Source organism: Xyrauchen texanus, chromosome 48 (assembly GCF_025860055.1).
Source record: "Xyrauchen texanus isolate HMW12.3.18 chromosome 48, RBS_HiC_50CHRs, whole genome shotgun sequence".
In the NCBI taxonomy this organism is placed as follows: domain Eukaryota; kingdom Metazoa; phylum Chordata; class Actinopteri; order Cypriniformes; family Catostomidae; genus Xyrauchen; species Xyrauchen texanus.
The window spans coordinates 17,553,056-17,697,234 of record NC_068323.1 but is presented as its reverse complement, the minus strand read 5'-3'; the positions used below and the strand labels follow the sequence as shown (position 1 = coordinate 17,697,234).

At 38.5% G+C, this 144,179-nt stretch overlaps 5 protein-coding genes and 1 pseudogene across 5 annotated transcripts; 1 reads left to right on the top strand and 5 right to left on the bottom strand.

The window, feature by feature from the left end:
• Positions 1 to 4,038: 4,038 nt before the first annotated feature.
• On the bottom strand, positions 4,039 to 7,891 carry LOC127639519 (dnaJ homolog subfamily A member 3, mitochondrial-like). Its single transcript, XM_052121563.1, has 4 exons — positions 7,785 to 7,891; positions 7,077 to 7,146; positions 6,913 to 6,996; positions 4,039 to 4,200 (listed from the first exon to the last, which is right to left on the bottom strand). Exons 1-4 carry the CDS (start codon positions 7,889 to 7,891, stop codon positions 4,039 to 4,041), a joined length of 423 nt encoding a protein of 140 aa, XP_051977523.1.
• A 52,534-nt stretch (positions 7,892 to 60,425) lies between these two features.
• On the bottom strand, positions 60,426 to 82,316 carry LOC127639730 (vasorin-like). The gene is made up of 2 exons (XM_052121915.1): positions 82,170 to 82,316; positions 60,426 to 64,799 (listed from the first exon to the last, which is right to left on the bottom strand). The coding sequence occupies exon 2, from the start codon at positions 64,756 to 64,758 to the stop codon at positions 62,755 to 62,757; it is 2,004 nt and encodes a 667-aa protein (XP_051977875.1). The 5' UTR covers positions 64,759 to 64,799; positions 82,170 to 82,316; the 3' UTR covers positions 60,426 to 62,754.
• A 13,588-nt stretch (positions 82,317 to 95,904) lies between these two features.
• On the bottom strand, positions 95,905 to 96,586 carry LOC127639518 (beta-1,3-galactosyltransferase 2-like; annotated as a pseudogene).
• Positions 96,587 to 100,267: 3,681 nt separating this feature from the next.
• On the bottom strand, positions 100,268 to 105,590 carry LOC127639983 (beta-1,3-galactosyltransferase 2-like). The gene is made up of 2 exons (XM_052122347.1): positions 105,517 to 105,590; positions 100,268 to 102,654 (listed from the first exon to the last, which is right to left on the bottom strand). The coding sequence occupies exons 1-2, from the start codon at positions 105,570 to 105,572 to the stop codon at positions 101,550 to 101,552; spliced, it is 1,161 nt and encodes a 386-aa protein (XP_051978307.1). The 5' UTR covers positions 105,573 to 105,590; the 3' UTR covers positions 100,268 to 101,549.
• A 5,276-nt stretch (positions 105,591 to 110,866) lies between these two features.
• Positions 110,867 to 127,196, bottom strand: LOC127640010 (ribosome-binding protein 1-like). Its single transcript, XM_052122384.1, has 28 exons — positions 127,104 to 127,196; positions 123,783 to 124,503; positions 123,549 to 123,697; positions 123,336 to 123,458; positions 122,770 to 122,922; positions 122,561 to 122,679; positions 122,126 to 122,279; positions 121,337 to 121,469; positions 119,687 to 119,829; positions 119,453 to 119,490; positions 119,242 to 119,349; positions 118,204 to 118,266; positions 118,065 to 118,125; positions 117,931 to 117,965; positions 117,739 to 117,826; positions 117,377 to 117,469; positions 117,156 to 117,248; positions 116,179 to 116,259; positions 115,989 to 116,078; positions 115,801 to 115,893; positions 115,647 to 115,718; positions 115,283 to 115,375; positions 114,632 to 114,715; positions 113,742 to 113,807; positions 113,050 to 113,133; positions 112,163 to 112,243; positions 111,923 to 112,066; positions 110,867 to 111,295 (listed from the first exon to the last, which is right to left on the bottom strand). The coding sequence occupies exons 2-28, from the start codon at positions 124,468 to 124,470 to the stop codon at positions 111,260 to 111,262; spliced, it is 3,165 nt and encodes a 1,054-aa protein (XP_051978344.1). The 5' UTR covers positions 124,471 to 124,503; positions 127,104 to 127,196; the 3' UTR covers positions 110,867 to 111,259.
• Positions 127,197 to 135,680: 8,484 nt separating this feature from the next.
• On the top strand, positions 135,681 to 137,682 carry LOC127639853 (protein PET117 homolog, mitochondrial-like). The gene is made up of 2 exons (XM_052122148.1): positions 135,681 to 135,866; positions 137,496 to 137,682. Exons 1-2 carry the CDS (start codon positions 135,771 to 135,773, stop codon positions 137,646 to 137,648), a joined length of 249 nt encoding a protein of 82 aa, XP_051978108.1. The 5' UTR covers positions 135,681 to 135,770; the 3' UTR covers positions 137,649 to 137,682.
• Positions 137,683 to 144,179: the final 6,497 nt, after the last annotated feature.

Genomic DNA, 144,179 nt, shown 5'->3' with positions numbered 1-144,179 from the left:
CAAAATAAAATCATTTATTTTTACTGATAACTTATAAAACTTTAAAGTCAGGCCTACCATAAGCTCTGAAGATAATTGATTAAATACAGTATGCGTCTGCTGTGTTATTTAAAGTACATTTTTAAAAAGTTGTTAATAGTTTAATTCCTGGAAGAAATTACGCTAGCTGTGAATCCTGAAGAGAAAGATTCACCAGTCAGAGTTGTGGCAAACAAAGTGTGGGCAAAAAGCTCTGCAGTGACCGCCCACTTCCACGAAGCACTGAGAATGACACAATTGAATCAGTCTCCCTACACTCTCAAACAGCTTGTATATTTGTATATATTTGAGTATTTTGCAATAATATATAAAAAATATTGTTTCTATACTTATAATCAACAACTTTAAATCAGTATTTTTATACTTTTACATACTTTCCAATTTGATAAAGTCATACGATTGTAGTTCATTCCCTCATTAGAAATGTTACGGACACAGTCTTGTACCTTTGTCTTTTTGTGATATATTCAAATAATTTTTAACTTAAAATCAAAACTTGTAATGTTGTGATTCACCTTGGAGCTGATTGTTTTAGTTCATTGGTTAGAGCTCTCTTATCACGAGATTTAAGAATTTGCCGTTGAAAAGAATAAATGCGAAAAATGCATTATTGCAATCTAATACAAAGACCATACAGCTGATTGTAAGTTGTGTTATTAGGGATTATAATGCATTATTGCAATAAGAATACCTTTATAATGAATTGCAGTATACTGGCCAAAAAGTCACCGTTTTGATTTAAGGCAGTGTTATGATCTGAGGCTGCTTCAATTGGTCAGGTCAAGGCTCAGCAATGTTATGCGGCAATAAAATGAATGTACTGAATGGCCAGGTAATCCCATCAATGATGACATCGGCATATTCCAGGACGACAATGCAATGATTCATCTGGCTCAAATTGTGAAAGAGTGGCTCAGGGAGCATGAGGAATCATTTTCACTCATGAATTGGCCACCACAGAGTCCTGACATTAACCCCATTGAAAGTCTTTGGTGTGTGCTGGAGAAGACTATACGTAGTGGTTTGATTCTCCTGTAGTCAATACAAGATCTCGGCTAAAATTTATTGCAACTTTGGACGGAAATAAATGTTGTGCCATTGTATAAGTTTGTGTAAACTATGCCACAACGAATCCACACTGTAAAGTTAAAGCAATCAAAGCTAAAGGCAGTCCAATGAATTATTAGAGTATGCAACTTTTTTTTGGCCAAACAGTGCATATACAGGCTTCAAGTAGAGTTTCACTTATTATATTGTATGTTTGCTCATTGTTCTCTCAATGCAGATGCTGAAGACCTCGTTTAGTTCACCCTTATACGACCTGTCTACAGTATGTAATCCTTTAACTCTTGCCTGAGGCACAGATGCAAGCTGTGTATGTGTTTTTAGACAATTCTCTGTCTTACTGGATGTGACAGTGCAAGGGTGTCTGTGTACAATGACCTACATACTACAACCTACACCTTTACACGTTACCCTTTTATTCTGTACAGCTGCCTATTTACAAAAGAGTTTAAGATCTTAGTGCATTGCTTAAGGGTTCTACAGCATAGGTCGGTTTGTGTGTGTAATGTACATTGTTTACATTTGAAGTTCACAGTTCTTTGGCTTTGTAAAGACACTGTGTCGAGTGACAGACTCAGAGTATCCAAGAAGCAGTGAAGAATAAACTAGCACAGGGTGACATTCCTCCATACACAAAGTCATTCTCTCGCTTTCTTTTTCTGGATTAGCTCTGGGCAAAGCTACTGTGTATCAAAGTGTCAGTCAGGTATGTGGAGCCAGTGTCTGTTCAGAATAGACTGTTTAAATGGGTGCTGGGCTCTGTAACGCGGATGTTGCTGTGATGGTGCCGCTGTTTTGGAGACCAGACTGACATGCATTTATACTGTACATTTACACAGGTTCTGACTCCGAGTCAAAAACAAAACAATGATCGACTTTGCTAATTTATGACCTGCTGACATTTGGTTAGCTTAAGATACTAGTTTAGCTCGTCCTGTCTATGGACACACTATGAGGATTGTTAATAAGCATAAATAGCCTATATATTCACTTTGAAACTAGTCAATTGAGTGTCCACAGAGCTGACATCAATTTGCAGGCCAACCAGACAAATTCTTCATCTGTTCCAAAGGGAATTTTTAAAGTGGCTTTTAGATTAGCAGTTTTTGATTTGAAAACAGTACACACAGTCATACCTCAAAGTAATTCTGAGGACATTGTGTGCTTTAGTTTAGAAACGTAAACTGCAAACAAGTTGCTAGGCCTACAACGGTTGTCCCATCATTTGACAAGCTTGTTCATGCAAAATAAAATGTTAAAGCTTTTTGTAATATTAACCGCAGGCCTTATGTTTACTCAAAAATCGACGTTCTAAAAAGCCAATCGAAATTTTAGAAACCTGTTGCTTGCGAATGCAAATTCTCTTCTGGTTTTCAAGTTGAACAACTAAATGGAAACCTTCATCTAGCATTGTTTGCCATGTCCTGACGTTTCTATGTGGAGGACTCATGTACTTGACATCACCATGAGTCAAAGGGGTTTAAGTAAGTAAGGCTAACGACAGATAATGTGAACTTTCAGCGTTTCACCAATTGTAACGTTCATATCTTTTTACTCTCCTCACTGAAGTCCAGTCTAATTATCAAGGAAAGAGCTCCACCCAGTGGAAAGGAGAAGGAGGAACAATGAGAGTAGGCTTGTGGTTGAGACAAGGTAAACATATTATTACTTACATTTCTGACTCATATTGAAATTATTACTTGAACATGAAACATGTTTATATATATATATATATATAAACTAAAGTGATGTATTGTATAATGCCAGTAGACTACTTATGTTTTGTCGTACACACTCGAGCATTCTTCTGTTGCCTCAGCCACGCGATTTCTGTAATCTGCTCACAAAAATCTATTTGGCGCCAATTATTCTTACATGCTACTTATTAACTACTTATTAATGTTACTCAGATGGTAGATTTTACAGCATTATTCAATGTTGGATAAATATTGTTCAATTAAGATAAATTTTAGCTGATCGTTTCTTATATAATGTGAAATGAAATTGTGACAATTGTGTTCATGCACTATTTTTATTTATATTTAATTAAAATTTCAAGAAAATGTTAAAGAAAGTTTAAATCAGCTGGATCAAACCATAAAACAAATGAACACAGTGAAAACTGAAGCTGAGCCCAACTGGCTGAGATTCCTGATTAAGACAATGCATTTACCATAACAACAGAGTGCCACTTTCATTCCCATGATTGAAAGAAATAAAATATCTAATATACTTGTGTATATTACGCAATAGTGCACCCCAAAATTATAAACCCACCAAACTCTATCTTCCATGGATTATGTTGTGTGTAATCTTTTAATGTCTTTTTGCCATATGAAAGTGAATATAGTTACTCTGGGCTGTCAAGCTTCATAAAAGGTAAAAAAGCATACCATAAAACCACAGTAAATACATTCGATACGACTTGTGCACTATTTTCCAGTGACACTTTATAATAAGTTTACATTTGTTAACATTAGTAAATGCATTAGGTAACAATTTATTTAAGCAATTATTAATCTTTGTTCATGTTAGTTAATGAAAATACATTTGTTCACTGTTAGTTCATAGTGCATTAACTAATGTTAACATATACAACTTTTGGTTTTAAAAATGTATTAATATACATTGAAATTAACATTAACCAAGATTAATGAATGCTGTAAAAGTATTGTTCATTGTTAGTTCATGTTAACTAATGGAACCTTATTGTAAAATGTTACCATTGTCTCTTTAATAAGAACAATTTCACCAGCTTATAATGTTCTGAACATTTATTCAGACATTCTCCTCAGAAACAACACTATAAAATGAACAGCACACATTCAGCACAATGAGGCTGTGGCATCATCTGGCCGAGTATTGGTGGAGGGTCCAAATATATAAAAAAATAAAATAAAAAAAAAACTGAATCAGTTCAATCCTCATTTGCCTTCACAATCGATCTGTATAAGCAGATGGGAGATTGGAAATATCATCTGCTCCTCTGGCGAGTCTTTGTGTTTCTTTCTTGCTCCTTCTGTGTCCTTCTTTGAGTGAAAAACGAACCTGAAGATAGGTACAACCCAACTGTTCAGAGCCTTGAAGAACTTTTACCTAAATTAAAACAAAAAGTTATCTGTGTTGATTTTGTTTCTATTACTATAACCATTAAACAGTAAATGTACAGTCTATAATACTGTATATAAAAGCAACTCTATATAAAGCACATTTAAAACAACAGTTGACCAAAGTGCTTTACAATTATTCAATTTTAAAACACACTGTAATGTTATAAAAGTACCAGATAAACAAGTAATATAAAACACTCCAAAAAGTATAAAGTCCTATATTTAATTTCTAAGACTTGAAAGGCCAATGTAAAAAGATAATATTTCAAGCTTGATTTAAAAGTATCAACTGAAGGAGACATGTGAATTTGAAGAGGATGATTATTCCACAATTTTGGAGCAATTACAGAAAAAGCTTGATCACCCTTTCATTTTAACCTAGACCTAAGGGCAGCCAGCAGCATTTGATTTGTAGATCTTAAAGTCCTTGAAGAGGTATAGAGGCTTAAGAGATCTGCAATACATTTTGTAGGCTGATTGTGCATTAAAAGCAAATAATACAATCTTAAAATGTATTCTATACTGAACTGGCAAAGAGTTAAGAAAACACAAAACAGGAGTAACATTTTCTCTCTTCCTAGTACCTGTTAATAGCCTGGCTGCGGCATTCTGCACATGCTGCAGACAAGAGAATTGCTGCTGACAGAATCCAAAGTAAAGACTGCTGCAGTAGTCCAGGCAAGATGTTATAAAAGGGTTATAACTGTCTCCATATCTTTAAAATTAAATAAAGGTTTTAATTTGGAAATCATTCTAAGCTGGTAAAAACTGCCTTTAACAAAGGATTTTACTTGTTTATCAAATTTAAGAGTGGAGTCAAATATGATGCCAAGATTTTTCACATTGTCTTTTATGGTCATTGATAAAGGAGCTTGTCTCTGCAATCTCTTCTTTATGTTTAGGTGGGCCAAAAATAACAATATATAACTTACCGGTACTTTCATTTGGCTAGAGGAAGTTATTTGACAAACATTGTTTAATATCTTCCTGGCAGCCAATGAGGGGCTTCAAAGACACATTTATTCAAAATTTTCAAAAGAAGATATAATTGTGTATCATCATACCGATGGTTAGGGATGCCATGATGGCCACAAAAAGTCCCTAAAGGCCACATACATAAAAAGATAATATTTGGACCCAAAATATATCCTTGAGGGAGGCCATATTTTATGGTAACTGAGGAGGATGAGGAGTTTCCTATTTTCACAGAGAACGTTCTCCGTTCCAGGTATGACTCAAACCATTTTAGTGCAGTCACACGAATGCCAACTCCAGACAGTTTAAAAGAATGGCGTGATCAATAGTGTTGAATGTGGCACTAAGGTCTAACATAATTAAAATCACAGAAAACCCAAAGTCATTTGAGACATTTAAAAGAGCAGACTCTATACTGTGATGGGCTCTAAATCATGATTGGAAATTATCTAAATTTCTAAAATTTCATTTTCCAGTACAAATGGTGAAAGCTGGGACAAAACAACCTTCTCTAAATGTTTCTGATTAAAAAATGTTATTGACATGTAAATAACAAAGCAAAAGATATATATATTTATATATATGCATCCGGAAAGTATTCACAGCGCTTCACTTTTTCCACATTTTGTTGTTACAGCCTTATTCCAAAATGGATTATATTCATTATTTTCCTCAAAATTCTACAAATAATAATACCCCATAATGACAACATGAAAGAAGTTTGTTTGAAATCTTTGCAAATGTAAACCTGAAAAAAATCACATGTACATAAATATTTCCAGCCTTTGCCATGACACTCAAAATGTAGCTCAGGTGCATCCTGTTTCCACTGATCATCATTGAGGTGTTTCTACAACTTGATTGGAGTCCACCTGTGGTAAATTCAGTTGATTGGACATGATTTGGAAAGGCACACACCTGTCTATATAAGGTCCTGTCTATATAACAGTGCATGTCAGAGCGCAAACCGAGCCATGGCTGTGCACTGATGCTCCCCATCCAATCTGATGGAGCTTGAGAGGTCCTGCAAAGAATGGGAGAAACTGTGCCAAGCTTGTAGCATCATACACAAAAACAGGCTGTAATTGGTGCCAAAGGTGCTATTATTATTAGGTGCTAGGGTATTATTTGTGGAATTGAGGAAAATAATGAATTTAATAAATTTTTGAATAAGGCTGTAACATAACAAAATGTGAGACAGTGATCTTTGATTTTTGTTTAGCTGTGTCTCACTTCAGGTGTCTGTTCAAACATTGAGTTACATCTGTATCATGGCAACGGAATATGTTACACGAGAGACTGTGTGACAGCCTTCCTCTCGTGAAGCTTACCGGAAGTGATAATTTAGAGTTAATATGTACTTAAATATTGAGATTTTTTTTTTTTTGCACCGAAAGTAATTTTAAAAGTGTTTAGAAAATGTTCTTTAGAAGACATTAAATTAACAGCTGGAGTCGTATTGATGTTTATGCTGACTGTCTGTGATTTTTTTTTTGGAGCTTCACAAGTGAAATATCTATTCACTTGCATTTTAAGGACCTACTGAGATGAGATATTTTTCTTCAAATGTGTTCTGGTGAAGAAAGTCAGTCATACACACCTGGGATATCATGAGGGTGAGTACTTTTTGTGTGAGTTATCCAAAACATTTACTCAAATACAAGTGCACATTAAATGCACAAAACATTAAATGCATACCAACACACACCAAAACATTCCTTACCTCATTTGATTCGGCCGGTTTGGCAAACCTCTCTTTTGCTTGGGGGTCGTCTGGGTTGGTGTCTGGATTGTATTTCTTGGCCAACTGAGAGAAAATATTCATGTTAAACTGCTGGAGCGAAACAGCTTCAAAGATGAAAACTGATTTGACATGAGTTCTCAAACCTGGTAGTATGCATTCTTAATCTCTTTCTGAGTGGCTGTATGAGGGACCCCCCAAAACCTCATAGAAGTCCTGCTGAAGGCACACAGAGCAAGTATGGAATAATTGACAGCTGAAAAAACTGTGGCTCAACTCTAAAAAAAGACAAATGAAGTTCCATCAAGTATGATGAGACATCTGGCATCAGATATTGTCTGTTTGAAGTCCTTCAAACAATTTAAAGGTGCCATAAACTATTTTTTAATGAAGCGACACACCGAAAAGTGAATACATTTATTTATTTAATATCTTTTATGTGCTTTTTGAGCTTCAACGATTTGGACTCTGTTGACTTGCATTGCATGGACCTACAGAGCTGAGATATTCTTCTAAAAATCTTTGTGTTTAGCAAAAAAGTCATACACATCTGGAATGGCATGAGGAAGATCTGAACTTATTAAAATCAATACCAAGTATCTATAGTTTTAAAGTACCTGTAGGAAGTTAAATATGGATACCATCCATGATAAACTTTAAGAGCACTTTGTTAATGGGATTATGTAAATCAGTAGCATCATCTTTCTTTCAACCTGTCTTTTTCATTTTCAGTGGCATAAATGGTTAAAACCCTTCATCTATAACAATGCAACGTATTCCATTTTCCTGATATGTCAATGCAAAATAAATCTGTAGTTCATTGCATTTATTTTGCTCGTACGTAAGGGGCTCACCTGAAACCCACTTCAATGACACCTCCTCCATGCCTCCAGCAGCTTAAATTACCCCCCGTTTCATAACTGCGAGACCCCTTGTCGTCAAAAGGACGAAATATCTCCATGTCTAGAGGATTTTAAGAGTGCACAGCTGCTGCGGTGTCCAGGTAAACCGAAAACTGAAAACTGACATGTTTATATCGCTCTATGGGCCGGCTGTACACAGCGCATGCGTAAGGAGTGTTTCACGTTTACAGGCGCTGTTCGGTTTTCACCACTAGAGAGAGCTGAATGAGCACAACATCGTGATATACAGGACAACTGCCTTATAGTACGGACAGTGTACAGTTAAAAGTATATGCAAGTCTTTGCACCAGACAGATGTATTTATTTTAAGGAAATAAACCACAAGTACACATTTAAGAGTTTTTATTTTTGTTTTGTACAAAAACAAGCACGGAACTAGCAACATCACGATCAAGGGCTTGACTCAGTGAATACATACTGTGTGTGTGTGTGTGTGTGTGTGTGTGTGTATAAGCCGTGGCCAAAAGTATTGGCAGTGACATACATTTTGTGTTTGCAAAGTTTGCTGCTTCAGTATTTGTAGATTATTTCACATGTTTCTATGGTATACTGGAAAACGATGATAAGTATTTAATAAGATTTAAAGTCATTTATTGGCAAAAACATTCAATATATGCAAAGAGTTAATATTTACAGTGTTGACACTTGTTCTTAATAACCTTCGATCTGGCATGCTGGATATCAGCTTCTGGTTGAAATCCTGACTGATGGCGATCCATTCTTGACTTATTAGTGCTCTGAGTTGATCACAATTTGTGGGCTTCTGATTGTCCACTCGCCTTTTGAGGATTGACCACAGGTTCTCTATGGGATTAAGATTCAGGGAGTTGCCTGACCATGGGTCCAAACTTTTTATGTAATGATCTCCGAGCCACTTCATTATCACTCTTGCCTTGTGACATGGTGCTCCATCATGCTGGAAAATTCACGGATCATCACCAAAATGCTCCTCTTTTTCTGAAAAACCTAAATATCTTATGCAGTGTTGTTTCTAAAGCTAGATAAATCTAATTGTAGTAGTGGAATACAGCTACTTGTATTTTTTATTTTAAATACGTAATCCTGATACATGTATATCATTACTCCCCAACCCTGCATATATGTGTACACACACACACACACACACACACACACACACACACACACATAAGATGCTAGATATATTGTTCAAAATTAAGTCACAAATGTAACTTTTTTTTTTTTTTTTTTTTTTAATAAAACGTAGCAAATTGTTCATAGATCATGTGATAAACATTTTTTTTAGAGGCCATTGTATATCATATATATATAACCTGATAAGTTATTGCTGTAGTTAACATTTTGGGATTTTCTCTGATACCAAATGTTTAGGGGTGTAGTTGAAATTATAACATAATATAATTTGCAATATGAATCATTTGAGAAATGGTAATAAAAAAACAAAAGTGATTTGTGAATTATATTCACCCTTTGCTATATTGAAAGCACTACAACTACACATTATATGATGTTTTACCTTGAGAATTTCATTGTTTTTTGAAAATGTACATTAATTTCAAATCAGATGAAAACAATCTGGTGCAGTTGAGTGTTTACCACTGTAAAACATAATAATTTCTTCTAATATCGGTTATTAAGCATTTGGGCACTGAAGAGACAAGTTTGTTAACTTTAGAAAGTAGAATTTTCCCCATTCATCCATTATGTAGGTCTTTAGCAGAACCATTGTACGGGGTCAAGTACAGCGCCTTTCACAACACACATCGTTTCAAAGCAGCTTTACAGAAGATCAGGAATTAACAGACGATAAAACTATAATGTCTATAATGTCGATGAATCATCATTGTGTAATTAGATCAAATAAGATTGTTAATCATGTTTAAAAATAAGTAATTAAATAATAATTGTATTTATAACCCCAGTGAGCAAGCTGAAAGCGACTGTGGCAAGGAATAAAAAAAATAAAACTCCATAAGATGTTGATTAATGGAGAAAAATAACCTTGGGAGAAACCAGACTCCCTGTGGGGGCCAGTTCCCCTCTGGCTAAACGGGGTCTTCATTGCTGGATAGTGTACATCATAATGTGCCACACATTCTCAATTGGAGATGGTCAGGACTGCAGACAGGCCAATCTAGCACCTGCACTCTCCATTTACACAGCCATGCACTTGTAATCCGGGAGGTATGTGGTTTGAAGTTGTCCTGCAGGAAAATGCAGGGATGTCCCTGGAAAAGACTGTGTTGAGAGGCAATATATGTTGCTCCAAAATTTTTACATATCTGTCTGCATTCATGGTGTTCTCACAGATGTGAGAGTTACCCATGCCATGGGCACTGACACCCCTGGCCCATACAGACACTGGCTTTTGGACCTGACACTAATAAAAACTTGGCTGGCCCTTTTCCTCTTTGGCTCGGATAACACGACAGCTTTGTTTTTCAAAAACATTTTGAACTGTGGACCCTTCAGGCCAAAAAACACAGTTCTGTTCTACTTTCCATCTATGATGTGACCGAGCCCAGAGAATTCGTCAGCGCTTCTGGACAGTGTTGATGTAGGGCTTCTCCTTTACATAGTAAATTCTTGACTTGCATCTGCGGATGCAGCGGTGAATGGTGTTGACTAACGTAAAGGTTTACTAAATTAATTCCAAGCCCATGTTCATGATATCTATTACAGATGGATGGTGTTTTTTAAGACCGTGACATCTGTGGGATCAGCGATCATGCACATTCAGAAGTGGTTTTCGTCTTGCCCTTTACTCACTGAGATTTGACCAGATTCCTTGAATAATATAGAGGGTGAAATTCCCAAAATCCTTCCAATTTGCCTTTGAGGAACATTGATTTCAATGTGCTGGATTATTTGCTGAAGCATCTGTTGGCAAAAGTCTGGAATAATCCTTGCTCTTGAAGGACTAGGCTGTTTTTGGAGGCTCCTTATATACTATGACACGAATGCCTCACCTGTTTAACATCTCATGTTTCACATCGCCTTGTTATTTTAACTCCTCAAATTGTTATTAGTCTTAAATTGCCCGTCTCAACTTTTTTAGAGTGTGTTAAAATCATATAATTTGAAATGACTGTACATTTTCAAAAAGCAGTAGTTGTAAAGCTTTCAGTATAGCAAAAGGTGAAAATAATTGACAGATTTCTCCTTTTTGTTTTTCCATACTGTCCCAACTTTTTCGGAAATGGGTTTGTATTTTACAGGAGGGTATATAGCACTTAAAGTACATGTCATCACATACAATTTATCCCATTCGTGTAATATATTCTTGGACTCAAAATTACAAATCTCCTCTCAGGAGCGCTGAACTAAATAATAAATACTTTATCCTTGGGGTGCTGTCTGAGGTTTTTGTGTTTTCGTCTCTTTCCACATTGTCTCTCCCCCTGGAAAGACTTGAAAACTGCTTCCATAGCCAGGATACACAGGAAGTACACTAGCATCTTAACAGACCTGAGGTTATTGGGGAGTGAAAATTATATTTTAAATAATATATACTGTATTCACATATCTCCACTATTTCCACAAGTCACAAATGTGGTCTAACACTGGCTCTCTTTAATACCTAACAGTGCCGTGTTGCGGGCCTGTGGTGACTGAAGTTTGGAAAGCACTGCGACCCCCTGTTGATGATGTCATAACGAGTGTGGCTGATGTCATAATAAGCTTGGTTGCTGGTTGGACACAAAGGCGTGTGTGTGGTGAGTTTAACCACTGCATTGCTTATACCACATCCACAGGCTTGTATACGCCCAGCTCTGTGTTAGAAAACAACGTGTTATTTGCAAGTGGGGATATGGGAGTCTCTGAATGTGTAGTTAGCTCTGGGAAACCGAACGAGATGTTTTTGAAAATTTTGGAAACTCCACCGAGATAATTGTCTATGTGTGTGCATGTATGTTTATAGAAATTATAAATTTTCTATCTTCAGTGGGTCAAGGACATTGCCTGATAATTTACAAGCATAGTTCTGCTCATCATTCCTTTTTAAACGTGAAAGTTGACATCAATCCCCTATCACAGCAATCAGCCCGGCTAAAACAAGCATGACCAACATATGCATTCAATTAAGATAGTCCCAATGGTCTATGTGTCTCAACTGCTTTCAGTTGCTCCCCTGTTCTTTTTCATTCTTTCCCTTGCGCACTCCCTCTCTACATTGGTAAAGACTAAAGTATTAGTGAAATCAAACTAGATTTTTACATTTTCTGAGGAAAATATAAGTGGAGCTTGCCTATGCAAAACCTACTGCTACCTGTTAGGATATTGTTGGTGACTACTAGGGTGGCTAGCTGTCCCGTATTAGCCAGAATGTCCTGTATTTTCAGAGAAGTGAAGATTACCTGGAAGAGACACCCATATTTAAGTGGCTCAGGTGGTAGAGCGGGTCAGCTGCCAATCGCAGGATTAGTGGTTCGATTCCCAGCCCACACGACTCCACATGCCGAAGTGTCCTTGGGCAAGACACTCCCAATGGCAGACTAGCACCTTGCATGGCAGCGCTGCCGTCATTGGTGTGTGAATGTGAGTGTGAATGTGTGTGTGAATGGGTGATTGGGACACAGTGTAAAGAGCTTTGGTAACCTCTAAGGTTAAAAAAAGCACTATATAAGGGTAGACCATTTACCATTGTATTTAAAGCATAGTGCCTCTCATTGAATCTACAAACTGGATGGACTGCAAAACACAGACTGATCACTCTGTGAATTTGGTGACAGTAGGTTGAAAGTTCTTCAGCTAAAATCGGTCTGAACAGGCTGGCATTCAAACTACTTCCCCCAGTGGCTGCAGCTGTAAGTGTTGTTGAACGTATGAGCATATGTAATCTCCTTTTTCTGATTGAAATGTCCATGCAGGGATGCCAAAAGTGAGTTGTAAAGCAAGTTGCTTTTAGTTGTAAATGATGCCAGGGCTTTACATTAAGAAATGCCATATGCTTGTGGAATTTATGCAATTTGGGGTGGAATAAAATTTGTAATACTAAAACATCACAAATTTTCAGCTGCATTCAGTTCCTCTCCTGCTATCTTTTATTCTTTCACTTGTGCTCTCTCTCTACATTGCTAAAGAAGGTTAACAAAAACTGAAAAAACAAAGAAAACGTAATAGAATTTAAAACCTACTGCTACATTTTAGTGTTTTTGGAAGGCAAAATGCAGACTGATCTCACTGTGAATTTGACAACAGTAGGTCGAAAGTTCTTAAGCTAAAATCAGTCTGTGCTTACTGAAATACGAACCACTGCCACCAGTGTCTGCAGCTGGAATTGTTGTTGAACGTATGGCAAATGTGAACTTCAGTTTCCAGGTGAAATGTCCACCAAAAGTGTGTACCAAATTGGCACCAAAAGTAAGTTGTTTATTGTTGTAAAAGATGTAATAGTGAAGATGAATGCATATTTTATAAACCATTCTGCCTAACCCAAACCTCAACTCTAAATTTTTTCTCAACTGACAGTTAGGTTTTGAGCGAAAATGGAACCTCAGATTCACACTCGGCACTGATTATGTGATTGAGATTACTTCCCGCTTTTGGCGTGGGAACGAGAACCTGGGTCTATAAGGTTGGTTATGCAACATGCTATCTGTCATGTCACAGGAAAATGGTAAACACATTTAAACTGATGCAAAAATGTCTGATGGGAGATGGCACCTGTCAGTAACTCGAAAGAATGGGGTTGATGTCAGGGTACTTGAATATTCGGGAGCAATATGTTGACTTCTCACGTGATCTTGTTGCAAAATGTCCCATTTTTAAATGCTCAAAATGTTTAAGCATCCCATATTCGCTTGATGAAAAGATGGCAACCACAGTGGCTACCAGTAGTGTACCAAGTCAAAAGAGACCAGCCCAAAGTCTGATATTCTAGTTAATAGATATATCTCAGATCCCTTCTTCAATGTAAATCTGTCTGACTTTTTTTTTTCTCCTATTTTATCATTCGCCAGACTGCTTACTTAGAAAAGTAATTGCACGCCTTTCCTCAATAATCTGCACAACTTGTGGTCTCATTCTTGTTTGAAGCACAGGAAGTGCAGTCACACACCACTGAGATACACACCATTAAGTAGTATAGTTTATAGCTTTGCTTGCCTTTGCGCACCCCGCTAACTAACTGATCTGCAAATTTAGGCCTTGCCTAAAATGTCCTTTAATTGAAATGTGTGATATATTTGTGGTGCAGGAGAGATTGACAAGTTCGCCATGATCAAACGCTGGTGTGGTAAAGCGGTCACAGCGAAACTTTATTGTGGTAATTACATTTTTCCTGCTTGCTTGTGAGACTCAGCAGTTGGTATGTGAGAACGGAGAGTAGTCTATCACTTAATATTAAACTGGACCCTCAAACTCGTTAAAGACCAAAGCAAAAAAAATTAGCATGATGTTCTTTCACATTGCTACGGTTGTTTTTTTAAACAATTTGTGCTTTAATCTCTGTCAAAAGAAACTTTCTCTCTCTCTCATTTATATATATATATATATGATAGTTATACAATGGGTCATGTGATTTTGTGCGCATTTTCGTCGCTTGGCGCTTTACAGACATAGTAGAGGGGAGCGCACGTGTTCATGGGCTAGCTCATTTGAATGGAATTCACTGCTCAGGGTGGAAGTAATTTCTTCCTTTTCCTTTTGTGTGTATCTTTGATCTTAATGTGAGTATTTGAGATTTGTTATATCTTTCCATGTTTCTCTTTTCCGATAGTCTGTGAAGAAGGATATATTTCTGTTAATTCATTCATTAAGAAATATGATGTATTTGTTCACTTGTAGTTTTGAGATTACTGGTTATAGAGATAGCATGTTATGTGTGAATTGCCCATTTTATTGGGTGTGATTTATTGTAAGTACCATTTGATTTCATTCATAGTGAGATGTCGCTAATTGGAGTGTGATTGCCTTCCCCTCTGCTTGCCGCTGTTCTCTGCACCTCACTACATTTCAATGGAGGATTCCTACGAATCTGCTCCTGACTTCCACAATGCACACACTCACCTACTAACACACTATTCACAGATTTGCCCATTGTGCGGCCTTGGCTCACATGCATCCACAAACTTCTGCCCGCTACTGCAGTCAGTTCCGGGATACTCGGTCTTCACCAGCACAGCTGAACTGAATATTTATTGTTAATAAATCTTTTGAAATGTTCCTCTGCTCTTGGGTCTCTTTATCTCACTCTCGCTCTCTGACAACAACTCAGATTTTACACCTGTTTAATAACAAGCTTCCCTTCATTTTCTTGACTTTTCTGTATATCATATCATATTCAAAATCAGAATTGCAAAGAATCAGCAACTAGTTTGTGGGACTGTTTGCCTAATCTGCATTGCTTTAGTGAAAATTTTACCGGCCGCCATTCATTTCACGCTCAGGCCTGGTTTTTGTCTCATGTGAAGCATGACCACTAATAGATACGCTCGTGTTGCGCACATGGATAATTTAAATACCCCGATATACGCTATATAGCAAAATCTCTATCATTTGACACTTTATATCATCATCACGATATCGTCATAGTGCCCAGCACTACTCTGTACATGTAGGTTGTGGGGAGGATGCTTTCTCTTGACTCTTGGTACTTATGAAGAATCTGGTGTTGCCATAGTGTCATATAGTATTGTTTAGGCAGATGTTTGAAAAACAAGAAAGTCAGGCCCTCTTTGCAGTTTATTCTGGCCAGGAACTGCCCATTTAGACAAGAAACAATGGTCTAACTGACATATTAAGCGACCAACAATTATGATTTAATTGTTATGTTCCATTTAGGGGCAGGTTTATTTGAATTACAACCCCAATTCCAAAAAAGTTGGAACAATATGAAAAATGCTAACAATAACAAAAAGGAGTGATTTGTAAATTATATTCCCCTTTGCTAAATTAAAAACATTACAACTACACATTTTATGATGTTTTACCTTGCGAATTTCATTTTTTTTTATGTACTGTGATTTCAAATCATATGATTGTAACATGCTCCAAAAAAGTTGAGATGGGCAATTTAAGACTAATAACAATTTGATGAGTTAAAATTACAAGGCGTTGTGAAACAGGAGATGTTAAACAGGTGAGGCAATCGTGTCATGGCACTGTATACTGTATAAGGAGATTCCAAAAACAGCATAGTCCTTCAATAGCAAGGATCATTCAAGACTTGTCAATTTGCCAACAGATGCATCAGCAAATAATCCAGCACGTTCCTCAAAGACAAATTGGAAGAATTTTGGGCATTTCATCCTCTGCAGGGCACAATATATTTAAAAGATTCAAGGAATCTGGTCAAATCTGAAAAGACAAAAAACACTTCTGAATGCGCATTATCTCTAATCCTTCAGACATCATTGTCTTAAAAATATCATTCATCTGTAATTGATATCATGAACACGGGTTTGGGATTAATTTAGTAAACCTTTAGTAAAATTTAGTCAACACCATTCACCGCTGCATCCACTGATGCAAGTTAAGACTTTACTGTGTAAAGCAGAAGCCCTACATCAACACTGTCTAGAAGTGCTGCCGACTTCACTGGACTCGGACTCACCTTAGATGGTAAGTAGAACAGAACTGTGTTTTTGGAAAGATGAGTCTACAATTCAAAATGTTTTTGAAAAACACTGCTGTCGTGTTTTCCTCTTTGGCCCGGATAAGGACTATCCAAGCTGTTATTAGTATCAGGTCCAAAAGCCAGTGTCTGTATGGGCCAGGGGTGTCAGTGCCCATGGCATTGGCAACTCACACATCTGTGGGAGCACCGTTAATGGAGACATATGTAATTATTTTGGGGCAGCATATATTTCCATCCAGCACCATCTTTTCCAGGGACATCACAGAAATTTCTGCAGGATAACTTCAAACTACATACTGGCCGAATAAGCAGAGTGCGGGTGCAAGACTGGCCTGCCTGCAGTCCTGACCATCTCCAATTGAGAATGTGTGGTGCATTATGAAGCGAACAATACAGCAACAAAGACCCCGTACAATTATGTAGCTGCATAATGGACCTGCATATGGACTAATGGGGAAAATTCCACTTTTTAAACTTAACAAACTTGTGTCTACAGTGCCTAAATGCTCAAGTGTTATTAGAAGAAATGCTAAAGTTTCACAGTGGTAAAAACTTGACTGTCTCAACTTCTTTTGGAGTGTGTTGCAATCATCTGATTTTAAATAATTGTACATTTGCAAAAAACAATGAAATTCACTAGGTAAAACATCATACAATGTGTAGTTGTATTGCTTTCAGAATAGCAAAGGGTGAATATAATTAACAAATCACTCTTGTTTTTATTAGCATTTTTCATACTGTCCCAACCTTTTCGGAATTGGGGTTGTAGTTGATAGCTCAATAAAAGACTGAACAAAAGTAACAAATGATGATTATTTCACAGATAAAACAGCATTCAAAATGCAGTTCAGATCATAGATACAGTGAGGAAAATAAGTATTTGAACACCCTGCTATTTTGCAAGTTCTCCCACTTGGAAATCATGGAGGGGTCTGAAATTGCCATCGTAGGTGCATGTCCACTGTGAGAGACATAATATTTAAAAAAAATCCAGAAATCACAATGTATGATTTTTTAACTATTTATTTGTATGATACAGCTGCAAATAAGTATTTGAACACCTGTCTATCAGCTAGAATTCTGACCCTCAAAGACCTGTTAGTCTGCCTTTAAAATGTCCACCTCCACTCCATTTATTATCCTAAATTAGATGCACCTGTTTGAGGTCGTTAGCTGCATAAAGACACCTGTCCACCCCATACAATCAGTAAGAATCCAACTACTAACATGGCCAAGACCAAAGAGCTGTCCAAAGACACTAGAGACAAAATTGTACACCTCCACGAGGCTGGAAAGGGCTACGGGGAAATTGCCAAGCAGCTTGGTGAAAAAAGGTCCACTGTTGGAGCAATCATTAGAAAATGGAAGAAGCTAAACATGACTGTCAATCTCCCTCGGACTGGGGCTCCATGCAAGATCTCACCTCGTGGGGTCTCAATGATCCTAAGAAAGGTGAGAAATCAGCCCAGAACTACACGGGAGGAGCTGGTCAATGACCTGAAAAGAGCTGGGACCACCGTTTCCAAGGTTACTGTTGGTAATACACTAAGACGTCATGGTTTGAAATCATGCATGGCACGGAAGGTTCCTCTGCTTAAACCAGCACATGTCAAGGCCCGTCTTAAGTTAGCCAATGACCATTTGGATGATCCAGAGGAGTCATGGGAGAAAGTCATATGGTCAGATGAGACCAAAATAGAACTTTTTGGTCATAATTCCACTAACCGTGTTTGGAGGAAGAAGAATGATGAGTACCATCCCAAGAACACCATCCCTACTGTGAAGCATGGGGGTGGTAGCATCATGCTTTGGGGGTGTTTTTCTGCACATGGGACAGGGCAACTGCACTGTATTAAGGAGAGGATGACTGGGGCCATGTATTGCGAGATTTTGGGGAACAACCTCCTTCCCTCAGTTAGAGCATTGAAGATGGGTCGAGGCTGGGTCTTCCAACATGACAATGACCCGAAGCACACAGCCAGGATAACCAAGGAGTGGCTCTGTAAGAAGCATATCAAGGTTCTGGCGTGGCCTAGCCAGTCTCCAGACCTAAACCCAATAGAGAATCTTTGGAGGGAGCTCAAACTCTGTGTTTCTCAGCGACAGCCCAGAAACCTGACTGATCTATAGAAGATCTGTGTGGAGGAGTGGGCCAAAATCCCTCCTGCAGTGTGTGCAAACCTGGTGAAAAACTACAGGAAACGTTTGACCTCTGTAATTGCAAACAAAGGCTACTGTACCAAATATTAACATTGATTTTCTCAGGTGTTCAAATACTTATTTGCAGCTTTATCATACAAATAAATAGTTAAAAAATCATACATTGTGATTTCTGGATTTTTTTTTTTTAGATTATGTCTCTCACAGTGGACATGCACCTACGATGACAGTTTCATACCCCTCCATGATTTCTAAGTGGGAGAACTTGCAAAATAGCAGGGTGTTCAAATACTTATTTTCCTCACTGTATATATTTTACTTGCTACTACATGACTCAAATAAAACTTTGAGTGTCTTTCAAAGATAGAAAGGAAAAAGAGGGAGGCAGTGTGGTCATGAAGAAATGTAAAAGTTGCAAATGATAGACAACACAGCAGGCTAGCCCTAATCATAGAGTCTGACACCAAGCGCTCAACATTCATAAAATGATGTGATTTTCTCAGGCCAAATAACTAAAATCTTGAGGTGTGTGTGTGTGTGTGTGTGTGTGTGTGTAAATCTGTTTCCTTTTAGTCCTTTTCCTCTCATTATCCATTCCTGCGATCTTATTGGTTGTGATCACTGCCACATGTGGGTCGAGGGTCAGAGCGAGGAAGGATCAAAGGTCAGAGGTCAGAGGGGTTTAGCTCATTTTCGAAAATGAACCATAATTCAGCATTGGATTGCAGACCTATTACATAAATTGCCTTTTGCATCCAAGTCCATATTTTAGCCCTACTGTAGACTGAAGGATAATAATATTGAATATTATATGTAATATTGAATCCTGTATGTCTTTTATTGATCTTCAGTTTAAAGATGAGGTGTACTGAAACTATAACTGGGAATAAAGCAAGTATTTTATTTTCATCTTGTCCATGGAAAAATCATCTTTACGCTGCTAACCATGCTTTAGTGCTGCCGCTTTGGGGCATTACAGTGAATGTGTGTTGTCTATGGCTGTGTTCGCAAAGGCATACTACCCATACTACATATACCACATCAGTCTATGGCAGAAATAGTAAGAGCAGTATGTGGTGTGCCATTTCTAACACAGTTTGCGGTCAATATATTATTATAAATATGCGTGATAATCAGAAAGATGTAAACTTTATTTCTAAATGCCCAAAGTACAAAGACTGTGTTAATTAATTGTACTTTTTATCCAGCCACAGTAGTCACAATAAATGCATGCAGTCTTCATTTGTCAAGTCTGCTTGGAGTGTCACTTATGCTTACCAAGCCACAGTATTGACAAAATGAATGCGTGCAATCAACATTTGAAGTCTTATTGTGATTATAGCGTGAATTCAGCAGAAACTCCAGCATTATCTTCATATGTTGAAGCACTCATGGCAGATGACAATATTTTCAGCTCACAGTGAATGGCTCGCACCTGGCATTTTCTGCTTCTCATTTGCATAAAGCTGAGGAATCCTTAACATTTTTGATGCTCTCTGCTGTTCTCCACACTTGCTCAACACTGTTGTCAATCCCACAGTCCACCTCGACTTCCACAGGAATTAATTTGGCCGATACACAAACTAGTGACTTGCCATACTATTATTTCAGGAAGAAGAGCAAATGATTCCAGATAAATGTATATTCTGTATAATGGGGTTTTTAATTAGTGAATCAAAACTGAAGGAATAAAGGTGTCAATTTTGATCATGGTTCATGTTTTGATGTCTTGTGCCAGGGACAACTGAGTGAATTGTAACAGAGACAATTTAGCCTGAGACAGTACACTCGCATAAAAATTAATGGGAGAAATTGAACACCCAACATGGTGGATGTAGAAAAGGAAAAAGAACCAATCACCTTTTAGATTACGACATTGCATGTCAGTTAGTTTGAGAACATGCATGTGCATTAGCTGGACATGTCAAAGTAGCACAATGTTTTTTATACAGAATATCAACCAACTGTTTTGGAGGTTTTGGTCTTTCCCCATTGAAGTAGATAGGAGCTGTACTTTTAAGCTGCTTGTATCCATAGAAAATTCTTAAGAAGACCGCAGAGTGGACTGACTTGCCTTGAAATGGACTTTAATTGTAACTCTTGTGAGAAAGAAAGAGAGTGAAAGATAGATCTTGCAGGGTAGGGTGTTTTGGATCCAGTTCATTATAATTTTTTTGGGAAATGAATCCCACAGCAGATGGATAGATTGTCCAGACTGTCTGGATTGGAGACAGAGTCATTAGACCTCTATCGGGAGTGTTTGGTTCAGTCCCAGCCAGCGGTGTCTTGATTACAGCCATTTAAATCAGATAACCCTTTAGCCATGTGCAGAAGTTCACCAGAAGCCACTTCTTTAGCAATACTCTTAAAGGGAAAAGTCAGTTCTTAAAGTAATAGTTCACCAAACACATAAGGACATGTTAAATTGTATTATATTTTTGAGTGAATTATACCTTTAAATTGATGCCAGCAGGAAACTGACATGAAAAATTCTTTCAGCAACCATTGATCGGACTGATAAAATGGATTTCTGAAAGTTTCTCATTAGCCCATTTCAATTTGCTTGATGTTTGTCTAAAGATGGCTACTGCCATCAAGTTCCGGAACAACAAAATTATAAACTTGTGCTACAAAAATACACATATAAAACAATAAAATTGGTCACGCTATTTAATTTCTTCCCTTTGTGACTCCATTCAGTATGGACATGCAAGGGCCTTTACTACAATGGGTATTTAAAAAACAGTTCTTTCATTTTTTTTAAACATGTAATTAGGAGAAAACACCACTACACAGAATCAAAGCCAGAGCCATAATTAGCCCAAGTGTAAATGTAGTTTGGATTGGTCTTGCCTGGTTAGTTTCCAATGCGAGGTTACATATACTTAAATCACTGTAGATTGTGTGAACCCAGTTTCTGTCTCATCTCTCATGGCTGCCCTCTCTTCTGGAGCCTCCAGACATTATATTTGGTGATGTGTGTGGGTTTTGTCAGATTTATGGGCATCAAACTCTGAGGAGAATTGTGAAAACTCATAGTGAGCCGTTCAGTCCATCCTGCTGACTCTGGAACAGAAGTTAAGTGACAGGAAAAATGCTCTTCATAGTTTGTTGAGGACTGAAAAGATCATTAGCCTAGTTTCCATCAACTTTTCATGCTATTGTTTTATCGACAAAGTGAAAAATGCATTAATAAATGTAGGAAAATGTGCCGTCTTCTGCCTGTTTCCATTCAAATGGCCTTTTATCGATAAAAATGGTGTGCGTGATGACGTCATGCTTAAAAAAGCACTTTGTTGCATAAGTTTGGGTTTATCGTAAAAGAAATCTACCCTTAAGCTGTTTTGATACAGAAATGTGTTTAATTGCTAACTGTGTACTTTTCGCCACCCAGATATCCCTAATTTTTTCCCCTCCAAATTTTGGTAAAATGGGAAGGATATTGAGACAATTCACTGAAATTAGACAGCTCACTGTCATTTTAATAATAATAAAAAAAATGCAATCAGAAGAAGATGAATTGCAATAAAAAGGGAGCAGTTGCCTTTCTGATAGGACTGTAATATTTGTCCTGATGTTGCGCCTGTTGCAGGTTGCCACCGACCGGTTCTGACCCGAAAGCGAATCGTCATGGCCCTGGTCAAGCTGGTAACCTGCACCAAGTAGTAGGGAAACTTTTAGTCTCACTATAAGGACCATCCATCAAGGTGTATATGCTGTGTGCACAGCTATTAAAGAAAAATTGATGCGGTGTAATATCTGGGTTTACATATGATACATTCCTGATATTCAATAGGCTATTTTGAACAATCATCTAATCTAAAGCATTGTATTATGTCCCACATATTTGTCTAGCAACTTTTAATGACCGACTGAACTTGATTTTCATCGAAAATTCATTTTAGCATTATAAAGAGGGCTAGATTTAAAATATTTGATTATTTTTTAAATGTTCAAAAGCTCATTTTCTGAAAGTGAACTCACTGAACAAATAGTTTTATCTAGTCTTGAAAAAGTTTAGAACATTCTGACAGGTTAAGGCTAATTTAAGTTTATGTAAAGAAAAGGCATATATAGGTCTAAAAATATATATTTCTTTTATTTGGTAATTGATAATTTTATTTAATGCTTTATTCATTTGGTCATTTATTTAGCCTAATTTAATAAAGGGAATTTTGCCAGCATTTTTTCAAAAGTATAAAAAATAACTTAATAGATTTGGGCTTTGTTAGAGTTCCAAAAAGCACACTCATGCTTTTCTCCTAGTATTGTTTATTTATTTTTAATTTAAAACATCTTTGTGCACAGAAATTATATGTTCCCCTTCTGTCACTCATTCAACGTTGTGTCGAATGTAACAAGGGGTCTTTCTTGAGAGCCTCACATACCTCTGAACTTGAGAAAAGGCCAATGAGAAATTGGCAGCCAGAATTTGCATGTCCTGCCCCCGGACATACGGGTATAAAGGGAAGCGGGCGTGCGTCTGTCAGTCCGATTTTATTTATTTTTTTTCTTCGGAGCCAAGCAGTTGTGCAGCAAGCTGAAATTCACTACTGTTCCACTCACCTCTGTAAGCAGAACTTTGCAGTTGGATCTACGGCGCGTTACCAGCGGCTTTCCCTATATATATATATATATATATATATATATGGATTTTCATAGTTTAAATTTAAAGTCTAAGTCTTGGAGAAGTCAAACAAAATGTGTACCAAAAATAAAATTATGCAAACATGGTTAAAAGATTCTAAATGAATTTTTACGTGACCTTCAAATAGCAAAAAGCTCAAATCAACACCTGGGACATGAAATTTCCCAAAGTTATTACAGTATATAATTTATAAGGGATATTGCTTAGCCATGTAAGTTTGTGTGGGTGTTTGTTCTGTATCTAATAAACAATCAGCTGAGAGGCCGAACAGACCTTAAAGGCAGCTGTCAAAATTCTCAACTCTGACAATACAAACATCATTGTCCAAACCTCTCACAATTGCTGGCTATTATCAAAGTCTTTTTAGAAAGTCAGTTCGTAAGCCCATGCTTCAGATAGTGGCTCATGAATCCCATGTCTTTGAGTTTGCATCAATTCATTCTCTGTGAAGTCTGTTTTAGTGGATTGAAGTGAAGTCTGGCTGGCACATGCTGCAGATGGTCATCATCACTCAGAGACACAGTGGGAGTCGGACATCGTTCAGGACCCGAGATGGATCTGGCAGGCTCTAGGATATAATCCCGAGGTTTAGTAAGGGTAAGAAATAGAATGAAACTAGATGCCATTGACTTTAATGGTGCGTTCACATACAATGCGAAGCGAGTGTTTCGCGTGTTGCGTTTACATAAAAGTCAATGCAAATAGATGCGGCCAGTAAATGGCAAATGGCGCGACTAAAAAAAACACAAAATCGCTTCATTGCTTCGTTCAGAATGACAGCCAGCAAAAAATTTGCATGAGGCGTGATCGTGAAAGCCTATCAGCATTGAGATTGTCCGGATGTCACTGACATAGTAGCAGAAGAAATCTGGAATAATGGATGAAAAAATTGTTTTAGCGGTGTGTAGGCACCCGGAATTGAATGACACAACGTCATACATTTACAGAGACTGGACGAAGAGAGACATTGCTTGGAGGAAAATGAGCGAGGAAGTTGGACTACCTGGTAAGTTCTGAAAATACGCGCGTCTACTTGATTCCAGCTATTGGTTGTACTTTACTATTAAGTCGTAGAAGCCCCTCCTCCTGTCATTTTCTGGAGGAGAAGTGGGAATACTCGCGCAAACGCGGGTTTAAACACAAATTTATAATCCAGCGGTCAAACTGGATTTCTTCATGTTGTATGTGAATGCACCATTAAGCAGGGTTAATTAGAGAAGTGTTTTCAGTTCCGGCAGACCTAACTAACTATGAATTGAGGGATCAATTAGATGTATGCCTGGTTGAATAGATAAGTCTTAAGATAAACTGAGAGAATGTGTCTGAGTTCCGGACACTGCTAGGAAGACTATTCTATAGTTTAGGAGACAAATATGAAAATGATCTCCCTCCTTTTGTGGATTTTGATATTCTCTGTATTGTTAACAGGCCAGAGTTTTGCGATCATTGTGAGCGTGATGGATTATAGTGTGATAGAAGGTCACTTAATTACTTTGGAGCTAGACCATTCAAAGCTTTGTAAGTAACACATTTTTAAAATTAATACAAAACTTAACAGGTAGCCAATTTAATGGCAATAAAAAGGGGCTTATATGATCATATTTCTTGGTTCTAGTTAGCACTCCAACTACTGCATTTTGAACCAAAAAGGGCAGGTCCCCCTTTGATGTCTATGTGTGCACGTGCCTGCAGTTGGGTATAGGCGGCATAACAGTGAAAACGAATTCCATGGTTCCTGATAATGTCTCCCAGGGGAGCATATATAGGGAGAAAAGCAGAGGCCCTAAAACTGATCTCTGTGGCACTTAATTTGATCTGACAGTTCCTCATTTACACAGACAAAGTGGTAGCGGTTAGAGAGATAGGACCTAAACCAAGCTAATGCCTTTCAACAAATGCCAACATAATTTTCAAGCTTAAAGAATGTCATGATCTATGGTGTTGAAGGCAGCACTTAGGTCTGAGAGCACTAGAAGAGAAATGCAGCTCTGATCAGATGATAAGAGCAAGTCATTTGTAACTCTGATAAGTGCTGTCTCTGTACTACGATGGGGCCTAAATCCTGACTGAAATTCTTCTTATATACCATTCTCTGTAAAAATGAACATAGTTGAGAGGACACTACCTTTTCTAGTACTGTTCTACCATATCTTGTATTGGTGTTCTACAGCCAAGCTATTAAAACCACCTCTGTCTGGCTCAGTCAGGCCAAACAAACCTCATACATTTCTTCTTGCATGTTAAAAGGCTTGGTTTCTCACAAGAGTTCTTCTTCAACTTACCTAAAGGGATCACCCAAAAATGACTACTATTATCACATACCCACCCTCATGATGTTCCAAACAACATTGAATTTGTGTCTTCAGTGTATGGAGAAAAAAAAGATGCAATAAAAGTGAACGGTTACGGAGGCTGCGAGTCCTTAAGATTCTGAATAACATCTCCGGTTTTAAACAACAGTAGGTAGAGTGATTTGAAATGATTAGTATTGTGAAAAGTGCTATACAAATACAATTAAATGTATTTAATTTTATTTTGGTCCTGTGTTGCAATTAAATATATTAAACATCCCATGCTCCTTTACTTATCACCCATGTATTTCCTTATCATGGCTCTGATCAGTTATTCTGGGGCAAACGTCCCATCAACACAGATGGAAATAGTGAGCTCACAACACTGCAATTTAACTTGGTGAAAAATGAGACTGGACTAAAATAGTATGTGTGTGGATGTATTTATAAAGTATGCAGTCAAGTTTCATTGAAATATGTGTGTCTGAAAAAGAGATCTTAAGCAGATCTAGGTGAAATGGTTTTTAAAACTGTTGGTGTCAGATGGTAGAAGAATATATAAAAAAGTAAATGATGGATGATGAAGTCTCTGGTCTACAAGGAACTACATGAAAGTCTAAACAAAACTTCAAAGTAGTGATGGAGAAAGGGATGATGAGAGCGTTTGATAGGGGTTAATATGTAAAAAGAGGAGAAAAGAGGATGAGAGATGCTGAATGCAACCTCAGTCACCAATTACTTGTGCAGGGAAAAGAGACTAATCACACACTCCATCTGGTTTTAAACTTAGTTGGTTACATAACCAACTAAGTTTACTAGTTTGTCTGATTGCAATTAAATTGAGCAGTAGCAGAACTGATAAAGTGTTGCACTTGTGATGCAAAGGACCGGGGTATGAGTCCTGAAGAGTACACGAGATGCCATGTGAGCTAAACATTTCTTATAACATGGCTGCTTCAGGAATTGCATTTTACATCTCACATTTGCTTTTTATGAGTTAGGTTTAGGTTTAAGATTTGGGGTAGGGAGGTAGATTTTGTTGATTTAAAACTCGATAGAGCTTTAACCTTATAAACTTTGTCTGATTGGGAGAACATATAACTTGCTTTTTGCACCAAACAGTGAACGTTTCACCTCATAAATGCAGCTGATACCTGCAAGGAAACACATAATATCATATGGTAATATCAATTTCGCCACAGTCACTTAATTTTCATGTAATCAGGATGTCCATTGTAGATGTTAACCAGCTAGGCAGCTCACAACGTTGTGGAATAGAGCCACAGTCTCTTGGTCTGTTATTTAGTTCCTGTCGGTTTCACCTCATTGCCTCATATTGTTAATGAGCTGGAACTTTACATTTACAGCTGGACACATTCAGGACAGCGAAAGGTGTGAGATCATAGAAAAACAGAGTGTGGAGAGAAAAAAGGACAATGGAGAGCGTGAACGCCTGGTGTCACAGGGTTCATTGTTCAGTTCTGTTGAAACAGCTGCGCTGTGTGCTATTAGCTTTGATTCTAGAAGAGTCCAGTCCAAGGAAACTGATATCTGCGGTTTTAGACTTAAATGGATTTGTGTGGATATGGCCATTTTTTCTCCTGTGGAACAACACATAAGGGGATGTCAGGCAGAATGACAGCCTGTTTATGCGCCATAGAAATAAATAAAAAAATAAAAGTAAATGGTGACTGGTTGTGTTGACTACTGTTAACATAGCTATACATTCTAATTGTAAAGCATTACCAAAACATGCATGTGCACGCTCGTATGTGCATGCACACACTCATCGGATCCAGCCATGAGCAGTTGTTCTTTTGGTTTGAAAGGTATTCCGGGCACCACTTCTGGTTTATTTTGGATTTCAAAATAAATTGTGCGAGAGGTCTCAGACATGAGCTTGAGATGTCGACTCAAGGGCATAAGAGCCCGGAGTAGCATAAACATCTAAACCATTAATTTTTGATGAATGTGAGCGGAGAGGACCAGTCTGCCGCGATCACAAACTTGTTCAGGCATGAGCTGAGATGTCGACTCAAGGGCATAAGAGCCCAGAGTAGCAAAGCATCTAACCCATAAAGTTCGATGAATGTGTGCTAAGAGAACCCTATCGCAACACAAACTTGTCATAAAAACTGATGAATGTGAGTGGAGAGGACCAGCCTGCCGCATCACAAACTTGTTTAGGCATGGGCTGAGATGTCGACTCAAGGACATAAGAGTCCGGAGTAGCAAAGCATCTAAACCATAAAATGTGATTAGTGTGTGCGGAGAGTGCCAACCTGCCGCACCACAAACTTGTTCGGTGTCAACTCAAGGGCGTAAGAGCCAAGAGTGGCAAGAACATCCAAACTATAAAAGTTTAATGAATGTGCGTGAGAGGACCAACCTGCCGCACCACAAACTTGCTGCAGAGGGAGACCTCTAGCCAAGGCTTTAGAGGAGGAGAGCCCTCTGGAAGAGTGCGCTCTAAAACCTACTGGCGAAGCTTGAACGCTGCCTCAGAGGCCCGGCAGTAAGGTCCCTCACCCAAAGTGACAACCCGGTCACGGCTTCAAAGTGAAGAACTGCTGCCCTGACTTTACGCCACTAGCAAATGCGGTGGACATAATTCTGAAGGGCACAGACTGGACAAAGTCTGAGTAGTCTTTAGCTGCTCCGCATTACAAACGGCAGGGAGCAGAAGGCTTAGAGAATGACTGGCCAAGGGTCGAGAAAGGCACCTTGGGCAGGTAGTCAGGGTGAGGGTGCAAAGAATGCTCTTGGTCCTACCTGGGGCAACTCAAAACAGGTCGGCAAAAGAGACAGAGCCTGTAGGTACCCAAGTCTCCTTAGAGACGTAATTGCCATATGAAAACCATCTTGAGAGTCAGAAGTCTACCAAACGCTGACTCTAGAGGTTTTAAAAAGGGGGTCTTACCCTATGAAGAGGTCCTAGCAAGGATGCCTCTTAGAGGGCACCCCGCCCACCAAGGCATGGCAAACCGAAGTGGAAGCCACATAGAACCTGGCAGTGGCGAGGCAAGTGCCCGCTGACAGTTCTTTCCACAGAAAATCCAGAACTGAAGCAAACTGGCAGTTAGCTGGTTCTGTAATTTGAACTTATTAGAAGGAAACGCATGCAGGCGCATTTGTGCCATGTATGCGCCACCACGATCAGCACCCTCGAGGGGGACTGGGTGACTCGGGAGAAGTAGAGGAGACATTGCGCTATCAACAGAGGCTAAGAGGTCCTCTTCTGCCCTGTAAAATCTACCCAGATCAGTTCCAAGGGAGGGAGCCCTAGCACTTGCAATGGTCTCGATAACTTCAGGAGAAAGCCCTGTGAACCTCAGTTGGTACCCTACAGGGGCCAAGCATGAAAGGTTTCACACTCGGGCCGGGATGAATATGCCCCTGAGCCTGAGAAAGAAGGTCCTACCTGTTCGAATCGCCTAAGGCGAGCCGCCGAGGAGAGATATTAACTCCGAGAACCATATCCTGTTTAGCCAGCTTAGCCATTAATAGGAGGCAAGACCCTTGCTGGTGAACATTGCCAAGACTCCCGGAGCAGAGAAACCGGGAAAGAAACGCATACAGACGCATTCTGGGTCATGTATGTGTTTTAACGCCCAGACCCAAGGGGCTGGGTGATTTCAGGGAGAAGTAGAGGAGACATTGCGCTTATTCATAGAGGCTGAAGAGGTCCTCTTCTGCCCTAAGATCTCACCCAAACTTGTTCCAAGTGGAAAAGCCCGGCATTTAAAAAGGTCTCGATAACCTCAGGAGAGAGCCCTGTGTCCCTCAGTTGGTACCCTTAGGGGCCAAACATGAAAGATTCCACAATTTGGGGCAGGGATGAAATATTGCCCTGTGCCTGAGACAGAAGATCCTTCCTGTTCGGCATCGCCAAAGGCGAGCCGCCGAGGGAAGAGATTAGCTCCGAGAACCAAGCCCTGTTCGGCCAGCTGGTGCTATCAGTAAGAGGCAAAACCCTTGCTGGCTAACTCTGGGCAACTACTACCTTAGGGTGGAGTTCTTAACTCCCCGCTGGTATGGACCGTGAATCTGCTCCCATATACGGGCATCCAGGGATATAACTGACCTGAGTGACAGGAGCTTGCCCTGGGCCCTAAGGAGAACCCAACGTGTCAGAAATACAGCTGACAAGAACGTGGGTCTCCTTGATGATTTATGTAAGAGGCTACCGCTGCATTGTCCACCAAGCACCAAGACATGGCAGCCTCAGGAGGAGGTATTTCAGGGCCAGAAATACAGCCATCAACCCGAGACAGAGACTGTGACAACCGAGCTGATCGACCCTCCTATCCCCTTAAGCTGGACTGACCACTTAAGGCCGCTACCCTCACCATCAGGGAGGCGTCTGTCGTTAGCAGCCTGCGACAACAAGACGCACCTAGAGTGGGACCCAAGGCAGAAAACCGGGTCTGAACCACATAGAAAGGGAACGAAGCCTGAGGCGCTAGAACCCTATTTAGCCTAGGGGTTTTGGCCCTTGGAAGAAATCCCCTGGCTTTTGGCCACAACAAAAACGGTCTCATGAGCAGAAGGTCCAGAGGGATCACTGTGGACGATTCACCCTGAGACCTGGAAATCATTGATACTGATAACAGTGCAACCTTGACCTAGCCTGACTTTGCTCAGGGTGATCTAAATGGACTCAATCCTAGTGGGAGACAGTTGTGCCCGCATTGAGATTGAACTCCATACGATGCCCCGATAGACAGTGTTCTGAGTGGGAGAGAGGACGCTTTTCTTGGCATTGAGCCTCAACCCCAGAGAAACAGATGAGCTAAGACGATGTCCCTGTGCTGAACTGCCAGTTCCTGGAACTGACGCTAGGATCAGCCAGTCGCCTACATAATTCAGAATGCAGATGCCCCAGAGTCGCAAGGAGCCAGCGCTACATCATGCATTGTGAATGTGCGGTAAAAAGGGCTAGGCTGAGTGAAAGAACCTGACCCTGGAAGACTTCGCCCCAGAAGTGAACCTCAGGAACTTTCCATGTTGTGGCAGAACTTCTAAATGAAGTATAGAAGTGCGCCATAAGATCGATGGTGACCAGCCAAACGAGTTGTAGGGCTTGAGACACGACCGCCTTGACAGGCATCATCTTGGACTTGAACACCCACGGTAGTTCAAGCTTTAAGATCTAAGCCAGACGCCACCCCTCACCCTCCATGGGAAACGGGAAGTATTTAGTGTAATAACCTAACTCTCTCTCTGGAAGGGGAACACATACCATGGCCCCTTTAACCAGGAGATTGAGTTCTATATTTTTTTTACATAAAAAGAAATCCGGTTCACTGTAGTGAGAACATGCCGCTGAAACACGGAAAAGCCGGCGAGTGAATTAAATCCTGACGCTCTTATAAGACCCACAGAAAATAATATATCCGCAGAAGTTCCCACGCTGCCAGGATCTCTGAGATGGGTATTATATTTTAACACTTCCTGTTGAGGGGTTGTCGAGTGTTTCGAGTCCTGAATAAAATGCAGGAACAGCTAAAAACACCCAACTGGGAGGAACAGCATAGTGTGCAGAGCAGCACCAGCCTGACCTGCTGCTTGATAAGCCCTTCCCACTAAAGTGGAGGTTGTCCTACAAGGCTTTGAGGGGAGAGAGGGCTTTAAGTGACGATGCCGAGCCCGGGCAGAGATAGCCCGCAAGCGTCTCTTCGACCGGCGGCATCACTGAATACCGCCGTGCCTCAGCACCCACGTACAGTCGAATATAATGACGCCGAGGGTATGTGAACATCGGGAAGAAAATATATATACAGTGAGGAAAATAAGTATTTGAACACCCTGCTATTTTGCAAGTTCTCCCACTTAGAAATCATGGAGGGTCTGAAATTGTCATCGTAGGTGCATGTCCACTGTGAGAGACATAATCTAAAAAAAAATCCAGAAATCACAATGTATGATTTTTTTAACTATTTATTTGTATGATACAGCTGCAAATAAGTATTTGAACACCTGAGAAAATCAATGTTAATATTTGGTACAGTAGCCTTTGTTTGCAATTAAATGTTTCCTGTAGTTTTTCACCAGGTTTGACACACACTGTAGGAGGGATTTTGGCCCACTCCTCCACACAGATCTTCTCTAGATCAGTCAGGTTTCTGGGCTGTTGCTGAGAAACACGGAGTTTGAGCTCCCTCCAAAGATTCTCTATTGGGTTTAGGTCTGGAGACTGGCTAGGCCACGCCAGAACCTTGATATGCTTCTTACAGAGCCACTCCTTGGTTATCCTGGCTGTGTGCTTCGGGTCATTGTCATGTTGGAAGACCCAGCCTTGACCCATCTTCAATGCTCTAACTGAGGGAAGGAGGTTGTTCCCCAAAATCTCGCAATACATGGCCCCGGTCATCCTCTCCTTAATACAGTGCAGTCGCCCTGTCCCATGTGCAGAAAAACACCCCCAAAGCATGATGCTACCACCCCCATGCTTCACAGTAGGGATGGTGTTCTTGGGATGGTACTCATCATTCTTCTTCCTCCAAACACGGTTAGTGGAATTATGACCAAAAAGTTCTATTTTGGTCTCATCTGACCACATGACTTTCTCCCATGACTCCTCTGGATCATCCAAATGGTCATTGGCAAACTTAAGACGGGCCTTGACATGTGCTGGTTTACGCAGGGGAACCTTCCGTGCCATGCATGATTTCAAACCATGACGCCTTGGTGTAATACCAACAGTAACCTTGGAAACGGTGGTCCCAGCTCTTTTCAGGTCATTGACCAGCTCCTCCCGTGTAGTTCTGGGCTGATTTCTCACCTTTCTTAGGATCATTGAGACCCCACGAGGTGAGATCTTGCATGGAGCCCCAGTCCGAGGGAGATTGACAGTCATGTTTAGCTTCTTCCATTTTCTAATGATTGCTCCAACAGTGGACCTTTTTTCACCAAGCTGCTTGGCAATTTCCCCGTAGCCCTTTCCAGCCTTGTGGAGGTGTACAATTTTGTCTCTAGTGTCTTTGGACAGCACTTTGGTCTTGGTCATGTTAGTAGTTGGATTCTTACTGATTGTATGGGGTGGACAGGTGTCTTTATGCAGCTAACGACCTCAAACAGGTGCATCTAATTTAGGATAATAAATGGAGTGGAGGTGGACATTTTAAAGGCAGACTAACAGGTCTTTGAGGGTCAGAATTCTAGCTGATAGACAGGTGTTCAAATACTTATTTGCAGCTGTATCATACAAATAAATAGTTAAAAAAATCATACATTGTGATTTCTGGATTTTTTTTTTAGATTATGTCTCTCACAGTGGACATGCACCTACGTTGACAATTTCAGACCCTCCATGATTTCCAAGTGGGAGAACTTGCAAAATAGCAGGGTGTTCAAATACTTATTTTCCTCACTGTATATATATATATATATATATATATATTTTTTTACATTTTTTTAAGGGGTTCTCCATGAGCGAAAAAGCTCTTAATGGAGGTGGGGTCTCTTTTTCGCGTGGCCAGACCAATCTGGCAACCGCACGAGTAACAACATCGAGCAATTCCTCCGTAGATTTTTTATCGCGGACGGAAAGCTCGGAGGCGGGAAGAGAATAGCGATCCACCTCATGATCCGAGAAGCGTCGAGATCATGTGAAGAAACAGCTTGGTTTGGGGAGAGAGTGAGAGAAAGGGATCAACCCGTCTCTTGCTCCTCAGCCAAAACCATGCAAGAGCCCCACGAACGATCTTCTTTTCGAGAGTGCTGACTCCGGAAGCAAGCGAGGCGAGCACGACGCACTCTGCCTGTTAAAGCAAATCGCAGTGCTCGCACCCACCCTGCTGCAACGCGAGAGCAGCGTGCTCCCAAACAAACAGCAAAAACTGATGTGTGTCCTCTTCAGCTATAGAGCGAGAAGAGGGAACACGCACTGTTTATGGCTTTCAGTCATTCTCTCTTTTAGAAATATATATATATATATATATATATATATATATATATAATATTTTCTAAACAGAAGAGAAAAGAGAACAAAGAACAAAGTTCACTGCACACTGTCTAACTGATTCTAACTCCTAACAGAGGAAAGAAAGTTTTGACAGGGTGTGTGAAACACACAGAAACAGAATCGCTCTGAAAAAAGAGTTTCTGACGACACCTGGTGACGTATCCATTTATAGCCTGGCCTCAGGTGCATCTAATGATTACATCAGCCGAGGCTATAAATTCCGGTCAATGTCCATGTTCCACACATTATTCAGCTCGGCTCACAGCGAAAGCTGTTCCCCGTAGCGCTTAGCAGCGCAACATCGTAGTGAAGCCTTTTGTAAAGGGAACAATAGCAACATGAAGAAATGTAATGGCCATAAAATCAACAGCAACATTGCTAGGTCAAAGCTTTCATTTAAAAGCACTGCAACATTTTAACCCTTACTTTTTACTGATAGTCCATCACCTATTCCATGCTGGGGTGCAAGATATCATCCCACGGGCCGGAGATGACAATTTGGTGGGTCGGATCCGGCCTGTGGGCCATATGTTTGACACCCCTGGGTTAGACGTTTGAAGGGAACCTATCTGCCATTGGAAGGCGAAGCGCCTGAGGAAGACAACGCCACAATTTATTTTATAGAATTATGTTTACATGGCTTGTTGTATATATCATGATGGTTGACAACAACTTTATTCCCTTTCACATTAGTAAAACGAGCAAACAGCAGACTATTAATACTTAAACACTTTTCACCCTGTTCCTCACACAATGCTATCTTATGAAATCTAAATGCTTTTACTATAGTGCATGACTTGCATTCGAATGTTTGCATTACATAACTCCTTGTTCAATTGCGATCAAATGTGCAGTAGGTCAACTGATAGAGCGTTGCACTTGCGATGCAAAGGTACGAGTCCTGAAGAGCATGCAAGTCGATACTGAAAGAGTCATAAAAGCACCACAAAAAGATATAGCTGCTTTAGCCATTGCATTTTTCATGTCATATTTGATTTTTAGAAAACCTTTCTGATTTAAAATTCGATAGAGCATTAACCTTTAAAACCTCATCTGTTTGGGATAAAATTTAAATAGCTTTTAGTGCCACACAGTGGAAAATTCACTTCGGAACTGCTGCAATACGTGTATGGATCAACGTAATACAATTTGGTAAAAATGTCACCGCCATCAGTACATTTCCATGAGATCAGGCACAATTACACAGGAGGCTTTTTTATTTATGCTTTTTGTTGTTGTTGTTGTTGTTTTTTTGGCACTGTTAGTTAAAAATGTGTGGTGATGTTAGGAGCTCATCTTTTAACATAATGTCACGTTCCCCTGTTGTCTGCCCCTGTGTTCTGTGTCTCACCAGTCTATTGTTTAGAACTACATTTCCCACAATCCACCTGCCGTCATCACTGCCATTTTGTGTCATTGTTCACACCTGTTTATCATTTGTAATCATCCTGTCCTTGTGTATTTATACCCTGGTTTTTTGTTCTGTCTTTGTCAATCGTTGAAATGTTGTTAGCCTGGTGTGTTTCCCCTGCCTGTGCTTTTCTAGTTTTATGTTTGTTTCCCTATTGAGGGTTTTTCCTTTGCGTTTTTCCTGTTTGTTGATTTAATAAAGTAAGCCTGCATTTGGATCCGCTCTCCTCGTCTGCCTTCGCTGCCTTCATTTTGTAACAGAACGATTGACCGCCACATGGATCCAGCGGCTTTACGTGCAAGCTGCAAGCTGCTAAGCCTCCAGCAGGGAAACCGTTCGGTGGAGGACTACACCCGCGATTTCCTCTTGATTGCGGGTGCCACTGACTTCCCTGACTCCGACCTGGTGGCGTTTTTCCGGGCCAACCTGAGTTGTGCGCTCCGGGAACGGTTGCCACCGACGACCTACGGTTGGAAGCTCCAGGACTTCGTTGAGGAGACTCTGCTGGTCTGCGCTTCACCATACACTGTGGATGTCATTGAGGAGAGCCCTGCAACTCCTCCCACAGTGTTGGTACTCCATTCGCCCGTGGTTCGTCCCTTCATGCCTGCCACGGCCAGCGAGCCAGTACGGCCCACTTCGTCTGCCCAGAAGAGGAGGAGAAGACAGGCTTTCGCCTCCCGGCTCAGGCCTGTCACGGTGAGCGAACCAGAGTCCACGCATCTCACTGTCAGTGAGCCAATGCCTGTCGTCCCAGAGGTCAGTGAGCCAGTGCCTGTCGTCCCAGAGGTCAGTGAGCCAGTGCCTGTCGTCCCAGAGGTCAGTGAGCCAGTGCCTGTCGTCCCAGAGGTCAGTGGGCCAGCGCCTGTAGCCTCGACCGTCCCTGAGCCAGCGCCTGTAGCTTCAACCGTTCCAGTGCCAGTAGCCGTGACCGTCCAAGAGCCAGTGCCAGTGCCAGTATCCGAGCTTCCTAGAGCTCCGCCTTCCGAGCCTCCGAGCTTCCTAGAGCTCCGCCTTCCGAGCCTCCCGAGCTTTCCAGAGCTCCGCCTTCTGAGCTTTCCAGAGCTCCGCCTTCTGAGCTTTCCAGAGCTCCGCCTTCTGAGCTTTCCAGAGCTCCGCCTTCTGAGCTTTCCAGAGCTCCGCCTTCTGAGCTTTCCAGAGCTCCGCCTTCCGAGCTTCTTAGAGCTCCGCCTTCCGAGCCTCCTGAGCTTTCCAGAGCTCCGCCTTCCGAGCTTTCCAGAGCTCCGCCTTCCGAGCTTTCCAGAGCTCCGCCTTCCGAGCTTCTTAGAGCTCCACCTTCCGAGCCTTCCGAGCTTTCCAGAGCTCTGCCTTCCGAGCTTTCCAGAGCTCTGCCTTCCGAGCTTTCCAGAGCTCTGCCTTCCGAGCTTTCCAGAGCTCTGCCTTCCGAGCTTTCCAGAGCTCTGCCTTCCGAGCTTTCCAGAGCTCTGCCTTCCGAGCTTTCCAGAGCTCCGCCTTCCGAGCTTTCCAGAGCTCCGCCTTCCGAGCTTTCCAGAGCCCCGCCTTCCGAGCCTTCCAGAGCTCCGCCTTCCGAGCTTCTTAGAGCTCTGCCTTCCGAGCCTCCCGAGCTTTCCAGCTTTTCTCCGCCTCTCAAGCCTCTCGAGCCTTCCAGGGCTCCGCCCCTCAAGTCTCCCAAGCCTTCCAGGGCTCCGCCTCTCAAGCCTCTCAAGCCTTCCAGGGCTCCGCCTCTCAAGCCTCTCGAGCCTTCCAGGGCTCCGCCTCTCAAGCCTTCCAGGGCTCCGCCTCTCAAGCCTCTCGAGCCTTCCAGGGCCCCGCCTCTCAAGTCTCCCGAGCCTTCTACGGCTCCACCTCCCGAGCCTCCTTCGGCTCTGCCTCTCGAGCCTCCTACGACTCCTCCTCCGGAGCCTTCCAGGCCTCCGCCTCTAGAGCCTCCTACGGCGCCACCTTCTTCGGCTCCGCCTCCTGAGCCTCCTGAGCCTCCTACAGCTCCGCCCCCAGGGCCTCATGAGCCTCTTACGGCTCCGCCTCCAGAGCCTCCTATGGCTCTGCCCCCAGAGACTCCAGAGCCTTCCAGGTCTCCGCTCCTAAAGCCTCCTACGGCATCGCCTACCTCGGCTCCGCCTCCTGAGCCTCCCTCAGCTCCGCCTCAGAGGACCTCCTACGGCTCCGCCTCCAGAGCCTCCTATGGCTCTGCCCCCAGAGACTCCAGAGCCTTCCAGGTCTCCGCTCCTAAAGCCTCCTACGGCTCCGCCTACCTCGGCTCCGCCTCCCGCGGCTCCGCCGGCCTCCCCAGTGGCCACTTCTCCTCCCAGGCCCCCTGAACCGGCCCTTGCCTTATGGCCAGCCCCCGGGCCACCTAAACCTGTCCCTGCCCGGTCGATACCTCCCAGGCCTCCTGACCCGGCCCCTGTCCTGTGGCCTCCTCCCAGGGCCCCTGACCTCGTCCCTGTCCTGTGGCCTCCTCCCAGGCCTCCTGACCCGGTCCCCATCCTGTGGCCTCCTCCCAGGCCTCCTGACCCGGTCCCTGTCCTGTGGCCTCCTCCCAGGCCTCCTGACCCTGTTCCCGTCCTGTGGCCTCCTCCCAGGCCTCCTGACCCTGTTTCCGTCCTATGGCCTCCTCCCAGCCTCGACCGTCCCTGAGCCAGTGCCTGTAGCTTCAACCGTTCCAGTGCCAGTAGCCGTGACCGTCCAAGAGCCAGTGCCAGTGCCAGTATCCGAGCTTCCTAGAGCTCCGCCTTCCGAGCCTCCCGAGCTTTCCAGAGCTCCGCCTTCCGAGCTTTCCAGAGCTCCGCCTTCCGAGCTTTCCAGAGCTCCGCCTTCTGAGCTTCCCAGGCCTCCTGACCCGGCCCCTGTCCTGTGGCCTCCTCCCAGGGCCCCTGACCTCGTCCCTGTCCTGTGGCCTCCTCCCAGGCCTCCTGACCCGGTCCCCGTCCTGTGGCCTCCTCCCAGGCCTCCTGACCCTGTTCCCATCCTGCGGCCTCCTCCCAGGCCTCCTGACCTGGTCCCTGTCCTGTGGCCTCCTCCCAGGCCTCCTGACCCGGTCCCTGTCCTGTGGCCTCCTCCCAGGCCTCCTGACCCTGTTCCCGTCCTGTGGCCTCCTCCCAGCCTCGACCGTCCCTGAGCCAGAGCCTGTAGCTTCAACCATTCCAGTGCCAGTAGCCGTGACCGTCCAAGAGCCAGTGCCAGTATCCGAGCTTCCTAGAGCTCTGCCTTCCGAGCCTCCCGAGCTTTCCAGAGCTCCGCTCCCAGGCCTCCTGACCCAGTCCCTGTCCAGTGGCCTCCTCCCAGGTCCCCCAAACCTATCCTAGTCCTGTGGCCAGCTCCCAGACCTCCTGAACCCATCCTTGCCCTGTGGCCAGCTCCCAGACCACCTGAACCTGTCCTTGCCCTTCGTGCCCCCTTGGACTTCCTGCCTGCCCATTGTGCCCCCTTGGACTGCCTGTCTGCCCCTCGTTGCCCCCCCAGACTGCCTGTCTGCCCCTCGTTGCCCTCCGGACTGCCTATCTGCCCCTCATTGCCCCCTGGACTGCCTGTCTGCCCTTCGTTGCCCCCTTGGTCTGTCTGCCCACCACAAGCTCCCCCCTCTCTTCTTGGATGATTTTTTTTTTGCCTTTTTTCTGAGGAGCGTCTGGAAGCCGCTCCTTTGAGGGGGGGCTATGTCACGTTCCCCTGTGGTCTGCCCCTGTGTTCTGTGTCTCACGAGTCTATTGTTTAGAACTACATTTCCCACAATCCACCTGCCGTCATCACTGCCATTTTGTGTCATTGTTCACACCTGTTTATCATTTGTAATCATCCTGTCCTTGTGTATTTATACCCTGGTTTTTTGTTCTGTCTTTGTCATTCGTTGTTAGCCTGGTGTGTTTCCCCTGCCCGTGCTTTTCTAGTTTTATGTTTGTTTCCCTATTGAGGGTTTTTCCTTTGTGTTTTGCCTGTTTGTTCATTTAATAAAGTAAGCCTGCATTTGGATCCGCTCTCCTTGTCTGCCTTCGCTGCCTTCATTTTGTAACACATAATGAGGTTTGTTGATTTTCACCGTTATTGAGGTTTGTGTGTTAAGGACTGAGGTCTATTGTGTGTCTACCTCAAACAATTATTCATACTGCCATGCCCCGCAAGACATACCTCTCTCATCAGAGGCAAAGATGGCTGGTAAGTTCATCTAAAAGTACTAATGACAATAATAATAATGATGACAAAATTTAAGTTCTCACATTGTGATTTGTCTGAACTAGAAGTCAGTTGTTCAAGCATTTTTACATTTAGTGAACAAACACCTTCACATTGACTAAACAAAGCAATGTTACTCAGATGTTATTCAAACGTCATTGAGATAACACAAAAATCTTTTACAGCGTAATTCAGGGATGAGCTGTGGAGAAATCCGGTCAGAAGATCTTATTGTTAAAGTCAAGTGTCATTATAAAACAGCAAGATATGATATACACACTTTGTTGGGATGGGTGTGTAATTTAACTATAACTGTTACATTAAAATGTAACTACTCTTATAAAAGTAATTGCACCCTTGAGGTTAGATGCATCACTCAATCTACATATAACATAAAATATTGGGCATGACAATTTTTGCGAAAAGCATTAGTTTCCATTTCTTCATGGTTGTGTTTCTGTCTATCAGTGCTCGATTATTTTATTTCCAAACATAACGTGACTGATGATGGCTGCATAATCAATTCCTGTCCTACACACTAATTCTCATATTTGACTTCAGACAAGGTTTTTCAACATTGACTTGCATGAACTTAGGTACATTTTTTCCCAGGACAAAATGAGGACTCTTCCTCGGAGTTAAATACATCATCACAGACATGTCAGGAAATTTACAGAAGGTCTTGTTTGTGAACACACAGTGGTTCTTCCTCTTACTGATGCTGTAAAAAGACTGTATGTGACTGGACTGGATATTTACCATGGTAATTTATTTTATGGTCCTTTCTTTCAAACACTTTTATATTTGCTGACACCTTATACCTTTGTACATTATGGCCTGTGAAACACTGATAAGGATTTTGCCAGTGTAATTAAAAAAGTGTTTGCATATTGTAATGCGAGTAAAGGCTTGATTGTTATCTCGTTGGTGTTTTTAACAGATTTATGTTTGTTCAAAGTAAATATTAGTAGGGATTCACACTTCCTTTTTAACTGCATTGTTATACATTGGTAAAATACTTTTAATTCCATGCTTGTTTTTTTATTTCCCTTATTGAGCATTAGCACAAACATAAATGCAGTCTTCTTTGATTCATTTCAGGTCAGCTACTGTTATGGCAGAGCAACACTTTCAAGAGAATCTTATGGAGCTACTGAGCTAAGCATTCAACATGATTACAGCTAGCTATCAGAATAATAATACAACTGGTTTCATTGCACAGACATTAGAAGGTCTCTATTGTCCCCTTAAATACTTGCGGTTTGTAATACCACAGTAGTACAAGAATATGTTAAGCAATGCGTTGGCCAAGCAATCGCATCTACTTTTGTGTTCATGAATAGACGTTATTTGTATAATATATGAAGTATTTATCTGTTGTTTGTAAGGTTAACACAAAGGTGTTTATATGAGTCAGCATCTTCACTATAAAGAGCACACAGACAACACTGACTTAAAGTTAGCTGACATTTTTGCAGAACCAAAGGAAATTAATACACAGTTACTCACTCAAAGCACACCCAAATGATGGATGCTGCTGCACAGAGGATTTGTCAGCGAGTGAGGTTGCTTCATTACAGAATGACACGATTCCGACATGTCTGTAATCACATGAACACTTACACAGTAATTTCACCATCCCATCACAGGTGTTCTGGTCACACAAACAACAAAGGGGAAAAGGAATGGAATAAATGGAGAGTGGGATTTAATTAGACGTTGACCGATATATCGGTTTTGCCAATAATCAATCTTTTCAAACCTGGGTTTTTGAAGCAATTGCTGATGATCTTAAGTTGATGAATTACTGCTCATATTTATTATATGGCAATGTTTACTTATAGTGTTTAAATTATAATTAGTTGTACAGAAGATGATTGTAAGGGGGCATATCTGTTTTTGTGAGGTTAAAAAATTTATTCAGATTTTGGTTGCACAATGAACTGCATCTGGAAATTAATTCAGTTGGGACTCTTGTAGCTTTCTTTACTGTGCCCATCACAGAAGATTTTCTTTGAAAAAACATTGAATAAATACTTTTTAAAAACTCCTGGCAGATTATTTGTTTATTGGATGTTTCCACCACATTAGTTATCGTATATGCAAAATCCAGTGTCAGTCTACCTTAAGTTTTGATGTATGGGTGGGGCTTGAGATTTTAGCTGCATCTGAAAGCTTGAAAATGCTGTCTTTGGAGGCATCAAGGCATGTCTGAATCCAATATTTGCATCACATCCTGACTACTGAGATGACTTCATTTGTTCAGATTTTGAAGGCAGCTGAGATCCAGCCTTTTGTTTCTTATCTAGGCTAACCAGTAAGACTTCTTTGGTCAACCAGCTTCAGAATGTTATTTTTTATAAAATAAATAAATAACATGCTGGTTGACCAGCTATACTGATCTGCAGGCTACACCAGCACCAACAAACAAAACAAAAATAACCAGCATGGAAATTCAAGCTGGTCTTAGTTGGTCTTTTCAGCATGGATGTGTTTGCATGTGTTTACAGGGACAGTTTGCTGACTTAACACTGTTAACATTACAAGCAAGAAGCATGACATGACAAAACAATAATCTATGAAACTATCTACTTTGCGAATGCATGATCTAGTTTTGTTGCTGCATGTTGCTCTGCTTGCTTGCAGTGTGGACAGTATTATGTGACCAGGAGAAATAGAGCTCAAAGCTATTTTAGGGAAGAGCCTGACCGTATCACTGCTGTTATTTACCATGCAGATGACCACAAAACAGCAGCGTTCCTAATGTTTCTTCTCATCCTTATCACATCTTTCATTGCTGCTGTTCTTGTGTGTGTGTAAGCAAATATTTATAGCGATTTGATTACTTGATAGGGACAGGAAATAAAAAGGTTTATGATGTATGTGAGAGTGTGTTTGAGTGCAATGCCAGCTGTTGAAAAATGACACTGGTGAGAACATCGTGCTGATAGATCTCTGGGCAGCATCAGGAACGCTCCCGCACCATTTCTTGCGAGTTATATTTGTATTTTAAAGCTCTCGTATCTCACTGATCTCCTCCAATACACCATTGAAGACTCCAACAGTAACAAACTCTGACCGGCTCCTCAACTCCTCTTGGTGTACTACCACCAGTCATCTTTCATTTGAAGAGCTTGATTTTTGTGTTCAATAGCCAATTTTCTGGTCTCTGTTTATTGTGGTTGGGATTCAGGACACTGAGGCGATGATAGAAGTCCAAAAAAACATTCTGCTTGAAAAATCTCTGGATCCACCTCCTAATTAACCAAAAAAGCACTTAAATGTTGAGTATAGAAGTTCAAAGAAAAAGAAAAAAGTTCCCATGCTGGTTTATCATAGTAATTGCTGGTTTTGTGCTGGTCTCGGTGGTGGACCAGCAAAGTTTTCACATGGTCTTTCTGGTAAAGTTGGTTAAGAACCAGTTAAGAACCCTGGAGGGAACACCAACTAACCAGCATCCCATGCTAGGGGACCAGCACACAAAACACAACATAAGCTGGTAACCAGCAAAGTGACCCTAATTGTCATACTATAGACTGGTATGGAAGGTAATGTGTTGTGTCAACATCCTTTATAAAACAATTCAGTCCACTAAGCGGCCATCTTGGTAGCATACCAGGCAGCTATTTACACTCTGGTTACCAGCATTTGTTGTGTTTTGGATGGGATGCTGGTGCTCCCACCATGCTTCTTAACCAGCTTAAACAGCTAGATTTACTTCGTCAACCAGCATCCCCAGATCATGCTGGTTGACCAGATTGACTAGATAAGTTTTGCTGGTTCACCAAACAAGCATATTCTAGCATGAATTAGCATTGAATTTGTCTTCTTTAGTTGAAATCATACAACAAAAAAACTGAATTTTTAGGCCTGTAGAGCTCATGTGCATGTGCATTCTAAATTAAGGACTGTTGTAAAGACCAGACAATGTGTTTCCCAATAAGGCAATTGGCTCTTTTAATAAAAAGCTTAATTTATATATTTTCCACTGTGTTGTCACAATTTCTCCCATACATTTTTCACTGAATGGCTCATCTCTTATTTATCCTGTTGCTGGTATCACTGTAATTTCTCTCTTTCTGTCTTTGTCACACACACTTTATCATATACACTAATGTACACTAATGAGTAATGTGCATTTTGCCCATAAACCAAAAACTCTCACACACATACATACTCTGAAGTGTGGATTAATGTATGGTATGTTAATGAGAAGACAGAAATGGTAGTATGTTGAGAAAGTAGGCGTGTTTATGGCACTTGTTTAATTCGATATCATTGCCTCTTTTATCTATTATGTCTTTTCCTTGATGGAGATAGTCAGCCCACTCAGCTGGGCCATGAGAAGGTCCCTCCAACCCCCTTCTTCTCCCCACCCCAAAACAAAATCAAAACAAAGTCAGTCTCTGGATGAAAGCTTCATGAAGGAGCTATATTTAACTGCAAATGGTCTAAAGATACATCAACCTTACTTCCTTTCACCTCCCCTCCCTGTCTCTGTCTCTCACTCTCTTCGTCTCCCCACCAGGACCTCCAGCTCACTATTACTCCACTTAAACTTAAGATATGAAAAAGACTGCAGTTAAATTAATAATTCTAAAGCCATACTACATGGCTTTAGAATGGTGTCCCATTGTGGCAGCGAAAGCCCAGGCGGCTCCGCCACAGCCCAAGGAAAGGAAAAGAACAACTTCCCCATTGCGTATAATAGCGTTAGATGGCCCCGGCCGAATCAAATACTCTGTGGAGAAAAAACATAGATTGAAAAGGCCGCGCCAGCTCCCATACTAGTTGCGGGGGCTCTACGCTGGGGCCGAGAACTGGGGCCGAGAACTGGGCTCGGGCTAGTTACGTCGCTCCCCAGGGATGTGGGGAACTACATGATGTCTTTTGGGACGTTAGGGGAGGTTACGTGCAGTCTGATGGACCTGCTATTACGCACGCAGCAGCTTGCTTGCACCTGCATCGGCAGTTCACGTAACACAGTTCAGCTGTTGTGGCATTTTTCTATAGGGACCCCTAGTGTCACCACATCGACACAATGTCGAGTGAGTGACAGAAGGGGAATGTCTCGGTTACTGTCATAACCTCCGCTCCATGATGGAGGGAATGAGAAGTTGTGTCCCTCTTGCCACAACGCTGTACTAGCCGCTGAAATGGCCGGGACCTTGTCTCGGCTCCTCAGCACAAAACCTGAATGAGTGTGGGCATTCCTTCTCCTTTTATACCCGTATGTCAGAGGGAGTGGCATGCAAATTCCACTCGCCAATTTTCATTGGCTTTTCTCAAAGATCTGAGGTGTTTTGGGGCTCCCAAGAGCGACCCCTAGTGTCTCTACCCATTAGGGAATGGAGGTTACGTCAGTAACTGAGACGGACATGTCCTAGGACAAGTATAGTGCTGTATTGGAAATCGGTTGGCTTTGACCATGATTTTGCAGTTCAGATATTGATCAAAACTATTTGACCGTAGTATGCTGCAATTTACCATATGTGACCTGATTCACTTATCCAGAGATCTGTGTAATAACAGAGAATATAAATAAGGTAAAAATTACAATTTAAAAAAATAAATTAAGAAATGAGAGAGAGAAAAGAAACAGAGTATGAAAGAAGTCGGCAAGGGAAAAGAGGTGAAACTGAGATCTGTTTCCAATTTCACACAAGCATCAAAGAGAGGCAAAGGAACAAAACAAATAAAACAATTCAATCCACTTTAAATTATTTAATTTGTTCTCCATTTAATCATAATTTATCCCTATGGTTTTTATGGATTAAGATAGAGTTTGGATTAGGAAGAATAAAGGATGATGTGAGCTGAAGAGAAAAAGATATGTTGTGTTTTGGATGCTGGTTCCCTGCTGAAAAAAGAAACATATTAAACCTGCCTAAGATTGTTTGCTGGTTTTGGCTGATCTCCCAGCCTGGTCTGGTTTTCTGGTTTTGGAAGGGTTCTGGGCATTTGCCAACTGATCAGGATAGGAGTCTAGATTGCCGACCAGCTGAACACCAACTTGGCCAGGTTGAGAGACCAGCTAAATCAGCTTAACCCAGCTAAGACCAGTAATTTATTTGGGCTGTTTTTTTTTTTAAGCAGAGTATGCTGGTGTTTCTACCAGGCTTCTTAACTACCTTCACCAGCAAGCAAAAAGCTGGACCAGCACCAAACCAGCACTTTTTAATTCATGCTGGTCTATGACGATCTTTATAGCAGAGAAGAAAAATGAATTACAAAGTGAAAGGAACAGAGAAAGACGTGGTGTGGGTGGAGTGTAGGCAGCCAGATATTCAAAAGTCCCTCATGCTTTATTGAAGACGAATGAATCCCTTATGAAGGAAAAGAGAGAAAAACAGGGAGGAAATATGGAGCGGGTGGAGTGGACAAAGGAAAGTACCTGGCAGGGCTGAGTGGAGGTCTACACAGATCCATGTGGATTTAAATCAAACTGCTGAGGTTTATGTTGTGCAGTGGGATGATCTGGTAGATTTCCAGAAGAATTCTGTAAGTGTGGATGAGTAAGGGACCGTGTGTGTGTGTGTGTGTGTGTGTGTCGGGCAGGTTTGGGTGGTTTACAAGGACATTATTTTAGGTTACAGTCTGGTAATTACAAGGGTATTATGCTATAAATGTGGCTTATGAGGTCATTTCCAGTGTCCCCATAATTCAAATTGCTTAAGAAAACATACTAAACACTGTTTTGTATAGTATAACAATCATTATGAGGATTATATCATTATGTCCTCATAAGGACAGCAGCACCAACGCGTGTGTGGGGGGTGTCTTCAGAAGTGCTTACAGGGCCCAAAGTGCATATGTTACACCAGGCATGTGGTATGCCCCATACAACTCCCAACTACACAGTGAGAGTAAAAAGTACCCACTTTTATACCTACTCTATAAGTAAAATTATTACCAAAAAGTTAAAGTAAATGTAATGGAGTACATGCAGCACGTTACTACCCACCTCTGGCAAGATGCAAGATGTTTTGACACCAGAACCATTGTGATTTAAAGGAACAGTTGGCCAAAAATGAAAATTCTTTAATGATTTATTCACCTTTTTTTGGTCCAAACTTTTTATGACTTTTCTGCATTGCATGAACCACAAAGTAAGAATATCCAAGCTGCACTTTTCCATTCAATGAAAAAAGACCATGACCAGTGGCTGTCAAGCTACAAAAAAATGGAAAAAGCACCATTAAAGTGGGTACTACAAATCCATATGTTTTTGTGCGAGGAAAGACAGACATTTATAATTTTTTTCTTCTGAAAATGTGCTAAACCACCGTATTCTTGTGTGAACTACTTCTTTAAAAACTTCCATAATATACTGTGGTGGCACCAGGGTACAAGTAATGGTATCAGATGGTAATACCATGGGACTGTATGGTTACCATATTCATTTACCACGGTATATGCTATAAATATATCACAATATTTATTTATTTTTTTCATATTGTTTGATATCGATATTTATTATCATATATATTTCATACAATTAATGGGGAAGGAAATTCATTCCACAATGTTTGTTAGACATTAAGAATGAATGTAATCTTGTTTGTTTACAATCATAAAGATGTACAGGTGAAGGAAAAAAATTTACAAATAAAATAATGGAAAATTATAAAAAACATATATTTTTTAAATGTATAAACCATCCAAAATGTATACATAAATAAGATAAAGAAGACAAATAATCGAAAAATGTTTAATAATATATATTTTTTTAAATAAGTCATGGGTCAGGAAAGTTCTCATTTTAGCATATAAGAAAAGATATACAATTTGTATTAATAGCGCATATTAACTCAACACATTTATTGCTGAAACTGTGGAGGATGTGGTTAGCGTCATGTGCTGATCATGCGTGATGCAACGATACAGTATATAGAAAAACTATTGAAAAACAGCTCAGATTTATGTAAAAACGTGTCAGTGGGAACGGCCCCAAACAACAACCCTTTTTACAGATTATTTGATTGTTTATGTAGAAATCAAAAAGGAGTTTGCTTGCAGTGCTGTGATTCAGACAAAATAATTGGTTTCCATACTCCTGCTCATCTTTTGAAAAATCGAGAAGTTTTTGTTTATACATCACTTTATTTTGTTCTCGGCAAACACACTGTTCCTATGGTACTCTGCACACACTGCTGCTGTTTTCCCCATCTCTTTACGACTGTGGCTTTCAACATTGTCGATGAAATGTGAAGCAGATGGCTGTCAGATATTCCAGTGATGAGTTTGTTTGCCATTGCGGTCATGTCATGGCTCTGGGATCTTTGCCATACTCAAAACCAAGCATGACCTTTATGAATTCTGTGGAAAAACTTTATTCTAGAAGGGGAAGATAAGAATGAGAGGGACATTTGGAAAAGTTTGAGTACAAATTGCTTTCTTACTTAAAAAATGACAGAGATGATTTTATGATAACACAACCTAATCTTAACGACTGTTTTTGATGCAAGAAACCTTGATTGACTATGTACGTCAAGGGAAAAATTAAATATAATGTAAGTGTTTGACCCCTTTAAAACATTTTAATGGTGCAATATGTAACAATTTTCATGCAAAATTCACCTTTTTTTTGCCAAAGTGTGAACAGCTTGTAACACAACTTAAAAAATTAGCCCTTCCCGGACATCCTAGGTTGCCTATTAAAGCCTGTAGACTGATTTTCATGCGAAGGGAGCGGGTCGCTTTTGCCAGGAAAATCCAAAGAATGTGATGTTTATGCGCGCTTCTGAGAGCCTCGCATCAGACAGTCATAGCTTCTCTTCCGCTATTTCAACAGCGACAACAAACTGCAACACTAGGTAACGTTATCTTAGAGATGGAATCTAGGCTCCCAGCACAACACTGACTCCTACACAAACTCAGAGTAAGCCAAAAAAAAAAAAAAATGTATCTACTGAATCCTGTTTGGCTAAGCAGGAACATGATCGTGGTCAAGCGAAAACTAGAGTGAACATCGGCAGGGCATTTGATTCCTGGAGGGACCTTTGTTCGGTTTTGGGGATCAAAACTGACCCTGAATTGGCATTCTTCTTACTGCACAGGTAAGCTTACATAACTGCAAAACATGTGAAATATAGCGCCATAAGAATTGATCTGTGTCATTTTAGCTAACTTGATCTTGCCTGCACAGTAACTGTCATAATGTAATCTGTAATTATTCAGCAAGGTAAACCACAATAACATGTGAAATGAATGCCAGACAATGATCAAGATAATGCAAAAAGACACATTCATTAGTGTCACGTAACTTGGTTATACAGAAAATATAGACATTCTATTATTATAAAACAACAGCACATCGATATATCAAAATTACAATTGTGATGTAATCACATTAATACTGACTTGTGTCAACATATTTATAATGTACATTCTATTTTATAAACAGCTACTGTCATCATCCACCAAATTTAGCTAACAGCTATTGATAAAGCTGGCTAGCTAGCTAACACTGACATACGCTATTGTATAAATGCAGTCAATGTATCATGCAAAGAACTACAGACTCGCATAGTCAGACATACATCCACACTTTATTTTAGCCCTGATCCTGCACTGGAGAGTCATCATTAAACTAATATGAGAATAAATGGGTGTTATCATCTCCATAAACAGAACAGTGACAAAGCAATGCAGTTCAGCACATCTGGCTTTTCACACTTGAGTCTTCTTTATAGCAGCCATTCACATTGTGCCTTAACTTGAAAAGAGTTTCTAATGTCTGTAAGCTCCAAAATCTCAGCTTGTGAGCGTCAGTCTGGATTCGAGCACATGTGCCGGCTCTTTTGATGCCATTGGTTCTGTGACGCCTCATGAGTAAATACTGATCAGAACTATTACAGATGCTTCCAAATATATCTCCAGTCTGAATGAAAAGATTCTCATGCTTGATTTATGTGTTTTGAGCCATGAATGCACTGATGGCAATATGTTTTCTGTTTCTGTACGACAATGCTTGTCTTCGTGCATTCTCTCTCTCTCTCTCTGTCTCTGTCTCTCTCTCTCTCTCTCTCTCTCTCTCTCTCTGTCTCAGTGTCTCTTTTTTGTCTACCTTCTTTTTTCTTTTTATCCATTTTAATTAAGCTAATTATAATGACTAAAGACCAACCTTAACCACCTGCTGACAATGAGGTTTGGCAAGAAAATCTGGTTTCAGATTTTAAGGGTGCAACAGTCATGTTCCCAAAGCAAAACTCACATTTATTTTCTCCATAAACTAGTTGATTTTTAACAATAGGACAGCCCTACCTTGAGCTCTGAGGTTGTAAATCAATAGTATATTCTTCTGTTGATGCAATCAGTCCACATTAATTCAACTTTATTTGTTAAAAAATGGTGTTTAATAGAGGAGTTTCTGGTGAAGAACTTCACTACTCATGATCCTGAAAAGGAAGATCTACCAATCAAAGAATCACGGCTAACAAAGTGCATCAAAAGAGCTCTGCAACAACTGCCCATTTCCACGAGGCACTGCAAATAACCCAATCGAGTCGGTCTCCCAACATTCTCAAAAACGAGTATATCTGTACATATCTAAATATTTTGCAATAAATGTAAAGTATATAATTTCTATACTTCAACAACTGTAAATTGATTGTTTTATATATAATTCCATTGTTTTATATCAATTAAGTAATTCACAGTGCACAGTGCGTCTGCAGTTCATTCCCTCATTACAGATGGTAATTACACATTGTGAGTTCGTAATGGCATAATAGTAAATTATATGATTATTATGTTAATATGCCATTCCGAACTTGGCCACAGTCTTGTATCTTTGTCTTTTTGTCAAATTTTCAAATATATATATTCACCAAGTATTGTGATTCACCTCAGAGCTGTTTGCTTTGGTTCATGGCTTAAAACTCTTTTATGAAGGATTTTATAAAAATCCCTATGGAAAGAATGAATGGGAAAAACACTTCCGGAACCAAGACGACAGACAAAGTGGGCGGGCACTGTTGCACTCTATTATCTTTGTAGGGATATTTGGATACATGAGGAGCTTATTCTCCTGATGTGTTTAGGCTAAATTCACTCAAAGTTCACTTTACAAAGTCAGACCCACATATAATTGTATTGTACAGTCCTATCAGTAAGTTTGAATGGTAAACAGGAGCTATGAGCATTCTCTCATTCTTTCTCATTCTGTCATAATAAAGTATTAATCTTACAGGCTTGTCTTTAAAGATCTGAGGGTGTCACATTACATCCTTATAAATCTTGTTCTTTCTCTTCATCCCTTGCTTCAGTCCTGCAGAGGAAGGACAAGAGGGAATTGGCTGTCCTTTTCCCTTGAGATCACTACAAACGAGGAGGCCATAAAGATTGTCTTTACTCAAATGCCAAGCTTATTCAGACACATACAACTACCACGGATGATGATGTCAACCACCGCAATCATGTTCTGATTGTTAGCCAAAAAAAAGAAGCATGCATTCGATGGCTCTTCCTGTAATTTGCTTTTAAATGCTGCTGTAAATGGGACAAATCATCTTTTTTCTAATTTCAAGACCCTTTACCAGTCTTAAACTTGATTTAAACAATGTGGAATTATGGGACTAACTTCTTTTAGCTTTGCAATTTAGATCTAACCTGGATTGAGCTATTCTTAACGATAACGGCCAGAACCTCATTATCAAATCTACAGGCTAAACCTTTTCAGCTCTTTGTCTGCACATTGGAGATTGTTATTTGAGAAAATTAAACTTTCATTGTTTACTCTGCCATATTAACTGCTCAGTTTGGCTAAATATATAGCCCTCTATGTTCTGTTTTTCATTGTACATGGTTTTATAATCGCCAGCATGTGTGAGTGATTTTCAGTTTTTTAATAACTTAATTTACTTTTGACGAAAAGGCCGTTTAAGAATGTTTCTTAATAGAGGCATCGACCAAATGTTCCAAGTTGTTTATGTGAAGAGTGTTTAAACATGTTAACAGTTCAAAGTAATATTTGGGGTTCAATACAAGTTAAGCTCAGACAATAGCATTTGTGACGTAATGTTGATTACGACAATAAATGATTTTGATTCGTCCCTCCTTTTTTTCGAGGTTACGGTGATGCACTTACAATGGAAGTGTATGGAGGCCAATTTTTGGAGGGTTTAAAAGCAGAAATGTGAAGGTGTTCATTTGATAAAAGCACTTACATTAATTCTTCTGTTAAAATGCATGTATTATTTGAGTTGTAAAGTTGTTTCAATTGTTGTTTGCACTAGATGGCTGAGTGCATAGTGGATCATTTGAGACACACTTTATATTTCAAGACCAAATGACACAAGTCACTGTAGTGAAAAAAGTATTGAAATATTTTGTGTCCAAACTTAGCTTTATAAAAAGAGAGAAACATACTGTTCAGTCTCCTTAACAATAGTCTTACTTAGGTATGCACCGATTCAATACCTGGATTGGTATCGGCTCCGATTAATTAAATTAAATTAAATATACAGTCTGCATGTGCAGTGCGCTTCTCTGAATGAGCGCACTCTTTTGACACACATAGCACGTGCATGGGCTCTTGTGATGTGTAGCTCCCAGAGCGGCACGCAATATTTGAGCATTCCACACAAACTCCATATCAGTTATGGATGCTCAATAGTTAGGTTTGCTTATAACATGCATTTAGAATGGCACCGGAGGAGCGTTTTATTCGATGTTGAATGAGAAGTGAATTAAACTACTGTGAACTAGTTTTAAAACAAACATTCTTCTGGAGCCTTCTAGGAGTGTTCTGCCAAAATAAAAGCTGGAGGCAAAATAAAAGAGGGTTTTGTCACATTGGGTTAACCTCCTCGTGGTTGCTATAATGTGGTTCTCGCTCTCGGTGGGGCACGTGGTGAGTTGTGTGTGGATGCCGTGGAGAATAGAGGTAACGCGCTCAACAAGCCACGTGATAAGATGCACAGATTGACGTCTCAGACGTGGAGGCAACTGAGATTTGTCCTCCACCACCTGGATTGAGGCGAGTCACTACACTACTACGAGGACTTGGAGGGGCGTTCTCATTTAGAATCACCGCACACACACCCCCAACACACCGTCTCCCCCACCCCGTCCCCCCGGTCATCACTTTGGGGGCATTCTCATTTAGAATCACCACCACACACCACAAATTGTTCTAACAGACTGACCAATGCATATGTAGTTCAAATAAACAATATTCCTCTCCAAGTTGGGAGCATGACTATTTCCATGAGCTGTGGTGATTAATTTCAAAACAGATGGCAGAAGTAGCATTTAATCAGAAAAGGGACAAGACAAATGCATCTATTTTGTCATTTTCTGGACTCAGCATGTGGGAAGGTGATATCATCATTTGTATCAATGGCTTAACAAATGTTCTTGTTTTTTGTTTTTTTAAAGCTGGTAATGAAGATAAATTGGGTTTTCTGCTCATTCTGCTCAACTGATGGTCTCATTTGTAAATCTCTTTGTATAAGTGTCTGCTACAAAGTATTGGATGTGAACATTTTTGGAAGCTGAAATGTCCTGTGGTATAATTTGCTACAATTATAAGTAGAATTTTGTAGTATTTTGCATGAAGTTTATTACCTCATATTAATTGAGAGAATACAAGTTTAGCTCAATTGACAGAATTTGCAGATAAGGTTAGTAAGCAATTTTATCACACTAAAATAATGTAATAATGTTTAATGTTTACATTTTGTGGCTATATATTTGAAACAATATGTATTTAAATGTTTATGGACTGGTTTCTATTGTAAGTGCCCTACACTATAACTGCATTCTTTCCTATAAACAAGGGAGAAGTCAAAATACAGCATTTCTGTGGTAATCCACATTATGTCACATATGCTGTAGATTGAGCTTAACTTGTATTGAACACAGAACATTCATTTTAAATGAAGTATTGAAGGCAAACATTTAAATAAAAATGGTGACCAATCACAGCAGCTAAAATACACACTTTCAATTTATATGTTGTACATTATCAAGCCTTGATTTTAAATAAAAAAAAATACAAATAAAAAATATTTTTGATTATGCTTCAACCATGTACAGTAAGTTCAGGAAAAGCTGTTAACAGAGATCATAAAATTGTGTCTCCCTGTGTGTCTTGGAGCAACGCCGATACACACTTCGTCAAAACATTCTCCACTGTATGAAGCATGTCTCCAATCCCGACAGCTGTATTGAATTTCATCATCCTAATTATTCCCCCACCATTGCAGCAATTACTAAAAGTCACACTTTAAATCTCTATGGCACAGTTCCAGCGTGTGTTTTTAGATGAGCGATGTGCTGGTGGGCTGCAGACATCAACACCTGTGGAAGCCCTTGCAGAGCTGTCCCTCACGATGCTTGTTTATTTTAGGGTGAAAGGTTACATGGCATCTGTTCTGTGGCCTTTACAAATGTGTGTACACATGTGTGTATAAAGGACAGATTATGGCGTCTTAGGAGGCCCCTTCTAGTAATCTTAATATAAGTTGCAAAAAGCAGTAATGTGAATTTGCCTATCTTTATCAATTTTACATCTGCACTGGCTTTTGTTCTGGGTGTCAACTCAAAGCCTCAGGCAGTCAGAGGGGTCCTGGCCCCATTGCCACCATCTGTAAACTGTCTTTGGTGTTTATATGTGCATTTCACTCAGGTTTAATCGATCCTCATTTCACACAGACTGCAATCAAACACTGATGTCTGGAGTTCTTCAATAACAAACTCTGGCACTGTGTATGACACATTCCACCATCTTCAATCCCTCCCTCCCATTCTCTTTCTCCCTCTCATCCACATTTAGCACCCGTCTGTCTCTCATTGCGGACTGCAGTGCAATTTTGCTATAAAAGATTGATGATAAGCTCTGCCTGCTGTAGAAGTTTTTGTTTTACTCCAAGAGAAAATGTTTAAGTTTGGTGTGTGGCGAAAAAAGTATCAAAGTGCAGTTCTAGGTCAAAGTCAACGGCGTAACGTTTGGAGATCTAGAACTACAACTATTGACATTTAAACAACATTAAAATCACAATTTGTGAATATCACGAAACTTCTCATGTTTCAGTTGAAAAAAAAAGACAAATAATTATGTATTGCTTAAATGAAATTTGTCTTGTATTTAGGAACGTTAAAGGAACAATTTACCCAAAAACTTTAAACACAAAATTAAACAATTTAAAGGATGTTAAATTTGCTGAGAGAAGCTCATTCACAATGGCTTGCTCTTAAACCCCCAAAAAAGAAAGAAAATAAAACAACAACAAAAAAAGTAAGTTTTCACGTGAACATGTGAAATAGCTTTTTTCATGCAACCTTGTACTTGCAAATGAGAGCATTAGTGGAACTCACAATTTTCATAGTAATATAACATATGTTGGTTTGTTTCTCACCAAAACCTATTTTGTGCCTTTAGAACACTTGGAATATTATGCATGACTTGCATTGACTACTTATATGGCACGTTTGGGTAATTTTCCAAGCTTTAAAGTGAGTCAATATCAACTGTTTGTATTGAAATCAGCAAACGGGACATCTTTAAAAATTCCTCCTTTGTGTTCAGCAGAAAGTCATACAGTTTTTGAACAACTGGAAGAGTAAATTATGACAACTTTTTCATTATTGGTTGAACTTTTCCTTTAAGTAAATAAAATGTTCTTATTTTGATTTTGAAAGATTTTTTTTGTTAGATTCATCTAAATGTTATCCCTGGACATCTCTGACTTTCAGGCCCCTCAGAACCATGACTGATTTCTCCCCTGGATTTAGTTTGTCTCTAATAAAACAGTCCATCTGTGGAACAAGCGTGACAGGATTTACAGATCACACAGGAGGAGTGTGTGTGTGTGTGTGAGAGAGAGAGAGAGAGAGAGAGAGAGAGAGAGAGGCTGAGTCAATCTATGTCTTGGCAAAGCACCCCATTTACTCAAAGCATCCCACTCTGGAAAGACTGTTACTGCTGCCCTCGTCTTTTTCATCCTTATCTTGAACATTTTCATTAATCCTTTTCTCAAAAGTGTCCTAGCAAAAGTCAGGATGTTGTAAGCAAATTCCTGAATATCTTCTTGTCATGGTGTGTATTTAGTGCTGTGCAGTGCTCAGAAACATGTTAACTTGTAACACCTAAAACATCTCAGGTTAGATTTTTCAGTTCACAGACATACCAGAGGAAACCTTTATGAGCTAAAGAATCCAGAACCTTAATCATATGCTCTCAACTCAATATTTACTCAAATTCATGTTATCAATCTGAAGGACTTAAATCAGTACACCTGTAGGTTTGCCTCTGCGATCAACCACTGCTGCCTTTTTCACAATCATCATCTCTCCAACGGAACTACTTTACCAACCTGTGAACCCATTTCTGTTAACAGAACATCTGTTTTAGAGTCAGTGAATGATTGTAATCTCTCTCTTTTGGGTGGATGCTGTGACAAAGGGTGAGAGAAGAATGTGCAGCACTGATTTCATCTGAAGTTGGAGTTTACAGAGTAGAAATTCAGTGAACTGTGAGAGAGCTTTTATTGTAAACCATTCTCGTCTGTTGGTTCTGTAGAGGCTGCAAAAGTGGTTTTCATTACAATCTGTGTAGTGTGTAGGCACTCGTGAAGAGTTTATAGATTTGGCAACTTCCTTCTCATGTACTTGAGCTTTTCCCTAGTGAGAAAAATAAATTGTAAGAAAGGCTTAAGTATTGTTGAATATGAACATCCTTCTCCATCCTTCTTTCTCCCAGAGATCTGATTTGCAGGCTTTTGTTCCACAAGGAACGTGCTCCATACGTTTATAGTCTGCTATTTAATCCATAAGGGTGTTATTCCAACATGATCACACAGGAAGTTGGCATGTTGTTTCCAAGAGTTCCAGTAACCTTGGATCGGCCACATTAGGCAGACTCACCAACAAGTGCCATCTCCCATCAGATATATTTGCATTGGCTCCAGCGTGTTTACCAACGTGCTTCAGAGTTTGGATTTTTCCCTCTATCATTAAATTTTTACTCCACTGATGATTAGGTTTGGGGTTTGGGTTGGGGTTATAGTTTATAAAGGTAACACTTTATTTTGATGGTCCCAAGTAGATATTTAACTGACTATAAGTGACTTATCAACAGTGTTTCAACAAACATTCAATTTTGGTAGACCAGCACAGCCATGCTATTAGGGTTGCCAACTGTCCTGTATCAGATTGGACATCCAGTAGTTTAGCTGAAAATAAGACATCCCGTAAAAGGCACTGGTGGCCCCGCACTAAAGTGAGGAAATGCTTAAGGGGGACCCGACAACGATATGACGGCGAATCGTCCCATTCAAAATGATACATTGTCCCATTTTCTCATGCCAAAAAGTTGGTAACCCTACGTTTTGTTCACCAGCAAAAAATCATGGTCTTTCTTGTGAAGCTGGTTGACCAAGGAATTTGGTCTGTGTATACCTAAATGCAAAACACTGCCTCTAGTGGCCAAAGTGTTAAGCTTTGTTGGAGTATGTGAGCTCAATTTTCCGTGTTTAAAGGGTAACTAAACACCTGCTCAGAGTCTGACTCCACCCACTAGAAATATTTGAAAATGCAGGAAAAGTGGGCAGACCCCGGCGGGGATAGAGGGAACGAACCGAGTGTGGGGCTGAGCGGGGGTGGGGGGCACCTGAGACTCGTAGTGACGGATTAATTGACAGCTGCTGTCAGACTCTATGTTATTATTATTCCTCACACGGTCGCAAGACGACATGTACATGAATCTGGCATGGTGAGCTGGAACCTGCTTACGTCAGCTGTCACCGCCACAGTACCGCAACAGCCAATAGGAAAATTCAACTGCAGTAGCCACTGTTCAACCTGAAGAGGGCAGCACTCAGACGTTTTTACACCATATATTGTAGAATTAAAACACTTTATACACAAATGTCAAAACAATTACTTGAATCAATGACCAGTACTAATAAAGCCCCATGCTTACAGATCATTAACTAAAAAAAGTTGGTTTAGGGTTTAGTTACCCTTTAATGTCCTTTGAGGGGGCACAGATTTGTGAAGCGAGTTGTTTTCAGCTGTATAGGCTGTGATACACTGAAGAGGAATGTATATTTTATAAAGATAACACTTTATTTTGATGGTCCCAAGTAGATATTTAACTGACTAAGTGACTTATCAACTTGCTTCCTATAGCTAGTAAACAGTGTTTCAACAAACATTCAGTAGACTATCAATAGCCTGTATAACTACAGCAAAATAACAGCTTATCGACTGACTTGGTATAGCTAAAATACAGTGTTTCAAAAAACATTCAGTAGACTTTCAGTAGCCTATATATAGATCTTTATTAATGACCTTTTAATAAATTGATGTTCTCAACATTAATGTAAGCAGGTCATTAATAGAGATCAATAGGCTACTGAAAGTCTACTGAATGCATGACATTGCTGGTCTACCAGCTAGACCAGGACTGACCAACATAAACCAGCCTGGACCAGCATGGAAATGTTCAATAGGCAAAGCTCAACTTGGCATGAATCAGTTAAAAATATCAAGACAATATCACTCTGAAATCTCTTTAATAGAGATATAATTAGCATTGGCAAGATAATTAAATTGATTTTAGTGCATTGGAATCCCTGAATACTAATGAAGTCATTTGGATGAGTGGTAAAATTCTTGGCGTTATAAACAATAATTCTCAGATGCTTTTTAATGTAAGTTTTACTAGACATTTTTGAATGTTTGCCTTTTATAAAACTGAAATTGAAGCTTAAAGATGGACACATTCCATGCTAGGAAGCTTTGGTTGTAAACTGCAAACTTTGGCAAAAGCTTTGTGTACTTTTTAGGAGCAAAGATGTCTGTAGACCGATGGATAATTGTAGGATATCTGGCCCCTCAGACGATATAAAGATACTAGCTCTTTCAAGGCCAGGGCAAGTGCTTGTATTGTGTTTTTATTTGTATTATGCAACTTAATTGGCATTTCAAGCAACTGCAACGGGTAGGACAGGTCATGTATAAGATTGACTGACCTTGTGAACTTCCAGTAGAAGTAAAATGCATTCATCTTTTCAAATTTCCCACAATAGGTGCCATTGTAACAGTTAAATATCAGGAAAGTGAAAATCCCTGAGATGGGAGGTGGGAGATGTGGAAAAATCTTTAAGAGAAAAAGATACATTCTATGAGTAAAACTTTTGCAAAACCCTTGTAAAGCAGTTCAATGGAAAGGAGGCGATGGATTCACTCAAATGCCAAAAGTTATCTATCTCAGTCAGTTTTGCGTTTAATAGCTGTTTAAATCATGTGGACGCATCTGCTCATCAGGGGATGTTTGTCATTGGCATATCACCACAATAACGATGCTCCAAGCCATCCCCTCGCACATGGACCCTGGCATGTCTCAACCTGCTCTATATTACCCATGACTAGCACTCATAAAAAGGGATTTATTTTGCATGTGACCATTTTTTTGTTAAATTGGACCCCATAAACAGCAGCCCAGAGGACAGGAGGAGGTGCGGATGGTGTAAAAAGTTAGAAAAAAGTCTTGCGCATCTGCTGCAGACTTACGGTTGGAGAAAGAAGGACTTTGTTTCCTAAAAACGGCCACATTCACAAGCAAACATTCCCCATGTGTGTGCACACTTGCATGAGAATGCCTGTGACATGCCTCAACAGTGTACCTTATTCCAGACTTGAGGTGCCAGGGTTTGGGTAAGGAACCCTGGGGCTAGGTAGGTTAGAAAGGCTTTGTCTATCCAGATCAGGAAGACTTGAATTAGTGGGTAGATGACGTGGGGTAAAGAGTGAGGCTTTTTATCTACTGTAGGTATGATTAACATTAAGTACTGTCTTATAAACCACATGGATGAATTGGACTTTTAATTAGACCCAAGATCGCGTATAGATCCAATACACAGACTGGCTGTTTGTCCTTCGTGTTGTAAATCTGATTTCTCCAGAGCTGTCATCTCTAATAAGAATGCTTCTGGACTGGTCTCTTAGCCTTTGTTATCTTAATCCATAAGCATAACAGCTGCATGCAGTCTGGCTTGTTAAATCAGCTTTTGTCTATTATATTACATTAATTTTATCTGAGGACAGGCTTGGCAAATAATCATGTGTGCGATTAATTAAGATTAATACAATTAATAGGCAAATTGTGTAATTAATTTGATAAATTTTTTATCAATTGACAGTCCTACAGTTTATACTTATTTTATATATCTCCCTTTTAATGTGAGTGGTCAATATGGACTCAGACTCTTAGGAGATGAATACAGTTCACTTTAAGTCTACAGTGCAGTTATATTCAAAATGCACATTGAAAATGCAACATTAAAATGTTCACATTTACATAATTTGATGTGTTTATGCTTTCCTAAAGAATTATAAACTTTCTGTTCTTTCAACAGCCTTCTGCTACTTTTGTGTCTATCTTAGTCACAAACCTTTACACATTTAAATCCACTTTCTTATCTGTCTTCACAGTTACTGGATCTCATAAAATGATTTATTCCTTTTTATTTGCTGATTTTGTCTTTCTGTTCTTCCCTTCCAAACCAAAATTTGTTCTGAGAAGTGGTTAGTTTGATGCTTTGCTGTACAGTTTATCTGCCAGCACTGACCTGTGTATGAGCACATGAGGGGCGCGTTTGAGTTTGAGCCATTATCAGGCCCCACCATCAGTCTCAACTCAACTTTTCAACTTTCTCTCCATCCCCCAACTCCCCACAACTACTTTCTTACACTATGTACACCTCTCTCTCTCCTCTACCACATTACTATAGAGGCTCTGATGAATGTAGTGATATAGGGCTCATGTTGAATAGTGTCCATTAGTGCAATTTCACAGTTTGCAATGACTGGCACGTACATCCGCACCACACAAATGTTCCACAAAAACAGCACGTCCTGCCCAAGAAACAGAACACTTTTGCCTTAGTTTTGCATTCAAATTCAGATTTCTTCTCTACAGTAGTTACAAAAAGTAGCAGTAAGTGTCTTACTCAAATAATATATATGTATATCGTTTAGTGATTTCATCATAGAGCCAAAAAAGGCTAAATCAGAGACCAATCAGAGGAAGGGCGTGGAGAAAAAATAGCCATGTCTTAAATGAGAGCCCTTAATTAGAGATTAAGGTTGGGCAATTTGGGTTTGGTTGGATGATATGATCTGACCAGCCCTTTCTATTGTTGGAATGTATGTGCCTAATTTTACACATAGAGCTTGATTGCTCTTTTTGCATGAAAATAATTCCAGAAAACTTCTGCAAATTAGTTTGTATTGATCTCGGCTGAAGCCATGGAACAAAACTTAGGAAAGGTTCCAAAAAGTTCCATTAATGCTTTGTGGTCATGCTCTTTGAGTCAGACCTTGTTACACAACACAAGCAAAATATTTCAGCAGGGAACAGTTAAGGACCTGTGGTTTTTCCATTTTATTTTCTTAACAGACGTCACATTTTTCTTCCAAAGTGTAAACATTTTTACATCCAAAAAAAAAAAGAAGACTTTGCTTTGTGCACAACAAAAGGAACAAACATCCCAAAGTAAGCATGGGACAATGTTTCAAATATTTGAAACCCCTCATGCAGTGTAAAGCTGTTCCTCTTTCCAGTTCAAATGTTTGGATGTGCTGGCATGTTTAGCACACACACTGCATGCTGTCATAAATAATGTATGTGAGCACTAAAAAAGTGAGTGCTGATGTTGGGGAGAATTTGGCAATTGACCTTTTCTCACTTTTACTGGCGCCTTTCCTCTTAACAAAACTTCACTATACTGATAATGCACATAAACATACAATTCCACAATGACACTTTTGGCTTGGACACATTCTAGCTTTTACAAGGCAAAAATGATCAATCAATAAAAAAGGCCTTACATGGTTCTTATTATATTACTTTTTCTATTAAAAGTAAGGTTTTATGTTCATGTACATGTCAAAGTTTTGGTGTTAAATTTTGAATCTAAACCGATCAAACTGAACATATTTCAGGAGGCATGAAATAGTTGAAGTTATAAGCTTCAGATAAGACAAGCCAACAAAATAGTACCAAGGCATTAGCATGTTTGTTGGATTCGGTACACTGTAAAAAGGAAAGTTTGTCAGGTAACCTAAAATGTGCTTCATGTGGTGACATATAAATTAACTTGTTAATAATTATTTAACATGACTAACTTAAACTGAATACGTTAGATTACACCAACAAAAGTCATTTTAAGGGTTAGAAATAGATTTTTTAAGGTAACAGTTTCACATTACCACTTTTTACAGTGTACCATGCATGACAATTCCATGTTTTTCTTTTTACATTTATTGTTTTTTTAAGTTTTCATGGGGTATCATGTAAATTCCATGGTATTTGAATATAATAACCATTAAGTACCATTGTATATATGCAAAAGTGCCATGTTATTACCATCTGATACAACAATTTACTGACAAGGTACTGACATTTTCTTTGTGTGGTTGCAACATGTGAGAAAGCTGTCTGGCCCAGTTTGCTCTGTTGTAGGTCTGAAACTGCCATCAGCTTGGCAGCATGTACAAAAAAACCTCAGGCTTTGTTTAAATTATAGCTACAGAACATTTTTAGACCATTGGCACTTCAAAAAGCAGCTTTGTAAAAAGCATTTGTTATCATCTCCTTATATAGTACTGGTCTGTTTGTTAATGTGTGGAATTTGTTTGAGGTCAAAAATGGACGTGGGTGTTTATAGTCTCACAAAATGTTTCTTTGCCAGACGTGCACCGGACCTATATTGTCAGTTTTCTTTTTCATTCAGGATAAGTCAAAGCATTTGAACTTTTTTCACTGAAGTTAGAGGAGAAATTTGTACAGTCTACAGTCTAGGTTTATAAATCAATACACAACTAAACATAGAAATGGACACATAAATGGCACTTAAAAATACAAAAACAGAGAACACAACAGTATAAACTACACAAAGTGAGAACATTGTCACTTCATTATGTTTTTTTCACAGCAAATAATCTCCTGTATAGGACAGCTAGAGAAAGGCAGGAATGAGGAATGCTGTGATGCTGCATGAAACCTGTTTGAAGCATCTATTAAGAGGCTGATCATGTTTAGCTTCTTTAGGCACCTCTTAGGCACAGTCCCAGTGTCTCAGATCAGTGCAATTATTTCTGGACGAAAGTAGTCCGTGGTCAGAAGTCCAGGCAAGAAATATTGACTCCTGTCTACCACTTCCAGAGTTCAAAGCAATCTTTTTCCAGCCCAGCTAACACCCTGCTGGAATGAACAGCATTGCTGATTACCAACTTAATTTTATTTTTTGATGCTGGTTTGCTGGTGTTCCCAACAAGCTTCTTAACAGAAGGTTAACTAACAAACCTTCCTTGGTCAACCTGTATCACCAGAAAGAAAATGCTGGTTGATCAGGTTACATTTTGCTGGACCAGAAACAGACCAACATTAGCTAGCATAAATCAGGTTGGGTCAGCATGAAATTCATGCTGGTCTAAGATGGTCTTGGCAGCAGAGCTGTCACTGAAGCCAGATATTTATGGTTATAACAGGCACTTCCAGTATATTTTATCTGTAAAATGCACCTTATTTAAATGCTGAAAGTCACTTTAAACTTGCATTTGGCTGGGATGCATTGAAATGTTCACCAACCAATCTAGTGTCTGCATCACACCCATCTGCAGCAGTCATGGAGTGCATTGCCCTCTGAGGGCTGGAGGTATGAGTACAATAAGGCTTTTACATATCAGAGGGTTTGTTTGCCTAATTGTTGTTGGCAGGACACTGTCCTTGTATTAATGGTGCCTCATATTCCAAGCTGCTTTGAGTTAAAGATGGACATGGGGCAGGTTGTTTTGAATGTGTCATCCCATTCTCTGGCCTGTTTTTCATGCCCTCTAACTCCAGAGGGGATGTCTCAGGAACCTTGAATCTCCTTCTGCAGCGGATGACCACAACAGTGGCTACAATAGCTGCAAACATCACCACAGTCACCACTACCACTATGGGTATGAGGGAGGAGGAAGGTTCGGTTTTGTCAACGCTGGGCTCGTGGGAGGAAGGTGGGATTCCCGCCGTGCGAGCCTCTATGCAGGCAACTGACACATGGATGGGCTCTCCCAGTGGGCTAGCACAAACAGAATAGGTGCTATTAGGCAGCAGTCCTCTTAGCGTGTACTCAGGATAAGATGCAGGCAAATTCAGCTGCAGTGGCCTCCGGTCCGGGCCGGACAAGTTTCGATAAGTCAGCCGGATTCCACTGATGTGCGGTCGTGTCTCAATGTAGCGTTGAAGGTCTAATGAAATGGAAGTGCTGGTTACGTGATGGGAGCTGATTGTGTTGGGTAGGACCGTAGCAATAGTCTCGATGGAAACTCTTGGGGAAGGTGGGGGAGGTCTAGCCTCATTTTGAATCTCGCAGTAGAGTCCTGATGTGGAACGTGGACACAAGCAACTAACCTGCCCATATGGGACAAACCTGCATGTTCCCCCATTTAGACAAATGTTGGAAGGGCACATAAGCTCTTGTTCAGGCTCTACTAGGATGCTGCTAGGGGAGACACTGGTCGGAAAAGGAAGGAAGCTTTCTTTGTCTGCTGAGGGCACCTCACTTGGAGGCGGAGGTGGGATGGCGTGTGTTGTGCCTGATGGCGTGGTGGGCTCTGTCGGCTTATTGGTGGTACTTCTGTTCTCTGCACTTGTTAATTCAATTGTTGTAGTGGGGCAGCCAAAATCTTTATGCTCCAACTTTGCAAAAACCATTCCTGAGTTTATTGGAGGAAAGTGACAGCGAGTTTCCTCCATCCTTAACAACTCAACTCGCGCATCCTTTAGCCAAGTTGGGAACCAGGCAAGTGTGCAAAGGCAGTTGAAGGGGTTTCCAGCTGCGGTGAGTTTCTCAAGTTTGGGGAAATGGTTGAAGAAGCCTTCAGGGAAGCCCTGCAAATTCAGGTTGCTCAAGTCAAGTTCTAGCATGTTATTTAGATTTTGGAAGTCTTCTCGCTTTAGAGAACCCAAAGGGTTTCCGGATAGGTTGAGGTTTCGTAGGCCCACCATTTCCTTCAGTTCAGGTTGTATCGCCACAAGCTGGTTCTGAGAAACATCCAAAACATGTAGATTCACCAGGCTTCTTAGTAGCCCCTCATCCACACTGCTTTGACCCAATCCAGCAATTTTAAGAGACTCAAGTTGTGGTGTCTGTAAATGTTCTGGTCCCGGTGGTGAGATACTGTTATAACTAAGGTCCAAATGTAGCAATCTGGGGAGTTGGAGGGCTGGCAACACACTGATCTGATTCCCCTGAAGCTTCAGCTCCAGTAGGGTCTCCAGTCCCTCAAAGGCAGCTGGGTGAATGCTCTGGATGTGGTTGTTGTAGAGATATAGCCTTTCCAGGTTGACCAGCCCAGTGAAACTGTCTTTGGAGATATGAGTGATGCGGTTAGATGAGAGGTCAAGGTTGAGTAGGGTGGAGAGTGGGCTGAACACCTGATCAGGAATTTCACTGAGGGCATTCTGACTCAGGTCCAGCATTACAAGCTCCCCGAGCTCTACAAAATCCTGCTGTTGCAAGGTGTTGATGTTGTTCTGAAAGACATATAGGGTCTTTGTGGAGGAAGGGAAACCACGAGGCATGTTCACCAATTTAAGCTGGACACAGAAGATGTTGTTATTGGGGAAGCACGAGCAATCATAAGGACATCTGCTGCACAGAGATCCACAAAGCAACTGAAACAAAATGAGATGAGAGAGGGAAGATAATGGCTGCATTGTTGATCTTGATCTGTGTCTGGCCTTGTTGTGATTGAAACCTACAATATAAAAACAGAAATTCAATGTCATAATCACATAGACAAGACCATTATATACACCAATTAGTAGGTTTTCAATTTTCTTTATAAAAAAGAAAAAGTTCTGATTGGATGAGCCACATTCAAAGCCATTGTAAAACGACAATAAATACACACCTATGACCACTTAGGCAATCTAGATTGATACACCATGATGTTACGATGCTTATTTTTAACGATCTTCGATTTTTTTCATAATGCTATTGCTGCTGTTTTATAAAAGCAATGAGACACTTAAGTCCATGCAATACAGTGATTTTACACAGGGTAAGGGGTGTTCTTAGACACACAAAGCCTCTTCAATATATTTTACATTACTTATTCACGTAACCAGAAATAGTTGCTTAATGTTATCCACTAAAGACTTTGTCAAGTCTTGAAAACTCTATCCTTATCTAAAAACAGAAAAGACTTAACAAATGTCCTTTTGGGCACAGTAATGTTGGATGAACATTGTGATGATATCTGTGTGTTTTAACTGAGACTGGTTTTGTGGTGTGACTGAAGAACTTCTTCTATCATAATTTTCCTTCGCCATTATCTAAGATCATCCAACACTGGCAGTGGTATCTAGGCCGGTTGACCGAACGTCTGTTGAACTGCCATGCACTCATTCTCACTCTTTCCACTGTTTGCTTAATGAGTTAATCTCAGAGGGTTTAGACCTCAGACCAGAATGTGTGCTTAGGGCAGCCCAACCAGCATTTCAGCGCGCAGCTCACACGCAAATGCACAACCCTACCTCCTCCTAATGTCTACAACAGTGAAACCCTGCCTTGCTTCGTTAGCCTGCCTCATACATACTACATACATAACGCATGTTCATACACACATAAGCCAGTAGATGGAGGGTATTCTTGTTTGAGTTAGGTATCAGGGGCCTGTTGAATCTTTATTGACACAACTAAGCTTTCCGAACCCAAGTAGTTATTTAAAAGAGAAACAATAAATCATTACTTGCCTAAGTGGTACATGCTAAAGGTCTCTTTGTGAGTTTAAGCCTCTTAATTTTCAGTTAAAGTCCCGGGACTAAGTGGTTTGTGTGTTGTTTTGTGTATCATTGTTTGCTAATTGTTCAATAATCTCTCAGATCCCTTTGATTTTCTTGTGAACAAAGGTCCAAGCCAAGCCTCTGCCATCTTCTCCAGTACTGATAAGCCAATGCATGTGTTTGTGTGTACAAGGAACAGTTTATTGTTCTGACAAGAGGCCTGACTGCGAAAGGCCCAGTCTATTGAGGGAGATGAACAGCCATTCGTCTAAAATCTATTCAACTTTCTCTCTGTCTGAGTTTCCTTTGTGAGTCCCTTTTTCTCATATAAACCATGAATCTTTTACTCTGCCCTTTCTTTCCCTCCTCCCCTTGAAGAGCAATGGCTTGGCTGCTGGGAAAGTTGCTAATAGTCTTGGAATTATATGTGCTCACTCTGTTTGTATTTAATTCGTATCTGATAATGTTTTCATAGAAGTGGGTTTGGATTCAGAAGTTGTCTGTTTTGTTGTCAAGTAATTTAATAAATCAGACATGGGTAGGGTAAATACCCTTACTTAGCTAAACTCTGGGGACAAATCTGTTTCCCAAAAGTAAGTTAAATCTGACTGTTAGTTAAAGTTTGTTTGGGCACAACTGAGTTACTCTTGATGAATGAGTTAAGCTAATGCGAGATTCAATGTGGTTCAGTTAGTCAAATCACAATTATTAGACAAAGTTTTATCTTAGTCAAATGATCTATTATCTTTTGATTTGTCTTTATCCATGTTTTGTGTTCCTCAGCTAAGTGCATTCATGTATAAACCTTTGTGCCTTTGGTCTTTTTTTTCATTCTCCTTCCGATCTTTCCTCTGTCTTTTGCTATACATCCTGTTTGGACTCTCTGCAGGTCGCTTGACTTTTGAACAGAAACTAGAGCTATTTCATTAAAGTGGGGGTGCTACCCTCCCTTCTTCTCTCCTGTCTTCTCTTGCCCTACTTTCACTCACTGTTTTTTCTCCCAGATATGAATGATCTCACCGGCACGGCAGGAATTCTGCAATAACCCCAAAAATCCATCGTCATCACAGGAAGGGATGGGGCATCTGAAGGGACTCCAGAGGAGATCTTTGACAGTTCTATCACACACTCTGTCTTTATTTGTCTCCCTAGTTTCAGGGTTAATACACTTGTTTGCCAGGCCTCACAACTGATTGCATGAAAACAGGTTTGACAAGGATGGCATTACCAGCAGAAGGAGCTTAAAGGTGAAGCAGAACTTAACTTCCTCCAAGACACCTTACTATGAGAGTTACTAAACTAAATTTACTCTCTCTTCTGACACATTTTCTGAACTCTCTCTGTCAGACATGCACTCAAACAAATGCAAGAACACTGGCATGTTTACACACACACACACACACACACACACACACACACACACACACACACACACACACACACAAATATATCTCTCCAACACACACACACTCTACATGCTGCCTTAGGGATTGGCTCAGCCATGTTTTATTAATAAGCTAGGAATCAATGCCCAGTCAAATGAGAAATCCAAATAACATCCATTTGCGTTTGTATTACACTTTTCATTACTTCTGAAAAGTATGTTTTCGAAAAATTACTCCGTGATGAGAGACAGGACTTGGAGGGAGGGATAAAACAAAAATTATCACTGAGAGACTCAATGTAAAATAGCTCAAACAACCCTATTCGGAAACAATTTCCTATTTGTCTAGCTTTCGTTTTTTCACTACTACCTTTTCAGCCCTCGAATTCTTCCCTCAAATAACGTTGGAATGGAAAAGTTCTAAATACAGGCATAACCGAAAAGCGTATCTCAATCCTCCACAGAAGCTAAAGAGGCATATGTATATGTTCTTTTTGTATGTTGTGAATGTGTATGTGGTTCTGTTTACACAGATAAGATTAGTAATAGGCCTGTGTCGATGCAATCAAACATCGATACATTTTTCACAAAATATTGTCATGATACTTTAGATTCATGTATGAATATTTATATTGATATATTCATGTTTATGGTTATTTATATTACATTTATATTCAACTATTTGTGCATTCACATCATAAGAACAAACTCAGACAGGTGTTCCTCAGTGCAGTCAGAGATGATTCTATGAGGCACGAGAGAGACTGAAACTGGGCCCTTTTCTCTAGTGGACAGGCTGGGCTTCTCTCATACATTTAGCACTGGGGCCGGGCAAATACTGATTTTCAACTTGATCATGATCTTCATTTGAATGGTCCCAATATCGATTCTTCTAATCCCATGATCGCTCTTTTATTCTAAGTGACAACCCTCAACAATGCACATAAATCACCTCTTTCTGTGTAATGGACCATTCTGTTCTTTACAGTCAGTTGTTGATCAAAAACAACAAATTTACACACACACACATATATATATTTATTTATTTTTTTCACACTGTATATATGTATACTTAAAATCTAAAATGTGACAAATGATAAAGAATGATAAAATAATATTTGTAAAATTCAAATATCTGTAATTTACCAAGTTAGAAGGTCCTCTGTATAATTAGTAACAGCATTAGCAGAAAGGGAATTTTTTTCTTACTGTATGTGAGCAAAATTGACATTTTAACTAAAATATACCCACACATTTTTTCAGGTTGTGACATAATTTTTTAAATGTCACAACCTGCACCCAGTACAACAATTTCAAATATCTTCCTCAACATTGGTGGAACACACCCAAACTCATAAAAATTCACAAACAAAGACACTGTCATACTCAAGCTATGTTTTACCATTTAACAGTGACAGATAGAGGTGTGTGTGATGTATTGTATCAAGTTAAGGTCAAATGACTGTGTTTTGAATATGCCAGAGATAGTTTTGCACACTGGTGTTCATGTGAACAATCACCATTTAAGGGATAATGTACAGTCGTCCGGAAGAGGTTTGTTTTCCAACCTGGTCTCTCTGACAAGTTGTTATAATAGTGCAAAATGACGAAGTTGACAAATACTTTGTCTGAACTTTTACTCCAATAGAGAAAAAACCTACTAACAAACGAACCATATTATTAAGATTTTTCCAAAGTTTAACCCCTAACCCCTGTTTTTAGATTGGTTGGTCTCTATGAGAATAAATGTACGTTTTCATGTATCTTACGATTTTGCCATCTCGTACGAATTCTAACAAGTTTTCAAGAGACTGCGTTGTGTTTTCAGTATTGACTGTACATTATCTACTTAATTACACTTATACTTAGATATTTGATGTCCATTTCTTTATTTATTTAAGTTAAAATGATATGATAATATGTGAAAAGAAAAAGGCCAAAGAGTGCTACAAGAAACATGGGATTGGCACAGCGAACAGCGTACAGTTTAGCGGTCATAGTACAAAAATATCAAAGCTAGAACAACCAGAATCAAATATTCCAAAGGGCTGTGTAATATCTTTTTTTTCTCTCCCCTATTCTCCCCAATTTAGAATGCCCAATTCCCAATGCACTCCAAGTCCTCGTGGTGGTGTAATGACTCGCCTCAATCCGGGTGGCGGAGCCATTTATCACATGGCTTGTTGAGTGCGTTACCGCGGAGACATAGCACGTGAGGAGGCTTCACGCTATTTTCCGTGGCATCCACGCACAACTCCCCACATGCCCCATCGACAGCGAACCCCATTATAGCGAGCACGAGGAGGTTACCCCATGTGACTCTACCCTCCCTAGCAACCTTGTCAATTTGGTTGCTTAGGAGACCTGGCTGGAGACACTCAGCATGCACTGGATTCGAAATTGTGACTACAGGGGTGGTAGTCAGCGTCTTCACTCGCTGAGCTACCCAGGTCCCAGCTGTGTAATATCTTTAACATACTTGCATTGCTACTGTTCAAAGAATATGCATGTCCACACACTCATATGCACAAATACACATATTTCCTTCAGCAGCTCCTGAGCACAGCTGGATTGTGTTATCCAGAATACACTGGCGTGGTATCTCCGGGTGACAGCACACTCTCATAAAGTAACTTTTTGACAATTAGAGTTGGGGAGGATTTCAGGGAGTAAAACCAAAAGAGATCCAGACGTGCAGAATTTAAATGTGGATTGTATGCATGCCTGTATGCGACTGTTTGTATTTACGCATGCTTGAATCAAGCTCATGTGCGTGTGGGTGATTTATAATACAAAACAGATTTTTTGGGACAACTGTGAGTACTTTATGCTTCAGTTCAACCACAACAGAAGCTTCTAATCCAGATCCAGTGCCAATCCAATACTCTTCAATGTTGTCCTCCACTAGCTTTTATAGACGCTTTTATTGAAGTTGCATTTTAAAAGTGCATGCACAGCAAAGTGTTAAAAAGTTTATTTCTAGTTTAAACTGAATTTGCCCTTCAGACCTGTTCTGTTGGACAAGAAACTAGCATCATACCATGCAGCCCATGTTTGGTTTTTGACCATTGAAAGTTTAGAATGGAACAATTTACACATGGAGCCACTCTGAGAGCCCCATTTCTCTGGATTTATAGGGCCTTAAAAATGAACATGATGAAAAGGAAAGTTTCATCTGAACCAAAACCTTAAAGGATATAAAGGATATCTTTAATACTTTTGTAGTTTTTGGAAATCCAAATTTGTAAAAACAACACAAAAAAAAGTGTTTTTTCCAATGTTTGGACTCACAACATGCTTCGAAATCATTGGCGAAAATTGTAATTTTTACCCAACTCTACAAAATATTGGATTACTCAGGATATTTTGTCTTTCAACATCATGTTGACAGAACTTAGAAATCGATACTCTGATCTGAAGAAACTACAACCTCCAAATAAAACAATTCAAGACCCCTATCCTGCAAAAATGATTCTTGGTAAGAAGAGGGTTCTTCGCTTAACCTAAAGGCCCCTGCATACTTCCAACGAAATCAAATAATGAATTGATGTTACGTCATTTAGAACAAAATCTGCCCAAATAGGTGTTTGGTTAAAGGTGCTAAACACCCTCTTACTGCCATTGGTCCATGGCATCTGAAGCTCCACCTACTTTGAGGCAGACAGCTAAATCCGGTTTTGTTGTTCAGTCAGTCAAGTCTAGTCAACATAAACACACCAGTGTGCAGTTATTAGCAAGCAGATGAAAATATACCTACAGTACATCTGTACAAGCATTCACGTAGAGACCTTTTCCAGGAACATATGATGTGATTTTCTTGCTTGATTAGTCTACAAATCTACTTAGATTCTCTTAAGTGCCTGTTCACTCTTGTGCTGTCTGCAGCGAAAGCCCTTCACACATCAGCCCGAATTAAGACATGCCTCTCTTATCATAATTCTTTTGTCTGTATTCTACCCATTACCACTCTTTTATACACCTATATTTGCAGTAGTATCAGTGTCATCATAAATTACAGATACAGAGAGTAATTGGTGAATATTATGGCCAGTATAGCATGTTAGCTCATTAGCTCAGTGAATTCAGTTTGTAAACAAGACAATTTACATTATCTACTGCATAAATATTACTTTATATAATTATCGAGTAGTTAAAACACTGATCTCGTGTGAATTATGTTCATAGAATGAGGCATGAAGTCATTGATAACACATTTTAATGTCACATTAGTTGATGTTTTGCATGTAGTCTTTGCATGTAGTGTCCTCATTTAAATGTCCCTCTAAATGCCTCCCACATTAGCATGGTCAGTTTCTGAATGTTCAAACTTCTAAACTGGCCATGTCATTTATTAATGCTACAATGATAAGCATTACATTTAGGTTAAGATTTTATGGGATATTATTATTAGATAAACTTAATTAGGGCCCCATAACAAATAATTTCAGGCATTGCATTCAAACAAACACACACGCTTCATTCCCTCCAGACAAATACACACTCAAACACACACAAAAAGACACTAAAAAGGTGGAGAGGCTTAACCTCTAGGTACAATCTAGGTAGGACGTCCTCGCCAGTATTGCCCAAGGGCTGCATGCAGTTCAAGTTACAATCCAAGTGGTGTGTGCATCTGCATGTGCACACCTGGATCAGGTTCCTCCCAATCATGTAGCCGGCAATGCATCAAGGGACACATCCATTTCTGTATGAAATGTGAGACACTTAACTAGACAAGGGACCAAAGCAGAGCAACTTAGACATGCCACTGACACACGCAGTCTGTCAAATACTGTTACAAAACCATCCCGTTCAACAAAAGAATTATCTATCTATCTATCTATCTATCTATCTATCTATCTATCTATCTATCTATCTATCTATCTATCTATCTATCTATCTATCTATCTATCTATCTATCACGCTTTCTGTCTGTCTGTCTATCTATCTATCTATCTATCTATCTATCTATCTATCTCTCTATCTATCTATCACGCTTTCTGTCTGTCTATCTGTCTCTCTTTCTGTCTTTTCTATCACTCTATCTATCACTATCTATCACTCTATCTATCTACATCAAATTATGGTTTTAAAAATACACATACTGTCGATTTAGATATAAATGAATCTTTCAGAACTACAGCACATTATGTACACTCAGACACGAGAACCATTTGAAGGTGGGTGTGTTTTTAGAAAGATGTCATTATGATCTTCAGAGCATGCAGTGCTTTTGTGTTGCACATTACTTTCTAAGGGCTTTATATGGTGAGAGTGGAAGAAAGAGAGAGTGGACTGGAATGCCAAATAATGGCACATATGCTTTTGCTATGATGAGCATGTTGTCAGGTGGCATAATTTAAGACCATGACATTGTGTGTGTGGGACACAACTCTGAAAGATAGTTGAAACACTCCAACGGCATGAGGCAAACGTGTCCTCTCATGACCTCTTTAAAGGGTTAGTTCACCTGAATGTCATTCCAAACCCATATGACTTCCTTTCATCTGTGGAACACATAAAGAAACATTTTGAATAATGTGCTGGTCACTTTTTTCCATTCAATTACAATGAATTGGGACTGGAGCTTTTAAGCTTCAAAAATGACCAAAAGCAACATTAAAGCATCATAAAAGTAGTCCATTCATCGTGTGTGCTATATTCCTGGTCTTCTGAAGCCATATGAAAGCTTTGTGTAAAAAGAATTCTGAAATTTAAGGAGATATTCACTTTTTGTCCTTTGCAAGCTTGAAAGCTCCGATCCCTATTTGTTGTCATTGCATGAAAAAGAGTGACCAGTCATGTAGGTTTAGAATGCCATAAGGGTGCGTAAAAGTTGACAGAATGTTCATTTTCAGTTGAACTAATCCTTTAAGGTCAGGTATGTCTGAGAAATGCTACTGTTAAAATACTGACTTTCTTGAACATTGTGCCAATAAATTGCGTCTGTGTTTACTAAAGGATAAATGGCAAACTTGTTTTGTGATAAATGAGGAAAAAGGAGAGAACTGTTTGTTCTTGCCTATACTTACCTAAACTCACTCACTCACTCACTCACTCACTCACTCACTCACTCACTCACTCACTCTCTCTCACTCTCTCTCTCTCTCTCACTCTCTCACTCTCTCACTCTCTCCCTCCCTCCCTCTCCAGGTATGGTAGAATCAGGACAGGTTGCCAGTATTTTTTAAGCTCTACCTGTTTTTCTGGCTTATCTTCACACCAAATCAGTGTGTAATGGAGTGAAACATAGCAGCTTTCACCTTGACATTTCTCAAAGAAAAACAAACAAATACCCACACACACACACACACACCATTCAAAAACCGATTAATCTAACCCAGGTGTAAAAACCGATTAAGCTAACCCAGGTGTACACTCATACACCTGCTCAACACGGTCAAGGAGCATTTAAGTTTTTGTACTTCATAATCCACACTACGTGTCAAAGACCTGACAGTTGAATGACGTTCAAAACTCTTGCACAGTGAAAGCGTTTCAGTAGATCTCATTGATGAGTGTTCTTTTCAAATTGACTGTGAGCAAATTGAAAACAAATCCACTGAATTAAATGTAAACTGCATCTAAATTTTGTATGAATCTGAATGAAAATCTGAATCTAAACTGAAAGTGAATCTGCCCTTGAGTGTAAACATGAACGCAAATCAGAATCTAAGTTGAATGAAAATTTGCATCTAAACTGAATGTGAATCTGAATCTTAAACGAAACTTTAATCTGCGTCTAAATTAAATGGGAATCTGAATGGGAACCCGAATCTAAACAAAGTGAATCTACATCTAAATTGAATTTGAATCTGATCAAATCAAATTTACTTGAACTGATTGAGGGGGAGTTATGCTGTTTGCAACATGGACATGCTGCAACAAAGCGCCAACATCCCCTTCTTGCCCCCCCCAGGGGGTGTCCCGTCTGTGTCAGCTTGTGTTTTCTGTGTCAGTGGCTGTCTTCAGTCTGTAAGAGCAGGGCAAATCTCACAGCACACACACATTTTTCCTGGCAACTAATTCACCTTTCTCACAGATAGGCCAATAGATAAGACATGAAGGCATCAACACCAACAAAACAAAAGTACAGAAAAGTACCATGATACTGTTTTTGGACTCTTAAGTATGATAGGAAAAATCACAGGACGATTCACACTGTACAGTGTAAATACAGGGTTTCTATGGTCATGGAAAATCTGGAAATATTGAGGATTTTTTAAATTCAGATTTCCATGGCTGGAAAAGTCATGGACATTTCTTAACACACATTCACACTTTTTTGTAGCATTTTTGTGAACACTTCCCTTTACTAAATGAGGATAGAGGCAGTACCATGGTACAGTTCCAAATGGGAACAACAACAGGATGCTTTGATGCGGTGCATACAAGGTTTTCACATCTTTTGACCAATGAATTCTATACATTTTCTGAGAATACTGGATAAGAATTTTAAAACATCATGTCATAGAACTTTCTAGACGATGCAATATTAAGCTGAACTTAACTAGAAAAATATAATTAAGAAGACCAAAAAAATCTGTCTCTCATCAAATGATGTGCTAACAAGTATACACAGCTCGAACAGATTCAATCACATGTGTATGTGACAAATGAAGCATACTGCCATATCAGCCTATTATACTGTATACAATAATAATAAATAAATAATTGATAATTGTAGCAGCAATCTACTGTAGTTGTGTTGCATCGCTCACATTCTGAGTAGACAGTCTCTAAGGGTCTCTCAAGTAACTAAATACGAAGAAAGTTCTCCATCACACTCTAACACACTCCTCTGTCTGTGTATTGTTGCACATCACTGAAAAATAATGAGTGACAGAGCATACATGTGTTTTAGGGGTCGCAAGTTTGCCCCCTGCTTATCTGATCTACCTTGCCAGACTGCCGAAGAACTAGCCTTTTCTGAGACACAAATCAATTGTGACACTGACCAACCTAGTAAAAAGTTACAGAGCTAAGCCTGTGTAGTACACTGAAGTTACCTCGAATGTGTGACCAGACATGCACTGAAAAAAGCACATTTTAGTCTAAAGGTTTCTTTACACTGAACTACAATACGTGATCTTCACATATTAAAATGATAGCCAAAAAAGGGTAATTTACATGTAGATGTATAAAGGTATAGTAGCAAAAACAGCCTGTTAAAGGTTATGTCATTTTTCCGATGGTAAAATACTTTCTTTTATCCCAGCTTAATATGCAAAGACAACGACAAGTAAGCCATATGTTGGAATTCCCCCGAAATCTGTGGCTTTGTGGCACTATCAAAACATTGTTCTGTAAGTTTGAGCATCTCAACCAGTCTGACACAGCAATGTTGGCTCAATCAATGGCATGGGTTTGGGGCGGAACTATTGTTTCTTCATCAATAACAGCCGGGGGGAGTGTTCAACAAGCCTGTTTGAAAACAACATGTTTGAAATTCCTTTTGTTGATGCTTGTGGCACAGAACTTGCACAAAGCGGTTATGGTCAACTAAATTACGACAGTTTATGATGCATAAGTTTACCAAGCATGGTGCCTTGATCCCGCAACATCCCCTGCATCTCACAATTCTGACTTAATATTGTGCAACTGCAACAATTTCTCATAATTACAAGATATAAAATCACATTTGTGACTATTTCTCCCCATTGCAACTATATCACGCAATTGCAACTTTATTTCTCATAATTACGATATAAACTCGTACTTGTGGCTATTTCTTGCCATCACAACTGTATCACACAATATCTTTACCAACACATTATTTTAAAAATATAATTTCACAAAGTTGTGACTACTTACTATGATAATAAGACATAAACTCACAATTGCGACTATTTCTTGCGACAAGACTTTATATCACACGACTCTTTGACTTTATATCACACGACTGTGACTTTATATCGCACAACTCTTTGACTTTATATCACACGACTGTGACTTTATATCGCACAACTCTTTGACTTTATATCACACGACTGTGACTTTATATCGCACAACTCTTTGACTTTATATCACACGACTGTGACTTTATATCACACAACTCTTTGACTTTATATCACACGACTGTGACTTTATATCACACAACTCTTTGACTTTATATCACACGACTGTGACTTTATATCACACAACTGAGACTGTATGTCATGCATGTGCCACTATTTCTTGTAATTTCAAGATATAAAACTTGTTCTACTGCTCACATTCGCAACTATGTCATGCAGCTGCAACTTTATATTATGCCATTGAAAGTCACATTGAGTCACTATGAGATATTAAGTCAGAAATGTTTTCTTTCTGTGGCAGTATCCGGCTTCTATAACTAAGTGTGTATATGTAGTTATTAGTTATTATGCAGACATATCTTTTTCATATAAGAACAACCCCCCCATCTGATTCTCTTTCCTCAAGTGAATTACATAGAAAATGATTTCAAAGAGAGTGGTAGGATGTGTTTGGTGTATGGGTTTGTATGCACATGTGATGCCATTAAATATAAAAGAAAGATTAGACTTGTAACTGTATTGACACACATAATATTACAGTCCAGTCTTATTTATTTTTATTTCCACATCTGTCTTGACCTGTTATACTTTATATGTGTGTTTATACTTCTCTGTTTCTCTTGGCAGTGGTCCTTGTCTAAACTCTAGTTATGTTCTTATACACCCAGCAGGGTAAAGTTCTAACTGTGTTATTACAAGTGGACATCACTACAGAACACAAACTCACATTAAATAAATCCTTAAAACTGGGCAGCCACAACCGACAGTAAGATAATATCTAGAGATTTTCCTCACCAGTCTTTTATATAATTTGTCAAAAACAAAAGAGGTGATTGAAGAAAAGCTCAAGCCTGTTCAGAAATCAATTTTCATCTCACAGATAATGGAAAACAAGGATCAAGAACATGCAAGAACATTTTTGGCAACTGGCTTTCTTCACAAATAATGAACTTCAGTGCTGCTACAGATTTTAGGACTTTGAGTAAAATCAGTATAATCCAAACAACAAGTTCCATTCGAGTCTTTGAATCTCCATGACCTTTAATAACAGCCAGAGTCACACTCAAGAAACAGAAGCCCCAAACTTTAAAATCAAAGGGTTTCTGTCCAAATATTCTTCATGTCAAACACTTGACTTTACCACAGACTCATTAAGGCCAATCTTCACTCAACATCTGCATACACTTATTCCTGCACACTGCCTTAACGTCCATCATGCAGTTATTAACACTGTGACTGGGAAGCTCCTTGTGAGATACTCCCATATTTAGTTGTCATGGTGACATGACCCGAACACTTATTAGCTGACCCTTGGGATTATTCCAAGCCTGTCCAAGGGGGGTTAAGCCTTCACCTCTGAGTGCCCACTCCAACATCCCACAAGCCCCTTAATTAAATTGCTGAGACACTGTGTCAGGAATGTTTGCCTATGCTTTTTGGTTGCTCTCTCCTTCTGTATCTCTCCCTCTGTCTTTGCTTTTCTCATACTTCGTAATCTTGCTGCCCCCCTTGGAGTTTGCCCCTCCCAATTGATGGCTGGCAGATTGCCAGCTGATCTCAAACGCTGACTGAACACAGTCAAGAAAGTGTTAACATGCAGAGTACAGTTATTACCACAAATTACTTAAAGAATACAGGCAGGAGTAACTTGCTAAGGACAGATCAAATGTATCACACAGCTAAACTCTTGGCATGGTTTGACGTCATTCATAAACAAGAACTCAAGAACTCACAAAATCAACAAATAACTTGGGTTTTCTGCTATGCGGGTCAGCTGAGTGTGGTTATAATCTTCAGTTATGCAACCAACCTGTAGCTTAAAGGAATATTCTGGGTTCTATACACGTTAAGCTCAGTCTACAGTATTTGTGGCATAATGTGGATTACAACAAAAAAATATTTTGGCTCGTCCGTCCTTTTCTTAAAAAAGAAAAAAGAAAAATCAAGGTTACAGTGAGGCATTTACAATAGAAGTAAATGGGCCCAATTTTTGGAGGCTTTGAAGGCAGAAATATGAAGCTTATAATTGTATTAATACACTTAAATTGAAATTTCTGATAAAACGTGTATTATTTGAGTTGTAAATTTGTTTACATCATAATTTTTCCTCTTATCAAGAGAACTATTTTACTCTGTATAAGGTTCCTGAATTGGCTATATAGTTCTTTGGAGGTTGAAAAAAGTTCTAAATGTTACATTATGGATTCTTCAGATCAGTACATTGGTTTCTGGGATGGTTTTCTAAAGAACTTCAGAATAAAATCTCCTTTTTAGAACTTAAACAGGTTTGCCTACGGCTACAGGCTATAAAAACAATCATGTTCTCTCTAAAAACTTTCAGACTGTGTACTAAACTCCTACAATAGGTAACTCCATAGAGACTTCACATCACATCTCTTAATATTATTGTAGATGTTATACAGTTGTGAACTTTTCAACATTTCCTTCAGACCACTTATCGACCTCTGAGCAAAGAAAAGGAGGATTTACAGAACAATTCAGAACCACTAAAATGGATGGCCAAAATCACAGCATGTCACTCAACCCTTGCTTTAATTAAGTACTTCTTCATAGAGTCCTCCACAAAACTTCCTCATCTGTTGAGTTTCCATTGAGAAAAGGTGGATAATGGGCTTGAAAGCCAGAATAAAAGATCATAGTCTCTACGCCCCGCGCAACTAAACTGATAGAAGCCTGAAAACCATTAAAATCCCCGTAGGTGTTTCCTGTGTTTGGTTGCCCAAGTAATCACTGGGTTACGTTATCTCAGGACGTTTTGTTAGATTTGCACAGATTTCACATTAACATTAAGGGGCTGTTCAGACAAAACACGTTCATACGCTAAATACAAAAACTCGACACAGCGCATATAACAAAATGCAGTTTCTCGAGACGTGTTTAAAAAGTCACATTCTTTTTTACCTGACACGATCTAAAAAAGTGACACACCTGAGCAAGATGCGACAAAACCGTCGAAGACTAGATCAAATATGAATATATCATAAAAGAATGTATTTCTATCTTATACAAAGCATTTTATTGTGTTTCTGAGGCACTTCACTAAATTTGTCCCAAAAAATTATTAATAAAATGTGTGCACTGTCTATAATTTTTGTCATGAATGTAAAATTTATTTGTATTCCTTTGCAGAGAATGATATTTCACACACACACACACACACACAAATCTGCATTATGTTTTTATATATATAAAAACTAGGCTATAAGGTTTTGTCCCTCAGTCTGAACTCAACCCTGTCACACCAACCATTTTCAGCCGTAAGAAACAGGTAAGAAATTTCATATTTTATTCAAATTTTGAAGTGTATATAGTATATAAGTCAGGTGGGTCTCATCAAGCTCGATAACTCGACCCAGTCACATTAAGATAATAAATCTGTATTTTTCAAAATTATATTTTAATCGATAAATATAAAAAAACTCTGTCACCCACAAACCAGTCTCATTTCTGTGACAGGGTTGAGTTACTCACTACATTTAAGAATATTGTTACAAAAATAAGAAAAATTCAATATATTGTACGTTACAAATTATATTTACTTGAATGAAATATGGTGTTAAAAGTATGTGGGTGCAAGTCGCCATGTGATGGGAGATTTTTTACGGGGGTTGAGGGTGACAATATTGGATAATTAAAATGGGAACACAAGTCAAAATCGATTTTTGTCTGCGGAGCACAGCTTGACATGTTAGGGGTGAGCACAAAAACTTGGGGTTTTACTTTTTTTTAACAAAGCTAATAAGACGACAGACACACAATTTGCCGATTTGTAGTTTCATCACATAAAACTGAGAAAACTGTCATAAAATGTTATATTTGTAATCATTAAATTGGTATGAGGGACACATGAGCATTAGCTAGATCTTTATTTTATAACCAGTATTGTGTAGGATCATTTTCAAAACACTTCCATTATGTCCATGACGGGGTTGAAAACAAAAGGTGTCCAAATCAGTGCCATGTATCACAGTGATTACGTTTTTATGTTTTAAAGTAATTCGATCATTATTGATACTGTATTAATATCTTACTTGAAATGATATAATTATTTTATGTTTATTTATTCATACATATTTTATGGCCAGTGGGGGAAAATGATTAGGACAAATTTAAAGTGTCTTAATTTTGCCAAAAATGTATTTCATGCAATAAATAATGATAATAAATAGCTTATTTTGTAAATGTATAAAATTTGTAGAACTTTAAATTAGAGTTAGGGATACTGGGGGAGTCACTGTTACTTTGCTCACAGATGATTGGTCCAGTATCTGGATGAGATCTCTGATCGGGAACATAGCCTGCCCCGGAGCAGGTATGTGGATTAGCGTATGTTACTATGGCGAGAAACCCTGATGAAAGCCTATCCACTTTACTGGTACCACAAATTCAGAGTTCGCTTAAACTAAGTTTAAACTTATCTAGCTAGCTGCTTAATCCTGCTTTGTGACATGGAAAAAAAAAGAATAGAAAATATTAAAAAAAAGACTTTGATGACTGAGGAGTTAAAATATGATTTGTTGGAGGTTTAATGTGTGCCTATTGTTGTAGAGTGTTCAGACAATTAATCAAATGTTAAATATGAATAAATAAAATAATAAATAAAAATCCAAGTAGAAATTAGATCCCTAGAATGACACCACAGTAAAGATAGTTTGCAGTTTGAAATTCAGACTTTGACTGGCTATAAATAGGCTATGCGCATGTAAATAATGTTGCATGTGATTCTTCATGATTTGTGAATTCGGATGACATCATCCTCCACTCCGCAATCTGTCATTTAAATTTTCAACTCTTCATTTTCTAATCCAAATAGCTTCAAAAGTTCAACACCTAGAAGACTGAAACCACTCTCATCTTGACCAGTCTGATTTATGAATTTTTTAGATACTCAATAGATTGGTTTTATTATATATTTATGATATGCATTTAGAACAGCACTGGAGGTGCATTTGACCAGAATTTGAATAAGAAGCAAATTAAACTATTGTGAACTTGCCTACAAACAGACACACTTTCAGGACTTCCTGGAGAGTTCAGTATGTCAAAATAAAAGCCACAATTGAACTATATTACTGTTGTATTTTGGTCACACCTTATACATACATTTTGTGCATATATACAGTGAAATATAGCTATTTGTTTTCACATATCCCAGCTAAGCTGGGGTCAGAGTGCAGGGTCAGCCAAGATATGTTGCCTCTGGAGCAGATAGGGTCAAGGGCCTTGCTCAAGGGCCCAACAGTGGCATCTTGGCGGTAATGGAGCTTGAACCCCCAACCTCCTGGTCAGTAACCCAGAGCCTCAATCGCTGAGCCACTGCAACAGTATTTACATGTCTATGCCAAGCCAATTTATATATATAGCCAATCGAAGTCTGAATTTCAATCTTTACTGTGATACGAATGACCAATAATCGTATTATTCCTTTGCCATTCACATCCTCTATGACACTTAATGCCCTTTCGCTTTTAAGATAGTGAGCCCTCCGCGGGATATTGTTAGATAATCTGAGGAATGTTTCAACTTGAGTTCACAGAAACCATCCATCACCCACAGAGCATCAGTCCTTGCCTTCAGCTACCTGGTACGAAGCGCATAATTTTAAAACGGGCATGCTTTAGTGAAGGACTGAGTTCACTTTGAGAGCTCTAGAGACTATTTATCATTCAAGACGCTTTCGTAAGACTGACAATCAGATGTGCCGCGTGCGCTACTTTACAAACGTAAACAACACTTGTATTCGTGCGATTAAAACTCTGGACCTATTTAACCGGTTTCCTATTAGCTCACTGAATTTATTGTATGCAAAACCATTTGCCGATTCTTTAAATACTTTTTATGATAAATATAGTAGGCTATACATATGGGAATATTCAGAGTGTATCCAATAATACAAAATAATTCACATAACTGCTCACCTGTAAAAACACGCCAGCAAGCGTGCAGCGTTTTATCCACAGGAGACGACAGAATGAAAGAATGACGTTCAAAACGCTTCTAGAGTCATTCCACAAGAGGGATAATTTCTCTTGAAAGTTCGCTTTCCATGCAGACCTCTGAGCTTTAGGAACACTGCGGTGTTTTACTGAATGACAGGAGCGCAACACCTCCAAAGTTTTAGGAAGGAGGAGTAACAGTTGAGATTTCATAACTCCAGCTCTCCGTCGCCGGGTTGTGGTGACATCGGGTATGATCAGTTGCAAGCATACCAATCCTATGTTACTAGCATGCAAATCTTCCTAGGAATGTGTTTTGAAGTATACAGTACTGTGAAGTAGGCAGTTAGTACATTTTCACATCACATTGCATGAAAATTGCCGCCAAATTATCATCTTGAAAACAAACAAACTAAAAAAAGGGTAATTTGCCATTTAAATCAACATTTTTTGTAAAACTGTGGAAGTCCAATCAAATTATGAATCAATAATGAAATGTTAAAAATCGTGGCTCAAAACTGGGTACAAGGATGCTAAAGGCCCCAGTTAAAACAGTACTTTTGTTTTTATTTTCTCACAAAACACTAAATAACAACAAAACTGGCAAATTAATTTCCCTAAATGCCTGAGCCCCTTAGAGGACAGGGCGGGAATTATTTTATTTGTATTTTTACGTTTTTTTGTGCCCTTGCAATAGTTTGCATAACCTTGCAATACGTTTTGCTGAAAAAGCTGCGTTAACCATGGTTAATCTTGTGGTAACTATGGCTTTACTACAAATACCGCAAAACTTAATGCAGGACAAAACTTAATGTGAGGAGCAAAACTTATTAGAGACAGCAAAACTTAATCGAGAGCAAAACTTAATCGAGGAACTCAAAATTTATTGAGAGGAGCACAAAACTTAATGTGAGGAACGAAAATTTATTGAGAGGAGCACAAAACTTAATGCTGAGGAGCTCAAAATTTATTGAGAGGAGCACAAAACTTAATGTGAGGAGCAAAACTTATTGAGGAGCAAAACTTAATGGAGCAAAACTTAATGCGAGGGAACGCAAAACTTAATGCTAGGGAACGCAAAACTTAATGCGAGGGAACTCAAAATTTATTGAGAGGGAGCACAAAACTTAATGTGAGGGAACGCAAAATTTATTGAGAGGGAGCACAAAACTTAATGCGAGGGAACTCAAAATTTATTGAGAGGGAGCACAAAACTTAATGTGAGGGAACAAAATTTATTGAGAGGGAGCACAAAACTTAATGCGAGGAACTCAAAATTTATTGAGAGGAGCACAAAACTTAATGTGAGAGCGAAACTTATGCGAACAAAACTTAATGTGAGGCAAAACTTAATGTGAGGAACGAAAGCATAAAACTTAATGCTAGGGAACGCAAAACTTAATGCGAGGGAACTAAAAATTTATTGAGAGGGAGCACAAAACTTAATGCGAGGGAACAAAAACGTATTGCGAGGCAACGCAAAACTTAATGCGAGACAACGCAAAACTTATTGCGAGACAATGCAAAACTTAATGCTAAGGAATGCAAAACTTAATGCGAGGGAACTCAAAATTTATTGAGAGGGAGCACAAAACTTAATGCGAGGGAACAAAAACGTATTACGAGGCAACGCAAAACTTAATGCGAGGGAACACAAAACTTAATGTGAGGGAACGACCAAACTTATTGTGAGGGAACACAAAACCATTACGAGGGTACGCAACACTTATTGCAGGGGAACAAAAAACGTATTGCGAGGGTACGCAAAACTTAATGCGAGGGAACAAAAAAACGTATTGCGAGGGTACGCAAAACTTATTGCAGGGGAATGCAAAACTTACTGTGCGTGAACACAAACTATTACGAGGGAACGCAAAACTTATTTTGAGGGCAAGCAAACTATTGCGAGGACACGCAAACTTTTGCGAGAGAATACAAACTATTGCAAGGGCACACAAAACTTATTTGCGAGGGAACACAAACTAGTGCGAGAGCACGCAAAACTATTTCAGAAGATTTCTGAAGAATAGAACTATTTCTGAAGAATGTTCAAATAGGTCTCATTGACTGATATGATCACAATGGAGATTTGCTGCTGTTGTTGTTGTTTTAAAATGCTTGATATGTAGAGTACATGCCAAATGTGATTGAAATTAACTGTCAATTGTGAACCCTTTTCGGAAGTGGTTAATCTAATTCATCTTAATTTGTAACTCAAAGAAATTTCTTGCTGTCTCAAAATTATTTGCATATTAAGTTGGAAAATTTTGCCCTGTTACTATTACCCCATCTTCACTGTATATCACACACACTGGGTTTTAGAGTTGCAGATTAAAAACTTGTGAATTTGCTTGTAATGGCAAGCTTAACAATTGGCAGGTTTTTTGTATTAGTGTGTGAAAACAGTTATTTTTAACCAGTGTCTTGGGAATCGTCAATGGTCTCAAAATACACTTCCAATGTTCACCCAAAGTAGCACTGAGACACTGTTTACTTCTTCCAAAGCAAAGTTTGCACAGAGGAACTTGAACATGGTCCATCATCCTTCAACTTCAATTTGTCGAATGCATTTTTATGTAACATCACAATGCGGTACTAAGCTAACCACTAAAGCAGGTTAGACTAAGTGTGTGTGTTGTTCTGTGTACAGTATTAGAGTGTTGTATTAATGTAGGTCTGCTGCATGGAACTGAATTAATAAGTGTGGTGAACTTTTCAACTAGCCTTTAGCAAAGTTTACGGTGATTGTACATTTTCCCCACGGTTTATGTACTGTATGTCATGAACCCACTTACATGCAATCACACACACACATATCAAGATCCAAATCTCATATAGTCAGTTATTTTGAATTTAGTTAGGTGTGACAGACTGGGAATGTATTGCATTTATGTAAGGTATTTTTGTCTCCTGCATGGCAACTGGCTATTGTATGACTCTGTTGAAGTAAAGAACAGAGGCCTTCTGATCCAAAATAGTATCCATGTTATTCAGCAAGCTGAAAAGCAAGAGAACTTCCAACATAAACATTAGTAACTGATTAGTAGACACATATGCTTGGAATGGAGGCAACATTTTAAGGCACTTTAATTTTCAACGTGAAATCTGTTCCAAATAACTGGCAGCTTCATTATGCTGCATACTAATATACTTTAGTAACTTTAGTAATGCCAAATTTTTAAGGCAAAAGTTCATGTATACTTAACAGATAATGCAATCAATGCCTTCCGATCAATGAAAAAATAAATCCAAGATGGCAGATTAAGATTATTTGATACTGCAAGTATCGCTAAAAATAGTTCAGTGTAACTAAAAAAATATTATTTTACCCAATATTTGTGTATGCTATGAATTTTTATGCGTATTAGAGTGCTTTTAGCTTAGCAACATGCTAAATCCAAACTCATTTTGAGTCTAATCTCTTGAGTGGAGCGCCATTTGTGAAGTTTAGTGTGTTTGCGTCTGTACTCATAAAGTAAATATATGCAATGGAAGAAGCCAACTTTTTCCCCCTGAGTGAACTAAAGCACCCTAGGCGAATGAAGCCTGTGATTACACTATGAGCTGCATCGCTTTAAAATTTGTTTATTGAGTAAAATGAATAAAAAATTTCTAGTTCAAAACCACAGGAACAATCATCAACCAATCCAGATTGATTTTGCTGTGAATTCGGTGACAGTATGTCGAACGTTCTTTAAGTAAAATCAGCTTACCGAAATTGTAATCACTGCCCCCAGTGGCTGAAGCAGGAAAAGTCGATGAGCTGAAATGTCCACAGTGTGGCACCAAAAACAAGTTGTAAAGTGAGTTAATTTTTGTTGTAAATACAGCTGAGAGGAATGCATATTTAATTAACCATACACCCTAACCCAAACCCCATCCCTAAACCTAATCAGCAGTGGAGTAAAAATATAATCTTAGAGGACGACCTCAGAATCGTATACTTCATTGTTTGTGAACGCGATTACTTTCCACACATGACCTGAACTGTGTCTCTAAAGCTGAATGTGCAACATGCTGTCAGTAGCACCACAGAAAAAGGTAAACACATTTAAATTGATATAAAAATATCTAATGCTGAGATATGCTGCTTGTCAGTAACTCAACAGAATGGGGTCGATTTCAAAGTACCGGAACATTCAGGAGCGAGATGTCGACTTCCCATTTGATCATGTTAAGCAATCAATGCTCTACGACTAGCCGAGTTCTCCTAGATACAAATATTCAGGGATGTTCATGAACAGCAGAAATATTACCAAACAAACTCCTTAGCAAATCAAAAATGTCAGTGCATTTCATCATTATTTTTAGGCGATCTAAAAAAGCCTGTTCGCTTGGTAAATGTAAGTATAAATTAGCCTAAAGACATTATATCTTCACCTGTTCAGATCGGTTAGAATAAAATTTTCAGTGTGTGTATGTATTCATAAAATATACAAATATTTGTTTACACACACTTCCATATTTCATTTCCCTCTCTGTAGTGTGACTGTTGATATAAAATTTCTGTGTAATCCCTCACTATTTATATTTCCCCTCCTTTTCCTCCAATTGTTACTCAAACCATCTGCCCATTCAACTACAGCAGTATTGCTCAATGCATAGTGCTTCTGAGGGGATGTAAGTAGAGAATAACAGGCGAAAAATAAAATATAAAAAAATGTAATCAAGACAAACAATCCGACTAAAATATTCTGACTGATCTCACTGTAAATTCAGTGACAGGAGGTTTGAAAATGCTTCATCTTAAATCGGTCTTTGCTTACAAAATTCGAATCACTGCCCCCAATGGCCAAAGATGGAAGTGTTGTAAAACGTATGGGTACGTGTGAGCTCCAGTTTCCGGATAAAATGTTCACAGAGTGGCGCCAAAAGCGAGTTGTGTTTAGTTTTAAATGAGGCTCAGGAAGTGTAACTAGAAGGTTGCTTGTTCAATCCTACAAGGAGCTAGACATGAGCTATCACCATTGTGTCTTTGAGCAAGGTTCATAAGCCCAGGTTTCTCTGACATTGTACCATTATCAATAGAAGGCCTTCAAGATAAAGAGGAACTAAAACTTGTCACAGAAACACTTGTGTGTGTGCACATTTTTTGGTAGTTGGAACTGGTAATGGTTATATAGTAATACTGTATGTGTTTGTCCATGTGTAAGACTATATTTCTATGCCACTAACCTACTCTAAAGTCTCTACACCACCAGCTTTTGTTTGGAGCCAAACTGTTTTTCTCAGGAAAAAGTGAAATTGCTGAATGGAATCTGGCCTGCAGCGTGCCGCTTTGTTTGTGTGAGCATGTTCCTCAGGGGAGCCAGTTAAACAGTGTCTGGTCCTGAGCCAGATTCTGCTTGAAACCAGCAAATCAGCTCTTTGACTTCCTTTTTGCTCTCTACATCTTTCAACTTTCCCTCTCTCTGTTGCATTCCTCTTTTAATATATAGACCCTCCATCCTTTCATTCTCATTTTCATTGTCATATTTGTAAAAAAAGAAAATCTTTTGTCCAAATCTCCCCCCTCCGCACTTCTTCATTCCCAATTTTGACTTTGTTTGCATTAGTCTATTATCAGATAGAGGAGAAGGTCAGACACAGCCAGAGCACTGCAGTACACACACTCACGCAGACTTTCCCTGAGAGTGTGATTGTGTATTCTCGTCTCTATATCACATACTTTCCAACTTGCACAACTACATTCATACACCATCCTACATCGTTAATAAGACAGATTTTCTGTAATAAATGTGTATTATATCACAACATAGTAGAAACAATGTTAGCATGTCCGCTAGAGAAACTTTATAAATAAGCTGTTCGCTGTTATTCGGTCGTAGACGGAGTGCTGCAGATAATCACTTCTACGATGAAATTTTCCGTACAAACAGCACAATAGCAAGTGTGATATTGATTTGCATAGTACTATAACGGACCAATTTTACTGTGAAATCAGCAACAGTAAGTCGAAATTTCTTCAGTTGAAATCAGGCTGTGCTCACCGAAATTTTAATCAATGCCCCTAGTGGCCGAAGCTGGAAGTGTTGTTGAACGTATGAGCGCTTGTGAGCACCAATTTCCAAGTGAAATGTCCACAGATTGCCGCCAAATACAAGTTGTAATGCAAATTATTTTTAGTTGTAAATGAGTCAACAGGAATGCATATTTTATTAACCATATGCCCTAACCCCAAAGTAGAGTAAAAATGTAATCTTAGAGGAAAATGCAACCTCAGAATCAGGCTAATTTTTGATTAGGTGAATACAATTACTTCCTGGTATCTATGGGATCAGAACCCATGCCTCTGAGGCTGCTTGGGCTGTAGGCTCATAGCAAAAGGTAAACATATTTGAATTTTAATCGAATTAATTACATGGTATCACGATTAATTAATCGCGATTAATCGCATATACAAATATTTGCTGAGAAAGCCCCTTTATAGTTATCTTTAAATATTCAATTTTTATATATATATATATATATATATATATATATATATATATATATATATATATATATATAAAATAAAAATATTCAGATCATTAAAATGCATTACATTCTTGTAGCAGAAGAGTTAATCATTGATAAGACAATACAAAAGCGGCTTTAGAATACAATGTATTGTTTACTACCATATTATTGATCATAAGTCAATCATTGACACACAGTTCACAGCAATCCATTTCACAAGTGAATTTGTCAATCAGTTCGAGATTTATTATGAGGGCTTGTTTAAGGACCCGTCAATTTACACCTGCGTCAGACATTTTTTTTTTTTATTATTTATTAATACTTACAAAACTTTTACATCTAGAGCCAAGAGGTATATTAAAACAAACAACAACAAAAAGGAAAATAAATAGATAAACTGTTTGATAAAAATATCAAATTGTTTACATATTTCAATATACTTTACAGCTTTCTTGTTACTCAAATTGGAAATTGTTCTTAGGTATTGCTGAACCTCTGAATTAAAAATTAAAACTAATGGTTTAGAACCACCATACTTACATTTATGAATACTAAACTTTGCCAACAAAAGCAGAACATTAATCAAATAATATTCCTTATGAAGAGACATGTCATAGCTAAAAAAAACAAATAACTTATTTTCAAAACAAAGTTGAAAGCTGGGAATAATATGATCTTTAACAATCTTGCAGAAATCAGACCAAAAACAAGTTGAGTAGGGACAACTCCAAAATAAATGAAAAAAAAATGTTCCTCCTGCAGACAACAAAATTTAAAGAATATATCGACATCACAATTAAATCTCTCTACAAGAAAATAATTTGTGAGGTAGTACTTACAAATAAGTTTGAAGGAAATTTCTTTGATTTTATTTGATAATAAATATTTATGGTTAACTTCCAAATTTTGCACCATCTCAATCCAGCCACACCCTGCGTCAGACATGCTTGTGTAGCGTCTCGGGTGCATTGCATCATAAACATTAAATGTTTAGGTCACTGTGTCAAGTTAAATATAGTTCAATACTCAATCTTTAAACACATCTTGAGATCCCTTAGATCGCATTTGCGCTCCTTCAAGTGTTTTGAACGCAAGAATGTAACACATCTTTGTTTTGTTGTTGCTGCTGAAGGTTGTTTTCTTTACCAAATAAACTGTGCATTGCTCACACAGCTGGAAGTTTCACTTACTGCCCTCTGGAGTAAACAGGTGGTACTACAAGCTTGCATTTCTCAGGACTCTTCCTTATTATGGTCTGGGGGAAGTGCGATTATTTGCATACATGTTTTTAACACGTTATTTTTTGTAAAATTATTCGCATTGAATTAACGAGTTAAATCGACAGCCCTAATTTTAATTCATGCAAAAAGGTCTGATGGTGTGTGTGTGTGTGTTTGTGCTGTGTTTGTTCACACTCCTGTATGTGAGAGTGGCAGAGCTGATTATCAAATCAATGATGATCCTGCTAAATGATTCTATGCACTGTTTGTGTACACACAGCTGATGATGATGACACTGCCAGCACCACAACCCCTTCCCACTGCAGCCTGTGTGTTTGTGACCTTAGGGTTACCTTGGTTCCCACAGCCCTAATGTATGCTTGGGGTCGTTGTCCATTTGGAAGACCCATTTGCGACCAAGCTTTCACTTCCTGGCTGATGTTTTGAGATGTTGCTTCAATATATCCATAATTTTCCTTCCTCATGATGTCATCTATTTTGTGAAGTGCACCAGTTCCTCCTGCTGCAAAACACCCCCACATCATGATGCTTCCACCCCCATGCTTCACGGTTGGGATGGTGTTCTTCGCTTGCAAACCTCCGCTTTTCCTCCAAACATAACGATGGTCATTATGGCCAAACAGTTACATTTTTGTTTCATCAGAGAAAATGTATCTAAAAATTAGAGCAGCCTTTCAGGTTATGGCGATATAAGACTTGTTTTACTGTGGATATAGATTCTTGTCTACCCGTTTCCTCCAGCATCTTCATAAGGTCCTTTGCTGTTGTTTTGGGATTGATTTGCACTTTTGAACCAAACTACGTGCATCCCTAGGAGACAGAATGTGTCTCCTTCCTGAGTGGTATGATGGCAACATGGACCCATGGTGTTTATATTTGCATACTTTTGTTTGTAACAATGAACGTGGTACCTTCAGGCGTTTGGAAATTGCTCCCAAAGATGAACCAGACTAGTGGAGGTGCACAATTTTTTTTCTGCAGTCTTGGCTGATTTCTTTTGATTTTCCCATAATGTCAAGTTTGAAAATAATCCTTAAAATACATCCACAGATACACCTCTAATTGTCTCCAATTAGCCTATCAGAAGCTAATTGTCTAATGGCTTGACATAATTTTCTGTAATTATCCAAGCCTCTTAATGGCACAGTTAACTTAGTGTATGTAAACTTCTGACCCACTGGAATTGTGATGTAGTCAATTAAAAGTGAAATAATCTGTCTGTAAACAATTGTTGGAAAAATTACATGTGTCATGCACAAAGTAAATGACATTCCAAAACTATAGTTTGCTAATATGAAATCTGTGGAGTGTTTAAAAATATCAAGTTTTTATGACTTCAACCTACGTGTATGTAAACTTCTGACTTCAAATCTAGCTTTCGTCATAACTGAATTTTGACAAAATACGTAGTTACAAAATTGTCCCAAAAGAAGGCTAAATTTGACAAAATCTCCCTATGGGGGCATTTAGGGATTTGGAAAATTGATTCATAAAGCTAATACTGCTTTTTTTAGGGTCAGTTTTTTTATTTTGTCTGTGGAAATCATAATATATAGCTTAAAATAAAAACAATATGCTTTTATGGTATGTCCTCAGTTAGATAGGTTAACGTGTGTGTGTGTGTGTGTGTGTGTGTGTGTGTGTGTGTGTGTGTGTGTGTGTGTGTGTGTGTGTCTGTGTTTTCAAAATGTTCTGTTTAGGTTAGGTTTAGAGGACAAAATCTATAGTTCGTACAGTATAAAAATCTTAATGTCTATGTAAAGTCCTCATAATGATGATGGTGTGTGTGTGTGTGTGTGTGTGTGCGTGTGTGCGTGTGTGAGTGTGTAGCTGTTCATGCCTGTGGTTTGGATAGGACTAGAAAATGCTATTAATAAATAAACAAACAACACGCAGATCCGGTACCAAAAGTCCTGAATAGCAAAAACACAACTCTACAGGTCCCAGCAGGCTAACATACACTTTCTATGGGAAAAAGGTGGTATTTACCAAGAGAATGTTATTTTCTCATGACTTGAACTTGAACTGCACTTCACACCTTTTTTGAAGTTGTTGACATACTGGACTTTAAATGATTTAAAACCCCTGCATCTATTGATTAATGTTTAATCATGGAAAATAACTTTGAAGGTTTGGGTGTAATTCAAGAACAACATTTGTATTTACTTCTTTAATGATGCACGCTTGTCTGTGATGCAGTGAAGAAAGGTTTACTAAAGTACATTTACTAAAGTACATATTTACAAAATATGTTATCTGAAAATATTTAATATAATAAATATATAAATATTTTCAAATATCTAAAAATCCTTAAAATAAGATAAATTTACCTGAAGCAGCATATAAGATATTTAGAATTGCTTTCAGAAAATAGATCTTGAATATAAGTTTAACATTCTCTAAAAGCAAATCTAAATATATTATATGTTGCTTCATAGGTAAATTGATCTTTTTTAAGGATTTTTAGATATTTCTAAATGGAAAACAAGCCAAAACAACAACAAATCAAACATGTATTTTGTTGCCGTGTATAATAGAGCAAAGACTGCCCTCTCTCACCTTTTGGTTCACATCGATCCATTTTTAACTCTCAAAAAACTAAATCTCTTGTATTAATAGAGCTGCATATCGCTGATTTTCTTCACAAAAAAATACACTGCAACACATATGTATTATGATTCACTATGTGGTGAGTCATCACGTTATAATCTAGCTGCAGAAAGCGCGCACGAGGGACGAGCATCCATGTGCAAGTGTGTGCTTTAGCCGGGTGCAGTCTCAATCTCTCCCCTTCACACGTCTCATAGAAGTGGTGCTAACCACACAGAAAAATATTTCTAGAGTTTAGAGTACATCTGGATTCTGAGCTGTGTTTTCTTCATCTCCTCAGTCAGTCACGAGCTGCGATGCTGCTCTCGCGTACTGTCATTAGTTTCATATCTGATCTCATGTTGCGTTAAATGAGATAAAAAAAACAGACATTTTTGCCAACAATTTTTTATTGTCGATGTTGTCGATAACGTCAATGAATCATTTCAGCCCTAGTGACAAGTGACCATCAACTTCGAATATGCTTTGTTTGCACGGGCATCATAGAGCACCTAAACTGCTCATACCTCTATAAATAAACGTCCGATGACAGGCTGTCTTACATTTACATCGAATGTCACATGGGAGAGGGGGAGTGTCTTAAAACTGTGTAGTAAATTCATTGGTTGCTCCCACGAGTCAACTGTTCAATTGCATTTTTAAACTTGATTGTCAAATGAAGAAAGAATAGCCACAGTAAAATGATAAAGAACAGCCATTGGCAGATGGATGAAGAAAAGGAATTGCCAAATTAAAAGGTGCATTTAAAAATGACTTACATGTTACATTTAATAACATTTTAAACACGAGTAAAATACATGATTTATTAATGTAAAATTAAATTGTTTCATATAATTTCATTTCTAAACATGAATTAAATTAACACATTTAAATGTGTCTATTTATGTGTCCATTTATAGACTGGTTTATAAAAAAGAAATAATGAATACATTTATTATTTAGTTATTTTTTCTTTCTTTTAATTGGCACTCCACGGCTTCCATAGTAGGCCTACACACGCACAACTTGAAACCAGCGTATTTCATAACAAACACCAGCAGGGAGCAGCATTTCAATCAAGTTCTGTGCCGTCTCTGCTACAAGACTTGACCTTACATGTGTCTGTTTATGTGTGACGTTTTATTTATATACAACATACATTTCATATATTGTTTAGCTCAGAAGGCACTATCATAAAGAAATGAGCCCCTATCCAAGAGGCAGCAATGCTGAACACTATATGGGCAATCCTCTTGTTTTCTTTCCTCTTTTTATAAAATGGCAGTTTTCTGTATAGAGCAAGATATCTAGAATACAGTACAAGCCTCTTTGTCCCATAAATTCACATATTTTATGTCATGTCATTAAGAAGTTTTTGAAGTGGAAAGGTCAGCACTGTTATCACATGACCACTTGGTGGAGCTATGCCATAAGAAACCCCATTAAACAATCCCATAACTTTGAGGATCCGTGTTGAGGAGCCACTTATAAACGGATATAAACATAAGCGAAATTCATACATTATTGAAAAGCTTACAAACACTTGTGAAATTAATGCATTGACGTAAACATGAGTGGAATTTATTCCTATTTATTATTGGAAAGGGTACTCTCGGCATCTACCACCTTGTTCTCCTCCGTTAACGTTCGCGACTAGAGGGAAATATAGGTGCATCTCGATTTACCGATTGGCGAGATTAGCCGTTTGCAGTTGGGGGAGGAGTTAAAATCAGGACAGCCAATCCGGAAACTTTGCTCTTCCCTTGTTTGTTTTGCTGAACCTACATCAGTCACAGAAGATCACGCGATGTTTGCAGACGAAGTGTGATTCAGATAGACAGACGCTTGAACTTTACATAAAATAATCAGAAACATTGTTCATTTGAAATGTTTATGTGCTGCTTAATACAGTGCCTGTTGGGCGTGCAAGAAGAAAGTACAATTAAAGCCTGTAGTATTTTAATACCAATAAAGGAGTCAGTATTTATAATAATTTTGAATGTTTTTAATGAATAAACAGAATATTACTATGACAAACATAATATAGCATGATATAAGCTTGATGCACTGTAATAAAAACACAGAGTTGTGAGTTTTCACCGAACTGGGGGTGTCAGAATAAACACCATAGTAATGGCATACTACCATACTACTCTTACTGAAGCATGCAATTGTGACGCAGCCCGTGAAACACGTGTAACTGTTGTCACAATTGTGAGTATGGCCAATTGTGAATGAGCTGTGTGGTCATCAGAGCTCATGCAGCTTCACTGGAGCAACAGCAGCTTGGCTGCACCAGCCGGATGATCTCAATTAGTTCTCGCTGTACTTTGATGGTATATGTAACGATGTGGCGATGGTGGCGCCGGTTCAAATCAGACTACATTTCTAACCGACATGCACTGCTTCAAGTCCAGTGCCAATTGGTCTGTGCAGCGCTGCATGAAATCGATCACACCTATGAACATGGATGTGTCTAGAAGCTCACCGTCTCACGTCAAGATTGTGGCGTGTATAGTGTATAATGCCGTGGATTCAAAACCACTCATGTGTTATTTTTTATTTTAATAAACCAAGATTGCATCTGCACATCTGTGGATGTACCTTGAGTGGGAACTCATGTGTTTTCTTTGCTATTCGATTGGAAAGGAGCGAGTTGAGCGCTCATCTGTGTACACGAGAGAACACTACAGCTCAACGCCACTGATAACAGCCACGGTTCTCCTGCTGTAGCTGCTGTTGGACGTTACCAGTAACATTTATCATGTTCATCCAAAATGAATGCCAATTATTTTAATAAACATGAACGAAATGGAAACTCCTGCTCAAGATCTGCCAATGTTCCCAAAACCTGCAGACAATGGAGAATGTATCATCCACCCATCCACTTAATTTATATGTTATATACCTAATTTATATGTTAACCTTATCCAGGTGTGTAACTAGAGGGAGGGCAGGGTGGGCTGCCAACCTAGTGCTCGGGGTGAGAGAGGGCCCGCAACTGTCAACCATAAAGAAACCATAAAAATGGCCTAAGGCCTGAGGGGTGATGATCCAAGATCCAAGTTACACCACTGACCTTAACCCAAGTTAAATGTGCCTTAACATAAGTGACCTATGAACAGGTGCGCTGTGACAGGGCGGAGGGCGGGTGTTTGTGTGTTTGTCTTTTGTTTAAGTTAATCATTAAAATATTGTTCATATCGCCAGGCCGGTTCTCGCCTCCTCCTTCTCGGGTTTCGGCACCAGTGTAACCCAGTTCAATGGAGTTCAAGTTCTTAAATACAAGTATATCCACAAGTTTTTATCTTTTTCTTTCTGTCTCACAAAAGCAAGTCAGAAATCAGTATTTCTCCAAATCGGTACATCTCCATTTTCCTGATGATGTCCTTCTTTGTGGGTCTCTTTACATCCTGCCAGAAGTCTTTCTATTCTTTCAGATAGGCTCTAAATTGAGAAGGGTCTGGGGGTGGGGGGTGGGGGGTGTTTGAGGGTGAAATGCCTAACCTTTTCAAACAAGCACCCACATATGCATCCTCTATGTTAAAGGGGTTTATGTCCTAGGAAACTTCCACTAATGTTTTTGGAAGATCATTGGAGAAAACATATCCCATTCCCAGCGGATATACAGTGTAGTTTGTTTCTGATACAGCTCCACTTCCACATACCATTTTGAGTCTTTGTTTCTGATGATTGGTCGGTTCCACATCACCATACCTGTGATGTAGTTCTGTCTGGATGTGTTGGGTGCCAATAGGAGAGTCATCAAATTCTTCAATTTCAAGAACATGTCAGAATCAACCTTCATGCCATAAGATGCTTGAGGGCAACGAGTGACCAGCCAGTTCATGATCATCATCGTCTTTAAGGTCAGATTGAAGTACGTGTCAATAAAGTTGCTTTGCAGCAAGTCTCTGTGTTGTCGACTCTCTTCCTGTAGCTGCTGTTGGACTTTATCTTTTTCGGCTCCTTCAGACATACTGACCAAGAAAAAGTCATTACTGCTTTTCCTTGGACTGAGCTCTCATTTCCCCATGTGCTTCAGATGGCGTTCTGAGCCTCCAACTCATGAGGGGCCTCAACAGAAATGTAAAGAATAGCAGGCACAAAGAATGTCAATACAAGTACAAATATACAAGTTCATTCTTGAATACAATTTTTAATCACCATAGTTGTGTATTTTTCTAAATATTTTAAGGAGCAATTTTTGCGTATGTGATATATACAAACTGCTTCAACTCCTTTCAAAGGTTAAAATACTTCCTTTAACAGAAGTTTTAAGGAATGTTCCAGGTTCAAAACAAGTTAAGCTCAACTGACAGCATTTTTGGCATAACGTAATGACAAATTAAACTAAACTCATTCCTCTTCTTTAAAAAAATAAAAAACAAGTTATAGAGGGAGGCACTTAAAATGGAGTGAATGGGGCAAATTTTGGAAAGTTTGAACAGAAATTTGAAGCTTATAATTTATAAATGTACTTGCATTAATACTTTTGTTAAAAGAAATGTATTATTTGAGCTGTAAAGTATTTTAAATCACAATTTTTACACTTATTTTAAGGTTGGTTGATATTACATCATATATATACGCATATGGTTTATGTCTTGAGGCTATACTTTTGAAAAAGTGAGTATTTTAATGTTCAAAACTAATCTTGTATTGAACCCGGAACATTCCTTCAACTAATTTTCATTTTACTCTCCATTTATAAAGAAGTTCTTAATAGTCTTACCTAAATCTATTGTGTTTACCTTAATATCTTCATTTGTGATATCATACACCATCATTGGCTAGTCTATCTTTGGTCTATTTATTCTCTGTACCAAGTAATTGACAAATGAGGTTGTCGAAGGTGATTGTAATGTTGCTGGCAAGGACGAAGACATGAAGAACACAAGTGCAGTTTTATTCCAAACATGTTATCCCCAAAAAAAAAAAAAAAAAAAGTGAACTAAATACAAAACATGAACTGGCCTATGACTGAAAACACAAAACAATACTCGACAAGGACAAATGGCAAACACGAGGGCTTAACTTCTGCTAGTACTTGGGGAAACATAAGCCAATGAACAAACATAACTCTTAACAAGACAATAAGCATAAACCAATTACAAACTAGAACTAATAACAACCTAATGAAACAAACCAATGAAAACAAGAAACATGAACGTTGAGGGAAAACAGGACGTAATATGACTATTGAAACAGGAACTAAACTTTTCAAAATAAAAAGAAATGGAATTAAGACATGAACAACAACACATCTAAACATGATATAGCCCCCAGGGCATCAGAGGCTCGAGGGGCAGAGCCGATGGGGCTGAGGACCAAGGTGGAGTCGTAGGGATGGAAGTCCCCTGTGGAGCAGGGGCGGGCCTGGACCGTGGAGCGGAGGCTTGCTTATGAAATGGAGCAGACAGAGGTTCGGCTGTGAAATGGCCTGGAGAATTCTGGGGCATGACGGAGACATGGCCTGGAGCCGACTCTGGCGTGGCAGTGGACAGAGTCTTGGGAACGACCTCTGTGGTCCTGAACACAGGCTGAGAGATCCCTTCTCCTCCGTGAGGCCGAAGTTACTCCGGCTCGGCGGCGGCCACGACGTGGAACTCCGGCTCGGTATCCGCCTGCCCCACGGTGAACATGGAACCAACGATCTGCAGGGCGAGGTCGATTTATTGGGCCAGATTGATGGGACTGCGACCCACAGGCATCAAGGATGAGATAGACTCACTCGGTCAAAAGCAAAAAATGTCTTTGGGGGCAACCTCATTAAAGTCCACATGGCTGGCCAGAGAGCAGAAGTCCATCACATATTTCTCCAGGGGACGATTCCCCTGACAGAGGCTCAGAATCCGAACTGCTGGGTCCATTGTGAGGTTGAGTATTCTGTTAACTTTGCTGGCAAGGACGAAGCCAATGACATGAAGTGTCGAACCCAAGTGCAGTTTTATTCCAAACATGTTATCCCAAAAACCTAACTACAAACGTCAACAAGGACAATGGCAAACATGAGGGCTTAAATACATCGAGATGGGGAAATATAAGCCAATTACAAACCAGAACTGATAACAACCTAATGAAACAATAAACCAATGAAAACAAGACATATGTACATGGAGGGAAAACAGGACATCACATGACTATGGAAACAGGAACTAAACTTTTCAAAATTAAAGACATGGAATCTATTCCCATATCAAAAGGAACAGGTAAAAAGAAAAATGGGCCATGGTGGTCAGAGGACTGTACAATGGCAACAAGGGAAAGCAACAAGGCATTTCAGGAATTGAAAAAAACACTCATGTGTAAGGTGGTCATAGACTAAAAAGGAAAGTGGAAGAAAAAATCATCCAAAAAGGAAAGCACGGCATAATTTGTGCAACACAATTCTTTGTGAGAGTGACTAGATTTGGATGTGGTTAATTTTTATTTTATTGAGCCATTTCGTTCTTCGGGTTTCAAAACGTAAATTGAAGCAACGTCACAAAAATTTAGCAAATTTATAAACTTGAGTTATGATTGGTAGCACAGCAATATCAAAATATCCATAATGCCAAATAAATCTGGAAATAAACTGACAAAATATCCTAATTTTTTTGTAGCTTTGCAAACTGTTCTATCATCTTCACTCTTTTGTTCCATGATAAATATACAGCCCCAACTCTATTGTTTTCTTCTTCACTCATAATGTGAGGTATAGTAATCTCTATTATGTGTTTGTTTTTTAAAGAAGATATTAATATCGCCCTCTCTTTTCCCACCCACAGTCCCCACTCACATTTTTGCAGATTTTCCCGCTCATTTCGAGAGTCTTTTTTCAGTCTGAAGTGTGCTCGATTAGTGTTGAATTAGGGGGGTTTCTTCAATGGGTAGATTTGGCTTGAATTTTGGGGGGTTGCAACTTGAAGCATTTACATGCTTCCATTAATCATGGTATAAATATTGGAAGTTGTACTTGCTTGTTTGATCATATGGCGTGCTCTCCCTCTTTTGTGTCTGCTGGTTTGTTCTCTTTTTTTCTTGATTCTTGTTGTCCCTCCTGCTTTTCTTTAGTAGACTCTGCTTGTTAAATTCAGGGTCATCACAAATGACCAATCATCAGTTGGAGCCAGGGTTGTGCACCAATTGTGCATTCAAAATTGAATGAAGATTGCCTAAATTCCTGAATTAAGATTGAATTTGAATTGAGGTAGCAATAGGATGTAGAATTGCAATTTGTAGAATTGCAGCTGTCATGAGACTGGTCTTGATAAATTCCGTGGTTCATGACGAGAACAATGATACCAATGATGTCATGATCGAGCAAACATCCTGTCCGCCATTTATACATTTTTGAAAACCTACTATTTCGAACTCCTGCTAGACTGTCCGATTTTCACCAAAATTTGCCTACATCATCTAGAGCAGGGGTCGGGAACCTTTTTTCACTAAGGAGCCAATTTTTAATTTTTTCAAAAGAGCCATACCACAAACGAATAATTTACTGTTTTCAAAAACAAAGTTTTTCAATAAAATTAAATGTTTATATTGCCCATAGACTACAAAAAAAATAAAAAATAATATGCAAATATGAATAGGTAACATGTTGCAATATGGAACTGAGCACACGTGTTTGTGTGGGTCTACATAAAATTACTTCATTTTACTTCATGAAAAATGTAACTTCCCTTTTGGGATGGGCGATATGTAAAAAACATTTAAATGATAATCGCATTTAAAATATCAATATCCGATTATATGATCAATACCCAAGGTCGGTGAATATTTTTGCTTTATTGATTTTGCTTGGAAAATTTCATAAATTTATTAAATCATGACAAACTTGAAAAAAAGACATTTCTAAATTCAAATGGCACTTTAAACGAAACGAAAAAGCAATACAAATAACAAAGTGATAAAAAATCTTATATATAACCACCTCCCCAAATCCAAACATTTACCATCTCCAACGGCTCCATTTGCAATCACGCAAGTATCAGTATGCAGCAACAGGTGAAAATTACTAGCATACAACTTAAGAACTAAAGACAATTATAAATGTAAAGATAATTATAATAATCATCATAATAAATAAGCCTAAAATAAATAGCCTTCAAATATGTTAGCCAATCAGAACAGTGGGCATTTACGTTGATGTTTTAAAGGGCCAAATAGCTTAAAACTGAGCATTTCAGACAGAGGGCCAGAGACAGTGTGAAAAAAAAAGATTGACATTATCATTGGACCTCTGTGAAGATAATACATTTTTTTAAAGAATATGAAACAACCACTTTAATTAATGTATTTTTTTTTTGAGAGAGAAATGTTATGTCTGTAAGTTAAAAAATATAATTCTACCAATATTCATACTTAAAAAATATTGTAATTATTAGTCACAAAATGTGTGACTGTGTTGAATTTCTTTTAATTGCAATTCATTGAATTCCACTTCCTATCATTCAAATACAACTTTCTGTGGGGTTTTGCCAAATCAATTCAAATTCCAACTTGTGAACTGAAATATGAAATATCCGTGAATTCCCAACTCCATCCGTGAAACAGACTCACTCTCTGTCTTTTCCATGAGCACTTAACCATTTACTCAAAAAAAAATAATAATAATTATTATATATATTCTTGTAGCACTCTAATAAGTCTTGGATACTACTAATCTGATACTTTGAAAATGGAAAATCAGATGTGATCTAGGAGCTTTATATAGCTTTATACCATACATGCCATTGAAGAGATTGTTTACATTCCTGTATAAATCAAAGATGCCGCAAGTGTGAATAAGGTCTATACAACCATGATTTTTATTTTATAATATATACACACTTGAAATAATATTTAAAGAATTTTAGAATATGCAGATGTGTGCATATTTTGCATCTTCACTTCACCTTAAATATTATACAAGTTTTTTTTAAAGACCACATTAATTCATAACTGGAGTTTTGTGCCTTTTAATCCAATTTGAGATGTCAATACATCTATCAGTTGATTAAATTAACTTTTAGCAGATACACACATTTAAAATGTACAGTCTTTCTCATACATGGAAACCTGTCCTCTCTGTGTTGTCATTCATTCATATGGATCTCTGCTTCCAAAACTCGATTAGTTGCTTCGGTGATCTTGCGATTGTTGTAATGACCCTAGAAAGCTTGTGACTCTTCTCATTGGTCATAAAAGTCCGAAATTGAGAAGGGATTGGAGGACGTGAGGGTTGAACGCCTGACCTTTTCAGACAAGCACCCACATATGCATCCTCTATGTTAAAGGGTTTTACTTTCTTTGAAGCCTCAACAATTTTGTTTGGAAGATCATTGGAGAAAACATATCCCATTCCCATCAGGTAAATTGGATATGTTGGTTCTGGGTACAGGTCCTCTGACACATAATATTTAGATTTTTTATTTCTATTGACCGGTCGTTCCCGCATAATCATGCCAGTGATATAGTTCTGTCTGGGTGTGTTGGGTGCCAATAGGAGAGTCATCAAATTCTCCACATTCAAGAACATGTCAGAATCAACCTTCATGCCAAAAGATGCTTGAGGGCAATGAGTGACCAGCCAGTCCATGATCACCATCGTCTTTAAGGTCAGATTGAAGTACGAGTCGACGAAGTTGCTTTGCAGCAAGTCTCTGTGTTGTCGGCTCTCTTCCTGTAGTTGCTGTTGGGCTTTACCAGTATCGGCTCCTCCAGGCAAACCCACCAAGAACAAAGTCATCACTGTTTTTCCCTGGACTGTGTTCTCTTTTCCCCATGTGCTCCGGATGGCATTCCGAGCCTCCAACTCATGAGGCGCCACAGGAACCATCAAGACCAGGAATGGATTCTGCTGGCGACATTTATCAAGTTCATCCAGAATAAAATTATAATTGCATGGATGAGCCATATGATGACACAATGTACTGCATTTGCTCATAGAGGATGCTGCAGATTGTTGGATTTGTTGATCAGTCTTGGGTATAGATGTTTGCATGTCATGGTTAAAATTGTCTGAGGTCGCCACATAAGTAGATTGTGTCTGTACAGCATCACTGAACCAGGTTCGAGGGGGCATAACTGACTTAAATGAGAAGTCCTGGATGTAAATAATAGTAGACAGTAGAAATGTCAATGTAAGCAGCAAAGCAGTTTTTTTAATGTGACACTTGTATGAATGTTTTTCCAGAGCCACACTGTATCTGAGAAAGAGAAACAGAAAGATTTATAATGAATACCATGCAAGATTGAATAATCTCCAAAGTACCTGCTCAATTCTGGTTCTCTGAACATTTGGTTTAGCTGCAATCAGGTGGGTGGTGCAATGAGACATTGAATGTGGAGAAGTTCAGGAAAGTCTCCCACTGGAGCAAGCTTTGTGGGCTTCCTGCACTCCAGTGTTTTCACCCATATAACATTGCCGCGCAAATTTCTGTCCCTCTGTTGAGATGGACGGTTCTATTTGGTCCCGCAAGCAAGAGGACAAGAAGCATTTTCTCTGCACACCATGCGGGTTTGCAGGTCTGTCAGGCTAATATCCTGAGGCATGTCACATTCTTTAATGTGTTATGCAGCGCAACTGATCTTGCATTGAGTGCCACCAAAATTACTGCTCAGGCTATCAGCAGATTGATGGGCACTATGGTGACACTCGAGTGGCATCTCTGGTTGAACCAAGGTAATAATAGTTTTAAATCTTTTATTTAGTTTTTATTTCTATTTCGTTAAAAAATTTTCATTCCAATTTAGTTTAATTTTGTTTGTTAATTCTTTGTTAGTTTTATTTATTTATAAATTTTTTTATCCCCTTTTCTCCCAATTTGGAACGCCTAATTCCCACTACTTCCTCGTGGTGGCACGGTTACTCACCTCAATCTGGGTGGCGGAGAACAAGTCTCAGTTGCCTCCACTTCTGAGAAAGTCAATCCTACTCATGCTACTCTTTGTAATACATGCACAATTTACCACACACCCATTGAGAGTGAGAACCCCTAATCGCGACCACGAGGTGGTTACTCCATGTGACTCTACCCTCACTAGCAACCGGGCCAATTTGGTTGCTTAGGAGACCTAGCTGGAGACACACTCATGACTCAGGTGTGGTAGTCCGCATCAACACGAGCTGAGCAACCCAGGCCCCTGTTTTAGTTTAGTTTTTTAATATTTTATAGTTTAGTTTTAGTTTTTCATTCCATTTAGTTTTATTTTAGTTTTAGTTTTTATATCAAGTGATCAAATCAATCAAATCAAATCACTTTATTGTCACACGACCATATACACAAGTGCAACAGTAGGTGAAAAGCTTTTGTGCAGTTCCGAGCAACATAGCAGTCATGACAGTGACGAGACATATACCAATTACAGTAAACAACATATTTAAACAACACAATTTACATATCAAATGTACACATAATTACACAACACAATAATAACATACAATGTACAGTAAACAATACACACAATATAGAATACACATACAATAGAAATAAAAAGTATATAAAAATATATATATACACGCTAGTTGTATTACATACATTCTATATGACACATATAGAATGGGGAAATTTGTGGAATGTGGGTCATATAGCTGGATGCCTAAATGTACAGTTTGTAAATTATAGTTATAATATTAAAAATCATTATTTTAATAAGACCAACTGAAATTCATTACTGATATTACAGTAGAAGAAAACTTTTAAGAATGCTTTTTAGTGCATTTCACATGAGAAATTAAGTCTAAATCTGAACATCAAACAAAACTCTATACCAGTTCCAAATTAAATGTAAAACAAATCACTAATTGACAGTGTAAGACAGAATGAGTGAAAAGACTTTGTGTGCGCGCATGCGTGTGTGTGGGCAGGTTTAAGTGGTTTACAAGGACTTTTTTTAGGTTACAAACTGGCAATTACAAGGGTATTATGTTATAAATGTGGTTTATGAGGACATTTCTAATGTCCCCATAATTCAAATCACTTAAAAAACATACTAAACAATGTTCTTTTGAAAATGTAGAAATGCATAAAGTTTTTTGTGAGGGTTAGGGGATAGAATCTATAGTTTGTACAGTATATCATTATATCTATGGAGAGTCGTCATAAGGATAGCCGCAGCAAAATCGCATAGTTATATGGGAAGCCAAACAAAGCAAAAGTGGGACGAGACAGCGGGGGTTTACAGAGCTCGCGCCGCGCTGACATGTCATCTGCGCGGTTCAATGGTCCGAGCCGCGCGGCCGATTCGTCAGCGCAGCGCGGACGTGTTTCCTAGCGACACCCAATGGGCAGCGAGGCGCGAACAATCCTCACCAGCGCTGCGCTGACCAATTTAAACAGCGCAGCGCAAACCATACATGCAAATAAATGTACAATAAAGAAACCCCTCCTTCCTTACAAAAAATTGGTTCTCTGCTGAAGTTTAGCAGTTTTTCCCTACAGTAGACAAAGAAGAAGAAAGACAAGATGAAATGCATACTTTTCTTATGTTTATTATCTTTAATAGTGTTAGTAAAGAGTAGTGTTGTGCGTCGATACACAACTTTGAAGAACTGCACATATGTATAGAGGCTACGGAAAGAGCTGTACAAAGCAGAAATTTCAATGACTTTCAATATCGTAGTCGTCTTGAGGAGCACGCCAACCTTCTGGTAAGGTCATTCTAAAACATTATACAGATATATATATATATATATATATATATATATATATATATATATATATATATATATATAGTAATTGTGTGTGTATGTGTGTATATATATATATATATATATATATATATATATATATATATATATATATATATATATATATATATATATATATATATATACACACACACTCACACACACACAATAACTATATATATAAATATATATCCGGACCCCCGTACTCTACTAAAAACATGGCTCAGGTTTGTCCCTGAGTGCTGGAACTAGTGCCTTATCAACAAACTCAGCATTTTAATCATTCTTAGTCTGCCCCAAAACAAGAAGCTTTGTATGAAAAGCAAGTAAATGCAAAATAATAGAAAGCATCAAATAACAAGTATAGGGGAGAGCTCACCTCTTCAATATGTTTCTAATAACCATGGCTGTGTGTTTGTCTGCTTTTCTTGACATACAGATGCTTCTTTTCTCCTAAAGTACCTGAAGTTGACTGTTCCTCTAGACCAGTCATCTCGATTGGGGCTAATCAACCAACATTTTTGCAACAGTGATGTCACACGGGCACATAGGCAGCTGCAATACTCCTTTTAATCATGTCATGCTCATTTTGTCTTAATTTATTTGTCTTTGGATTTATAAGACACAAATTAAATTTACATCCAGCCACAAATAATTGACTTAAGGAACAAAAGCACTGACAGGGTGCTTGAGATGAAAATATCATCCCTGTATTTAGTAGTCCACTGTTGAGTTTATGTGCAATAAAACTTTTCACCAATTAGATTTACTGTATATGTTTCTTAAAAGAAATTCAAGCATTAAAGATAACATGAGGTTGTTAAACATTTTATTTATTTCATTATTAAAAGTATTGACCAGTATTTCAGTTTTTGATTCTGCTGAAAGATATGGAATTTGAACTTGCTTCAGAAGATTACTGTGATGGCAGGGATGACATAAAATGCTTCTTGGCCACATTTTTTTTCATGGTGTGTCATTTACAGAGAACAAATTTGTACTTTACCAGAAACGTGTAAGGGTGAAAAAAACTTGTACAGTTGTACAGTACAGTGGTGTGGATGATGCATCATTCAAATAATACATTTTCAGTTCCAGCTGCCATCGTAGAAATTCACTAATCACAATCAGCCATGATTAATGTGACCAAACAGATACTGAGATTAAGTGAGTAGTATTCAGCTGGTCATGTGATTCTAATATGGCAGAACCCATGAGGGCGCCCCTGCCCCATGTAGAATAAAAAAGCTTTTATAAGGTTACTGATATGACTAGTCTTTGTCTTATGTTCAGTATTAACCTACAGATCATGATTTTATACACGTTTCAAAATTACAATTCATGTCTTTAGGAGTAAAACTTTTTTAATGATGAAAAAATTACAGAGTGCACCTTTAATTAGATTTTAATATTAAATTATATATATATTATTTTCACTTCTGTAAAAACATAAACTTCAATAATCTGACAAATGACAAAAATATCAGATTGTGTCAGGTTTTCTAAATCCATTGATTTAGATGGGCCTAGTCTCTGTAACCCAGTGTTGAAACAAAATTAGTTTTGAAATATACTTAGACATCATCAAAGAATGTTATTTTTCAAAGTAATTTTTTTTTTTTTTTACCAGTTATTTTGAAGTGACACTTCTTGCAATAATGCCACATTACACTTACAGTCAATCCTGAGGAATAATGAAGAGAAGACAAAACATTTTGTTTCCTATTATTTATTTCAGATATCAAACATAAAAAAAACCATAACTCATTGTAAATTAATAAAATATTGAAATAAGATAAACAGCAATAAAAAGATAAGATTAGCAATGAACAGTGATAATAACATTTTTGTACAAAAAAAAAATTTTTTTTTACCAGAGACATCCTGAAGGGCAGGACTTTGAATTGATATGCTTTTTCCTTGAATGCATATCTCAAAAACCTCATGTGATGTTGCACACAAAAGATCTAATGCAAACCTATCGTGTGGGCAGACGTGAGATTCGATCCTTTTCTGAGTAATAATTTTGAATGGGTGCAGCAAGTTTCCTATGACGGGCCAAATTTGACTTGGAAATGTAAGTCACACTTACAGTAGTGTAAGCCACACAATATTGTGACTTTTATTTAACGACCACTTATCAAATCAAGTCTAGTTTCTTTGTGTGTTCAGATGGCAAGTAGAGAAAGTCACCAAGCCTTATGCTGCTACACTGAATGAAAATATTTTAGTCAAACAGGTCCAAAATGACCAAAATATTAACAGAGGGTATAATGTATCATGTTAGAATATGCCTGATGGTTTTACTGAAACTAAAAATTATTGGCTACAATAATGTTTTTGATTTTGAAACTGGTTTGAAAGTGATTGAAAACAGGAATAACTTGCAGGGGAAATGCACTGTCATGGAAATGTCATAATTTCTGTAAAACTCTATAGTGTGCCATTTACATGCAGGCCTTCTCAAGAGTGTTCACTGAGCCATGAAAAATGTTTAGCCACTGAAAACACCATAATGCTGCACAAAATTGCTGTTGGCAGAGACAAGGAACATGCAAAACTTGCAGCCTGCTGATGAAGTCACCAAAATTACAGCCGTTTTATTTACCTCTTGTGGCTCTGTCTAGTGTTGCTCCAGCAAATAATGAGCAGAAATATTGCTGATCAGGTTGTAACAGAGATTCTTTTATGCTAAGATACCGACCTCCATGGCTCTACTATAGGAGAGAGCGCAACAGTCAACTAGTATGTTTTGACAGTAAATCACTGTTTGTGGATACCATACTGTAAAGGGATCAATGGAAAGGAGGAGGCGAGAACCGGCTTGACAATATAAATAATAGTATTAATGATAAACTTAAAAGACAAACACACACATGACAGACATGTCCGTAAACGATCTCTCTCTCCCGCACGATCCTCTGCAGTCGACCTTTATGCCTCTCGGAGGTTTGAATAGCCTAATACGGGGCAGGGTGTGTAGGATCACGACCTGGCCCCGCCCTCCACCCTGCCACACATACAAACGGATGGGGAGAGCAGTAAACTGACACCGAACCTGACATTTTGAGCATTAGCATTAGTCGAGCTGTTTCCTCACAAAAGCAGTTTATTCAGCATACTGAAGCATCTCCCCATAGACATAATTCAAAACTAATGGCTTCTTGTCTCCTCAACAGTGTCCCACCACGTTATGCTATGTTTTGCTAACAGTGAAGGCTAAAAATAAGGTTTTGGTTGTAGTCCAAAAACCTGGAAAAGAAATAGCATTAATCGCAGCATGGGTTCCCTCTGGATTTTTCTATGCGTTTATATAATGCCATTTTTCAATTTAAGGGTTGTGATTAATATCACTTGAAGATACTTGGATGTTTTGTTGTAAAACATATGGCATCCTCGGTGGCGGTCATGCCGCTCGGGTTGATGCATATGAGGTCCACTTCAGCACTGGCTTCAGATTCAAGCCCCGAATAGGCATGATGCCACGGCACACATCGCGTGGCTATCCCGCCGATCTGCCGCCATTTATTCAGCCCTTGCACAGACCTCATGTTTTTGCGGGCAGGAATCCCCCCTACAGCAGGTGTCCAGATGCATCGTGGTCACCACAGATGCCTCTAAGTCGGGCTGGGGTGCCGTGTGCAATGGACACGCAGCCACTGGCTCCTGGACAGGACAACGGCTGTGTTGGCACATCAACTGCCTAGAGTTGCAGGCTGTACTTCTCACCCTGTGGAGGCTATTGCTGTTGATCCAGGGCAAGCATGTGTTTGTCCGGTCTGACAACACAGCAACAGTAGCTTATATATTTATCTTCCTGGGAATAATCTCACTGCCTGCTCTGGTATTCCCTGGTAGAAACCCCCCTCGGGACAGATGGGCTGGCACACAGCTGGCCCTTGTAGCTGCACAAATATGCATTCCCCCCAGTGAGCCTACTTGCACAGACCCTGTGCAAGGTCCACGTCTGGCCCTTGAATGGGACGCGGGAGACCCAAGTGACCTACCACTGGCAGTGGTAGACACGATCACTCAGGCCACTCTGTGTTTGTTCACGAAGAGTTGTTCTTCCCGAGCCGAAGACCCCCAGAGATGTGCAGTCGGGTCAGTGCTTTGCAATTCCAGTGGGCTAGAAGTTTACATACACCAAGTTAACGGTGTCTTTCATCAGCTTGGAAAATTTCAGAAAATTGTGTCAAGCCTTTAGTCAGTTAGTCAATTAGCTTCTGATTGGCTAATTGGAGGTGTACTTTTGGATACATTTTAAGGCCTACCTTCAAACACATTGCCTCTTTGCTTGACATCATGGGAAAAATCAAAATAAATTAGCCAATTGTGGACCTCCACAAGTCTGGTTCATCCAATTTCCAAACACCTGAAGGTACCACGTTCATCTACATAAACAACAGTCTCCAAGTAGAAACGCCATGGGACCATGCAGCCATCATACCGCTTAGGAAGGAGATGTATTCTGCCTCCTAGAGATGAATGTAGTTTGGGGTGAAAAGTGCAAATCAATCCCAGAACAATAGCAAAGGACCTTGTGAAGATACTGGAGGAAACAGGTAGACAAGGATCTATATCCACAGTAAAACAAGTCTTATATCGACATAACCTGAAAGGCTGCTCAGGAAGTTAGAAGCCCCTGCTCCAAAACCAGCATAAAAAAGCCAGACTACAGTTTACAAGTGCACATGGGGACAAAGATCTTACTTTTTGGAGAAATGTCCTCTGGTCTGATGAAACAAAAATTGAACTGTTTGGTGATAATGCCCATCGTTATGTTTGGAGGAAAAAGGGCTGAAGGGTTTGAAAAGAGGAAAAGGGACAACATTGATGCAATCTGTAAACATGTTTTTTTTTTTTTAACAGAGACATCCTGAAGGGCAGGACTTTGAATTGATATGCTTTTTCCTTGAATCCAAATCTCAAAAACCTCCCGTGATGTTGCACACAAAAGTATGCATCTTTCAGAGCTAATGCAAACCAGTCGTGTGGGCAGACGTGAGATTAGATCCTTTTCTGAGTAATAATTTTGAATGGGTGCTTTGCAAGTGCGCGATTCAAATGTCTCAGATCTAGGTATTTTTTTAGGATAAGAAAATAGCGGCTGTAAAACCCTTCTGGTGTTTGACAATTTGGAACAACCTCTATCACGTTGTTCGTGAGGAGACTGTGTATTTCTTTACGCATCACTGGCGCATCTTCAGACGAAACCATGGAAGACAGAATTCCGTTGAACCAGGGTGGCCGGCATGCAAACTGGATCGTATATCCATGCTAGATCGTTTTTAGCACCCAATCTGAAATACTTGTAAGGTGCGAGGAGGGCACTGATATGGCTGCTTCTGTTTGGGCCACAGCTTGCGTGGTCTCACCGGTTGCTTGGCAGTGGCAGGTGGCTGCGCTGAGTCAGCGTGAATGGGCTTTTGGACGGCACTGGCTCAAAACACAGCGGGAGCGAGCCGGCTGGGACGGCCATGTTACAATCACATGACCAGTTGAGTACTACTCACTTGATCTCAGTAAACAACTTGTTATTTGACACTTTAACTCTTGTATTTAATTAATCTAAATTAATGGCTGATTGTGAATAGTGAATTTCTACAATGGCATCTGTAACTGAAAACTAATGATTTTGAATGATGCTGCATAAGTCCAAGGTGACAAACAAAAAAAGTTACTGAGTGCACTTTTAACAAGAATAATGATCAACCAACAAGTCGTCAAATATTTTGTTTTTTATTATAATTTTATCACATTTGTCAGCAGACAACTACAAAGTGTCAGGTTTGCATTGCTACACCATGAAATGTTCCTTGTTTTGTCTCCAATGAGATCATACAAACAAAAAGACAAAATGAGTGATTGCACAAGTCATGTATCGCTCACACGAACACTTCTCCCTTTTTCTTTAACACTGAGAATGGTTTTGTGGGAAATTTTCAGTCACCTAATAATGGCTCAAGAAAATAACAAAAAAAATGCTCCCTCCTTTTTCAATTTGCTAAACAGGCATAATATTTGCTAAATTGCAACGATAAGAGAGAATACAAAGCAAATAATGCATAGGAACAATTAAGGCATTTGGTTAGTTTATTTTATTAAATTAATTTTTTCTGTCAGACAGCCGTCCCTTCTTTTGTCTCTTCAACTTCCTGTAGACAATAAAAAAGGAAAACATTAAAAATTATCATCTAGTTTGTCTGTCATCTAACATGCAATAAATGGCCTCAATTAATCAGACTGTCCTGAGTGCCTCTGAATTTAAATGAATCACTTTGTACATTTTATTCTGGTGAGCCAAGTGACAAAATACATCCGAGATGGCAGCCGAAGCAAAAGGCATGTCAGTTATAAATATAATTAATTTGAAAAAAAAAAAAAAAACATTCTGAGAAAGGACCCCATATAAAGTAATTCAAATAAATAATGCATAATAATTCTAAATATAATAATAAATAAATAAATAATATGGATTGAAATTCAGTTTGAAATAAATTGCATTATTGTGGCAGTACAAAAAGTGTCTTAAGAACTCAATATTTTGGTTGTTTTATTCTCATATCACTGAACAAGCCTACAGTTGAAAGCAATCTGTTTAGCACTGATGAGCCCTAATGTTTCATGCTTATTTGAGTATCACACCATTAGATTGGTGACATGCTAATGGAAAACTCCATGGAAATCAATTGTGATTCGAGTATCCTGTGCTGAGATTTAGCATGAGGAAGCACTGCCGGTTCACTAGGTTTAGGAAGAGAGCCACAGTATTTGTAATGTACCTTGTCCTGTAGCTGTTCCTGTAGACTTTTCACTGTCTCTTTCTCTTTGGCCAGCTCTTCCCGAGTGCTTTTCAGGAACTGCTGCAGTTTAGTGGCTGCCTGGCCAAGGTCTTGTGTCAATTTCCTCTCTCTCTCCAGTCTCTCCTAACACAGAAACACATAAACACACACCGTTTGAGTCCACAGCTACATCATACACTGGTTTAACCTGAGATGTGATGTCATGAAAGTATTATAAACCTTGAGTTCTTCAGATGCTCCCTCTTCAGCAGAATTCAACTGTTCTAACTGGACCTCGAGATCCCGCACACACTTCTGTGCCTGAGTGGAAACAGACATTTAAATGAACAGCCTCAAAATTAACCACGCCCAGAATTTAACATGCTATGAAAAATTCGTACATTTATATTAAAATAAAAATTATATATAAAAATACATTGAAATCATTTTTTTGTCAATGCAATTCAAGTGAATCATTTAAAAACCAACTCAATTGGATTCATTATTAGTAGACTGATATAAAAAAAAAAATCATAATTTCATTATAAAAATGTATTTGTAATGAAAAAAATTTAATGAAAAAATAAATTACATTTGATTTAGTATTGAATAATTATCTAGTTATTCATTAATTAAAATTTTACTTGAATTTTATTACATTTTTTAAATGCATTTCATTTTAAATTAGGTGTTTTGAATAATTTCTTATTTTAATTTAATTGCATTTTGTTACATTTGATTAATTGAATTAAATAAATCTAAATAAATTATAATAAATATAATACACAAGATATGTATATAATTAGACTGATACTAAATGTAGACTTTAAAATTAAAATGTAACTACAGTAAATTCAATTAAAAAAAAACATTAAATTAATTAAAAATGAAATCAAGCCAAGTGAACATCAAATGTATCAAATTAAAAAGAAATTAACTAAATTAATAAATAACTATAAATGGATAACATTTTAAAAAACAATAAAATTTACAAGTTAAATTATTGAAATTTAAAAGAAAACAAAAATATCTCAAATAATCTAAATTACAGATTTACAAATTGGACTAACATCCATGCTGTCATCTATCATCAAAGCACATACAAACAGCCCTCATAAATGTGTTACCTGTTCGTAGTCATTTGCTAGCTGCTGTTTAATGTCCTCATCTGTCTGCAGTTTATGCGTTGCCTCCTCCAGCTGTATCTGCACCTGTAAAGGAGAACAGCGAGTGAGATACAAGCCAGCTTCACATCACAGTAAACAAACACGGTAGCATGTACATATGGAGGTTAGTGATGATGACATGGGTTAGGCTAGTACTTCAGCCTGTAACAGCAGAAGAGATTAAGTTAGAGGTGAATAAAGACAAAAATAAAGACTCCGGAGAGCAGGCTTCAGGTCAGGTGGCTGCAATCAAGCAAACGAATACATAGAAAAACAATAAAAACAAAAATACACTCTCAGCCATTAGTCTGTCCTTCACCATAGACCACAAGACACACAACAGAACATTCAACTGACAATTGGAGAAGTAGAAGTTAGCAAATGCCGCAGCAACACACTGTTAATACACACACGCACACCAAGGTTAATGCCAACCAGTAGGCTTCAGATTTTAAGGCAACCACCAAACAGGAGAGATCAGCGTCAAATGACTTCCTTATAGAAAGAAAGAAATTACACAAATCTGCTTTTACTTTGACCATAAATCACTCTCAGATTTTATTTCATTTTAAGGATTCTAGTGGTAACAGCTGTACGCATTTGTGTTTGGTGGTTTCCGTGAATCTGAGAAGGGTGCCGTCCACTAGCCTGACCTGAGAGGACTGTGTGCTCTCCTCATTCTGTATGCGTTGAGTCACTTTCTGCAGCTCCTGTCTGACCTGTAACGCACAGCTGTCACTCAAAATAGAAAGCCACTTGTACAGCAATTGGGGCCCTCCCTCATTTAGACAAATAGGAGAGGGTATTTTCCTGGATAACTCTTACTTTGAATGTTCTCAATTCAATGTGTGTGACAGAAATGAACTGAGAATGCCCCTGAAATTCCAATTAAACTCCTGAATTTGAATATAGGTAACAAACAGGATGCAGATTTGTCATTTTAATGTTTATTTACGCACATGATAGGTGTGGGTGAGAAACAGATTTTAAAGTCCTTTTTTCCTATAAATTCTCCTCCTGCCCAGCAGGAGGCAATATGCACAAAGAATGTGAATCACCAAAAAGAAAAGAATGTGAAACTGAGAATGAAAGTGGCGATTTGGAGTAAAAAGGACTTAAATATTGTTCTGTTTCTCTCCCACACTTATCATACCGCTTCTGAAGACATTGATTTGAGTCTTATGGATTACTTTTATGTTTCCTTTGTGTGCTTTTTGAGCTTCAAAATTTTGGTCACCATTCACTTGCATTGTAATGACATACAGAGTTGAAATATTATTTTAAAGAAAGGATGTCATATCCATCTGTGATGGCATGAGGGTGAATAATGATGAGAATTTTCATTTTTAGGTGAACTATACCTTTAAATGATCCTCTTCCTGTCATTCGAATTCAAATACCAATTCAATGTTTTGTAGTTCGTGAACAATTCAATTTAAAATCTCATGAATTAAAATGGAGCCAAGTTTTAAATTCTAAATTTTTCCCAACACGGGTATGTGAGTGTGTTAATTGTGTAAATTTAGTGAGATATTAAGCCTACCAATAAAAATTCTGCTTTCTGTTTCTGAGCCTCTGCTTTGGCTGATTCCAGCTGGCTCTGAGTTTCTGATAACAATGCATTCATCTGAAAGAGATAAAGAAGTATATGACAAAACATTTGCTATGACAAAATACTCAACATGTTAACGTAACCAGTTATTAACATATCCTTAAAACTAGAATTTGACAGCTAAATAATTTTACTGATTAATCGGTGCCTATAGTTGCTTTTTGAAACTATCAGTTACTGACAAATATCTTTTTTATTTCTCCATGTTCCTCTGTGGCCTGCAGTAGATGATTCTACCATTAGAACGTGGTTCTACAGTATTGCAGTGACCTCTAGAGGTGAAATAAAAACTAGCACTGACTGACAGTATTCATCAATGCTTTTATCCTCATAAAATGGAAAACTATCGGACCATTTTTAAAATTGAAAATAAAATAAATATATAATGCTAAGTAAATGGCATCTTCACACAAGTACACAAGCAGTAGATACAGTACATTGAGTTAAAAAATATATAAAAACAAAATGGAAATATATTCTATAAAATAAAACTGTAAACTAAAACTAGACTGAAATATAAAGTAAATTGTGAAGTACTAATTAACTTGAAAAAAAAACTGCCACATTAGTGAATTGTTTTACCTGAGACACTTCTTCTGCGTACATCTGACTAATGGTTATGGACTCCAGCTGTTTCTCCAGCTGTGCCTCCAGCAGCATCACCTGACCCTTCAGCTGCCGAGAACAGAGAAACCGTAAGCCAGAGTTTGAGTTCATCTCTAAACAGACACCATGAATCTAAGGAACATCTATAAAAGGACAGTGGGACACATTTTAATTCTGGTAAATCAACACTGCTCATGTCCTGGACTATGTCTAGTCTAGACAAAACTTGAAAAAAAAAAAACTATGAACATAACAACTATAAGTAACTCATTTAGGCCATATATGTTTTGCCCCAAAAAGTGTTGAGCATCCCAACCAGGAACGTTGCACAAATATGAACCTGATCTGTATCCTGTCTCTCCGCTTTCATCTTCTCTACCGTCTCCTCCAGCACCTTCACCTGATCCAGGGCCTGTATGAGACACCCACAAATTCAGCGGGGATGGAGAAATGGCGCACAAAACCAACAAAAGTCAGTGTTGTAAAGTACTTACCGCCTGTTTCTGCTCCTCTGCATTGGAGATATTTGATTTCCACATCAGCTCTCCATCCTCCACACTCTTCTGCAGAACTTTCAGCATGTTCTCCTGTATGAACACGAAAAAAAACATTTACTGTACCTTTAAGAATAAAGCATATTATACTGAACATTTGAATGAAAAATGTGCGAGTGTGGCTGTACCATTTCACTGAGAGTGGATCTGTACTGCTCACACTCGGCCTGCATTGACCTCTGACTCTCCTCTGATTGGGCAAGCTTCTGTTGCAGTTCCTGTATGACACAGATATATGGATGAACACGGGACATGAGAGGTGAAGCGTTCCAAGTCTAGAAACTGCCCTTCAGTGTGTGTCCAGAGGGGATCTCTCACCGTCAGCTCTGTGCTTGATGTTTCTGGCTGATGTTCTGATGGACTCTGAGCTTCATGTGTGAATGCTTCCAGCCAGTTACTCTACAACAGACATTCAGCCCAAATATTCATAAATAAAAAGACTTTTATTATATATTAAAGAAATATACATTTAATACAGTATATTAGTAAATATTTTTTATTAATAAAATACAATAAGTAGAAAAAAAAACTAATTATTTAATTTGTATAACTTACGTGACTAATTATGCAATAGTAAAATAGACAAAAATAAAAAGTAACTTCAAATTATATTAATAAAAACAAATCAACTAAATTAAAAACAATCAGTAAAACACTATTTTTTTTAAATAAATTACTTATACATTAGTAAAATAAATCAACTACAAAAATCATTGTAAACAAGAAAGAACTAAATAAAATTAGATAAATAATATTATTAAATTATATAAGCAATAAATTAAAATAATTAAAATCAGTTAAATAAGAATTATTTAATTTAAAGTGACTAATTATGGAACAGTAAAATAAATTAAATAAAAACCAAATAAAGTAAAATATAATAAGCATAATACAAATTACATTTATTTAATTTATTTAACCTTTGTGCGTGAAAACATTATAATAATTAAAAATATTTTTTTTTTTCCAGAAGGTCACACAAGGGTTAAAATAAATGACAATACATTAGCATTAGAAAAATACACTAAAATAAAACTAAACAAAAGTGAAATAAATAAAAAAGTACAAATTATATATAAGTAAAATACATTTAAATAACTAAAATAATAAGCATAATACTAATTACATTATTTTTACATTATTTAAAATAAATGATTAATTATGCTCAAATTGATAAAATAATATAATCTGTACTTTCAATTTAAAAAAAATTAAGTATAAATAAAATGTTATAAGATTTACAAATACAAATCTAAAATTTGCATCTTCAAATATATACACAGGGGAATTCTAACCTGATGCGTTTCAATTGTGATATGAGGGAAGAGTGTCTGGAGGGCGTTTCTTGCATCGGTCTGGAAAGAGCTCAGTTGCTGCTCTACCTCACTCTAAACACACACACACACATACACATTGAGGTCTTTCATGAGAAGACAAATACACAACCCTGATGTTTATAAAGACCGCATTCTTCATACCCTTTGTGTAATTAAACTAGTGAGTTTATCAGTGTCACCTGTGCAGCCCTAGCCTGGTTCAGTCTCTCTTCACTCAGTCTCTCAGCAGCAGCCAGAGCCTCCACTGCAGAGTAGTTCTTCTCCCGCAGTTCCTAAACACACCAAGATTTACAGTTATTAACAACTTAGACTTATTGTTTCTCACACAAATCTATGGAATGACTTTAAGAGATATGGAATATAGCAAGCCAGTCATACAATCCACATTTATGGCACTTTTATTATGCTTTTTTTGTTGTCTTTTTGGAGCTTGACAGGGTAAATCACCATCCATTGTCACAGTTTGGAAATGAGCAGCTTGAACATTTAAGCTCAACATCTCCTTTCATCCTACAATGGATGAATAATCAGACAGACTTACATTGCTCTTAGTCTTCATTCGATCCACTTCTTCTTTCAGCTGCTGAAGCTCCTCCTCCAGTGAGATCATGCAAGCATCCTTCTCCAGACTGATGGACAAAAAAAACAAAAATCAGTCAGTATACAGGAACATCTAGGTTTAGGCAGAATGAGGAAAAAAAAAACATTTTAATTGACCCAAAACATGTCTTACTTTTCAAACGAAGGCTCTGCTTCAACATTTTCTGTCTGTGGATATGAAATGATGATTCAGTTCACACATGTATTACAAACAGATTTATACAACAAATGTATACATCAATCAAATATTATATTTGGTCCACTCACACTTTCCATCTTTTCAATTTGAGCCTGCAGGGATGCCACCAAATCCTCCTTTTCTTTCAGACTGATGAAGAAAGAAAGAAAATGTTATCCAAATCACTTACATGTACCTAAGAAAAGTCATTACAGCTGTATTGAATACCTTGTATTCAGTTGTTCAATTTCAGCGGTGTATTCTCTCTTCTCTGTATCTGCCTCATTTATTCTGAAAAATGATGTTTAGATTCCATAAAGCACCACAGTCTCAGATGATTAACATCAGTACAAAAATAACATGTAGGACTGAGCAATACATCAAACAGGATTGTGTAAATGAAACTAGTCAGGATTAAACATTAAATCCACCTGCCTAATATTGTGTAGGTCCCCCTCGTGCCACAAAATCAGCACCAACCCGCATCTTAGAACAGCATTCTGATGATATTCTTCTCACCACAATTGTACAGAGCGGTTATCTGAGTTATCATAGACTTTGTCAGTTCGAACCAGTCTGGCCATTCTCTGTTGACCTCTCTTATCAACAAGACATTTCCACCATTTGTTTTTGGCACCATTCGAGTAAATTCTAGGGACTGTTGTGTGTGAAAATCCCAGGAGATCAACAGTTACAGAAATACTCAAACCAGCACCAAAAATCATCCAATCATTTGGCAGCATTGCAGTGCAAAAAATCATTCAGATATGGGTCAGGAGCTTCAGTTAATGTTCACATCAACCAGAAGAATGGGGAACAATTATGATCTCATTGAATTGGACCATGGCATGTTTGTTGGTGCCAGACGGGCTGGTTTGAGTATTTCTGTAACTGCTAATTTTTGGGATTTTCACACACAACAGTCCCTAAAATTTTCTCTGAATGGTGCCAAAAACAAAATATATACAGTGAGCGGCAGTTCTGTGGATGAAAATGCCTTGTTGATGAGAGAGTTCAACAGAGAATGGCCAGACTGGTTTGAACTGACAAAGTCTATGATAACTCAGATAACCGCTCTGTACAATTGTGGTGAAAAGAATATCATCTCTGAATGCTGAGATGTGGGTTGGCGCAGTTTTGGCGGCTCGAGAGGGACCTACACAACATTAGACAGGTGGGTTTAATGTTGTGGCTGATCGGTGTATATTGGTTGAATAGTATTACATTCTTACATGTTAAGACTTTAAAGGATAGTAGGGGCGGTACCTATTCTGAGCTGCTTCAGCTTGATCCTTCTGCACTGTGTCAAACTCCTCCCTCAGCTGAGTAAGCTCCGCCTCCAGCAATGTCAGCTGGTCCTCCCTCTCTTTCAGACTGCGCACAATACATTAATATGCTCATGTCAATATTACCATTCCACTTCAAATATTTAACTTTTCATCGATCGATTCGATCATATGAACAGACTCCACATTACCTGCTTTTCAATTGTTCAACTTCCTCTAAATTGTCTCTCTGTACACAACCAAAAAAGTATAAAGTTTGATTATTGTGATGAAGTTCCATTTTTTGTGAGCAATACAGAATTATACAAGCCCTATGGTATGAGTTATCAATTCTTGGCAAGCATTTTACAAAATGTCCATGTAGTGAAAGATGCTATTTTGATGCATTATTGTTGTAATTAAATGCGAGCGGCAGATCTCTATACCAGACTCTCAGGGGCTTCTGTCTCCACAGTGATCTTTTCCTTCATGCCCTGTGTTGTTTGAGACAGCTGTGCTTTCAGCATTTCCAGTTCTTCACATTTGTCCTTCAGATCTGCCTCTGTAACTTGCATACGCTCTTGGAGCTCTGCAAATAGAGAACATGATGACAATATTTTAACACATACAACAGAAGTTTTGTAAAACCTATGGTTTCTTATTTAAAACAAATTTTTTTTTAATGTTTTGGGGGTGTTCTTATTTTCATATTCTATGTACTGAACCTACACGACAAGCAAAACCTGAACTTGAAAACCACACTTCAGAATAAAAAGGCATCAAAACTATGAAATAAAACAAAATGGAAGGCAGTTACTGTATGTAATAACCCAAAACATCTTAACAAATCTAGTGATAGACAGATATATCGGCCAGGGGTGTTTCTCGTACAATGATGCAACTCACTGATTTACAACCACAATGCTGTTAGTTTGTGCCAGTTTGTTTTTAACGGCACAAACGACCAGCACCGGTTTGGATCTATTTGAGCGAGATGGGGTGGAGAGTGACGTCACACCACCCAAAAAAAGAATGCTTAATATCTACCTCACGGAGGTTTCAACGGCTGCATTCACGTTTACCGTTTCAGAACACAGCTTTCAGTGTAACCGAGTGCAGACACAAAGAAAGATATACAAGGTATGAAGGATATAGAGGCCTCTATGGTGTCAAATGATGTCCACACAGCAAACTAATAAGAAACTATGCTTCTAATCACAGGTAAAGAGCTATAGTTCCAACATTTCAACTTTACAATGCTGTTTGCGAATGTTCGTTGGAACAACGGTTTCGGGAAATACCAAATCGTTGAACTATGTTGGTAACAATGGAACTTGCACCCACAGTTGACTAATGTTGCTTTTGGGAAACACACCCCTGGCCAACTAATCAAACGATATTTGGCCATTTTGTGATTATCACATCACATAACAGGGTTCATTGGCTAATTCATAGAGGTGTTAACTTTCCCTTGTGTTAGTTCCCAAATCTACCCCAAAAATGTTATAGGATTCAAGTTCATATATTTAAATGAGTAAATATTTTATAAGTGTTTGATTCAATAATTTTGTGCGCATTTGTGTTGATGTTAAATTTTATTATCGATATCTACATTTATATTGACTATCAGCCATCCTCCTCACCAGATATTGGTTTTGACATTGGCCATTGAAGAAAACATATCGGTTGAACAAGAAACTAAACTCTTGTAATTTCAGCTTCTTCAAAGTAGCTCAAACCCTTTATCTAGATTACAAATCTGCACACTTCGTTCATTCTCACACCCAACTTCGTGTTGTAAATCCTGGGATGCTTTTTAAACAGTATTGAAGGAGTTCCCATGTATGCTGGACCCTTGTTGGCTGCTTTTCCTTTACCATCAAATCCAAAACCACTTTTTTATTAAAATGTTATTTTTGTAAAAAAAAATAATAATAAAATGAATACATAGATACAATGTCTCCTAAACTCAAAATCTCAAGCATTTAAGCAGAAACCATTAGATCAAAAGGGTTTCAAGATCATGAGAAACATAAATTAACTCAAATGCATTCCAACATGAAAAGTGATATCATGGTGTTTGTGTTTATTCTGACCAGTGAGGGTCTTTGTTTGCTCTTTTGCTGCATCTAGTTCAGCCTGTAGGGCGGTGCTGTTGTCCTGAGCCTGACGGAGCTCCTCACTGACTCGATCCAGCTTCAGAGCTTGCTCAGCCTCCACACTAGATGCCTATGCACACACACATGCAGTACATTTAATCTATAATCCAAGTTTGATTGTTTTTAATGCCATGCCAACTTCTATGGCTATTTTCATGGCAAATCAAGGCAAAAATATAATAATATAATAACTACTAAAAACCTATATAAAACATCTATATAACATAAAGATCCATTTTTAACAAACGCTATAACTGATTCTGGACTGACTTTCTGAGAAGAATATAAATATCACAGTGCAACAAAATATGGTTCACAGACAGTCAGATATGGAATGAGGCACATATGGGGTGTCTTCATCTGATAGTTGTTATTAAAATAGAAAACGTGTTTTTCCCCAAAAGCAGGATTGATTTTGTGCAATTTTTTTTGATAAGCATTGATTCAAATGCAAGGAGTGTCGTTACTCAATGGCCAGTGTGGGAGTTTTAACCACAGCCATTTACATTTCTTGCATAGTTGATCTAAAAAAAAATACCCACTCATACAAAGATACAATACACAATTTAGAGAGAAATACCAGTGATCCCAAAGACAAATCTCCATTGCTTATAAAGGTTAAGTATATGGTGCAAATCCTACCTAGGAGAAACAGTACTATCATGGTACAAAGATCACAACCACCTGATAGATATAACAGGAAAGAGGTCAGAGGTTAAGGCTTACTTGTCTTTGTTCTAGCTTTTCTTCAACAGCCGCCATCTTTGTTTCCAAAGCTTTTCTGTACTCTTCATCTGCATGCTGAGCAACTGTGCGCTCCTTCAGCTCTTGGTTGAGACGCACACAATCTTGACGCAATTTTGCTAACTCTGCATTCTGTCTGTGCATGTAAAAAAGTGCAAAAGACGTCATGAAAGAAACAAATAAGACCATATAGAGGAGACAGCAAAGTGTTTTGGGATAGACAGTAAGAAATTAAATCTGGATATAGTGGAGGCCATATTCCCACCAAGACCTGACCACATGACCACCAAGGCTCATGCTTGGAGCACATGTGCTAACTGCTAGACAACAGTTACAAAAGTTGAAAAAAGGTGAAGTGTGTAATTTCTGTAACACTAGCAACCCCAAATGGAATAGCAAAAACATTGTGTGTAGTACCTGCTCTCTGCTTGGCTGGTGGCTTGGTTGAGGGCATCTCTGAGAATGGAGTTCTCCTGCTGCAGGCGGGCCAGTTGAGCATTTGGTCCATTCTCAAACTTCTCTTGCAGGCTTTGGATCTGTCCCCAAACACAAATGAAACATTCAATAACTTGACTACATACTACCTAGGCTAGAGTGAAAGACCATGAAATTTTTTTTTATCTGACCTGGCTGTTGAGCTGCTGTGTCTCAATGATGTGCTCCTGGTAGGACGCCTGCATACGAGCCTGTAGAGCGGTGATCTCCTGCCCATGGGCACTCAGCTCAGAGCTCATACGGGTCTCCACAGATGTAATCTTGCTCTTTGCGGAACTCAGCTCCTATTGGCCAAAGCAATGATATTCAAAAATACATTTCAAAACCCCTTTCCTCAGGGTGACATATTCTTGGATCAATATCAGTTTTGGTCCTGGGACAAAATTCTGATCAACCAATTAGATCTTAGGGATAGGGTGCAAGGCTAGGGTAGGGGTAAGGCTAGAAATGTGGTTAGGGACTTAAACTATATTCTTATTAACCATACATTTCTTTCAGATTTAAAGGGTAGTTCAGGGTAAGGTTAGGGATAGGGTTAAGACCATGTTTCTATGACAGAAATGTAGTTTCAGGAGCAACAAAAAAATTTCTTATTTTCCAAAAAAGGCAACCCTTCAAATCAACATTCATTCATGAATGGAGACTAGTTTGAAACCATAATTGGTTTACTTGTAAAATCTGCATTTGTAAGTTTCACCTTGGTAAGCTCGCGGACACGTGTCTTGGCTGCAGCTACGTTGTCTTGCTCAGAAGTCAACTGCTTTTCCTTTTCCTCAAGCTGTTTCTTCAACACTGCTAATGGGTCACCTTTCTGAGAGGCCTGCCAATCAGAGTGAAAGAAAGAGCCATGAGTGCTACAAAATGAAGACAGTTATTAGCATCAAAAGCAAGAAAAGTTGACAGTTTGTACCAATTGCCAGGAGTCCTTTCCTGCCTTCTTGCTGATGATCTCCATGAGTTTCTGCATCTCTGATTCATTCAACGATGCATTGTTCAGACTGGAGACCAGAGTTTTATATGGTGACAGCTGGGGGGCATCAACGGTCTCTACAGTCACCACTTTAAAGAAAATTTTAAAAAATTAGGATAATCTTAAAGAAATACTATTTAAGATTCTAGATGAATATGACCACTTGACACTTGCCTGGTTCAGCTTTCTTCTTGGACTTCTTCTTGGTTGAAGCTTCAGGTTTGGGTTCTTGCTTGAGTTCTTCAGGCTTAGGGGGAGCAACAAACACGGGAGCGACCTCTGCTTTCACAGCCACGTTGGTGCCCACTGGTTCCTCTTTAACTACAAACTCTGGGACCTCCACAGGCTTGAAAGGTGCTGGTTTCACCCTAGCCACTTTCTTCTTCTTCTTCTCCTTTGGGGAAGGAGCAGATGGGGCCACCACGGCACTTACATCGGGAGGGGAAGTGCACTTAACAACCTCAGGAACTGGTTCAGGTATGGCTGGCTTGGATAAAACTTCAGGCTCAGGAATGACCATAGATTCAGGTTGGGGTTCTGGTTCTACTGGGGGTGCTGGTTCAGGTTCGTTGATCTCAACAACAGGTTCTGATTCAGGGCTGGACTCGAGTTCAGATTCTGCAAGGTTCCCATTGAGTTTGTCCTTCTTCTTGGCCTTGTTTTTCTTTTCAGATGTCTTTTTCTTCTTGTCAGAGCGTTGGGTTGGGGTCTTGCTTGACACTTGTCGTTGTTTGGCCAGGGCTTCTTCGTAAGATGTCTCCTTCATGGAAAAGGTTGAGACGAGCGTGATGCCAATGGCAGAAAAGACCATGAATCCACCAAACACCACAATTCCAAGAGTTTGAGGGTCGTACACATCCATCTTTGCTCAGTCTTATCCCTCCTAATCCTGATCCTACAACAGCACAAACTCCATCAGTACCTGACAAAAAGGCTATGTGCCACTGACACGCTAATAGTGCAAGCAAGCAAGAACTACTTAATATTAATAAATGCATCATCCTCTGAGAGTTTGACTCAAGAAGTCACATTTTAAAACATAGCACAGACAAAAGAACCAACACTAAAGCTTAACATTTCAGAGATTGTTTTAAAATATTTTCATCTTAAAGATGGACAAAGTTTTGTTAATCTTCCACTGGCTGAAATGACAGTGGTCTTAGACTCTGTACTGACACCAACTAGCAAGGACACAGCAACATGCAAAAGAAAGTGTTTAGTTACTTTAGTTAATTCCAGTTAGATTGGCAGGTCATGTGTTCTCAAAATTGTGGTCACCATATTTTTTGTGGGGAAAAATACTTAAAAGGATATTACTCAAAAATGTGAATTCTCTCATCATTTAATCAACCTCATGCCATCTCAGATGTGTATGACTTTTTCTTCTGGTAAACAAAAATTATGATTTTTAGAAGAATATTTCAGCTCTGTAGGTCCTCACAATGCAAGTAAAAGGGTGTCAAAATTTTGATGGTCTGAAAAGCACATAAAGGCATCATAAAGGTAATTCATACGACTCCAGTGTATTAATTCATATCTTCAGAAGTGATATTATAGGTGTGGTAAATAAATAGATAAAATATTTAAGTCCTTTTTTGCCAAAAATTATTTTCCCTGCCCACTAGGGGGCGATATGCCCGAAGAACGTGAATTACCAAAAACATAAGAAGAATGTGAAAGTCAAAGTGGAGATTGACTGAGCAGAGAGGAGAATTTATAGTAAAAATAGACTTCATTATTGATCTGTTTCTCACCCACACCTATCAGATCACTTCTGAAGACATGGATTTATCCACTGGAGTCGTATGGATTACTTTCATGCTGACAGTTTGTGATTTTTGGAGTTCAAAATGTTGACACCCATTCACTTGCATTGTATGGACCAAAAGAACTTAAAAATTCTTCTAAAAATCTTCATTTGAGCAGAAGAAAGTCATCTGGGGTGGCATAAGGTTAAGTAAATTATGAGAGAATTTTCATTTTTGGGTGAACTATTCCTTCAAGTGCATCTTTAAAGCGCAGGTTGTACAGTGCCAAGCTGTTGCTAGAAAAAAAATATGTGTAGAGACAGTGTGAAACATCTCTCCTCCATGTAAATTTTAAAAAGAAGCGTTCTTTACACTGAAAATGGCATCTCAGTAACTCTTGCCCACTGGAGCCCATGTTATGCAACACCCCTCGGAGAGACCCCCCCCCACACACACACACACACACACACACACACACACAGTATCCAAAAGGACAGGTCTATGTGCAGCGAACCACAATAACCTCCCCCCATCCTCGTGTTTTCACTAGCCAGTGAAACTCTTGACTGGAATTCCGACAGAGAGGATCTCTAAATATCTGCATCAGGTAAGCAAGGGAACGCAATGCTGACTGGCCTTAAAGGAAACACAACCCTTTGCACAAAGCACAAACAAAAACACATCATCAATATACATATCTTATGCATTATGTTTTTTTTTTATTATATCAGATGCAGTCTCAACTGCAGTACTTTGATGTACTGGACATGGACTGATTAACATATTCATGCAGCATGGTATTTATTTGGCATTCTGATATACTTCAAATAGCCAGGTACTACCATGGTGCATGTACAAAAACTTCTTGCAAGAGGAAAAATTGCACATGATCTTGTATCACTCAAATTTAGTAAACAAAAAGGCTGTATTACCATGCTAAACAATGCAAGACTTCTTTCACCCACCAAATTACATTTTTTTGGGGATTCACATGAGAAAAAAAAAAGTCAAACAGTTATGACTCAGGAAAGTTATACAGAATTCCTGTAGTGAATCTCAGTAATAAGGACTGCTTTAATGTCAGACATCAACCCTTTCAGCAAAATTATTGACATTGCATAATAATCCATCTGAAGGAATCCCTGCTCATACACTCTTTCATTAATTTATGCTATAGTAGGGATTTTCGCCCATGGATTTTCTTATCCAGGTAAACACTGAATATACAAATAGTTTTTATAAAAACTAGATTTATATCTAAAAAAAAAAAAAAAAAGAAATAAAAAAAAAAAGAAAGAAAGATGCAATTTGAATTATTTTCAAAGTGTTATAATCTTAAAATAAAAAAGAAATTACATATTTTAAAGTTTGATCTCTACTCCAATAAAAATCCTTTCTGAAATAAATGCATTTTAAATACGCAAAGCAAACAAAATTCCATATTTGAATGCACAAAGCAAACAATACCGTTGCATTATTGAGCACAGCTAGATACTAAACAAAGGAAGTCAATGAAAGTATCCTCAAATGACACGTAATGCTTCGCACAGAAGAACAAATCTTTGAATAGGATGCCAACGATGCAAAAGTTCAAATCATTTGAAAAGTCATATATTTTCCAATACAATCAGAAAAGCAACTTTGCAACAACAGCGAGATTCAGAATGAAATAACTTTAGCAGAATAATATAACAACTGCATAATTCATCAAACGTCCAATAAAATGTGATATAAGACATGCGCTTACCTGCGGCTAAATGATGATTGTGAATCGCCGCTGACTTTTGGAGTCGTGGCACTTTCTGTGCGCTGGCGCAGCGCCCGCCTGTGAGGACCCTGCAACGCTGACATCTGATTGGCTAAAAGCCTGTCAATCAAAGTCATTTAAACCAATCACGTCGCGCGTGATATCTGCATGTACGCAGTTGGAGGCATATGGGGGGATTCTTTGAGTTTTGAGTGGGACTTCCGAATGCTAAAACAAAATAAGTGATGAAAAACGTGGAGTATAAAACAGATATCCTTTAAAATACTTTTTTAAAGAAGAGAGGTTGTTCCAAAACAAATTATTTTCATTTAAAAACACTTTTTTGAAGTATATGCACACTCTGGCTGTATTTCAAAAACTGGTGAGCTGCCTACATAGACTGCATGTATTTATTTATTTATTTATTTATTTTTAATAGGCATCATCATTCTAATATCACCTGTGCTCAATGACTGGTAATGCCTTGGTACTTTGATATCATTGCAGTGAATGATTACCAAATTCATGTAAAATAGTATTTACATGATACACTAGTGAATATTATGGTACTATGATGATGCATATCCAAAAAAATGTAAAGCTATATGGTTTAGAAAACATGGTGGGCTAATAAAATGTCAAAAAAATAAAGGTAGTACAGTGGTACTTTTTTATGATGCTTAATTGTTAGTGTAGAAAAAATATTAGAACCATCAGGTGTATTTTCATTACCATAGGTCCATAACAGGTTGCATGGGACTCAAAATATTGTCATCACTGTACCTTTGCACACTGTCTACGTAGTTTTCTGTACTGTAGGTCTACACAAAATAATGACAAGTAAAATGTACTTACATTTTTTTAAGTAAATTTTTTGCACACATTTTTTCTAAGTAAATTTTAATGGTAAGAATTAAGTAAAATCTACTTAACTTCATGTCATAATATTGATAAGATAATGAGTAAGTGTAACATGTCATCTACATATCAGTAAATGCAGAAACAGTACAAATCTGATGTAAATGGTAATTAAATAAACTTTAAGTGAACATTTTATTAGAATATTTCACATTTTTAACTTTCCTGTGTGTTTGGTATTCTATTAAACAGTATCACTTTAAACACAGTATACATACAGTAGCTGTTATCTCAACAGAGCAAGATAGCGCATCAATTGGTGCACAAAACACTATGATAGTAACAATCAACAGGTATTTGTTTTTTTTATCATAAAAGGGTACTATTGAGAAGAAAATTAACTTCACAAAACAGGACGTTACCAAACGTATGCAAGCTCATTAATAATTAAAGCTGGTTGCATGCTGTAAATACTATCTTCAAAAAGTTAAATAAAATGTAATTGTTTTATTTTCCTGGGAAATGTACTCAAATTAGCAAATAAATATGACATGGTTTCTGCTTTAGGATTGATACATGATGGTGCATTGTAAGATAACAAACAATCATAAATAATATTTACTTTTAAGCTAGAGAATTACATGTTTGAATTGAGTACAAATCTAGAATTTAATTAATATTTTTAAGATAAATATTTTTCCAAAATCCTGTGGATGGTTTCCGGATGTTGTGTGGGGCATGATTAAAAATGTGTTTATTTAAGTACCATTTAAATCAGATTTGATTAAGCTTAAACTGACTTGTTCAGTGTTGAAAGTAATCTATTCAGTTATATTTACTTCACCACAAAATATTTGTTTCTAGTGTATTCTGTACAGGGTGCTCACATCCTTAAGATATGTTTGTCTAAATGTTGGTTAAATCTGGATTGGCAAAGACTACAATTTTATATGTGGGAAATAATTGGCACATGTTCATGATTATCATCTCTCATTTCAGAATTTGTAAGTTGGGACTTAGAGAGTGAGAAAATTATATATAATAAAAAAGTTGTTTAACATTTTTGTTCAGATTCTTAACCCTAAGTCATGAGCAATACTCATAGTGATGCTTGCCTTAACAAGCATCACTAATTAATGAGTATTGCTGCAAAAAAGCACAGAATGTCAGCTTGGCAGCAAAAGAGGAAGAGAAATGTGGGAAAAGAGCAAGCTTGCAATTGCAGAACCAATTATCTTTCCCAGTCAACTTCAATAATGCGCAATGCCAATATGTTCCCCTCACACGTGTGTAGGTGATGCAATTATTAGCCCTGAATTCCAGTAATTTGACTAATCTACAGGCAGATAAGATTCTCCCTGAGGGCAGGGTTACTGATTAATCCTTCACCACAGTCATTACAGGATCTAATGCCTGTGTTGTCTGTTTGCTAAGGATTATAGCCTTTGGTAACAATCATATAGTACAAGTTTTGTTAATATTGTCAGCAATTATTAGCAAGCACTACTATTTCTATTGCTCTTAATTTAGGGTTATAAATTTGATCAAACCACTTACACTACAGTATGTATTCAACTTTCCCATACGGTTTGGATATGGATATGAATGATACCTCAAATCACACACCTTATCAAGGAGAGGTGTGTGATTACTTTTTTAAGCAATCAGACTTATGCTTAGAAAAATTAGAAAATTACAGATTTTTGTCTGTGAGACGATAAACAGCAGAAAAATCCCATAGACTTACATTGAAGAAGGCACCTGAACCATATCTAGGAGCTACTGTAACAGTTCTCAAAACTTTGGCTAACATTCTCTAAAAGTTATGAACAAATATTCCTATATGTTAAAGCTACACTATGTAAGATTTTTTTGTTAGACATGAACAAAATGTCATTAATGAGCAAGTACATCATCAATCCGTCTTCCAAACAATGCTTTTCACTATGGTAAGCCTATCATAATTATTTCTATTTTAGAGCTGTCGGGACAGATTTGGGAAATACTTGCATAGATAGCCAAGAGCAACTATATTGCGTGTTTATGTGCAGTGATAGGAGTGGTAGTATTTTGAATCTGAAAGCTAGTAGCTACAACACATTAGCAACATTGACCATGTGTAACCGGTCCTGCTTGACCCGCTCCGAGCGGGATTCGAACCAGCGTCAGCCGACATGGGAGGCGAGCGCACTAATGAGGAGGCTAAAGGCTTCAGTATCTAGCATCAGTCGCTAGTGTGCCTCTTGAAGCCAGGGGAGTGAGGTTTACATATCATGTAACTATCATGTAACAGCTGGCTCCCATTACACACGGATCATTCAAAAAGGTAACCCTCTGGGGAATCACCCGTTTTCAAAATAAAGAAACCTCGAACCAAAAAGAGCCTGCAAACTAACATATTTTCGGATATCTGTCTTCCTTTAGTTATTTATTTATTTGTAATTTGTTTTGAGGGGAGGGTGCGAGTTTTGTTATTGTTAGTGACATTCGCTTTGATCACCTGTAACCATGGTTACACCTGTATTCCTCAAACCATCAGATTAATCCGCGCAGAAGTGCAGAGCTTGTGTGTGTGTGTGTGTGTGTGTGTGTGTGTGTCTGTTTATTTTTTTAGTTTTTATGTTTATGTTAGTGTAATGGGTAAGGATGGGCAAGGAGGTGGCGGGATCAGGCTGAGCAGTCAACAAAACTTTTAATGACATAAATCAACTTAGATAGATAGATAGACAGACAGACAGACAGACAGATAGATAGATAGACAGACAGACAGACAGACTGACTGACAGACAGATTGACAGACTGACTGACAGACAGACAGTCTGACAGACAGATTGACAGACTGACTGACAGACAGACAGACAGACTGACAGACAGACAAACAGATAGATAGGTAGATAGATAGATAGACAGACAGACAAACAGACAGACAGGCAGGCAGGCAGACAGACAGATATACAGACAGACAGATAGGTACATAGATACAGTAGATAGATAGACAGACAGACAGACAGACAGATAGATAGACAGACAGACAGACAAACAGATAGATAGATACAGTAGATAGATAGATAGATAGATAGACAGACAGACAGACAGATAGATAGACAGACAGGCAATTAGATAGATAGACAGACAGACAGACAGACAGCTAGATAGATAGACAGACAGACAGACAGACAGACAGACTGACAAACAGACAGACAGACAGATATATAGACAGATAGACAGATAGATAGATAGAGGAGTCCAAAGGTAGTCAGTTGCTTTTGCTGTGTATAAATAGCTACAAACTTGCCTATTTAACATACAAAAACCCACATAAAAATAATGACAGTTTGGCGTGGGCTGACAGTTTGAATTTCCTGTCCACTCAATACCACCAAATACCAGCTCAGCTTGGCTTTGTTTATACAAATGTGCCAATAAATGATTGCAACACTTTAGAGATAACATTCCCTCTGCTCATCGCCAAAATCACACTAAATGAGACTGTAATTGAAGAGCTAAAGTACTTTAAGCTCCACCAGTTTACAGCCTTTGGGAACAGCCACAGCTGCCAGCAGCGGTAAGCACAATTACAGAGCAGCGGAGGTGAGTGGGTTGGGAATGCTGTGTTTGGGAAAGCTGGATGTTTGCTTTAGCTGTCACTGACAAGGGGTGCTCCATCAAACAAACCTTTATGGCAACCCCACAGGACAAGCAGCTGGGAACTTGAGAACACCAGATGTGCATGTTCATCCTTATGACTCTACAAGACCTGACTCAGACATCCATTTAAGCGTTCTCATAGAGCATTCAATGGTATAAACATTAGAATGTCTATTTGGTGGAAACTGAACAGGGATCATTAATATATATAATAATAAAAAAAATTTATTCCAGATTAATATTATTCAAAAATATATTAAAAATACTAATTATATGGAATAAAAACAAACTAAAAAACAGACTTGAATACACAATTCAGTTTTTCACTGAAATGTTTTAATTCTTTTAATTTTTTTGCATGGCAAAAATGTCTAGTGGTGTAAGTGTCCAGAGATTGTAAAAGTAAAAAGTTTAATATTAAATATTGGGATACATAGTAAAGCAGTTTTGTATTAAAATATTAAAGCTGAAGTGAATAACTTTTTTATTTTCAAATCCCCAATACCATCTTATAATGCAAAGGCATAATAAGTATCCTTGAAAAGTCTCTTTGCGCAATGAAAAATTGCTCTGTTTGTTTTGAACGACCCATCAACCCCAACACAACAATATTGACTCAACCAGTGGAGTAATTTGGGAGCAGGACTATCTATTTGATAAATCAACAGCAGATTTTGTGATTCTTTTCGGTGGTGCAGAAATTATTCCCTTCAGCTTTAAGAGTTTAAAAACGTATGTCCGCCATTTTGTTGTCATGTGACTGCGTTGTCTAGGGATTCTTGAGCATTCTGAGTGCTTCAATTTGGGACATTTCTCCCACCATCCGGGGTGGGATTTGGGGTGATCTCCCTCAAGTTTCGCCACTAAAATATGAGACAAGTGACGTACAGTAAGGGATTCTTCATTTCGGCCAAAATGCAGGACGTTCCAGCTAATACAGGACAGATGGCAGCTATATCTAAAAGATTAAAAAAGTGCTCTCTTCAGTAGTACTGTTATTCTTTATAAGATTTTTTGTTTGTTTTTGTTTAAAAGTAACAATGTGATAGAAGACTTATAGTTTGACTCAACAGCATCTATTCTAATATATATATATATACACTCACCTAAAGGATTATTAGGAACACCATACTAATACTGTGTTTGGCCCCCTTTCACCTTCAGAACTGCCTTAATTCTACGTGGCATTGATTCAACAAGGTGCTGAAAGCATTCTTTAGAAATGTTGGCCCATACTGATAGGATAGCATCTTGCAGTTGATGGAGATTTGTGGGATGCACATCCAGGGCACGAAGCTCCTGTTCCACCACATCCCAAAGATGCTCTATTGGGTTGAGATCTGGTGACTGTGGGGGCCATTTTAGTACAGTGAACTCATTGTCATGTTCAAGAAACCAATTTGAAATGATTCGAGCTTTGTGACATGGTGCATTATCCTGCTGGAAGTAGCCATCAGAGGATGGGTACATGGTGGCCATAAAGGGATGGACATGGTCAGAAACAATGCTCAGGTAGGCCGTGGCATTTAAACGATGCCCAATTGGCACTAAGGGGCCTAAAGTGTGCCAAGAAAACATCCCCCACACCATTACACCACCACCACCAGCCTGCACAGTGGTAACAAGGCATGATGGATCCATGTTCTCATTCTGTTTACGCCAAATTCTGACTCTACCATCTGAATGTCTCAACAGAAATCGAGACTCATCAGACCAGGCAACATTTTTCCAGTCTTCAACTGTCCAATTTTGGTGAGCTCTTGCAAATTGTAGCCTCTTTTTCCTATTTGTAGTGGAGATGAGTGGAACCCGGTGGTGTCTTCTGCTGTTGTAGCCCATCCGCCTCAAGGTTGTGCGTGTTGTGGCTTCACATACCTCGGTTGTAACGAGTGGTTATTTCAGGCAAAGTTGCTCTTCTATCAGCTTGAATCAGTCGGCCCATTCTCCTCTGATCTCTAGCATCAACAAGGCATTTTTGCCCACAGGACTGCCGCATACTGGATGTTTTTCCCTTTTCACACCATTCTTTGTAAACCCTAGAAATGGTTGTGTGTGAAAATCCCAGTAACTGAGCAGATTGTGAAATACTCAGACCGGCCCGTCTGGCACCAACAACCATGCCACGCTCAAAATTGCTTAAATCACCTTTCTTTCCCATTCTGACATTCAGTTTGGAGTTCAGGAGATTGTCTTGACCAGGACCACACCCCTAAATGCATTGAAGCAACTGCCATGTGATTGGTTGATTAGATAATTGCATTAATGAGAAATTGAACAGGTGTTCCTAATAATCCTTTAGGTGAGTGTATATATATGTGTGTGTTATTTGAGTGGCATCAAAAACCATTAAAAGATTCGGGGTCAAATAAAAGGGTTATGTTTTGCGTTTTAAAATGTTTTGATCTGTTTGAAAAGGCATGGTTAGTTCAGGTTAAATGGAATATCTCCAAGAAAACTAAATGATTAATTTTCAATAAAAAAATGAAATAAAGTACTTTAAAAAAATTAAAAAATATATGAAACCAACATGGTTGATTACATTTCTAAGAAATTGGCACGTGTATTAAAATAGATTTTAAAAGATTTCTTCTTTTAATAATCTCAGACATCCTTATTTGTCAATGACCCACTGACTCAGATGTGACACACACACTCGCACACGCACACACACACACACACACACACACACACACACACACACACACACACACACACACACACACACACACGGGAGGCTGGAGTCCAGTTCAGAACATTGTGTACTCTACTGAGGAGTTCACCACCCTTATGCAGGAGGGGGAGGAGTTGAGAGTAGAGAACGGGGAAGGATGGATGAGGTGTAACATACATATTGGCTCTTGACTTGTGGATTCAGATACAGCAAATCAGACAGAAAGAGAAAAGAAAGACCGAAAGATAAGGGAGAGAAACAGAATCAAAGAAACAGATAAGTAGCAGAGATACTTACATAGCACACAATATTCAGTATATTGGATAGTCTCATCTAATCCCCATCAAAATATATTTCACTAAACAACCACTCTTTGTATTTCTACATAAAATGTACGCTCAGTAATCTTTTTCTCATTAAATACGTTTTACTTAAAATAAATTAATTGCAATTTTGAAACATGTGTATAATCATGATGAGATGAAGACTGCAGTCATTTCAATGACCTTATAAAGCTGTTTTATTCTACATGGAGAGGGTCCCATCATGGGGGTGGCCATGTTAGGATCACATGACCAGCCGAATACTACTCACTTAATCACAGTTACTTAAAGCTTAATCCATCATGGCTGACTGTGAAGAGTGAATTTTTACAAGAGCATCTTTAACCCTTAAATGCACACCTCAGGTCTTTAGGGACCCGGGACCTCATCCCACCCCCTGAAACTCATCCATTTATTTTTGTTGTGCCCACACCCTTTTAGTATTCCTCATATCTCTTATAAATAGTGTAGCCTAATACACACGCACGCACATCTATCCAATTTTGATAGATATATGTTCCAGTTCTCTAAAGACCCGAATATATAAGAGTGTTAGGGAAAACTACCTTGCTTTTAAGGGTTAACTGAAAACTCCTGCTCAGATGATGCAGCATCCACACCCCTGTCAGTGTAAGTCCAAAACTATGTGAACAAAGCCTTACTGAGTGCACCTTTAATGAAAGATCCATTAATAAAAGATGTAAAGGGAACCCACTGCCCATTCAATGAAGTTTAAAAGGTGACAGATTGATAAAATCTTATAAGTCTTTCCACTAGATGTGGGACTTCTGTGTTGATAAACTTGTAACTTGTTGGCCTATAGATTGCAAGCAGCTATGAAGATAAACATTGCAATTTGCAATGCTGTAACGCAATGAGGTCATGTGACAACCATGTAGTAAACTGTTTGACATGTTTACCGTTGCATAATAAGTACTATTGCACATGCTATATAATTAGTTATTACTGCGCAGTATGCAGTACGATAATATTCCATCGCGAACACATCCAACATCTTTCCCATTCAAGACACCGCCGCTCATGTCCGGTAGAAGGCAGTAAAGCGCATAATATCCTATTGCAAACCCTGCAGAACAAGAATCTGCTCCGTTCTTTTTTTATCAAAGTGCCCTTGCTTGTTATTAACCATAGTAATGCTCCATAACTATGTCTACGGCCTCTAAATTTGTTTTGGGATTATCGATAGTACTCACTATCAGTACGGTTGCAGGTGTTCATATCAAGCAGAGCTGGGAGAGACAGGTAAAAAAAAAAAAACATGAGGCTAAATGCCGAAGTGTTATAATAAATAAATTGGAGCAATTGTTAATGAAGCCAACATGTATGTTTACATATGCATAAACGCTACAGTCTGTTTTATCAAATAAAGATAAAAGAAAATATTAGTGCTTTTTCCTAATGCGTTAAGTATATATATATATATATATATATATATATATATATATATATATATATATATATATATATATATATATATATATATATATTAGGGCTGCTCAATTAATCGAAATGAGATAAAAACCGCGATATGACCTTTTGCGATTATTAAATAGCAAAGGCTGCGATTTAATTAAATAAATAGTCTGCTCCCTTTAAAGTTTATTTTCGCTGCTCTGTCCAGTCTATATTAAGTTAGAGCATTGTTACAGTGTTTTCAGAGCGGTTCTGTGCTCCACAACTCCCTCTCATGCTTAGAGTAACAGAAGTGCTCTGAGTTCGATTTCGTTTGCTTACGTGCACTAAACGCTTTATTTACACTAAACTGGCACGTCCCGCGTGAAGCGTTTTTTATTATTATCTGCGGTAGCAGCATCTCAGTCTCCGCAAGGCACAGGTATCATAATAATATCGCAGAATACAAGATGAGGTTTAATTCAAACATCTTTATTAAATGATTGTTGAGCAAACAGCATTAACAGTAACGCCTGTAGTGTCCAGAAACTTTTCAGTGACACATGTTTACTTCACGAGAGAGCGTGTCGTTTTTATTATACTCCCCGCGGAAACAAGTGAAAGCGGAACTAATATTAACAAAATGAAAAGGAACATTCATTTAATAAATCTATATCAAATATTTAGTTACTATAATATAATGCATTGCTAAATTAAATATAATAAAATGATGAATACAAATAATTAAATGAAATGGTGACAAACTAACCAAACGTTTCACTTTAAATGTAATTACACCAATGGGTTATCAGTTCAACTTCAGTTTGACATTAAGCCTCATTCTTTAGGACTATCTTATATACAGTAAAGAATAGCTTGTATAAGCCTACTAGTTTTTAAGGCCCAGAATAAAGAGTAACATTTATATTTTGTGTGTACTGGATTATTCAATCAACCAACATTATTTTTGACAGCAAAAAACTAGTCAACAACTGGTTTTACCAACAGGGAAATGTAGTTAACAGTGACATTGAGCAGAAAGCTTACATATAACCAGTGTTGACAGAGCTGCTGATAAAAGTTAAATGATCAGCATCGATTGATGAGATGAAAATTGGAGATCAGATGTTAAAATCCTGATTGGAGCATCCCTAATACTAATGTAAACACAAAGCATTTTTATTACTAGTAACTAAATTTTACCATAGTAAATATGGTATTTTAGATAAATTTAGATTCATAGCTAGTAATTTATTATTAAATTATTGGTGTTATTGTTTAATAGTATATTAATAAGTGAAAAAACTACTATTCATATCAAATACATTTTGTATTTTTTTTACATAAACTTACATTTTGCCATGGTAATGAGCTATCCATGATTTACCTGTTCTTACTACAAAAAACAAACAAACTATGGTAAAACTATGGTTACTATGCAAGAAAAGTAATATTTTTCATAAAATGTCACATTCGCAGAGGCTGCACGAGGGTGTTTTGCGGGATTTGGAGCGCGTGGCGCGCAAGCGCGAGAACCTGCGCACGCTAGAGGAGCAGATCCAGCTGACCAGAGAGCTTGTGGCCAAACGCGACCAACGAGAGGCTGAAACGGCAGGAACAGACAATTCATAAACCCACAGTGTACGGAGGTACAACTTAATTACATGCTGAAGAACTATTGCTCTGGTAGCTCTTTTGACTTCCTCAACTTTTTGGCGGAGGTAGGCCCTTCACAAAAGTACCATGGTAACGATAGTTTCACCAGAATTCTAAAGCTACTGCAGTTTCCACAATAAAACCATGGTAACTAACTTTGGAATAATACCATGGTATACAGTATGTAGTACTCCAAAGTACTTGAAAGAATACCATGGTACAAGCATGGTATGTGTCCGCAAAACAGTGTCCTGAAAAAAGTAATTTGTAACCAGTGTTGGGTGTAATGCATTACTAAGTAATTAATTACTGTAATTAAATAACTTTTCATTGAAAAAAGTTAAGTAATTTAATTATAGTTACTTCTGATGTATTTGTGTTATATACTTTATAGACTATAGAACAGTTCTATATAAAACAATAGTGAATTTAAAATTGATATATAACGTCTAATGTTGAAATGTATAAGGTAAAATGTTTTCTAATTTAATACAGCTCCCTTCAATTCTTTGGCCAGTTCATGAATATATTATTTGATTTTATATTATTTTTTTGAAAGAATTAAAAGAATAGTTTCATGTCTATCCTTGTATTTTTCACCTGTTTGAGGTTGATACGGGTTTTAGAAAGTATTTAGTGGGGGCCTGGGTAGCTCAGCAAGTAAAGACGCTGGTGACCACACCTGGAGTCGTGAGTTCGAATCCAGGACGTGCTGATTAACTCTAGCCAGATGTCCTAAGCAACCAAATTGGCTAGGTTGCTAGGGAGGGTAGAGTCACACGGGGTCACGAGGGGGGCTCCTTCACCCGGATTGGGGTGAGTCACTACGCCACCACGAGGACTTTGAGCGCATTGGGAATTCCAAACTGGGGAGAAAGTAATTAGTAATAAATATTGCAATTACTTTTCAGACAGATTAATAGGACAGTAATCTAATTAGACTGCAGAATATGTAATTAGTAGTTAGTAATGAATTACTTTTTTAGAGTAACTTAACCAGCCCTGATTCTGACACGGATTGAAGTAGTAAATATATCTGTTATATCAATATCTGTGGTGTTTTGATGGAAACTGTGGTTAGAATGGTATTTTTTTTTTGTCCAGTCCTCACCGTAAGGGGTGTTCATTTAACACTTAAAGTGATTTTCATCATCAAATCAACCAGAAGATATTCATTTTCATTGAGAGTTTCACTGGAATTTGATGCGACAGAGACATTGGTTAAAGGGATAGTTCACACCAAAATGAAAATTCAGTCATTGTTTACTCACCCCTGTGTTGTTTTAACCACATTTGACTTACTTTCTTTTTAAGAGAGACAGACAGAGGCAGCTTAAGGCAGCTACAGTCACACTCTGTTTACACATGATAACAAGTATATTTTCTATGTTAATCAGAGTTTTTGTCCTAACCAGCTGTGATGAGCAACAGTACATTCGGTCGATTACTTGTTTTCTATTTTCGCATTGTGGTGGGAAACCCGTCCGCCGTTAACTGGCACCGATCCAAAAGATTTCTCAATACATCTTAATGATGCCCACATCTCACTAGCCAGTTAAAAACAAATAGATTTTGGCCTACTGAATGTTTTTGCTGAGATATTGATCTCTTCAGTTGGAGGTCTGTCACAAATGCTCACCAGTTCAGAATGGAGATGAGACATTCCTGCTTCCTCTATCGCTCTGATTGAATACTCTGTTTCAAACAAAAGATGCTGGGCAGTGGGCATAGAAATGCATCTATTCTTCGACTATAAACTCATCATACATATTTAGTATGTTCGGTTCTCTGGTTTGTGTACAGCTGTGTTCTGATCTTTAGTATCACTGTGGCAGACCTGTTTTAGATTAAAAAAAAATTGATTTTTGTTTGAACTTGCTCCCCTGTAGTCTTATGAGCACGCAGATTTTCACTAAATAATTTGTTTCTCACCAAACATCATCAAATGCTTTAATTACAAATGTGAGTCTCATGGAATTATTTATTAGACTTCAGAATTATACTTTTGCATCCTTTTGAAGCTTTTGAAGAGGTGGTCAACTTAAAATGCTATTGTATGACATCACTGATCACAATTTTTTTTCTCACAATTTCTCCCTTTATGTAAAAAAAAATAAAGAAAGTAATTGGGTTATACCAACACAGGGGTGAGTGAACAATAACTACATTTTCATTTTGGGGTGAACTATCCCTTTAAGTGTCAATTAGAGGTAGACAAACTTCTCGTGATCCCAGCCAACCTGTTTGTTGACCACGACCTCTCTATTCATCTTAGTTCAACTATGGTAATGCCAGCCAAGACCTTGGGACTTGGGAGTGATGGTGGATGACCAGCTTAACTTCACTGCCAATGTCTCAACAACCACCCGGTCTTGCAGGTTTGCACTTTACAACATCAGGAAAATCAGACCTTAATTTTCCTTGAGCTTCAAACCACCATCTCAGCATTCAAGAAACGGCTGAAACACATCTGTTCCATGAGAACTGAACCAATCCACACTAAATGCACTTACTATTTAACAGTAAAAATAATAATAAGAAGAAATCCTTGTCTGTCTCTTTCTTCTGCACTAGTATCTTTACTATTCCAGCCACTGTGAAAACTTGGCAGTGCGATACTGCAGATATTTTTGGCTTTTGTATGACAAATTGCATATGTTCCTAATTTGTCGCTTTGGATTAAAGCGTCTGCTCAATGACTAAATGTAAATTCTGATAACTAAGGTGGTGCAAAAGAACGATAACTGATTAATCTGACAATAGTTTTTTTTTTAAAATCGATTTATAGAATGATAAAAAACAAAATTCCTTACTATGGAGATCACAGACTTTGAGGCTCCAAAACGAATAAAATCCCAAAAACGATTTAATGTGCTACCAAAATCCTAGTAATAACCTAAAAGAATTGGTGTATAATACCAGATTTAAACTTTAAACAAGCCCAAAATACAGCGGGTATTCTTATTTTGAAATGACAGAGACATGGCTCCATTACAATGCTCTATATATCGTCACTGTCTGGTGAAAAACACTTATTTTCAACAAATAATTTTTTCAGGAGCATGGGAATTTTTTTTCTTCTTCAAAAAACACTCTTAAAAAACGAATCGAAAATAACATAATTAGTCTCCTTTAGCACCATAAATAGAATTCTATCATTGCACATCTATTGGTGAACTGTTAATTTAATTGGACTTCCATGCATTTTTGTTAGCGAACATGAACATACACGGTTTTCTTATTATGGGTTCTAGTGCCACATGTTCAGTTACAGACTCGAGTCTAACTATTCGTGTTCCCAGAACTTAGTTGGTAGGTTATTGATTGCTAGATACTTTTTTTATGTATGTGTGTGTATATATATATATATATATATATATATATATATATATATATATATATATATATATATATATATATATGAACAATAATCCTTTAGGTGAGTGTATATATATATATATACACACACACACATATATATATATAGTGTGTGTATATAGCTCCTATTTTATATATATATATAGAAAATATATATTCACAATCTATTTTAGATCTAAATCAGTTTTATGACAAGGGTTTCTTGTCAGGTTGTTGAGTGAAACGTTTGGTTTCAAGACACGTTTTCCTGGCTCAAAGCATAAATTGCAGAATTCATTTTTTACTCGCTGTTTCACAAAGATGGAAATATGGCAACCGTATATGGCTGGTATTGTCTACTTTCAAGCCACCTGACATTGTGCGTGCATGAATGACTTTGGTTGTCAGGGAAATCACAGAGTCGGACAAGTGAGGTAAACTAGTTGACGCTCTTCAAAATACAAGGGCGGGACATACGCAGTTTTGATGGACACTTCTCAAGGCCAATGGGGATACTTGTTAAACAGATAGCCTGATTAAACATCTTTACATTGGTCATTTTGATGCACAATTCAGACAGTAGTAAGAGGTAATTCGGCGCATTGGAGAAAGGGACCTCTTCCTTCTGTCTGTTTTCATCGGACAACAACGATATGCAAGCGTGTACTAAATTAAGCTTTTTATAGCTTGTATATTCATCAAATGAAATGTTTTGTATATATACATTTCGTCAAATGAGGTTCATTGATGGGGGAAAAACAAAAAACTATAGGCAACAATCGGCATGGACTTTTGCCGATAACTGGTCTACCTCTAGTGACAATTTGAGCAGATTGTAACGAGCAACTCCTGCCACCTCTCACAAATGTATTGCTATCAGGATAAATGGACTTGTAGATGTCTTATCGGCTGCTTCTTTATCTTTATAGATTGAGGCATGGACAGTCAGGACCAAAGGAATCTTGCAGGACAGGATGAGGAGACCATTTACATGTCAGCTTCAGAGGGTCTGTAGGAGGGCGAGGTGGAGGGATAAACTCTCCTCATCATGGAGTCTGAGGACCTGTCCCACGACCACAGCAGAGACTTGCTGAACAGTGATGTCGGGGAGGATGGTGAGGGAAGCTGGAATGAGGACATGTCCTTTTACTGTGACAAGTGCCTTAAGTGGATCCCTTCCGGGAGAAGATCAATCAGCTCTAATACAAGTTGACAACATGTCAATGGCTGATACAATGCCATCATACAAACAAAAAGATTTCTGATTCTGACACGTTTTGTCTATGTGTTTGTGTGGAGACACAATGTTGTGTCGTGTTTTTGGTGTCTCAATAAAGACTGACCCTGAAAAGAAAAAGAGTGCCTAGTCTTTCTTGTTATTTCTTTATTTTCCCATGCACGATTCAGCCCAGCTTCATGGAGAGCAGCCCCTCCACTTAATAGGAGACAGCTTCTTCTAGTTCACCTGTGCAGATTGCACAGAAGATGGGAAGGAAAGTTTTGAGAGGATGAGGCTCACCTGGCTGCAGGTACTCACTCTTGGGAGAGCTTGAGAGTACTTGATGGCATAAAACAATGTTTTAAAATGTCAAATGTGTTTGGTTAGCTATTGTTAATTAAAGTACAACTGCATCAACAATTAGCACTTCAGTGCTTTACAAAATTCAACTAACTATCTGAACAAGCAATGTAAAGAGACATAAAACTTGTGCCGTAACGTACTGACCCCAGTGCAAACACTTGTTTTGCCCCCTGTTTTCACCTTTGGGAGGAAGGGTCCCACTCGGCCATTTTGGTGTCAGGAAGAGGGTCCCCTTTTGTTGTTTTTGTTTCTCAGGAGCGGGGAAGGGGAAGGGTGTTCGAGTTCCCCCTTTGGTCATTTTCGTGTCTTGCTATTTTCATCATTCTCTTTCAGGTAACCGTCATACTTACAGAGATCAGATTTATGTAGTGACCGTTTTTTCAGTGATGATGTTAACAGAAGTATTGTGTTTGCATTATGCATTAAGTTTGATGACTGGACGGTGTCTTTATATCTATAGGTTGTAATGCTGGCCATGTGCAACCTGTGTCTTTGAGGGCACAGGATGACAAGGCTACTTAAGGTGGAAGGAAGATATTTGTGCATTTATTAGTCAGCACTGGACCTTTCTACTTGGCTCCAGTTGAGGGACTGAGAGGGGATGATTTCCTCTTACACACACACATACTTTCCTACATGTGTTTTATAGACTAGATATTCATATTTTACCGGTATATATTAATTAGACAAATTTCGGTCTCTTTCACATCTTGAGTTTCATGGAGTAATGTTTTTATACGTAATCATATTTAGAAAGAAGACTTTCACATGGTGGAGCACAGTGGCTGGATATTTGTCTGTTGGCAGCTCAATGTTCTTCCATTCAGGGGCGCAGTAGTTTGGAGAGTCTGGCTGGTGGAAGCTAGTGCAAAACCGGCCTGAGGGGGACAAAAGCTCTGCTTCTCTCAAGGCCAAAGATGGTAATAGTCCAGATGACATCAGATTGACCACTGTTTTGAATAGTGGCTGACCAAAATGGGTTTTTAAATGTGTGATTTGGGTAGTGGATTCAACCAGGTCAGGGACAGGCCCAAAACTGCCTTTTTCACCCCATTAGATTTACACAAGTGGAATCTAATACCATTTGGGCTCTGCAATGCCACAAGCTAATACCACTATCTAGGGAGTGTGGTGACCGATGGCTTATATGCAATATATTACTGAAATACGTAGTTCACAAAAAAGTTTGAAAACAGTAGGTACCACTTCTGTTAATCAACCAAGTAGGTTAGGCTTATTGGCCCATAATCTCATAATGAGTGTTTAACCCTGTAAAGCCTGATATATGAAAGAATTGTCAAATTCCAATTTTTCACATTAAACTGTTTTTAGTAGGGCTGGGTTTCGAGTTGAATACATTTAGTATGCCTCTAAACAATCGAGTATCGAAAAATTTCGATATTCGATACATAAGGGGTTAATCTAGTCATCTTCAGTAATAGACATGTAGCATACTTGTGCCCAAATCTAAAAGTGCTGGTGATTGACTGTATTTAGGCATCAAGGAAAAACACTAGTATCAGAACATGGTTTGAGTTCCAGGACTGAGAAAGAATGTTATCAGTAAC

Bases quoted from the DNA above. Each gene is read 5' to 3' on its own strand.
- LOC127640010 (XM_052122384.1), bottom strand. From the start codon at position 124,470: ATGGATGTGTACGACCCTCAAACTCTTGGAATTGTGGTGTTTGGTGGA. The intron at 119,830-121,336 runs GTCAGAATAAAC...CTCTATTTGCAG, and splicing joins GCAAACAAAGACCCTCACTG to AGCTCCAAGAGCGTATGCAA. The intron at 113,134-113,741 runs GTCAGGCTAGTG...TCTCCTTTACAG, and splicing joins AGAGCACACAGTCCTCTCAG to GTGCAGATACAGCTGGAGGA.
- LOC127639519 (XM_052121563.1), bottom strand. From the start codon at position 7,891: ATGGAGATATTTCGTCCTTTTGACGACAAGGGGTCTCGCAGTTATGAA. The intron at 6,997-7,076 runs GTTTGAGAACTC...ATTTTCTCTCAG, and splicing joins TTAAGAATGCATACTACCAG to TTGGCCAAGAAATACAATCC. The intron at 4,201-6,912 runs GTAAGGAATGTT...GTTTTAATTTAG, and splicing joins AACCGGCCGAATCAAATGAG to GTAAAAGTTCTTCAAGGCTC.
- LOC127639983 (XM_052122347.1), bottom strand. From the start codon at position 105,572: ATGTCAAGAAAAGCAGACAAACACACAGCCATGGTTATTAGAAACATA. The intron at 102,655-105,516 runs GTGAGCTCTCCC...TCTCTTTCTCAG, and splicing joins ATTAGAAACATATTGAAGAG to ATACAGTGTGGCTCTGGAAA.
- LOC127639853 (XM_052122148.1), top strand. From the start codon at position 135,771: ATGTCTACGGCCTCTAAATTTGTTTTGGGATTATCGATAGTACTCACT. The intron at 135,867-137,495 runs GTAAAAAAAAAA...TCACATTCGCAG, and splicing joins AGCAGAGCTGGGAGAGACAG to AGGCTGCACGAGGGTGTTTT.
- LOC127639730 (XM_052121915.1), bottom strand. From the start codon at position 64,758: ATGCAGCCATTATCTTCCCTCTCTCATCTCATTTTGTTTCAGTTGCTT.